This window comes from Melitaea cinxia, chromosome 22, assembly GCF_905220565.1.
Source record: "Melitaea cinxia chromosome 22, ilMelCinx1.1, whole genome shotgun sequence".
In the NCBI taxonomy this organism is placed as follows: domain Eukaryota; kingdom Metazoa; phylum Arthropoda; class Insecta; order Lepidoptera; family Nymphalidae; genus Melitaea; species Melitaea cinxia.
The window spans coordinates 180,907-325,085 of NC_059415.1; the positions used below are offsets into that span (position 1 = coordinate 180,907).

At 37.2% G+C, this 144,179-nt stretch overlaps 3 protein-coding genes across 3 annotated transcripts; all 3 read left to right on the forward strand.

Moving 5' to 3' along the window:
- Positions 1–18,716: 18,716 nt before the first annotated feature.
- On the forward strand, positions 18,717–63,125 carry LOC123664365 (homeobox protein orthopedia-like). Its single transcript, XM_045598909.1, has 8 exons — positions 18,717–18,795; positions 25,692–25,805; positions 29,538–29,646; positions 32,639–32,756; positions 59,669–59,834; positions 61,390–61,539; positions 62,613–62,729; positions 62,968–63,125. Exons 1-8 carry the CDS (start codon positions 18,717–18,719, stop codon positions 63,123–63,125), a joined length of 1,011 nt encoding a protein of 336 aa, XP_045454865.1.
- Positions 63,126–95,282: 32,157 nt separating this feature from the next.
- Positions 95,283–117,187, forward strand: LOC123664366 (kynurenine/alpha-aminoadipate aminotransferase, mitochondrial). The gene is made up of 7 exons (XM_045598910.1): positions 95,283–95,535; positions 106,481–106,649; positions 107,219–107,405; positions 108,939–109,199; positions 111,693–111,872; positions 116,015–116,212; positions 116,978–117,187. The coding sequence occupies exons 1-7, from the start codon at positions 95,283–95,285 to the stop codon at positions 117,185–117,187; spliced, it is 1,458 nt and encodes a 485-aa protein (XP_045454866.1).
- Positions 117,188–118,381: 1,194 nt separating this feature from the next.
- On the forward strand, positions 118,382–119,410 carry LOC123664367. Its single transcript, XM_045598911.1, has one exon. The coding sequence runs from the start codon at positions 118,382–118,384 to the stop codon at positions 119,408–119,410; it is 1,029 nt and encodes a 342-aa protein (XP_045454867.1).
- Positions 119,411–144,179: the final 24,769 nt, after the last annotated feature.

Below are 144,179 nucleotides of genomic sequence, written 5' to 3' on the forward strand. Positions count from 1 at the left end.
CTACATTTTTTTCGATAAATATACATATAAATAATACATATATATAAATAAATATATACACCCAGACTCGGGGTGGAAATCGAACCCACAACCCCGGAGCAGAAAGCAGGGTCACTACAAACTGCCAACGGTCTTGTCAAAAGTAGTAAAAAAATAAGTAAATATTAATTAAATTCATTAACTTTTATAGAGGTAGGGCAGGATATAGCCTGCTTAAAATCTGGAGCAGCCCCGTGTGGCTGGCTCTCGAGTAGTGTTGTGCTGCTGTGGTGAGTTGTGCCCAGAGCTCCTGGAGGGGGTCGTGGGGGGGTGGGCCTTACGATTGCTTGCCGAACTAGTTGCATTAAAAATCTGAATTATTGACGAAGTCGACTTTTTCGAATTATATTTATTCCATCCAGTGAATCTGATGGAGCGTGTCGGCGGATTAATTTATACTCTCCAGAAAAATATAAAACGTTAAGTAATGTTATAATAAAATGTTAATTAACTGGCTCGCTGATTAAATATCGCTTGGTGGTTGTGTGTTTAATTTTGTTTAATAAATTTAGAATATTGAATAAATTTCTTACGAATTGTGCTATGTTGCTTGTGTTTATCACTACTAAGCAAATTCAGAGTCAGATTGATCGACATCGGCCGATAATAGCTCCTTAACCAGTCGGTAATTAGTTGTGTTTCACCTCGCGTTAATAGCAATTAAGCCAAATTACATTCAACGAGGCTCCCTCCACTGTAGTTACACAGACAGGAGCGTCCGAGCAGCTGGACACGTTACGCTATTGCAACAGAAATCGATAGTCAGTTCCTGACGTATTATAAATTTCTTTTTATTTTTACTTCTCCGTTCATATATTTTCATCTTTTAACTATTTGTAATACTTTCAGAGTCACATCTGAGGAACATTCTGTATTTTAATTACATTTAGCATTCTTTATGAAAAGTCTTTAAATTGAAATCTAGCTCGTTGTCTCAATTTTCACGTTTTCCTAACATCCAGTAAAAGGAAAAACATTGTTTCCGAACAGGTATGAAGTCAACAGCTGACGGTCGCCCGCTGCTAAGCCACCGCCTACAACTGACTGCGACTTTCTAAAATAAATTTACACTAAATTAAACAGACAGCTAAACAAAATTGAACGATGGGTTGCTTTGATTAGAAAATTTCCCTGTCTCGAACGATGATTTTAACTTTTCCCCCTAACACGTAGTTTTATTAATAAAGTACATATTACCGGTGCCCGGGGCGGCTCACACGCGCCGCGTAATCGCCTCCGTCTGTTTGTTGTTCGCAAGCTCATTAACGCAGCGGGTGTGGACACGCCCTAATAGTTGTTTGTGCGATGAGCGATGTTTGGATAATGAATAAATTCGGTTATTTTGCACAATAGATTAACTTTCAAAATTTAATTTAATAATAAACGTGGGGCTTCAGAGTTATTTTTCGTTAATCAGTATTTATCGTCAAAATGAGATACACAAACGCTATCCGTTATGTGTACCGAAAGGTTGCACGAAGTCGAATTCCAGTCAATAGGAAAGCGAGACCGCGCATGTAATAAATTGAGTGATATACATTACATTAGAAGAAAGAAATTAATCATATATTTGAACAAGAATAATACAATGTTTTTATCATATTAGCAAAAATCCCCACAGTAGGTAATGATGATGTTCTTTGAGGGTTTCTTAAAATAATTATATGATATCTTAAAATAATATAATATTCTGAATTCATAAAATGTCCCATAATTACTTAACTCAAGACTGACTTGTTCAAGAATCAAGGATTTAGGAACAAGGATTAAATTTTTAAGGATAATAGAATAGGTTGGATTAGAACACTGGCAATTTCGTGCACAGCATGATCAAAATGAAAATCAAAAACAACTTTATTTAAATAGGCTTCAAAAACACTTTCGAATCGTCATTTTACAAATTAAAACTTTAAAAATCAATTATTATATTTGTAGAAGTAAAGCTACAACCGATTTGGAATGTAGATTCTGCAGAGAAGAATCGGCAAGAAACTCCGCAGTTACTCTTTTGAAAATAATATATAAACTGTGTTTTAGTATAAAATTAGTAATATCTTGCATTAAATACAGCGTTTCTAAGTCCACACATCTACAACTACGTAATCCAATCTGTGGGCAAATCATCTCTATTGGCAACCTGTGGATATAAAACTTTTGTTTATAATTTGGGCAAAAGACCATGACGTTTATTTCACCTTAGAAAGCCTATCTGTAGCTTATGTACGTGATAAACTTTATCCGTAACCTTAAAAATAAAACACAGATGTAATATAAAACTTTGACATTTTTTTCTAAAGATTAGTCTGTAAGGTATGTGTAATAATACTCAAGTAATAAGTGAACAGGAAAAATCCAATAACTCTCAAGTATAGGACGAGTCCTAGCTTTATTACATTCGTCATTTTAATTGATTTCAAATGAAATTTTCAATTACTTTTGCACGTCAAACGGAATCACGTCGACGGCGTTCTCGTGAGAACAGCGAACTGACAGCTGTAATATATAGTTTGGACTTTACCAATTTAATTTTACTATTACTAAACACAGTGGCAAAGGAATGTGATCTTTATTGTGATAGCTTTAGTGTTGTATAGTGTCCGAGGCGCGGGTCAAGTTGATTCCCCTCTGTAATACACATCAATCAGACGACTATTAAATGCACCTTTGCTGATCTATATTGTGTAATGTTCTGTTTAGGGCTCGGCGTTGTGACCGGTGGAAAATACAAATAATTTCAAGAAAAATATGTTTACAACTTAAAAATGAATATTCGATAATAATAAAAATAACCATAGTCATCATTTCAGCCTTTACAGTCTACTACTGGACACAGGCCTCCACAAGTTTACGCCAAAAATAACGTGAACTCATGTGTTTTGCCCATAATCACCACGCTGGGCAGGCGGGTTGGTGACCGCAGGGCTGGCTTTGTCGCACCGAAGACGCTGCTGCCCGTCTTCGGCCTGTGTATTTCAAAGCCAGCTGTTGGATAATTATCCCGCCATCGGTCGGCTTCTTAAGTTCCAAGATAGTAGCGGAACTGTGTTATCCCTTAGACGCCTCTTACGACACCCACGGGAAGAGAGGGGGTGGCTATATTCTTTAGTACCGTAGCCACACAGTACCATAGGCTACGCTCATACTCGAAGATAGATATTTTTAAGCAATTTTGAAATATTCGTGAAGTAGTTTAAATAGCTTTGTTTCAAACATAAAGCGACAAATCTTATCAATTTATTTATTACTAGAGATACGAAAATTTAGCTTATTTACCCTTTCCTATTTAAATTGACAAATTATAGGTTCCATAATTACTTGGAAGTTCCGAAAGAGTTCCTTTTGCATGCTGCTTATAGACGATTACAGGCACATATTAGGTAAAAATAAATTTATAATATATCTTATCATAAATAGACTCCAAGCGGAGCGCACCGTAGCCCTTGCGCGCCCACCTGTCCGCGCCACGCGCCACGTCGCACGCACGCTGTTGCACAAGCAATAACTTTTTATTGAAGTTCAAAACAATTATACCTTTGCTCGGCACACGGCGCGTCTCCGTTGTTTAATATTCGCTCATTGTTCAATCAATCGCTTGTCATGATCTCTCTTGTGAAATGTATTTGTTACGTTAATCTAAATAAGCAATAACGGTAGTACAATGATCTGAATAGATATATTTTGTGCCTTGCCGTACACAAAGCTCTCTTATTACCTGAGGTAGGGCATAGCAGGGTATATCCTGCTCAAAATCTGGAGCAGCTCGACTGGGGAAATATCTCTACCTTAACGAAGATCGCAGCTTGTATATAATTTTATATATTATGTATATATATATATATATATATATATATTAAAACAATAATTTTTAAGTAGAATTTATTATTTTTTGTTTTAAGACGCTTGCTGTTTGTAAAGTAACATACGAAACGATTTTACTAACATATGAGAATCTTTATAAGTAATATGTACTGCTGTTTCAATATCCTTATGTACTTACCTCATATATAACCTTTGTTGTAAATAATTTTATTAGAATTCATATCACAAAGAACCTTTATTAAAAATACTATATACGTCCATATACACTGTTATCTATATTTAACATTATTTTTTTCTGTTTCCAAGAAATATTTTCATTATAATGAACACGTCCCTACCACGGTACGTGAAAAAGGAAAATAAAAATTATTTAATCAATCAATCAATGTCCAAACTTTTGGTATTATTGTCCATTACCTACAGAGACGAAGAAGACTACGACTAACTATTATTTAAAACTACACTAAGCTCTATCTGAACACGAGCGAACATCAGTTACCCGAGATAAAAAAAACAAACAGCAAAATGTCGGCGCGTCGTAAGCCGTTTTATAAATCAGCGGTAATACACTTTGAAATATGTTTGTCGGTCGCTGTAATCGGCAGTTTGTATGCAGTGCTCACACGCCGGCGATAGCTTAATGTTAAATTGTGAAAATGGTGGAAAAACCTAACCATAAGCCATACGAAGGCTGTGCTAGGGATTACTGGCGATTTTCGGATGCGTCGGATTAAAACCTCATCGGTCGTGCGATTAGCATTTTATGTTCTGATCGATTTTATAAAACTGGATTTTTAATATTATTTTATTAGTAAAGTGTATAGTTTAGATTTTTTGCATACCTAATTATATTAGAAACCCGTTCGTCGGTGACTGTGACTGATATTTTAGCCATTTAAGCTAACAATTAACGCAACAGAACATATAAATATAATAAATAAATTAATAATGTTTGTTAGTTTAAGTTTTTAATGTCTTAGAAGTCGTTCTCTATGAATAAGTGTTGCTTGTCAGTAGAGCAGCAAGTCAAATGACAACTGTATGTTATTGCATACCTAGTTCTTTTATTGTATGCTCTGTTAGCAAATATTATTTAAATAAATAAGTAATAATAATCGAATATTACAAGTAAATACAATGACACAATAAGAATCCTAAAGTTAGCTTGTCTGTGTGCGCGTAACCTCACAAGTATGAGCGTAGACACGCGGTACAAATAACAATGTATGAGGTCTCCCGGGAGAACAGCGCTTCGCTATTACCGGCGCTAGGGAGGCGCCGCGCCGCTCCGATGTCGGTGACTTTTTAATATATAATTATTTAGTGCGAATTTAATATCAATTGAATCGTAACATTATGACGCATATAACCACACACGGTCGTCTGTTCCTAGGATACGTAACTTAACGTTTTTGATGAAAGTGGAACTTTTATTTTTAAAAAAATTCGTTCAACTATCGCATGTCGCACGACACGACATGGTGATTGCGGAGTAGGGATAAAGTGAAAGGCGCATGGCAGAGCAGCCAAAGCCAATATGGCGGCGCCCATAGGTCGCATCAGCTGACCGTGTAGCATTTATATTCTCACTTAATCCCGCGGTGTTTGTGTGTTTCAAAATGTGTATGAATATAAATGTTTTTATTTTGTTCTTATTAGTAAAACAGTTCCAGTTCCTTCAGTATCGACACCCGCCCTCACTGCTCGCTGGCTGGATGGCGCCGCGCGGGAAGCGATTTAAACGAGCAGAAATATTCATTTCGCTGTGAAACATCCCGTCGCCAGCAAACCGGAACATTTTATTAATTTCGAACCTTTTCATTTTGGATTTCATTAAATTTTTATAAAACAAAAATTCTTTATTTTAGTATTTCGCTACTCTTTTGTTAGTATCGTTTGAACGTTGTTGCTGTTATTAGATAATTCGACTAGTTTTTTGTACGAGGATTTTAATATTAGCGAGGAATATTCTTAGTAGTGCGTCCACTTGAATACAACAAATACCTAATATTACAAATTCTAGGTTACTTCGAGTAAGAAAAATCAAACTCAAAATATATTATACTGTATTGGAAATAACACAAATGAAAATATTATTTCAAAGACTTAACAGAACTAGTATTGCTATCGTAATAAATATATTATATTAATTATAATAACATGTGTGTTTTTATTTATATTTTAAAAAGTAATCTGAAGACGTTAGTGAAGTGGTCAAAGACTTGCTCCAGCGCTAGGATTTGGTCGTTAGTTCTCTGGACGGGACGCCCTTTTTTGTACAGCGTTAATTTTCATATATTTAACAACTGTAAAACTTTTATAAAATATTTCATTGCTGTATAACATGTAACCAATATGTTTATTTTTAACTGAACTAATTATTGTTATTAATCTCGCGTTAAGTCTAGCAAGCGGTCGAGCGTGTGCGGTAAAAACCGCTTAAGTTTGATACAATACCGTCGCGTCTGGAGCGCTGCACCGCTGCCCGCTGAAGTATACACACGATACACGTACAACAGTTGCAAAGTTATTAATAAGGTAAAGTAAGAAATGTTATGTTGAGCGTGTACAACCTTAGGATTTACTATTTTAATCCGCCTAATCCTTTTGTCATGTCCTTTTCATGCTAGAGGTTGTCTGGAAGAGATCGCTCTTATAGCGATAAGACCGCCTTTTGTACATGTCTATATTTTCTTTTTCGGTGTAAATTTTTCCTCTGATAGTGTACAATAAAGAGTATTTGTATTGTATTGTATTATATTTTACTGCACTACGACTGGTACTATTTTTATATTTATGAAGGTAGCCTTTAGACATTTTCTTCCTGCCTACTATCTTGGGCTTATCTTAGGCAGCTATCACTTCTATTCAAAAGCCTAATCTTCTATACTAATAAATAGAGAGCCGGGTTTTTTGTTCAATTATACTGCGAAAAGTACTGAACCGATGGGAATATTACTTATACCATAAGACGCAGCGTGTTTCGGAGAAGGTTTTAGTATATGATATGTTGGTGATTACTTATTGTGTAAAAAATATACACGGACAGAGGTCACTAGTTTATTTATATTTAAAAAGCCTTTAATTGGTCGCGGTAGATATATAAAATGGTAACGCAAGAGAAACTGCGAAGAATGACTTCTCATTTTACATGTAATTATACAACATACTAATATTACAGTTATTAACAGCTATGTATGAAATGAATTGCGAGCTGCGAGCGGCCGGGCTTAGTTGGAGGGACGCGGAGCGGGAGGCACAGGACAGGAGCGGATGGAGACGTCTCACGAGGGCCCTCTGTACCATTGGGGCACTATAGGACAGCAACATGAAATGTATTTGTGACTGTTCTCAAATAGCACCAATTGTAAGGAAAAAAATATCCGCCAATCCGCATTAGAGCAGCGTGGTGGTTAAGCTCTGATCCTTCTTCTACATGGGGAAAGAAGTCTATGCCCAGGAGTGGGATATTACGGACTGAAGCGTACCGTAACGAAAATTATATACCTCGGTATTTTAATTTGTAAATTATAAACTAAATTATTAAATTTTTATTTGACATGAGGTTTTGATACATAGCACGATTTAATGCCATGGTTGTGATGTCATACTTATGTCTGAAACTAGCAGTATTAGGCTTCTAGCGGAAAATAGTAGCTCTTCAAAATTATTACTATTTTTAGATTTTAGGTACATTTTAGTACTCACTATAACCAATTTTTCAATAGTTACTTAAAATATGTTTCAGTAAAAATCTCAAATAAAACATTTGGTTTGGTTTGCACTTGGTCGGCGCCGGTCTTGCACGGCGATCTATCCGCTAAGGCGGGGGCGCGTATTAACTTATAATAAACTACGCGTGGTTTTACGGCTACAATGCGTTACTGCCTCGCTCGGTAACTACATGGCTTTCCATCCTCATACCGGTACCTCTAAAACAAACCTTAAAACTTATACCATAGCAACTAATTTACTATGAATATATTCTATTTGACACTAGCCCGAAATTTGATTAGCAGTGTTGCAATTTAAACTTTATACTAAGTATAGAAAGTATATTTTTCGTTTCTACATTTTGAGTTAGGATGTTTCGGAAGTGAGTCCCAAACGAGATACCCCAAGGCATAACCAATATTACGGCAGGGGTGTATTTTTTATTAAAAATCATCGCTTAACACCTCCGCGCCTGTTAATGGGATATTTTTGTAATAATACGGTCTGTTTGCATAAGTCTTGTTTTTTTGTTTTATCGATGCGATGAAGCTGCGCGCGGACGGGGAACTTTCGACCCCATCGAACTTATTTGCATCTTAAAGTATTTATAATAAGTGTACTATCTTTTTTAGTATCAACGTAGTTTTTTTTTTCGAAATGAGCCAGCTGTTAACCCTAACGGCCTAAGTTATACAGTATCATCAGTTTTGCGGGTACTAAGAAACAGTCGATATATAATTATCGACTTATTTTGAATACGATTTTATCTGATGTAATGTATTTGATACGAGAATGACCGTGTGTTGTTGTTACTTTCTTGTTTAGATAACAGTAGGTACATTTAGTACACCCCTTAGTGCCAAGACCTGCCATAGAGACTCCGTAGAACCTTTTTATGGGGTCCAGAAACACAACACAGATGCTCAAAATGAAACCAACATCAATATGACCTTTACAAAATCAAAATAAAGAACAGCTTTATTCAAATAGGCTCCAAGAGCACTTTCGAATCGTCGTTTTACAGATTAAAACTTTAAAAATAAATTATTATATTTATAGAAGTAAAGCTACCACCGATTCGGAATGTAGATTGTGCAGAGAAGAATGGGCAGGAACTTCCGCAGTTACTCTTTTCAAAAATAATATATAAACATAACCATAACTGTCATACCGTGGATCGAACTCGCGACCGCTAGTTCACCTGCCAGATACTGCGCCTACTGCGCGACCCCACACCACAATAATATACGGGTGCTAATTGAAGTGAAATTAGTGAACCACGGGAGCGTGTTATTGGATACAAAAGCATGTAAGTACAAGCATGTAGGTATCATGATAATGTCGTTTATGCTGTCTGGTGCATGTGTTGGTTAGAGTAGATACTTAAAAGTTGTATTGAAAAGAAATTAATAGCGAAAGTTTTTTATTCGGTGCAGGATTACATAAATGATAATGTAACATATTACCAATTTTGTATTAAAACACAGTTTTATTCTTCCCTGAAGAATATACTTTCTAAATCCGTGGTACTTACTACTCTCTATCGATGCTTTTACTTTTAACTACAGTTAATTATTTAATTTGTAAGATGATTGAAGCCTGTTTGAATAAAGGGGTTTTTGATTTTAATATATTTATTTCATCAGTTCAGCCTATTGCCATCTACCGCTGGACACTGGCCTCCCCGAGTTTTCGGCGGACATCCGGGTTTACCGCAATCTCCATCCTGCCTCCACCGGAAATCTAACGTGGATCGTATCATTAAATATTTATTTATTACAACTAAATTAAGTTGAGAAGTTTATTAAACAACAACAATAGTTAAATATAGTGTTAAGTAGTTTTTAAAGTAATTAAATGAAGCTGACGACATTTGGAATGTCGATTTTGGTAAGTTGATTTGGAATGTCGACTTTTTTTAAGAGGAATTTGTAAGAAACTGAATGGTTACTCTTTTAAAAACCCGTTAATCTTTACGAAGTATTATTATCAAGGTAAACTAACTGCTACGGTTATAGTGTTTCATATTAGCTCTAACAGATTTGAGCGCTAAAAGAGCGAGTGTGCTTTTGGCCACACTTTTTCTATATTCACTAACTTATATCTCCCTCTCAACTTCCATTCGTCTCAACAGATCACACTTTTCGTAATGCTCTCCTCACGTATTTACCAGCTTAATCACCAAGTCAAACGTGCCTAAAGAAATTTTACTTCAAAAAGTACGAGAATCTGCGGCTAATCTGTAGCAGCTGTTGGTCAAATATTAGCTTCAGACATAGCCGTTATGTGTTCGCAGTGTTGTTTCAAAATATTTTTTACAAAATTGTAAATCGGTGACAAAAGCCCAACTAGGATAGTTTGGATCCTGGTTGGACCGTCACTTATATCGTAGCCAAGGTTAATCACCAAAGTTGCTGGTGAGAACCATCACTAAACTAATGTAATAATAATATACGTTTCAGGCAAGGTTCATACAGTGAAAAAACATTATATGAAATAGTTAGCTGAGAAACACAGAAAAACAGAAATAAACATAGTAAAAAATATAACAAGAAATCACAGCCAAAGTACAATTATTATATTCTCGTAATACAGATTAAATTAAATAAATTATTTAATGTCAATATGAGAAAACGTTATGTCAATCAGTCAAATCTATATAAATAAAAATGAATGTTGCTAAGCGCATAATTCGAGAATGACTCGACCAATTCGGCTAATTTAATGTTTTATATGTTTCTTAAGGCTCTAATAGTAAAGGTTAATAAGGAAGGTTATAATACTAAAAAAAAATAATAATAGTAATTACTTTTAACTTTTGAGGACGAAGTCATTTATATAATAAATTATATTCTTAAGAAAAAAAATACTATAATATGTCTCAAAATTATTAAGAAAAGTAATATTATAGTGTCAATAGATAAAAGAAGAACAATAAGTCAGTGTTGTCCAATTTATTAAACAAAAATTTGTTTATTTTTATTTATTTTTCTTTTGCAATTTTATATTGTACGTCATTTTTGAATCTTTTTAGCGATTGTTGAATTATCACTATTGGAACGAGTTACAAAAACAATGAAAAAAAAAAGTGAACATCAATTCTCTATTCTGTGCTTTTAACAGCTGATATCTGGCTGATTAACATAAATTGCGTGTACTGTATTAAGCTCTGTTATCATCTAGATTAATCCTTGTACCACACAACTAACGATCTGTACGTACGCACACACACAAACACAAAACAGACACACAGCAGTTAAAAGCACTCTGGTCGCTTCGTAGGCGTTTCGTTTAATTGACAGCGCATCGCCCTTAGCGCGAACCTTCGAGATCTGTCGCTATTAATTTGTGCGCCCGATACAAGATCTCTATTATCCGTACACAAAATACGCGGCACTGTACCGAGAACATCACTTGTGACTGAAGATAATGCATATTATACATAAATATTCATTTGTAACTATTTTAAAAATATAAAGATATAAGACAAAATATAGAGACAAAAAAAAAAAAAATATTAAGGTATTAATTTCCATACCTAGTAATTTAACTAATAGTACGCCATTTCTCAAACATGTAATGTTTGATATTAGGTAGCAGCGTGTGTGACGCTCAGATTATGACAGTCATTATATCTCGAGCAGGAATCGAACCAGCGATTGCTGAAATTAGTAGCTGTGAACACTGCTCTAACCTATTGTTTGAGGCTGTCTCACGTCACAGAGTAAACTTCTATAGCTTATTGAACTTCTAGATTTTGCTGTTTTTCTAAGAGTGAAACTATTTTTGTACGTTTTTGAGATTAAAAAAAAAAAACTTTTATTTTAAGTTACAACAATCCCCTCCGATGTGTAGGACTACGACCCTGCTAGAGCTTTTCTGTTGAATTATTATTATTTTCTTATGATATAAACACTTATAAACACAACACTAAAGGTCTTGACAAAAACTGTTACGACTGTTTTTATCTCAGGTGGACAAAACGAGTGTTTTTTTTATTATTTTTTTTCCTTTCTTTTGGTTGAATATTTTTTAAAGGGTGTACATTTTGATTTTCTGTAAATAATACACTCTTGAATTTCACTTCAAAAAGAAAGAAAAGGAGAATTTGGTATAAAGTTGGTATTAAAAATCAAAAAATAAATAACAATAATATAATACAATTTATCATTTTCTACATAATCTAATTATGTGGTGTCATGGGACCAGGTAGGAACGAAGTTTCTTCGGAAAGTATAGAAGTAACACAATTTGAAAAAAAAATTGTTAAATTTTATATATATTTTCTAGTTCTTGATTTTTTTTTAATTTTGTTGATTGGTTTTTAATTAAGTACATAAAAGTATTTAGGAAATTTAGTATTTTAGAAAATAACAAATACCGTAAAATAAAATAAATCAAACAAAATAATAATAATAATAATAAAAATAACAATTCAAAGTATTAAGTGAAATAAAAAAAAACATATGGCTTTATTTATTTTTGTCGACAGTATAAAATTACATAAATAATTTAAAAAATAGTTTCTATTATACAGTCGTGTGACTGATATTACGTCACTGTCGTTATATATTTTTCTTACGGTTTTAGTATCACATTTTTCTCAGTTCGGTCGCCCAGCCAAATGTCAAGCCTGCCGTAAGGAACTTCATTCCAATAAAAGTATTATACATACTCGTAATAACTAAAACTATTATTGATTACCTAAACTGGGACAGTCGCCATGTTAGTTTTTAAATATCATCCCGAGGAACTCAACGTTAAGGTTCTCAAGGAACTTTTAATAGGTCAGCATATACTCATATAACATACATAGTGATTCATATACCTATCTACTCACTATGTACTATATGTGACTATAGTCTCTATAATATACTTCATATATAGCATACACCTCGTAGAGCGGTATTGCCTGGATGGTCTCACCTGCGCCCCCACTCATACAGCCAGGCCCCCACCTGAAGGGCACGCACTTGAAGGCAATATGTGGCACACGGCGGCCCCGAGCAGGCATTTTTAATATAAATTCCAGAGACGACATCAAGGCGGACAGACCTACACTACCGTAGGGCTGCTGTTACATAAGTACCTAACGCTGTCATTTTTTAAACATGTCCTAACTGAAATTATAATTTGATTTCATTAACTGACTTCAAAAAATGAGGAAATTTTCCATTCCATTGTTTTTATGTGCATTACGTCATAACTTTTTACTCGGTTTACCGATTTTATCGATTTATTTTTTTATTCGAAATGTGGTGCATGTGATGTGGTCTCATTTGAATGGAATTGAGATCTGATAAGTACTTTTAGAATTATATCTAATAATTTCTATTTACTTAATTATTTTTTGTTGACTTATGTTGTATTATACCGCATAACTTTTCATTGGGTGTACCGATTTAGATGATTCTTATTATAGTCAAACGATGATGCTTGTCTTGTGATCCCGTTGAAATTTGATCGAGATCTGATGACTACTTTTTGAGCAATATTTGATAACACGCATTCAGTTGACGTTTTGTTCGTGTACCTACGTTGTCGATGTATTTGAAATTGGTTTTTATTTCATTTGCAAGCAAACAATTATTCCAATATATAATATTTTCCTTTTAAAGCAGGACGGATTTAGGCATCTGGTAGCCCTCACCTCCAATTATAATAACACAATGGTATTCTAATATTGTTCCGCGCTCTGCAGTGAGCAGGTCGAGTGGTAGAGGGAGGCTCTACAGACGCACTCCAATGTTCAAACGTTAATACTTTCATACTGAACGTACAAATATATGCACATCTTTATATTACATTAGCTGATTCGTACAATTTCGGCGCGAAATTAACTTTTTAAGTATCTAGCTCGTTTGTTTATTGTAAAACGATTCTTTCAAAGCTGTCACATGCTAATTCATTCTAGGCAAAAGTATAAATAGCGTACAAGTTTTCAAACTACTTGTAAATAATAGTATAAACATCGTACAAAATTTTAACCTCTTTTTGACTTAAAATTTAAGTTAGGATTTCGGGTAAGTAGGCGGTAAGGCCCGGGTGTTTTGTCATCGAGTGTCTCCCCCGTGCCCTGGAGAGCACGTGAAGCTGTCGGTCTCGATTGTTATCATACACACCTGCAACTGATCTTTAGAATGATGTAAAATTTTCGGAAGTCCTGTAGTGGAATAGTGGGTCGAGTTAAGTTTCAACCATTTTCCTGTAAAGGAGGCTTTCGTCCAGGTATGGGATGTATACACGCTTTTTAATTTAATCAAATCATATGTCTTCTGTATGTTATTTCTACAATCTACCTCCACAACGAAATTCATTAAAATGGTTCATCACTTCAGACACAAAAGCGTAAACAGACAGTCATACAAACAAGTAGCACTTTTTGTTTTCGTATTTTAGATTACTTGCAGTATTTTGGATTAGTATGTACGTCGATACCACTTTTAACAAAACATTACGATGAAAACACTTTACCAAGTACTTTCTGTAACTATCTTTTATATTTTTTAATTGATAGTCGTTTTGCCTAAGTACTACTCAATAAACCCCCAACTCATAAAATATGTTAATTATATATGTATGTATATATCAATAAAATAAATAAATATCATATAACATCCACACACGGTCGTCTGTTCCCATGGTAAGCTTAATGCTTGTGTTACGGGTAACAGCCGACTGTTATAACTAGTTTTTTTTTTGATAAATATACATAGAAATAATACATATATAAATACAAATATTATATAACACCCAGACTCAGGCGAGAATCGAACCCGCAACCCGCGGCACAGAAAGCAGGGCCACTACAAACTGCGTCAACGGGCTAGTCATATATAGTATATTTTTATTATAATACGTGTTTTTTTACTGAATGAATTGATTAAACATTTATTTCGATATTTTACAAGCTTATACATACAATACACAACTTAAGAACTAAACACATTTACAAAAATATCTAGTTTAGCATCATGTCTGCGTGGATGAAGAGTGCATAATAATATGAGTATAATTATAGAAACCGACTTTTATATAATTATCCGCCCAGACTGCATGACTGACTCACATTCACCAAGCTTATATTAAGCCACATATGAAATGTTGTGGTACGAAGAGCTTTATTACAACGTTAAAACACGCACACACCCAAAAAAGGGACAAATTAATGGAACTTTTTATAACAGTACGTTGTGTGTTACTTAAGTCAGAATTTGGTTTTTCTTTGTATTAAAAATAAACAAATACATGTTTCTTATGAATATTCTGCTCTTAAGGTGGAATGAGGAATGACGCTTCGTATTTCAGCCATATCCGATACTAGATGTAGGTATAATGTACCAAATTTTACATCAACGCACTTGACTACAAGTCGGTAAAAAATATTGGAAAATCTAACCTTACGATGTGAAATAGAGCGCAAAAGATTAAACATAAAGCCCGCCATTTTTCAAATTAATAAAAAAGCGGGTTTAACTTAATTTAGTTTTTTTAATAAAACTAAACTATGTATTTTTAATTGTTTTTCAATGTATTCGTTGTGGTTAACTGCGAAGAACAAAGGCCAGTAATAGAGCAAGTGTAATAAAATTCGTATGACGAATATTTTATTTTAAAAAACCTATTTTTCCTAAAGGCCACAGAGATGCAAAGTTTATCTCTTATTAACTTTTATATTTTATATTTCAGGACAAAGAATGTTATTATGATTCGTATATCACTAATTTCTCGACGTCGTCCTAAAGGCTTGCTTCAGCGATCACTTCAGGATATTTTTATTAAAAAAGTCACGTGCATTTTTCAGCGGCGGAAATTTCCGCTTCGTTGAACGTTATAAAGTTTTATATTACCTCCGTTTATTTGATGGAAAGAAATAATTTTTATCTTAAGACAAACTTGGTTAAGTTTTTAAGATCGTGTAGTTATCTAGTTATTAATATTACCGTGTCTGTTGCGTAATAACAATTAAATTAACAGTTGTACACTGAAAAGCGGGTTGTTTGTTGAAATATAACTTAATTGATATATATATAACGTTTGATTAAAAGTTAGAGTTCTGTTTAAAAATATAATAATGCAAAGATAATGTATATTGAATATAATAAAGAAATAAAATTTTAAGCAAAGATTTGTGGTGGCGATGAGGCATGGGCGGTGGCAATCACTTAATATTTGGACACTATGTATTTCTTTTTATATTACATTTGTGCAATTTGTGTAGGTATACCACGATATATACCTACATATTTTTAGCGTTTTAGTGATGGTGGGTAAGAAAAGTAATTTTTCTTTCAAACAAAATGAAAATGACGAAAGTTGGCTTAGAAATCTCGAAGATATACTTAGTTAAACATACAGAAAAGTGACGCCTAAAAATATAACCTTTTATCGAGGAGGTTAAAATTTGGTAATGAAACAATATTGTAAAATATTGAAGGAAGTGTTATTTATTAAGAACTTTTTCTATCGTGAAATTTTGTAATTTGAGATGACGTGAACCAAAGATTCACCTTTGAATCACGTCCGTTTTTGTATTGATGCTCTAAAATTCACAGTAAATAATTGAATATCAAATATTGAATTATAAAAATGATCGAGATAATCCGGTACTTTGGAAAGTATGGGCAGTTTCATTAAAAAGTAAAAAAATATGAACGATATACATTCCTCTGACCCGACATCTACTTTCTTGCAATGTAGACAATAATTAAGGCAATCCGAATAGCGCGGACAATCGTATAGAATCAATAATATTGGCGTAAGTGGGACGAGACAGCGAGGTGTTCCGGAAGCGAAATAAAGTCACGGTAGCCTTGGTCCAATGAGGGTAGTTTGGATTTTATAAAAAAATGTTTTATTAATAACGTGAAATGATGCTAGGTCCGATTCGAAAATATACAATTAATAGTGTAATGTTAACTTATTTTCACGCAATTCTATTATGAAGATGGAGTATATATTACGAATTATAATAAGTACCTATGTAGCCTACGATAATTTACCATAAATTTAATTTATTGTACTAAATTTTTGTACTCGTAACTTTTTTTAATTTTATTAAAAATATAGTATGATGTAAGAACAAAACAAAAATGTAAAAACTTCAAGGGGGAAATTTTGTTATTAATATACTTAATTAAAGCTTATAAAACCTCAAAAACATTTCATTTGTATTGCGTAACCACAGCGTGTGTGCTGTGTGGCTACGGCACTAAAGAATTTAGCCACCCCCTCTCTTCCCGTGGGTGTCGTAAGAGGCGACTAAGGGATAACAAGGTTCCACAACCACCTTGGAACTTGAGAAGCCGACCGATGGCGGGATAACCATCCAACTGCTGGCTTTGAAATACACAGGCCGAAGACGGGCAGCAGCGTCTTCGGTGCGACAAAGCCAGCCCTGCGGTCACCAACCCGCCTGCCCAGCGTGGTGACTATGGGCAAAACACATGAGTTCACGTTATTTTTGGCGTGAACTTGTGGAGGCCTATGTCCAGCAGTGGACTGTATAGGCTGTAATGATGAACCACAGCGTGAGGCTAGAGTAATGTCAGTACCTACCGGCTACCAAAAATTTAAGCGTCTTTAAAATATTAGTTACCTAATTTGTATTATAAATAAAACTATAAAGGCTTAAATAATTTGTACTGGGCGATTTTGATGTATTCAGTTCGGGTGTGGTGGTGGCGAGGCGAGTATCGAGCCAGATTTCTTTTTGCCTTATTTATTTGATATAATATATGTATTGTTTAAAAAGGTTGTGTAACATCTTGACGTGCAATCACTCTGTCCGCATGATATGTTTATACTTACTTCTTATATCTACGTGAAGACTTATCATTAGCCAAATGTTTAGTACAATTGCTATATATTGTTATTTGTGCTGTTGGTTTTCCGAATAATAAATAGATAAATAAATAAGAAAATCGAATATTCCATTTTAAGATTTCTTACAAAGGAAATTCGTGTTTAAAACATTTTTGGCTCTTTAAATGAAAAGAATAAGTTGGTGAAGTGTATCAGAGTAAATGTAAAAGTTTGTAACTGCAATGAACATTGTGTTGTGTAACAAACCTATTATTTATTTTATATATTGAAAGGCAAGAAGAGTAAAGGTAAGTTTGACAGTTTTTTATCATTTGTCCCGTGGGTACTCGTGTGTTGGTTTTAAATCTGTATATTGTTATTGCCAATTGCTTGCCAATATGTATTTTATAAATTAATAATTAATTGAAAAGTACTTATATTCGTTTTTTGAATTTACTGCATCAACTTAAAAGGAACAATTTAACAGCAAACCGGCGTCTACGTTAATTTCATAGGTATCATATTTCGCAAAAGTTTAATTTCCTCACGGAAACGTAGAGAAAGACGTAAAAAGAAAACGTAAGAAGAAAACTAAGAAAAACGTAAGAAGTTAAACTTTTTAGAGATGGTTATATTTATTATTACTAGATAATTTAGGATTTATAAGAAGTATTGATTGATAATAAACCTAAGTGATTTTTTGAAAGGTTAAGCAAATATTTTATACAATTATGCCTTACAGAAAAAATCTTGAAAGTAGAGTCGACAAGTAAAACAAATTTAAAAAAAAACAATCAAATATTTATTAATGAAACCAGTCCGGCGTTGTAATGAATTAAGACGTACAACCAAGCGATCACCGAACTTTCCTGAGCACCGACAAAATTAAATATTTCAATAGGAAAAAATGTACGATCCGAAACGCATTCGTTATTCAGCGGCGTCCGCGAGCGCGCTACAAGACATCGCACTCAAGCCTCGAATATTTCACAACACTCGTGTCGAGCCTCCGCCTGAGTTTGTTTTTTCCATTACGAAAGAACGAAACGCCCTGAACTATACACATAATATTTCAATATCAGCTCGGGGCGGCCCCGACGCGCCGAGTGATTTCCCGACCTTCCCATTGGCTGCCTCCCCTCCACCACCACAGGAGGCTTTCGAGTTCCGAGCGGGAAAGAGACGGACGCTCCAAATTGCGCGGTTCGCTCCATGTGTTAGAGAGTGACGGACGTGAGTGCGCTCGCTGAATATTGCAGGAAGGCGAAAGCGTCGTATCAATAATACGGGCACGAATGAAATAATAGATTATTCGTTTGTTCAAATCGGCCGTAAACAAAATGTTAACATCCATTACTGATGCGCGCTCGCGTGTCGTCTCGGACGTCTGCGGGGCGGTCGCGTGCGAGAGCGAGACGGGTACGGTTCTCCCGGCTCCGACCTCGGTCGTTATCTCGACATCAATGTGAGCACTATCTGTTTTTGTACCAGTCGTCGGCGAGTTTCCACATTAAACGATCATTTTAAGGGCGTACCAATCAAACTGCAAATTTATACAAATTGATACTAAACGGGTTATATTAATTTTATAACAAAAATTAAGTGTGTAAATAAGTTGAGCGGAGTCGTAATTAAAACTAATTGGGTGTAATATAACGCTAATTATTTTGTATTAAGGCGCGTTTTCACTGATATTTTGTCATTTTGTGTTCACGAGTGTGATTTTTTTAATCTGTGGTTTCAAGGAGTAACAATGACCTATGGTCCTTCGAAGCCGGATAGAGAACAGTAAGGCTAAGCCTTAGTGGTTTTGTAGTGTTTCAACGTGACTGTGCGTGAGTTCGGGGTTCGGAGAGCGAGTGCTACGAAGATGTCGGCATAGGGGGCGGCCAGGGTTGGCCTTTTGAGGCCATGCTTAATAATCTTACGGCGACAGCCTTAGGAGGTACGTTATCAACAAACGAAAACTTTGAGTAGTGGCACTAACCAAATGTTAAGACACTGTAGCTTGGATCTGATTTGTTCCTGTGTCAGGCATTACATAACAGCTTATTCATTCTTAATAACAGTTAGGAAGAAAGTCTAACTTAAATTATATTACCAAAATATTTCTTGTAAATCAAAGGTGGCAATACTTTAGTAGGTGTTTGTAACCTTACTCATCATACGAGCTGATGGTTAAGAAAGGCACAACTACGAGAAAGGATGGTGATGATCTTTCCATTTTTTCTTCGACCGATTCCGGTTACGGTTTAAATCATAGTACCTTTACAACCACCTCTATGCTTCTCTACACATTCATATTATAAATGCTTTGCTTCAATAGATGTATAAAATGTATTAATCATATGAAAGTATGTCGATATATCGATATGCATGTATATTATGTACACTGGTAGGTAGTACCAACTCACTCATAAATAGCAAACACGAAAAACACTTGTAAAAGGGAAAAAAATATAAATTATATTCCAACGGACCACACTAAAAAAATTTTTCTTTAGTCGTATTATTCATTAGACAACACAAGATTAATCTGCCTACACGATATAGAGCTTAAGATAAAATACCGACAAAGTAAAAAATGTTTAATGATATTTATTAATGACGTTAAAATCAAAATCAAAATAAAATTTCTGTTTAGGCATACAAATATTATTTATGACGAGGGTAGTTGAATACATATTTTTTTCTTTAACCGTGTACTGTGCCATTTACGATCTACATTTTCATTACTTGGTCGATCACGATTCAGCCTACAGCATCTCACTGGCGTAGGCCTCTTTCTCCATCTAGGAGGTTCATTTCATTTCATGATTATGTATAAGTATAAATGATACATGTCGCCGGTATAGATGTAATTGAAAATATAATTTCGGAAACTTATTAAAGTTAAAGTGACAACTCGTTGGCGCAATGGTCACGGCCATGGATTGTACCTGTTGCGCGGGCGGTTACGGGTTCGATCCCTGCACATGACAAACATTTGTATATGCCATACAGATGTTTGCCGTAGTCTGGGTGTTTGTGCAGTCCTTGTGGGTCTCCCCACCGTGCCTCGGAGAGCACGTTAAGCCGTCGGTCCCGGTTGGTATCATGTACACCTGATAGCGATCGTTACTCACAGTAACTCGCATTGGAGCAGCGTGGTGGATTAAGCTCTGATCCTTCTCCTACATGGGAAAGAGGCCTATGCCCAGTAGTGGGATATTACAGGCTGAAACGTTATTAAAGTTCACGTCCTAACACCACTAACCACAGAAACAAGCGCTGTAAACTTGTAGTCTACGATTGTCTAAAACGTTTGGAATATTTGTCATTGAGAAGAGACCTAAACTTACGTTATTCAGCATTATAATTTAAAAGTTTATTAAGTTATTCTTTAATAACTAATTCAATTACCTTTAAAAAGAAGTCATATTTACTTAGTGTAGATTTCATAAAATTATTTTCATAATAAAGCACTGTGCCGTCCTACCAACGGTTTACTTCATCGCATCATCGTTTCGGTCAGTTTCTCGATTGTCGGCTTTAGTAGTACCTACCTGAGTTCTATTTCATTGAGTTCTTTTAACGTCATCGGTTTTAATTTAACTTATTTCAGAATTTATAATGCGTTTAAAAATACTGTTACGTAAATGTTTTTTAATATAAATAATATGATTATTTTTTAACTTGCCTTAACTGAAAATCACAATAAATTAAAATAATTAAAAATAAAATCTTTATGTAAAAAATACAATTGCTAAGTAGTGTGCCCGTTAGTGTACCTAGTTTGTGCCAATATTGACCCTTGTTGCTATCAGACAATTCGCCGACTCTGACCGTTCCTGCATCCCCTGGGTAACTACCACAATCGTCCTGTCTCAAGTTGTTGAAAAATTTATGAAGCAGCTTAACTCTAATACTGACTTGGCAACAGAAGCGTATTTGCAAATATACCGTCGTAAGGTTACCTATAAATATACACCTTAAAACTAGTTCATAAGTTAAAAAATTAAGCAAAGTTCAATTTAATTTAAGAAAAAGTTACCATAATAATTGCATGAGTTATTTTCCTGTGAAACTTCTGCGCCGTGATTTATGTTCAGTAAATTTAGCAACAATATAATTATAGTGTTTCGTCGATGATCACATTCATTTTTTTAAGTTTAAATTTTGGCGTTTTTGGAAAACTTTAAGAATGTCATTATTGGCAGCTATGCTCTGGTGTTTAGATAGCTAGCGACGAATGCATCTTTGCTTTGCATCTACTAATTTTAAGTGTAACATTATACTCGGTTTCAATACTTATCTTCGTTCAAGGGACGAAATAAGAACATGACGTTTCATAAACAGTAACGTAGAACACACCGGTCGGAGGCGGAAAACACTATTATTATACATTGCTGCTGGCTTTGAAATACACAGGCCGAAGACGGGCAGCAGCGTCTTCGGTGCGACAAAGCCAGCCCTGCGGTCACCAACCCGCCTGCCCAGCGTGGTGACTATGGGAAACACACATGAGTTCACGCCATTTTTGGCGTGAATTTGTAAAGGCATATGTCCAGCAGTGGACTGCGATAGGTTGATATTATGATGATGATGATGATACATTGTAATTATTTTAAAACATAATAACTTATCAAAACCATTACTTTTACTAATTTCTATGTAGGTAACATATTACTAGGTAATATTCAAAGATTTACTAACCGGCTTTCAAAATAAAATTTGACTGTTTCTTGCGCTACCATATTTGATGAGCCGATGACATGGGATTATTCAATTTTAAATAATAGTGTGTTTATGTTTTAAACTATTAATTATAATTAGTTCCATCTTGTTCACACACTTCAGCCCATCGCAGTCTACTGTTGGGTATAAGGCTCCTTAAGTTCGCGCCAAACATCCCGATTCTCCGCAAACTCATCCAGTATCCAACGCTAAAAAGCACGTCATGCTTGTTTGAGTATCATTTAAATGTATCGGCTAACTAATGTTTTACACCAAAATAAAACTTTTAGCAAAAGACACATCGGTATACTGACATACCTATTTCAAATGAAGAGCGGACTATCTTTGGACAAAAGCACTCTATCTTGTTGACCTAGATCTACGTAACTGTCTTACGCTTACTTAGGTGTTTTAGTATTTAACTATCGGCAATTTATTTAAAATATTATTTGTACATGGAATGTATAATCAAAAAACTTAATGTGTCTAAAAAAATGGTACAGATGGCCAAGTCTTGTGCAAAAATCTTGATTTTTAAGAAAAGAGGACTCTACATAGTAAAAAAAATAATATAAATAAGAAATAATTTAAATAGACTCTTGTTTCAATAATTTGGAAAGTGGACAATTCAGACAAAGTAGTAGTATTATATATTTTTATTATTTAGCCATTAGCGTTTATTCGCCGCTGGATATCCAGGTCTCCTGCAAGGATTTCATACGATCTTTTTTTACGTTGCAAAAAACCACTAACACTCTACGGATATTTTCAGGGCTTTGGGCTAGTCTCTGTTAGATGAAACATTATTTCAGAAACTTTCCAGTATCAATCAAGTAAATATTAAAATCATTGACTTTGTAACTTCACAACGCTTTGAAATACGTTAGTAACACCTGGTTGGTATCTTACCTGAAATTTTTATGATAGAAGTGGGTAGAAGTTTATAACTGAGGTATGAAAATTCCTGCAAATATTTGGAGCAGCCGACTGGGGTAGCACCTCGACCTAACAGAAGGTCACAGCTAAAAATACTGTTTCAAGCAATGTTGTGTTCCTGTTGATGAGTAAGGTAACCAGAGCTCCTGGGGGGAATTGGGAATACGGTCTGCAACGCGCTCGCGATACTTCTGGTGTTGCAGGTAATGTATTTAACCAAAAAACCTGATAAACTACTTTGTTTTATAACAGTAGTTTTGATTTGAATAACTAACAACAAAAATACGCTGCACTACCACCAAAATAAAGGCAAGTCATAATATAAAACGTAACTATATAAAAATCATAAAATATTTAACTCCAGTATAAAGAGAATGGGGCGTTGAAGCCGTCGTTCTGTTTTACGGGATTCGATTCCATTAATGCCAGTTTACGATCCCGGGGCAATCCCGTTATCCCGCGATACTTGCTGCGCGCCGTACACGGATATTGGTTTGGAAATCCTTGTAAATAATTTTATAAGCTGCATTTGTCGTTTGCGAAGCGTTTAATAAGGTATATAATACAGCCTGTTAGTGAGAAGATTACGTAGCTATAGCTAAGCTAGCTAGCTAGGGAAGCGTGGTGTGAGTGGGAGAGATCGGTTGCATTTGACAAATACTTCATAACAACTACATAAACAATCTACGATTACAGTTTATTTTCATATGTATTTAAACTGAAAATTTGGGCTTTCAGTGCTAGGAATAATTGCTAATAGGATATCTACGATTTTATTTTTCGTGTTACCCACACATTAGGAATTCTAAACGTATTACAAAATAGCACGGTGTCGTCTCCTGTCAAAGATTTTCATTGTAATATGAAACTTTGAATAGTAACGGGTTTCTGTAAAGATCTCATTATAGACGGCGCCACGGTTCGCTTAAACCGAATATAAAAATCATCATATCAAAAAAATTTCGATCTAGCGGGTACATTGTTCCATAGCTTAATTGGCTAGAGCGCCGACACGGTCAGTCGGAGACGCGGGTTCGAATCCCGCTGGAGCGGTCAATTTTTGATATGATATTCAAAAATGTTTGCTAATAAGATTTTCACTTTTTAAAATAATTTTAATTTGTAAAATGACGATTCGGTGGTGCTTTTGAAGCCTGTTTGAACAAAGCTATTTTGATTTTGATTGATACAGGATATACATTCCATCAGTTATTTGCATTGTTATTATATTATAATCCCCAATGTGATAAGCTAAAAGATTTGTATGTCAATAAACATATTGAAACTTCTTACAAAAGGGAACACGGAATAAGGAATAATGGATCCTTAAATAATGCTTCCTATAGAACAATATTTTCTTCTCATTGAGACTTAATAGATCTCTACCAGTAGAGACCCAGACTGTATAAACAAAGATTATCAACAATAATATACAATATACTGCTTTAACACGAGACATATAATATGTAGCTCTGACACGCGCTTAGCATAGTAGGACATACCCCGCTCAAAATCTGGAGCAGCCCAACTGGGGAAGTATCTCTATCTTAAAGATAATAACAGCTAAATAATACTGTTTTCAAGCAGTGTTATGTTCCTGTGGTAAGGCGATCAGAGCTCCTGGGGGGATTGGGGATTGGGTCGGAAACGCGCTAGCGATGCTTCTGGTGTTGCAGGTGTCTATAAGCTACGGTAATCTCTTACCATCGGGTGAGCCGTACGCTTGTTTGCCGACCTAGTGATATAAAAAGAAGGCGACCAGAGCTCCTGAGGGCGATTGGGGGTAGGGTCGGCAACGCCTTTTTCAATGCTTCTAGTGTTGCAGGTGTCTATAGACTACGGTAATCGCTTATCATCATGTGGGCCGTACGCTTGTTTGTCGATCTAGTTACATAAGAAAATAAAATAAGATCTGAGTTAGAATTAACATGTTCTATCAAACTATAATCAATTAAAGCAGTAAAATTCTAAAACCGAGACACAAATTATCATTTTCTATTCGAGTCGGTTCAGTAAATGCTCGTATATTATTATATAATGTGACCTATACTTCGCTTCAGCTAAATGCGCTGTAAAGCGCCTCTCTCCACCGTCACTGCTTTTTATTTAATTAATTACACATTTTCCAACAGCAGAATTAACATAACATTTCAATAAACTATTCTCAGTACTTTTAATATATTATACATGCCAAGGACAAGTATGTCGTACTACGGGCGTACATACAGCGTTTATACGCTTCAGCCTGTAATATCACACTACTGGGCATAGGCCTCTTTCCCCATGTAGGAGAAGGATCAGAGCTTAATCCAACACGCTGCTCCAATGCGGGTTGGCGGATATATTCCCTACTATGAGTAATAATCGCTATCAGGTGTACATGATAACAACCGGGACCGACGGCTTAACGTGCTCTCCGAGGCACGGTGGAGAGACCCACAAAAACTGCACAAACACCCAGACCACGGCAAACACCTGTATTGCCAATACAAATGTTTGTCACGTGCGGGGATCGAATCCGCAACCGACAGCGCAACAGGTAGGTACAATCCATGACTGTAACCGTTGCGCCATGGCGGCGCCGTAAACTGTAAGCAGTAAATTCCCATAAACACAGTTCTTAATGTGTTATCTGATAAAGCTCGTATTATTGTCGCCAGCAGGTCACAAAGAGCAGTGCTCGGAGAGCAAGGTCGATCTCAAGCCGAGCGTGGAGCGGCACCATGCGCCCGGGGCGCGCCTGCTCGCGCACTCCATTCGCGCCGACCACTTGCAAGGTACGCCTCCGACTAGGCGGTATTTACACGAGTTCGAGTCAAGTAACGGCGTTGCTACATGTACGCTGAACTGGATTGATGTGTAAATGATATTTATGTTATAATAAAATTACTTTTTAATCGACTTCCAAAAAAGGAGGAGGTTCTCAATTCGACTGTATTTTTTTTTAATGTATTTTACATCGGAACTTTTGACCGTGTGGACCGATTTCGACAATTTTTTTTTAATCGAAAGGTGGTGTATGTCAATTGGTCCCATTTAAATTTATTTGAGATTCAACAACTACTTTTCGAGTTATATCTAATAATGCGTTTTTACTTACGCTTTTTTCGTCGACCTACGTTGTATTAAACCGCATAACTTTCTACCGGATGTACCGATTTTGATAATTCTTTTTTTGTTGGAAAGGGGATATCCCTAGTTTGATACCATGATAAGGAAACCAGGATTGATGATGGAATCCCAGAGAAATCGAGAGAAACTCTCGAAAATCCGCAATAACTTTTTACTGGGTGTACCGATTTTGATAATTTTTAATTTAATCAAAAGTAGATGTTTATCATGTGGTCATTTAAATTTTATCGAGATCTGATAACTACTTTTTGAGTAATCTTTGATGACGCGTAGTTACTTGACTATTTTTTCGTCGATCTACGTTGTATTACTTGTCGATGTAATTGAAGTCGGTTTGTCTGCAAACACAATTATTTACTAACCAAAGCGTGTCCTTTTTTACTCGCTTAAGGAACTAGTGTTCCTACTGATCGGCTTGTTTATGTCTTGTTAAATCATTCCACATATACCTAGCAGTGTATCGGAGAGGGGTAATTGACTATTCATTGCCCAACTTTACACAAAATTGCATTGAACAATATATGGTTAAACCATTTTTCTGAGAGTCAACGTCAAATTATTGAAACGAAAAATATGCGATTTTTGCTTTGACGATAATTGTCACGTTGTAGACACATTTGCAAAAATTATAAACAATTCTTAATTAATACTTATGTAATTATAACACAAACACAATGGTGGTGCGAATGCAGCCATATTGTTAAATTGAAATCTATAATTCAATTTTTAATTAAATCCCTCTCTGACAAGTGTAATCGATTAAAATTAATATTTTCATCATCTAACATCAGTTTGGCAACAACATATTAACTACCAAATTAAATTATAATTTTGTATGTAAGTCATTAAAAGAGCTACAAAATATATGTAGTGAGTAGTAAAAGATTATTAAGCATTGTTTGATACGAGTCTAACTTCTTTACATAGTTCTAATGTAATTTCGTATTTAATTTGCAGTTTGATCATGTATTTGCATAAACCTTTTTTTATCACTTTTGATAATATTTCTTAATAATGAGGTATATTTCTGGTTACATTTTGATTTGATGAATTAAATTATAATTATGAATAATAAAATAAAATTATGAATGTAGTTTACTAATGTTCGCTTTTATTGTAATCATTTTATGATATGTGTAGCTTTTGAAGAGGTGTTTTTGAACAAGCTTGTGTTTATCGGTTCGTTGGGGACAATAATATGAACACATAAGTAATTTTATTTAACGCAAACTGTATCGCAATGCGTAATTCGTGCTCTTCCCCCTTTATAGCCTTGTAGAATATTAGAACAAAAAGTATCTAACGCACATAGAAAGGTCTCAAGTCAAGCTAAATGCTATTCAAATTAGTTCAGTAGTTTTGTGTCGACTTAGCATCGTAACTTATTTAATACTTTATATACAATGTACGATTAGCCCGTTGGCGCAGTTTGTAGTGCCCCTGCTTTCTGCTCCGAGGGTTGTGTGTTCGATTCCCACCCCGAGTCTGGGTGTAATATAAATATTTATTTATCTATTTATATATGTATTATTTATAAGTATGTTTATCGAAAAAAATAATGTAGCTATCAGTCGGCTGTTACCTATAACACAAGCATTAAGTTGCTTACTTTAGGAACAGACGACCGTGTGTGTATTGTGTAGATATTTATTTATTTATTTATTTATTTAATGTATAGGGATTCGAATTAGTTCACGAAATCTTAAACCGTAAATATGTACCAATTCTATTCATTATTTTAATATTTCAAAAGAGACAGATGATAAAGATTTCCACATTTTTCATAAGTAAATATTCTCAACTAAGTACATTATACAAATATTTTATTCTGTACTCAAGCTTTAAGAGCTACGTAGGCGTTTATTTATTTATTATATTATTATACTTTGCGCTGAGGAGTCGGTATTAAGGTGCGGTTTAATGAAATATACACACATTTACATATATATGCACGTTGACGTTCAGAACACACACTAACATATATAATAAATCGAATCATCCAGGGTCTGGATAAGGAATTACTTTTCTTGACACTGACTGCCTGCTTCTGAAAAAAAATTTATCATACGAAAAAGTTGGTATTTTTTATATTAAGGAATAAGATATAAGGAATTAAATTGTATACATAACTACCTCTTAAATGTATCTGCCGTTTTATCTTTATAATTCTCAGAGCATGTTTTCTCCTAATAACATAAATGCAAATTATGTGCATATAATGTAATATGGAATATACTCGTAATACTTTTAATCTTAAGAATCGTGATATCTTAGGAATGGTTATTGTTGGAATAAAGAGTATTAGAACCGTTTTTGTAGATAATTTTACGATATATAATTTTTATTTAAAAAACTTAATGTTTTCGGGAAAAATCCAAGAACTGAAAGTTTTGACCTTTGACCTTGAATAACTTTTTTAGCATACTTAGAATCGATGGGGACTATGGCACTTTATTTCTACTGGTGTATCCCAGGCCTCTAGAAAAATACAACTCTATAGGAGTTTTTGTTATTTGATTTCTATTTAAATGTCAAATTAGAACGGGCGATAGGTATGAGTCCTTACTTTTTCTGTATGTTTCTAACTGAGGTAGGGCACAGCAGGAATTTCCTGCTCAAAATATGGAGCTGCTCGACTGGGGTAAATGAGAAGATCTTTATGGCAACAACATATCAACTACCACATTAAACTCAAATTCAATAGGTATATAAGTCATTAAAAGCGCTACAAAATAACTTACAAATAACTGAGGTAGGGCACAGCAGGAATTTCCTGCTCAAAATATGGAGCAGCCCGACTGGGGTAGTACCTCGATCTTACAGAAGATCACAGCTAAATAATACTGTTTTCAAGCAGTATTGTGTTCCTTGGTTAGTAAGGTGACCAGAGCTCCTGGGGGGGGGGGGATTGGGGATTGGGTCGGCAACGCGCTTGCGATGCTTCTGGCGTTGCAGGTGTCTATACGCTACGGTAATCTCTTACCATCAGGTGAGCCGTACGCTTGTTTGCCGACCTAGTGATATAAAAAAAAATGTTTATATTAATTTGTATATCTTGTTCAATTGTTACAAGTTGTAGCAGTCGTTAGTAAAATACTTTTTATCAATACATTCGAGTTTAAATATCATTGTTGAACTTGTAATTAACTAGCGACCCAGCCCGGCTTCTCACGGGGCCTTTGAACCATTTGTTCGTGTTTCGATAGTGATAGAACGTCGTTACAAAAAGTTCTTCTAGTTATCATTTAATTTAAAATATACACATACAAAAAAATCATTTTCGCGCTGAAAAGCAACGTCTTTGACGTTGTCAACATAGCAGACACATCGACTACGTCATACGAAGTTACTTGTATACAAGGGAGTGCATGTTGCAGGCGGGCTACACCAGCAGCACGGTTCCCACATGTCCACAGTGCCCGTCAGCATGTCTTCCTCCGCCTCCGACAGCGACAAGCCCGCCAAGCAGAAGAGGCATAGAACCAGGTACTGGCAACTATATGTTGATACTTCATTCAATATTAAAAGGGGTATTGTTAGATATTTAAAGTATTACTTTATATTACTAATATTATTATTATTACTATTATCGACACGCACACAATGCTCACTGCTCACTGAATTACTGTGGTCGATCAGGGATTGAGACTTGATTCGGCAGAATTTATCACGAATGTCATTTTTAAAACTATTGACGCCATAGCTAGGGGACAACGGTGCGCGAAGCAGTTAGTCCCATAATTATGAAAAAATTATTTATAAATAATCCTAGTAATATTATAAATGTGAAAGTTCACGCAAAAACTACTGAATCAATTTTAATAAAACTTACCTACCTTTTTTTACGTGGAGAAAACCCATCATGGATACCCTATGTCAGACTCCTACTGACTAAAAAACCACCACGTGTGAGCAGTCGTCCGCCTGGGTGTGCGAGATGGGGTCGCGCTAGCATTCGCCAACTCGTCCTGACGGTAGGCCCGGACAAAGCCTCCGGACCCCGGCACAATGGTGGGGTGGCCTCGTTCACAACAAGGCCACCCCTCAGACGTGTGAGGTCATGTCGTCCGGCCGGCCGAAGTCCCCCGACTATCGGCCAGCGACCACTATTATGAGGGGGGAGGAAGTAGATACCTAGAGGTCTAGAATAACAGATATACTCTGATATTCCCGCGGGATCGGAAGGTAGAAGCTAGTAATATTATAAATATATTTGATGATGTAATTATGTCATTCATATCATATATTATTTGCAGTATATTGACACCAATAAATCAGTGGAATTGTCAAACATTATATTGTCTATTACGAGTATATCTCACTGGCGCACTCTCTTGACACGATAATGCTTATAAACTAGAGTAGTGAAACTACAGCGTTACTAATAGAATACACATTTTATTTCATATAAAATAGACCAATTTTTTTTGGAAAAGATGTTTCAATATTTTATTTGTTACGCTTAGTAATTATTTTGGGTCAACAACGAGGTTTTGAACTAAGTGATACAGTGTAATCTTAATACGACTATTTTCTGGATTTTTGATATTTTAGCATAGCTCGATTTTCACTTTTTGAAATATCCTGGTAATCAATAAATTTGTCAAACACCCTTCATAATAATTTTCCTTCCTTGTAGATTATCAACATGTGTGTAGAAAATATAATTTACCTCTTTGTAACAAATTTTGTCAACTTACTTCTTTTATACAACGCACTAGCCGACCCGTGCCCACTTCGTTGGGCGTTAATTATTTTTGTAATGCAAATATATAGTCGTTTTCATCTCGTTCGTATTTTTTCGACTTGATTTACATATAATATTATTTTTTTACTGAATTTTTGTTCACACACACACACTTCAGCCTATCGCAGTCCACTGCTGGACATAGGCCTCCTCAAGTTCGCGCCAGACATCCCGGTCTTCCGCAATCCTCATCCAGCCTACACCGGCAATCTTACGTAGATCGTCGGTCCAACGGGCCGGAGGACGTCCCACACTGCGTTTGCCAAGACGCGGTCTCCACTCTAGGACCCGTCTACTCCAACGGCCATCGGTCCTGCGACACAGATGACCAGCCCACTGCCACTTCAACTTGCTAATTCTGAATTTTTGTTCAATAATAATAAAATATAGCCTATATCACTCCTGAATAGTATAGCTTTTTGTTAGTGAAAGAATTTTCGTGATCGGATCAGTATTTGCGAAGATTACCTCCTACAAACACACAAAGTTAGAAATTTTACCTCTTTATAATATTAGTATAGATTGGGGTAGGCAGACTAGCTACGAATATGTCATGATTCTTATTATTGGCTTCAGCCTGTAATATCCCACTACTGGGCATAGGCCTCTTTCCCCATGTAGGAGAAGGATCAGAGCTTAATCCACCACGCTGCTCCAATGCGGGTTGGCGGATATATTCGCTACTATGAGTAACGATCGCTATCAGGTGATGATAACAACCGGGACCGACGGCTTAACGTGCTCTCCGAGGCACGGCGGGGAGACCCGCAAAGACTGCACAAACACCCAGACCACGACAAAACCTGTATGTCCAATACAAATGTTTGTCATGTGCGGGAATCGAACCCGCAACCGCCAGCGCAACAGGTACAATCCAAGGCTGTGACCGTTGGGCCAACGCGGAGTCTTCTTATTAAAAGTGGTAAAATGTATAAATCTTTACTGTTCAGCGGAGATTATCTCATTTTAAAAATTGTCTAAGTGTTCACTGCTCTCTATGCCTCACTTTTAGGGAAATACCATGTATATTGACTAGCTCATTGACGCAGTTTGCAGTGCTTTCTGCTCCGGGGGTTGTGGGTTCGATTCCCGCCCCGAGTCTGGATATAGTATACATTTATAAAAAGTTATAAAAATATGTAGCTATACCAGTCGGCTGTTACCTATACACAAGCATTAAGTTGCTTACTTTAGGAACAGACGACCGTGTGTATATTGTGTAGATATTTATTTATTTGTTTATTATTACATTGTGATTATGAACAGGATGTCAAACGTAAAATATCAACCAAGTGGTCTGAAATGAAAATATATTTTTTTTTCATTCAAGTGGTACTTCAAAAGCACCTTTGATCCCTCATTTTGTAAATTATAATTATATTAATCTCTGATAAATTGATGATGGTCAATGGGACGCTACCATTGAAAGCAACAAGTGACTCCATATTTCCTCTTTAAAACATTAATTGTCAATAATTGCGGATTTAGTAATATCTTGCATGAATTACGCCACTGTATGGGTACACACGCCGTTATTTTCGTCATAATCTTGAACAATTAGTAGCTTCTGGGGGGGTTGGGGATTGGGTCGGCAACGCGCTTGCAATTCTTCTGGTGTTGCAGGTTTCTATAAGCTACGGTAATCGCTTACCATCAGGTGAGCCGTACGCTTGTTTGCCGACCTAGTGACATAAAAAAAAAGTAACTAAATTAAAAATTCTTCATGTCCAGGTTTACTCCAGCGCAACTAAACGAGCTGGAGCGATGTTTCACAAAGACGCACTACCCTGACATCTTCATGAGGGAGGAGATCGCGATGCGCATCGGTCTCACGGAGAGCAGGGTCCAGGTCAGTGTATTTTCATTTTTAACTAGAGGCTTCCGAAGATTTGTATCCATCCTGATCAGAAATTGATCAGACGTACATTAATATGGCTATTCATTTCATCTCAGAAGTATATAGGAACTATCACGAAAATATTTTGGGTCTCATTTTTCTTATAATTTAACTTTGTTTTACTGAATGTCAAAAAAATCGTAGAAGCGTTTGATACGAGTTAAGGGATTAATAAGGAAAATAATGTGATTTATAGTTTTGTATTTTTAAATAGTTTACTGATTAATATTAACAATAAAGTTTACACGTGGATTTTATCATTAAACCGAAATAAATACATTATTATCTTTTATAGACGTCAAAACTAATATTTACTCTGCACTAAGTCTAATCGGTCGAGCATATTTTATTTGATTTATAAAACAACATATCTCACGTCAGTCCTGACATCCGCCAAACATTGTACTCGATATAAAAAACATACATAAAAAAACAAGAAACGGCGGTCCAAATGGTTCACCTTGCGTGACTCCCACTTCGCACGCTCCGTACAAAACTTGCACTCGGTTGATACATTTCACGAGGCCTTCTACCTGGATCTACCTACGTGGTGCGTGAGTACAAACACACACTCATGGCTTTATATGCGGTTCAATGCTAAGAGATGGGAGGTCGATATAGTCAGAGGCTCGCATAAAATCAAACTCAAAATTACAATTTTGTGCACCAATCCTCTTCAGTGAGATCATAATGATAAAAAATTGTAGACAACAATATATTTGGCTTAAAAAGTTAAATATTATGGTGTTCTAATTACCAACAACAAATAATATAATGGTATTAATGACAAAGCTAGACACGAAGATAAGTAGCGTTAACCAGCAGAGCTCACACGCTGGTGTTCATTTAGTGATCGTAAATTGTCAAATTCTGTGACGCGCTCAGTAATCTGCTAATTGTAGCTTTGTAGAAGCATTTAGTTTCAAGATAAACTATGCTTTGCGTTAGGCATTAGTCTTAATTTGTGTCGTGCGCTCACTAATATTTGTATTTCGTTAACTCGCGATACTCACAGTACAATCTGACGCTTAGCATCGAATGTTTACCGATCTTTAACTGAGACCGGAGTTGGGTCTAACTCGACTAATAGACATCTCAGTTGCTGAAGGGCGTTAACTGGAAAATTTAGTAATTAAATTTGTTATAAATATTTTGCATTTTTAATTTTTGTTATAGCTTATAGATAAAATTGATTTTTCCGTTTTGTTGGGGTCGGTGGTCCTCCGCAACAATGTGTCTCAGAGGTCTTCTTGTAATCTATGAAAATTACTAACGCTTTAAAACGCGTTAACTATCAACGCCTGTTCACCGATCATTGTGATATTGGCTGTGAGCGCTACCGTGTCGCTCGGGCCGGGGCAAACATCCATTAACAGAGTAACGTAATACTTATATATGATCATTGCATTCATGTAATCTTGTACCTATATTTTCTATTTGTTTAATTCTACTGACACGTTGTGTGGCTTTAATGAAATTATTTAAAGTTTTATTATGATCGTCAAAGTGTCTGTTTACGTATAATATTTAGTAAGATACTTTTAGTATCGTTTCCCTCTCTAAAATATTAACTCTTTGATTCAGAATATATGAATGATTTCATATTTTCACAGTCAGAAGGTGGGAATCACTTTTTTTTTTGTAATAAAACATTCATTTGGCTTCTCCTTAACATCTGTAGTATAATTCATCCGAGTGACCACCTTTTAAAGTAGCGTGATCTAGTGTGAAAACGTTGTCTCTTTGTATATTCACAATTCTTAGAAATCTGTCCATCAGTCGTTTCAACGTTTCCCATGTTTAGACGATATTTGCTGAGGTCGGCGGCGTATTTAGTTAATACGGAGCAAATAATGTGGAAGTGAGGCGAGCTCGCAAATAAACCTCACAACTACAAAATGATGAAACGTAAATATAGTAAACGATGACGAGTCGAACGACTCGAACATAAGATGTTTGAGTTTCGGTAAAAGAATGAATAATGTGGCAATGAAGAAAAAAAAAGAGTTTCACGAAATAGAAACCAAAGCTGTATTTATAATATCACACAAACCTCAATATTTTAGAAACAGTACGAGATTTATTAAATGCTGCGTATTATTCAGAAGCATTAGAGAATATTTCTGCAAATTATAAAGACAAAATCGAATGCAGAAGTTGATGTAGCTCAATCAATTCACTTCTAGTTAATCACAATCAATAGATCCAAACGCCACAAGAAGTGACACCGGTAGCCTCAGCCTCGCCACACGCGTCGAATCGAAGATACAATAGAAATATGCATTCAAAAACTCATTCACACTGTAGGGAATAATTAAAACCCGTGAAACAGTAGCCATTGTCTATTACCCCGAGTCATTAAACCTCGCCACACAAGAGCAACGTCTGACTCGGTTATTTAATGCCCGCTATCCATCTAGGGTGGCATCTTCTTGTGCTATCACTTACTATGAATAATTTGATACTGCATACAAATTCAAAACTTTTAATTTTCTTCTAGAATCAGAACAGTTAATAAACAGAGGGTTTATAAGATTTATTAAGCGCGATATAGTGTTGTAATCAAAGTGAACAGAGGCCCTTACATCAGCGACTACTTCGCGCCAAACTGTGAGATTCTTGTAAAGTTTTTATTATTTATTTTTATAGACTGAGCTTTTGTGGCTACTTTTTTAAGGACGGAGGTGTAACGTGGACGGCTGTTTGCCAAGCCGTCGTGCTTTTTATATTTTTTTAATCAAACATGAACGCACAATTTCCACTTAAAAGCTTTAAGCTTTAGTTTTAAAAGTTAAATGCTTTAGTTTATTACTATTATTTTAATTTCCGTTGCAAAAACTACTTGAGTTACCTTTTTGTTTGTGTGTTTATATTGTCGTACATTGGATATTTCTAAATGTAACTAATTAAATACAATTTGAATTTTACTGACCAAGATTAGTGTACTCATAAAGAAACTAATCTTAAAGGAACTTGTGACGTACTTATTACCCATATTTTTTTATCTTTAATGAGCATATTTTTCCAATCTACTGGATAAAGGCAAGATCGTTTGTCATTACTGTACTGCATTGATTATCTGTAGAGGTATTTTATTTTCTATTTATTACTAGCGACTTAGCGTGGCTTCGCACGGGTGCAAAAACTGTTAGTCTTCCTCTACTATTTTATGCACGTATTATACATATAAACTTTCCTCTGGAATAACTCTATTTACTAAAGAAAACCGCATCAAAATCCGTTGCATAGTTTTAAAGATCTAAGCATACAGACAGCTGGAAGCGACTTTGTTATATACTATGTAATGAGTAGGGAAACAATACGGATGACTACTAAACTATTATGTGTCTCTGATATAAAGATTATACTCAACCTAAGTGGGAACATAATAGGTCATCATCATCATCATCATCATTTCAGCCTATTGCGGTCCACTGCTGGACACAGGCCTCCACAAGTTCGCGCCAAAAATGCGTGAACTCATGTGTGTTGCCCATAGTCACCACGCTGGGCAGGCGGGTTGGTGACCGCAGGGCTGGCTTTGTCGCACCTAACACGCTGCTGCCCGTCTTCGGCCTGTGTCTTTCTAAGCCAGCGGTTATATGGTTATCCCGCCATCTGTCGGCTTCTTAAGTTCCAAGGTAGTAGTGGAACCTTGTTATCCCTTAGTCGCCTCTTACGACACCCGCGGGAAGAGAGGGGGTGGCTATATTCTTTGGAGCCGTAGCCACACAGCACCCATAATAGGTTTACTTTTCTTAATCAATATCGAACATTCCTGTCAGCATCGCCATTAAAAAGGCATTATTTATTATTTGATTGTAAATCGATAATGCGTGCGTGTACAAATTTAAATATTTGTACACGCACACACACACACACACACACACACACACACACACACACGCAGAGACACACATACACACACATTACTGACGGCCAAGAAGGTAAGTAATTTTTATCTTCATCGGATATTTTAGCGAGATCATAAACATTTAATTGAGGGCGATAGGTACGTGTTTATTGATTGTGTTCGGTGAGAAGCTGTGCGCTAAGTGTTGCCTTCGCACTGTGTTTTGATGTTATTACAGCTCACTGTGTTAAGGTTTTGTGCGATATCCATATCATACGATTTTGTAGTATTTTTTTGTAAGTAAGTGTTGTGTATAGTCGAGTGGTCCAATCTAATCTAATATTTCTCTATTCAACTAGTCTTCGAAGTACCTTTAAAACGTCGTTTTAGAAACAATGCAATATTTTTATTTAATTAATTATAGTAACAAGTGGGGCCGGATTTAGGGGAGGGAAACTGGGGCTAAAGCCCCGGGGCCTCCGCAAACTCACCACAATATAGACTTCTGAAAAAAAAATACATTCCAAATTCAGAATGTTAAACACTAGTAAACAACTTTTTCTTTCATGTTTTTTTCGCGTCTTACATAATTATAGGATAAGGTTAGTAGAACGGGTTTAAGCTACTTTTAGTTACAATTAACTGTGACGAGTTAACTACTTAGTATGTTTGGCGCGAACTTTGGGAGGGTCCAGCAGTGGACTGTATTAGGCTGAACTGACTAACTGACTGACTTAGTAGGTACTAATGGTACCTACAAGTATATGAGCGCCAATAAATAATTATTTATTAATTACTTTTTGCGATTTATTAATAGACAACTATAATTCATTGATTTAGACAGCAAAATTGTTGCGCTATGTTTAGAAACTTAGTACATATGCTGTTTTCCGACAGTTATATAGCATTATTGTTTCTTATACTGTAAAATTATACACAAGCCATAACAATTACTATGATAAAAGGTATAATGAAAATAAATGAATTAATTGAAATTTATGTAAAAATCTGATACAACTCTGTAAATAGGCCTCCACAAGTTCACGCCAAAAACAACGTGAACTCAGGTGTTTTGCCCATAGTCACCACGCTGGGCATGCGGGTTGGTGACCGCAAGGCTGGCTTTGTCGCACCGAAGACGCTGCTGCCCGTCTTGGCCTGTGTATTTCGAAGCCAGCAATTGGATGGTTATCCCGCCACCGGTCGGCTTTTTAAGTTCCAAGGTGGTAGCGGAACTGTGTTATCCCTTAGTCGCCTCTTACGACACCCATGGGAAGAGAGGGGGTGGCTATATTCTTTAGTACCGTAGCCACACAGTACACCAAAAGTAAAAGAATATATGTAGGGTTTTATTAGAATATGGTAGAATTATGGTAGAGCATGTTCCCAAATAACGACAAACAAATGAAAAACAATATTTTAAAAACATTAAGCAGTTAAAGTGAGTCTCACCTCGTTACATATTCATAATAAATTCGCTAAGGTCGGTTGCTATCAAATAAAAATAAATAAAAACGCCCCCAGCCCGCGCTGTTCGCACTTTGTTCGCCAAATCCTTTCATTATTAAAAGATATACGGCGCTAGTGTTGTCGCAGCTCGATGCGTCGACATCGATGGAAATACACCCATTAATAATTCTGATATCATTCCGATCCGTTGTTTACATCGAAAATGTTTCTCTATCATTAATTATTACGCCAGCTTTTTTTATTTAATTTAAGTTTTATTTGCTTAATGTATATAGACAAGTCTACTCGAGCGCCGTTTGATGACAATTATATTGAAAACACGTGTTTCACTTAGTAATTAAAGTCTAGCCAGTTCGTTCAGTTTGCAGTGTTGCTGCATTTTATTTTAGGGGCAGTAAATTTACATATACCCACATATTTATATGTATTTGTATCAGCCAGCTGTTACCTAAAACAGAGGCGTTAAGTTGCATAGCTTAGAAACAGATGACCGTGTGTATATGAAAACGTAGTTATTTACTCACTCAATTAATTGCTCAATTTTCTGTTTCTTTACTGATGTAATTAAATAATTTATATAATAACCTAATAATCATAGCATCTAAAACGTTTGTACCTCCAAAAAATATTAATATTTACAATAATACATAATATGGCCTATATTCCGCTACCAGCAGTAACAGCTAGTACGACGCACACGTATCCCCCTGCATTAAGAAGCATTAGCGCTCCCGCGGCGCCACATCAAGATTTATTAGCGCAATAACTCACGTTAGCGGTCAAACCTGCTTCTGTTTACTTATCATATTGCTGTACACGGAAATGAAAATATTTTTTTAAGACTTTTATATAATCTCATACAATTTTCTAGTTTTTTTTAAAATAAAAAAGTATCTTTATTTTCTCTTTTTACGGAATGCATGAAGGCTTATAATGCACAACTCGCAGAGCAAAATTTTTGATTTTATGTGAATAAATCTAATTACATAAATTGTAGAAAAGTAGTAGTTATCTATGAAGAAAAGTACAAGCAAAAATAAGATAGAATTAGTTTCGAAAACAAAACAGATATGAATGAGTGAAGAAATGAATAAATAAGGAACAAATGAAAAAAAAAATGAGTGTGCTTTGATGACATCCCTAGAGTAAAATCTTTTTAGCTCCATCTAACTTATAATCCCTCTCAACTTCCGTTCGACTCGCTCGATCACACTTTTCGTAACGCTCTCGTCACGCATTCATCAGCTTACTCCCCAAGTCGAGCGCGCGTAAAGAAGTTTTATTTCAAAGTTTTATTAAGAGCAATATTTTGTATGTTGTATTTATAACATTTTAAGCAAATGTTAAAGTGTAATAAATTTAACGCACAAGGGTTATTTTCATCACAGCAAGGAATCGAACAGCAACTATTAAATTAATACGAGCCGGCCACCTGGCCGACGCGACGTCATCGGCAGGTGAGAACATCGACACACGAAGCGCGTACATTACTAATCACTTTCATATTGTTTCGTTGTTGCGTGACTTGACGTTCTAAAGCAAAATAATAAAAATCAAATGTGCATTACCGTACAGTTATAAAGTTACTTGAGAACACCTGGACCCGTGTTGTTATCTTTTTGTTTTTGTAATAGTTATCCCATCACTTCAGCCTATCGCAGTCTACGGCTGGACAAAGACCTTAACAAGTTCGCACCAAAATTGACGTGAACTCATGAGTTTTGCCCATAGCTACCACGCTGGGCAGGCGGGTTGCTGCCCGTCTTCGGCCTGCGTTTTTGGAAGCTAGCAATTGGATGGTTATCCTTTGTTTGATTAATTTTCGCTTTACAATAATTTTAGATATGTATTATTCGCCAAGCCCTAACAGGAGGAGGCCTATGTCCAACAGTGTCTGTTACAAGCTGACTCGTGGTGTAATATTCAGTTAAATAAGTTTTTCATAGAAGTAAAAGTCTCCGAGCTTTGAAAATGTGAGAATTGAATATTCGATTTTAGCTTTCATAATTCTTATACTCCCAATTTTATTGAAATTTTTAGTGAGAGTGTTTAGGATGTGAGTATAAATATAGGAATACTGATCACGTAGGCTATAATACCTAAAGTCTTCGCTAAGGTTATCTGAGGAGATAGCTAATTAGCCACAAGACCGCCTTTTCCTTTAAAATTTTTAACTTCTTTATATATTGTCGTGTATTTAAGATGCACAAAAAAGTATTTAAGTGTTAAATAAATACACTTCGTATAAAACTGAAAGTACAGACTAAAACTGCAAAGTGAGGCAGTGAGGCTTTAACGCTTAGGTTCCGTTAACCACCCCTTTTACAAGTCACGGGACATATTAAGCTATAGTAGGTTAGATACTTGAATTTATAAAGTAATATAATAATAGTACAGATTATGTTGTCATCAGTAGATAATTGTGTTTGCTCGCAAACGAAAAAAAACCGACTTCAATTACATCGACGAGTAATACAACGTAGATCGACGAAAAAATAGTCAAGCAACTACGCGTTATCAAAGATTACTCAAAAAGTAGTTATCAGATCTCGATAAAATTTATATGTGACCACATGATAAACATCAGCTTTCGATTAAATTAAAAATTATCAAAATCGGTACACCCAGTAAAAAGTAAGACGTATTTATTAAGATAAGGATTAATCTCATGTTTATAAAAACATCTTCGCAAATTTCGATTTTCGAGAGTTTCCTTCGATTTCTCTGGGATTCCATAATCAGATCCTGGTTTCCTTTTCACAGTACCAAACTAGGGATATCCCCTTTCCAACAAAAAAAGAATCATCAAAATCGGTACATCCAGTAGAAAGTTATGCGGTATAATACAACGTAGGTCGACGAAAAAAGCGTCAAGTAAAAACGCATTATTAGATATAACTCGAAAAGTAGTTGTTAGATCTTAAATAAATTTAAATGGGACCAATTGGCACACACCACCTTTCGATTAAAACAAAATTTGTCGAAATCGGTCTACCCGGTCAAAAGTACTGATGTAACATACATAAAAAAAAAATACAGTCGAATTGAGAGCCTCCTCCTTTTTTGGAAGTCGGTTAAAAAGCACGAACTCTAAAGAAATGGCAAGAATTATATATATTACATTTCATAAAATAAGGTAGGTACTTATTACAAAATAACAGAACATCGAAAAGCCCTTAAGTCTATCCCGAGTACAACAGACAATATCGGAATGAAACAGCGACTGTACAAGTTATCGTCATCCAGGCGACTGTTAATAAAAAACACATCTCCTAGCGGAATGTGCCATAAACACTTTTCTCAATAATTCCGCGCCACAGAGTGGGAAGCGGGAGAAGTGTCGAATGAAAACATTCTATACGTTTTATATAAAATTAGCTAAATTATCACTATTTTTTCTATCTTTAAAATGTACCACATAAAGTGTTTGATGTAGATAAGATTTCCGATTGAATCTTGACAGAACTAATCAATTTAGCGAGTGTGTTCTCAATCTACAAATATAATAATTGATTTATAAAGTTTTAATTTGTAAAATGATGATTCGAAGTGCGCTTGGAGCCTATCTGAATAAAGCTGTTTTTGATTTTGATTATGATTTTGAATCCTACGATTGGTTGATTAATTGATTCATCGTGTAACATCTCATTGCTGCATACAGGCTTCTTTTACGATGTAGAAAAACGGTCGGCTTTAATCTGTTCCCTCTACCTTATGTTGCAAGTTAGCGATTCTCTCTCCTACCAGACTCGGCAAAACCGTTACGTACGAGTATATCACTAAATATTTATAAACTAATTTATTAAAAGACTTTATGTATATGTAGGTACATTAACCGCAGGTATCTGCGACCTCTATGTAACTCGAAGCTCTACAGCCGACTAGCAAATATTCACCCCCTAGGCTTAGCCTTGATTTAGCGTTATACTCAGCAATTTGCAATAAAGTCGCGCGGATCAGGGATCAGGGTTAATTTCGCGAGGGTCAGTTCGATTCCCAGGCGGCGACGGTGACCATTAGTTACCTTGGCTCTGTCCGCGGTGCGCTGATGGGATCATTTGTTTCCGTTACTTTTCATTGATATTACTATTATTTAGAATATCGATTGACATATAAAGGTGATGAAACAGCAATAACAGTTACATTAAACAAGAATTATGATTTTTATGCAGTTACCTGTAAACGTCTGCAACACCAGAAGCATTGCAAACGCATTTCCGACCCTAGCCTTGACCCTCACCAGGAGTTCTTTTCGCCTTGCTCACTACATGATATTTAGCTGTAATCATCTCTGAGGTGCTACAAACTTTGAACAAGATATTTTTGCTGTACCCTCAAGAAAACAATATATTAGTAAAAAATACAACACCAGAACTAAATAGACCTGTAATTATACACCTGAGACTTATGTTGACTGTGACATTTGTTTTATTTTGGGTGCTATGTGTACAAATGATTAATTGGAATTTTCAAAATACTATTAATAAGTCGTTCGACAAATCATAAGGCAAGACAGTCTGTCGGGTTACATACGAGCATATTATTAAAAAATATATCCCAATATATTTATAATAATTTACGAAAATAAAAGATGTTCTCTACTAACTAAAAATTATAACATTTTATATTTCCATTAACAGAAAAAGCGCATTTAATTAAGTTAATCCTTTCAAAAAAATCATAAAGCCACCCGACACGACGCGACGCCGCAAACAAACAACACAAGGAATCTAATTGAGCGTCTAATCCCGTAATAACAATCTGCACGGCGTGGTGCTACAGATTTAAAAGTCAATATTCGTGGCGAGGGGCCGTAATGAGGGGCCCGGGGCCCTCGCACCTCCCGCCCCGCGCCCCGCGCCCCGGGGCAGGGGTGCGTTCGAATAGTAATGAATAAATTGTTTCGTTATTAACTTGCAGCTATTTAGGGGCAACACTGTTAAAATGATGATACTCGTTATATTTATATTTTGGAAGTAGGTAATCATTATTCAAATATTTAACGCGCAGGTCATTGAACTGATGTAAAACTTAAGTAAAATCTTATAGTTAAAATATTTTTTATTTGAATTATATTAATAGACACATACATTACTTTGAGGCTTATGATTGACACAAAGGAAAAGTTCGAGGAAAAATGATAAAATTGTAGCTCTCGGTTTCCGCCTTTGAACCTAAATGTTTTCTTTAAAGAACTGAGGTAGGACACAGCAGGAATTTCCTGCTCAAAATATGGAGCAGCTCAACTGGGGTAGTACCTCGACCTTACAAAAGATCACAGCAAAATAATACTGTTTTCAAGCAGTATGTGTTCCTGTTGTTGAGTAAGGTGACCAGAGCTCCTGGAGGGATTGGGGATTGGGTCGACAACGCGTTTGCGATGCTTCTGGTGTTGCAGGCGTCTATAAGGTACGGTAATAGCTTACGATCAGGTGAGCCGTACGCTTGTTTGCCGACCTAGTGACATAAAAAAAAAATAAAAAAAAACCAGAAACAGTTATGCGCTTTGCGAGTGGGAAAAAATCGGAATCATGGAATTTTGTCACTAAAAAGTTTTTATTTCTATTTATTTTGACAACATCGGAATACGGAAAACTCATTTGAACTTAAAACGCAAATAAAACCATCTGGTGTCGTGGGACACATATAGGAACAAAGTTCCTTATTATAAGACATTAATTTCAAGCTCTATTCGACGTATAAGGAAAATACTAATACGTATAATACGTATAATAATAATAATATAATATAATACTAATAATAATAATAATAATAATAATAATACGGGTATAGGTATATTTACCCTGAAGTTAGCTAGTCAAAGAAGAAGAAGTTAGCTAGCCAATGAAGTATAACTTCTTACGTGTGTACATAAGTAAGTACACACACATTTTTTATGATTTTTTTTATCGATAAAAAAATAACACTTTACCAAATTATGTTAACACCTTTATTTTATTTACAGTGATTTATAAAAATATATTATTATTATCAAATGATATAATAATACAAATACAATTATTACATACTCAGGCGGGAATCGATTCCGCAACTCGCGGATGAGAAGGCAGGGCCACTACTGCACCAGCGAGCTAGTGAATAGTGTTGTGATCTTGTCATAAGAAGAGGTGGCTAGAACTTCAGAGTAGGTTCAGCGGTAGAGACGACAGTACGCTTAGGATACTTATTTTGTTTTACAAACGTTCATAGGCTCCGCTGATAGCTTTTTATCAGGTTGATCGTACGCTTGTTTGCCACCAGGATTACACCAATAGGATTCTAATTGCTAGGCGCGCTTCAGCCTGTAATATCCCACTACTGAGCATTGGCCTCTTTCCTCATATGTAGGAGAAGGGTCAGAGCTTAATCCACCACGCTGCTCCAATGCGGGTTGGCGGATATATTCCCTACTATGAGTAACGATCGCTATCAGGTGTACATGATAACAACCGGGACCGACGGCTAATGTGCTCTCCGAGGCACGGTGGGGAGACCCACAAGGACTGCACAAACACATAGACCACGGCAAACACCTGTATGGCCAATACAAATGTTTGTCATGTGCGGGGATCGAACCCTTCTAATCATGACTAATAAATCCTGTAGATGTAAAATAAATGGTTTTCAAATAGATCGAACTTGTCACCAGTACTACAATGGTTGCCTGCTCTGACCATCGCATCAATGCATCGTCACACAACTACATGTACTTGTACATTTATATTTATTAATAATTAATAAAAGTCATATCATAATAAACAGACACGACTAAAGTTTGCCCCTACGATTACCGTAATATTTTAATTGCCTTTTTTATGTCACTAGGCCGGCAAACAAGCGTGCGGCTCACCTGATGGTAATCGATTACCATAGCTTATAGATGTCTGCAACAACAGAAGCATCGCAAGCGCGTTGCCGACCTTATCCCTAACTCTCCCCAGGAGTTCTGGTCACCCTTCTTACTAAAAGTAACACAACACTGCTTGAAAACTGTATTATTTAGCTGCGATCTTCTGTAAGGTCGAGTTACAGGATACTTCCTGCTGTGCCCTACGTCAGTTACAATGTTATAATGATTTAATAAAATGATAATTAATTAAAACAATAAAAGTCTAATATCGAAAAATAAATTGCTTTTTGTAAGGGAGCAGTGCAGTAAATTCTGGTCTACTGTTATACACATATCTTAAACAAACAGCTAAAAGCACTGTAAATCGTCACTGAGCGTCATCGTCAGTTGTTTCACACCATTTCATTCCCCATATCTTTTTCAAACCACGAACTTGATATCATTTGTGATGTTTGTCGAAATCTCATGTGTTCGATTCATTCAGACAGACATACCATTAGGTACAATACAAACACCTCCAAACCGGCGGTCGGCAGTTACATCATATTTCACTTAAATTATCATTTTGCTACATTTATGCTTCTCGAAACGTACCACTGCACCAGTTAGATCACTGCGGCCAGATGCATCGCTGCGTCTCTGGGGAGTGTTGAGTCTTTTTGCGTGTAAACGTCACTGAGGGAAACACGGGGCATGGAGCTCGGATCTGTATGGTAGTACAGGGTTTTAATGCTTGATAAATAATATATATTATTTAAGATGTATCGTTTGCTTTGATTTCGAATATTAATACACGTAATAACAATGAATTTTGATTTAATTATTATGCAAATAATGATTTATTTTAATTACAATTTTTTTAAGTATTGTGACTTAATTGTATTGCCTTTTTATTTTGTTCGTAAAACCATCTGTTTAAATGTCGACACAATTAAACTGGAATATTATGTATAACAATACTACTTGAAAACAGTATTATTTAGCTGCGATCTTCTGTAAGGTCTGTCCTAAACAGGCTACTTCGTATTGTGAGCAGAAAATCTCCTGCTGTGCTTATACCTCAGATAAATAGCATATAATAAGTAGGTATATGAAAATCCGTAACACAAATTCATATTGTAGATATACACAAACATATGTAGAGACATATAAACATAAATACTCTTGAAAAAAATAAATGCCTATCGTTTGTTTTATTCTAAAATTGAACACCGAATCTTCGACTAAATTTGTGTGAATTTTTGTGAAATGTATTTTAGATACAAATTTTAAAAAGGAATTTTCTGTGCAGGATAGTGGAAAGCAATAATTGTTCTACCTACTAATTTAGTTTTGTTCACAGGATCTTTTTTATGTGTTACTAATTAAAAGTAAGTTTTCTTTTCCTTTTCTTGAAAGGCAAATTCTTGAAACTAATTTTTACACGTACATTTTATAATAATTATAATATAATTGTTATAAATGGTCTATAAAAAAATGTCTAAATGCTGTGTGGTTACGGCATTAAAGAATATAGCCACTCCCTCTCTTCCCGTGGGGGTCGTAAAAGGCGAATAAGGGATAACATAATTCCACTACCACCTTGGAACTTAGAGAGCCGACCGATGGCGGGATAACCATCCAACTACTGGCTTTGAAATCGGTGCGACGAGGCCAGCCCTGCGGTCACCAATCCGCCTGCCCAGCGTGGTGACTATAGGCAGAACACATGAGTTCACGCCATTTTTGGCTCGAACTTGTTGAGGCCTATGTCCAGTAGTGGACTGAGATAGGCTGATGTGATGATGTGATGAGTCTATCAAATTATAAATATAAATATCTTTAAGAAACACACATGGACTTATGTTTCTAAGATAGACTTATAGTACTACGATAAACTATTTTATATGTAACAGCAAATTGATATCTATACATTCGTTGATAGATAATACATACATATATAACACCTAGACTTGGGAACAGAAACCAAACCTACAATCCGTGGGCTAGAAAGACATAGTACCGCTAATTACGCCAACGGGTTAGTTGAAATTAAAAATTATTTCTATGTTTCTGCTAACATTTCTGAAACGTAAAACCTTACAGAATCAAAGCGATATAAATTCCGCGTCGCTTTCATTGCATTCAATTTGAGAGAACTCTGATCCGCGAAGTTGCAGAAACGAAACAATATCCCGCCTCAGGGCTTAAGATCTCCGTTTTAATATAATTGTTAAGGGTTGCGGAGCTGAGGCATTCTTACGTTAATTTCATTTTAACTTTAATTCATTTTCTGCGTTGATATTAAAATGAGACAAAAACGAGTTTAATAATTCTTTTAAAACATATTCTAATGAAAGTTTTCAATTTATCGTATCCGATATTATTTTATTTTATCATGCATAGATGTTATAGATGAAGCGTCGTTTTCGAATTAATTTTAATTAATGATAAATAGTATTCAGGTATTTTTAACTGTATTGAGTTTTCCGTATGTTATGTAAAGCAAAAAAGTGCACTAATCGTTTCACATATGATAGCGTAAGATGTAGTTTAAATGTATAAAAGTTTTAGATGCGTTCGATTGGTTTAGTTTTTCATAACAGCGGCAGGTACCTAAGCTATGTTCGCTATCGCTATATGGGAATAGGTACTTAGAGAATGGCTTTTAATGATAATAAATGTCTAATGTATTATAATAATTTTAATAATAAATTTTAATGATAAGTTTTTAAAAATATATATTATACGTGAAGCAAAAACTCTATGGCGTTATTTTAATTCTATGAAACTTCTTACATTTATAGTTTATATAGAGGAGTGCAGAATGCTAATATTTTTTTAAATTATGCATAAAAATACATTACATCAATAAAAAAAAACATTACACAAATTATCATGTATTTGACACACCCACGCATACTCACACTCTTTTGTTGATTGTCAAAACCTTTTTTTAATTATGGTCGAATATCGACCTCTGGGCGACCACTAGTAACAATAAATGTGCAAGTAAATACAGAGTACGCTATTGATATGTAATTTATTGTATTTGAATGAGACAATAACAAAAAGAAAAAAAAAAAGATTGTACAATTTAGTGCAGTCGTTTGGAATTTTTGTGAGTACATACACTTCAGTGATTCATATATATAATAAACGGTCGAAATAAATACACAAAAATATATACATTATTTATTTCAATCATAACTCGTAAGCTACTTAACATGCACTTTCAATCAAATTATATTTCAATGAACTCGTTGAAATTTAACTTTTCATATTTTTTAACCTACTTCAACAAAAGGAGGAGGTTACTCAATTCGACTGCATATATACATATATATGTATGTTCGGGGATAACTTTGTCGTTTATCAACCGATTTTGACATTATTATTTTTTTGTTGGAAAGTTTATGTTTTTGTCCCAGTTGTGGTACCATGATAAGGAAACTAGGATTCCAAAGAAATCGAGGCGAAACCCTTGAAAATCCACATAACTTTTTACTGGGTGTACCGATTTTAATGATTTTTAATTTAATCGAAAACCAATGTTTATCATGTGGTCACATTTAAATTTCATCGAGATCTGATTACAATTTTTGGAGTAATCTTTGATAATGCGTATTTACTTGACTATTTTTTCGTCTACCTACGTTGTATTACTTGTCAATGTAATTGAAATCGGTTTTTTTCGTTTGCCAGCAAGCACAATTATCATAATCGTAATTTTGTATTGCTATCTATTCGTTAATTTCACATCTTTGTACGTGTATGTAGCAATGTATGTTTTTACGCATAACCTTTAAACGTGGTCTCTATATAACACTATTATCGAGACGAACCTAAAACAGGATAATGTATTTACCTATATTATTAGTATTATATACATATATACCCGGTTTATCGTTATTCATTTTAAGCTATTCGATCATTGTAATCGTAACAGCCGCTACGACTCCAATAATTTCGAAACAGTAGGATCGGAAAATATGAACTCTATTGTTTTAATGTTATAAACTGTGTTTTTGACGGAGTAATTACTGAGTTGCTTGCATTTTCCGAATTTTCTAAATCTGATCATTTTGAACATTGATTTATGCTTTGTATATCAATAATTCATCATTTTCAATATCAATGATTCGAATGTTACTTTTATTTATTATATCGTGTATAGATACCTAATTTCAATTTCAATAAATACTTAAAGACTAACAAATTAATTGCGATCACTGTCCAATAAACTAAAACTTTGAAATAAATTTTCTTTTTGACCAAAGAAAGCCTATTCATCGTAATATGTTTTAAGACTATTAGATATAGACATTGATAACGACATAATGACGAAGTAGTAACTGAGGGTGAAATTGGGCGACTTGTCTAGTATTTGATAGAATCAATAGTTGTATATAAATGTGACTTCGTGTGTGGGATTATTAGTAATGTTTTATAACTGTACACACATAGTACGAGCGTCGGTCGCGCTTCCCTGTAGCTTGTAATCAGCGTGCGTTCATTCGAAGCGATTTACCGGTGCAGAAACAATGCATAGGGCGGGGCAGTGGGAACGTGTTGTCGATGAATCATGCTCCCATTTACAATAAATATGTTTATGCACTATTAATGTGTAATTTTAATTACTCTCTTATTTAATTTTTAAAATAATTGCGATTTCAAATAAGTAACAAATTGTGTTGAAATTTTGATTTTGGACAAGTTGATTGTTATGGGAAATAGAGACTCTTAAACCGTAAAATGTACATTATAAAACAATAATAATTTATTTATTACACATTTACGTCCATCCAAGAGTTAGTAACACTTTAAAACTTAAAAACTAATATTAGTACGAAACACTGTAACACAATTCCTTGTGAAGCTGTACTCAAGCGCCAGTAGATGGGGTCAGCAGCACCATGTCCTCCGTACAGCTGATATTGTTTATACAAACTCCATCAACATTACATCCGATATTGTTGCTCATCTCACTATCTCACTCGATCTCACTCTGTGTAGTACTGTACAGTTTGCTTGAAGCACAATATGCCACTCTCCGAAGACGGTCCGGGCCTGAACCCAAACTAAACGTCATGGTGTTCAAAGTGTTTAGCCAGCTCATTATTAGAGACTACTCGAAAACTTCTCGTCTCATCGCTTTCAAGTAGAAAGAGAATTATCAAAATCGGTACAGTTAGTGGAAGTTTATGAGGTAACTCACTTAAAAAATACATTCGAATTGAGAACCTCTTTTTAGAACTCAGTTAAAAAATAACGACAGTAAAACATTTGCATTTTTTTTTAAATCAGACCAGTTACTACAATGACGAAGGTCTTCGGTAGACCGGAAACTGCGCCGTAAGGGGAATTCTAAAGGTTGTGATGAAAAATAGATCACATGTTTATATACTGTGTAATATATTGTTACACAATATTTTGTCATAGTCATGTTTTTTTATACTGTAAAAACTTGCAAGTCACCCATTACTGGGCACATTACTTTTGATCCTAAGAAAGTATATATATAAGCTTTCAATTTAGATGACATCTTGATATTGTACGTTGGAGAACGTCTGTAATTTTTTTTAAGATGCAAATAATTTGTATCCTTCTTAATTGGGATTCGGAAATGGGTTCTTTTTTGCATTTGTAATCAGATTTTGAGCCTGCGACCGTCTTGCAACTAGTTGATTGTATTAACTATGATGATTGATGAAATTTTAGAAATAAAATGTTTTTAAATCAAATTGAAAATTATTCCAAAATAATTTTTAATATATAAAAGTAAACATTTATAATTTAAAAAAACGAGTGTGCTTTAAACCACATGACTGAAGTAAAACTTTTTTAGCTCCATCTAACATATATATATCTTTTAACTTTTGTTCTAATCGCCCGATCAAACTTTTCGTAACGCTCTCCAGCTTCCTCCCCAAGTCAAGTGGGCGTAGGTTTTACTTTAAAAATAAAAATAACAGAAATACAAAGAGAATAAAAAAAAAAATAATTTCGATATCTATAAACACGGCGCGGCGCCAGCATTAGTCGCGGCGGGGCGTGTACGCTTGCGCGTCTATGTATCGAGCGATCGTTCCGTTCCGACTGAACGCTATGTATTGTACGTACCGTTTGTGTACCGTTTATGTACCAGCGATTGGTACATAGCCGCTATGTATTGCGCTCTAGTGAAATACTTCTTACGTTGGAAATATTTCACGGAGACAAAGTTACATCGGCGTATTATAGAATGTAGAAATATTGAATTGTGTTTACAATCGATAGTCTATATTATCAGATGTGTTAAAATTTTACCAGCTTTTTATATAGTTATCAGATACCTAACCGTGCTCTTATTATTACCGATTAGTCACTTATCAGTTATCTGACACATTGTTATGTGGATACAAGCGATAAAATGCTTCTGATATGTTTATTCCGTCTCATCGTCTAACCTTTCTTTATCGAAATCATTTTCATCATCTAACCTTTCGTAAGCGGAAATATTTTGGCGCAAACGTGGTAAAAACCCTAAATGTTTTTAGTCGTTAGGTTGAATTGCAATCATAGGTAATGTAACTAACAGAAGTAGGTCATATAGAGGGGCTATACAAGAAGATCAGACTCATAGCTTTTCAGTAATCATAAACGTTACCTTATGTAAGACCACAAAGAAAATACCATAGAATTATAAAATATATATTTATATACCACTACGTCGGCAAATAAGCATGCGGCTCACAAGCGCGTAGCTTATAGACGCCTGCAACACCAGAAGCATCGCAATTGTGATGCCGACCGTATCCTCTAATCCCCCCCACCAGGAGCTCTAGTCGCCTTACTTACCACAGGAACACAACACTGCTTGAAAGCAGTAGTAACATTAAGCTGTGATCTTCTGTAAGGGCTAAGTACTTCCCGGTCGGGCTGTTCAGGATTTTGAGCAGAATATTTCCAGCTGTACCCTACCTCATTAAAATATTTCGAAACTAGATTAACCTCTATTCATTAAATATGTACTGAAAATATATTTATAATAATAATACTTTCTTTATTTCAGGTAACAATTGACCCGTAACCAATTCTTCTTAAACAATTTTTATACCACAAAATACAACTAGTAAAATTAATAAATGTCACGACTTTATTTAAAACACGGCGTAAACTTGTCCTGACCTGAACTAAAGCCCAAAAATTTCAGGAGAGTTTCTTATCTGTGTGTATGTAAAATAAATAAATTAATTAATTAAAGCTCTACGGGCAAGCTAATTAACCGCATAAGAAGCAAAATAACAGATGAGGGTTAATAAGGACAGTTATTTAAATAATTACAGTAAATTGTCAGCTTAATCAAATACTAGGGCTTCAGAAGTAAGATCTCTGAGAAATCCTTCACATAACAATACAAGTATCGGATTGCTTACTTTAGGAAAACTCGACCGTGTGTGTTGAAGACCCTATTTCATATCCTATTTCTACTAATAGGTATTACACATGCTAAATTTTGTGATGATGTATGGATGTTTGTTTCTCTTCCAAGTAAAAACTGCTGAAACAACTGTAATAAAACTCATCATCAAACATAGGTGGAGATTCAGAACAAGACGTAGGCTACTTTTACCCTGATATTCCCCCGAAACCGATAATTCGCCACTCATCATCACTTCAGCTTATCGCAGTCCACTACTGGATATAAACCTCCACAAGTTCGCGCCAAAAATGGCGTGAACTCATGTGTGTTTCGCATAGTCACCGCGCAACGCTGAATAGAAAATTTCGGGGATGAAACTGTTAATCGCATTTAATATTTCAAAATAATCCCCTGCTCGTAAAATTCCAACTAACATTTCGTAAATATCGCTTGTAGATTTCCACAGATTTTTCATACATACATTACGTATGTATGTGTACCGCACACACGTCGGCGCGAGGTGGCAACAGTCAGCTACCGTGAGCTGGCTGTTTGCTCCGCTCATTTGCGTGCTACGTAGCACTGAGTGGAGTAGGGTATAAGCGACAGCGGGTAGATGATCATACGCAAAAATAGAATCGTATGATAGGCGCCAGTAGAACTATCCAATAATGATATGTTGTATTCGATAGGAGTTAAATTATATCTTCTTTTATATATAAAGTCTTTGTTAAGTTTTTTAAGTTGTAAGTCATATTTAGTAAATGTAGAGGAATGTACTTTATTTCAAAATGATTATGATGATTATTGTTTCTTTTCCATAAAGACAACACAGGGCCGGATTGAGAGGTCTCGAGGCCTCGAAGCAAAAAGCGGCAACAAAGGAGTGGAGGCCACTTGGCCCCAAATTATTTTCCAAATTAAATGGGACACTTTTTTTAAAAGGTAAAACGCAAAAGTTGAAAGAAAAAGTTATTTACTAGTGTTTACTAGTCTGAATTTGCATTTTTTCCCGAAGTCTTTATTGTGGAGGCCCCAGGGGTGTCCTTGGTTGCCTTCTCCTAAATCCGTAAGACAACATCTAACAATACCAGTATGAAGAATAGACATGAAGCCCATAAAGAGAAAGATTCAGGAAGTTTAAATACAGTCTTGTCGTGCAGGTGCAATAAGTACAATTTTTTTCAAACACATTTACAATGCGTCTTACAAAATTTACTATAACTTTTACTACCTACAATAATAACAAATATAGTGACCATTCAATTACATTAATGTAAATAAGCAAAATAGTGCTTGTCAGATCTCAATAAAATTTAAATGATACCAAATGACAAGCAACATCTTTCGTTTAAAAAATAATCGAAATCGGCCAACCCAATATAATAATAATAAGTTCTGAGGTAACACACATTAAAACAAGTCGAATTTATAACCTCCTGCTTTTTTGTAGTTGGTCAAAAATGTTCTGTTCTACTTTAATATAATACAATAGCCACGATCCCGCTACCTCCCGTGGCTCAAGGTACCCAGCGCTAGCCGTGCGCGCGGGCACGATGTTCAAACACGGGGCGCGGCGCTAAGGCGTCACTCACGAGCGCCTGACGAAACACACGCACGTGTAAATGGAGCGGCCGTTGGAAAACAACGATCTCACTTGCTTTTAGAGGTGTTGCTCTTAACCTACCATTATAGCAGTAACTTATGGTTAGATAGAATAATAATACCAAATTTTCATTTGACTCAAAGACAGACGAATACGTTAATCGCTCCCGCTGGAGCGGTCAATTTTTGATATGATATTCAAAAATGTTTAGAATTCCTAATGTGTGGGTAACACAAAAATAAAATCGTACAACGTAAGTAGTTCAAAAAAAAGTAACAAACGCACTAGTCGTCGCTACGATTTTCGAGGGATTCCCTCGATTTCTCTTCCATCATCAGATTCTGGTTTCCTTATCATGGTACTTGGGATATCTCCTTTCTAACAAAAAAGAATTAGACCAAGAAAACATTAGATTAAGACGAAGTTATCCCCAAACATATATAAAATATATATAACCTCCTCCTTTTTTGAAGTCGGTTAAAAATGGCCATTTTCTTTCAGACAATAAATAGTAGTAAAATTCCAATGTTATATCTGTAAAACTAATTTTTATTTACCTTTTTACGCGCAGTTTTATTTGCGCTATGATTTTGGTGAAATTTTTACACAAGTATGTTAAATAGGTAATATTAATATAAGAAAAAAATAAAAATACTTAGAAAATCCACCTCGCTTTTGAGGAATGTGGTGGTCGATGTTTTAACCACAGCCGGGATGGGTATTTACAAATATGAGATTAGGGTTATTTATGACATGACATAAAAGTAGGCAATAACTACGAATAACTACAAAATCGTAATTTCTTTATAAAAATCTTTAAAGCAAGACTTATTATTCTTTATACACAGGAAAAATATAACAGACATTAAATTCTTCAAAATAACGTACGAGTGTTATTATTTCAAGTCACGCAACTGTCTATAGAAGTCTAAGGTTAATTTAAATAAATAAAACAGACAGACGGCTTAGATTAAATTGTTTTAGATTTGGATTGTTTTGGACCGAGACGAATAAAGTTAAAACACAAAACCGCGTCTCAAATAACATTTTAGCTTTCGTAATCAATAAAATAATAAATATCTTTATTTCTTTCTTTGAAAATTTAAATTTCATCATCATATTGAAACATTGAAAGTACTTTAAGAACAAAGAAGACGAGTGACATTCATCCGTGTCCTGAAAACTGAATCCGCACTCAAAGTGCGTCGCTTTCATTACGAGCAGGAAATAGAAAATTCAGAGCGTCGTTAGGATGGCGGTCGCCGAACTTCGACCATTACGCTGAAGTGTTACGAGCGCAGTTTCGTATCTTGGACTTATTTGAAATGTACTCTACGTGACTTGGGAAAATTGGTGTGCCTTATTGTTTAATATGTCAATTTACCAATGAGTAACCGAGTCGGTTTCCTACTGAGTCGTAACAAACGTCGTTATATAAAATCAGTTTCAACACACGACTGGAATCTACTCCTTAAGAATGACTTTTTTTTATGTCACTAGGTCGGCAAACAAGCGTACGGCTCTCCTGATGGTAAGCGATTACCGTAGCTTATAGACGCCTGCAACACCAGAAGCATCGCAAGCGCGTTGCCGGCCCAATCCCCAATCCCCCCAGGAGCTCTGGTCACCTTACTCACCAACAGCAACACAATACTGCTTGAAAACAGTATTATTTTGCTGTGATCTTCTGTAAGGTCGAGGTACTTCCCCCAGTCGGGCTGCTCCATATTTTGAGCAGGAAATTCCTGCTGTGCCCTACCTCAGTTGAACTGGCGATACTACTGAAATCGAAAAATAAATAGCTGCTGCAGTTCATTTTGCTATAGCTATAAGAGTTACTCTCAGTGTCCCTACTGTTCCGGTTTTTCATATTATGTTCACTCCCCATATCTTTTCATTCCGCGCACCTAATATCGTTTTCTCAAGGAGTGAACTTGGTAAATCTGGTGCAACATATTGCTTAGTATTTTAACGTATAGCCGTTCTTGGTGATGCGTGGTTACTTCATAATTGACGGTCACTGACTAAACATAATATAACATAATAATAATATATAATATAACATAATAATAATATATAATATAACATAATAATAATATATAATATAACATATTTTTTATCCTAAACACTCAGATAAACATCCAGATAAAAACTTTTAACTGTAAAACAGATCACAAACAAGAAATAAATTGCAATTAAGATTCTCATCGTGTGTTATTAGTGGGCATTTAATTTTAATACATCTTATCGCCGATGACTTATCGTCGAAGCTTATCGAAATCAACCGGGATTTGTTAGTAATCTCTGGTTAAATAATAATATCACATTGATTCCGCTGTCGCGTCACGTGGCGCGTCTCCGCCGGCCGCGGTGTCACGCTGAACTTTATCAATAAGACCTTTTAAGAAGGGATGGAAAAGCCTACAACTGTCTGTGTGTATTTGGTCTCTATAAAATTGGGAAACGTGGGTTTAGCTCAATTAATTGTACTCTGGTAAATTTATATATATATAAATGAATGTTTGTCTGTATATCCTTTATAGAATTGTAAACTAGGCATTTTATCATGTCATGATCTTCAGCAAAGTGTTATGCATGAGCCCACGAAGGTTTCTGAGTTGGTAAAAAAAAGAAAAAGCGTAGCAACGCGCTCAAGGTATAGCTACCTACCCTGTCCTGTGTCAAAGCTACGAAACGCTACGTTTTTTTCAGAATGTGTAAGTTTAGGTTTTTCTATTCTTCTAGAATTTTATGCAACGACAATTCAGCGTTTATAAACACATTACCAAGTAGATTTATAAAAACTTTTAGATTATTGTTTCCTAATATTCAGACAAATTTCAATTCAACAATATTCAACTGACTCCAATTACTTTACAAACTTACAACTTAATATTGCATCAGCCTATATGTTAATAAAATAAGCCTACGCTTACTGAAAAATAGAACAAAAAATATATACATAAGTTTATTTCTCGTTTGCGAACGCGCCGTAAAAACAAAATAAGGAATAATTCGCGCAGACAACGAATATACCTCGCGACACGCTATAAATAATAGAGCGTGCCGCTGACACGCGGGCGTCCCTCTCGCGCAGGTTGCATCTTTAATGTGATTGTCGTGTACACTGTTTCGCTTTTTGTGTTTTTTTCTTACAATAAACTGCCGCAGCTGTTAAAATTTTAATTATTTATAGTTTAGTGAAAAAAGAAAGGTGTAAAAAGGGAATAAACTTGAACAAATACTTTAATGTGCTGAATTATGTTCCGCTTCAGCCTGTAATATCCCACTATTGGGCATAGGCCTCTTTCCCCATGTAGGAGAAGGATATTAAGTTTTAGATACCTACAAATACGTAAGTTCCTGTACAGAGTAATTAAAACATGCTCTATTGTTGCGAAAAACGAAGTAGTTGTAGCTTATGAAATTGCCTATAGTTTGTACGAAATATTATCTAAAGTATATTCGATCATGTTTTACGGGTTACGGTTGGCGGATATAATAATAGTTAATTATAAATTTGAAGCTACTTGTATTAACATTTATTTTGATTATTTTACACATTCGTGTATTACTTCGTTCACAAGCCTTAGTCTTTTCTTGATGTTTGTTTTATTTAACTTTCTCTCAGAAAAAGCAGAAACTTAAAACACATAATAATATAATAATAATACTCTTTATTGTACACAACAACAATCAACAGAATAACATATTACAAATCAATAATTGTGTTTGCTCGCAAACGAAAAAAAAACCGACTTCAATTACATCAACTAGTAATACAACGTAGATTGACAAAAAAATAGTCGAGCAACTGCGCGTTATCAAAGATTACTCAAAAAGTAGTTATCAGATCTCGATAAAATTTATATGTGACCACATGATAAACATTAGCTTTCGATTAAATTAAAAATTATCAAAATCGGTACACCCAGTAAAAAGTTACTGCGGATTTTCGAGAGTTTCCCTCGATTTGTCTAGGATCCCATCATCAGATCCTAGTTTCCTTATCACGGTACCAAACTAAGGATATCCCCTTTCCAACAAAAAAAGAATTATCAAAATCGGTACATCGAGTACAAAGTTATGTGGTATAATACAACGTAGGTCGACGAAAAAAGCGTCAAGTAAAAACGCATTATTAGATATAACTCGAAAAGTAGTTGTTAGATCTCAAATAAATTTAAATGGGACCAATTGGCACACAAAACCTTTCGATTAAAATAAAATTTGTCGAAATCGGTCTACCCGGTCAAAAGTTCTGATGTAACATACAGAGAAAAAAAAAAAAAAAAAAAAACAGTCGAATTGAGAACCTCCTCCTTTTTTGGATGTCGGTTAAAAACAACGTACAAAGGTGGTCTTATCGCTAGATGAGCGAAACACATACATGTGTATGTTTACTTATAAAAAACATAATTTCAGTAGACTCAGTCGGACCACGCTAACGACATTTTAGCACAATAGAAATAAATATATAGACCTTCAAACGTTAGTTACCACTGTCGATGTCGGCAGGTTGTCGGAAAGTGATCGATTTTTAGAACTGTTTGTGTATTTAAGCTCGCTAGCGACAAGTCCGCGTTTTGCACATTTACTTTTTCTCTGCTTTTTTGTTGTAAGTAATTAATTTGTATTTAATCCGTACAAATTCTACCCAGTAACACAGAATTCTACACAGTAACACAGTGAGGTAGTTCATTAATAGCAGTAGGTATAATTAAGGGCGTGACAGTCGATATGTCAGCGCACCCTTTCGCGGTCGTAATAAATATCAATCCGGGATCGGGTCGGGATAACAAATGACGAACGATTTGCGATAATCTTCGAGATCCGCAGTGATTCCCGCGATCCACCGTGATTGATAGTGGCCAGGTTGAGGTCGGGCGGGATGTGGGTTGCAGGACTGTACAGTCTTGAATTTGGATAGTTCAGAAAATGTGTATCTTTTCAAATTGTCTTAAACACTCGAATGAATATCATAAGTCAACTTCATAAAAAGAAGGAGGCTCTCAATTCGACTGTATTTTTTTAAATAACTTTTATCTGGGTCTACCTATTTTGATGATTCTTTCTAATCGAAAGGTGGCGCTCGTCAATTAGTCCCATTTGAAAAAGTCGTTTTATTATAATACGGTTACGATATTTAGACGAACGTACAACTTATTACTGCTAAGTAACAAGATAGACGGGTCCAAGTGTGTTGTCATATAAAATCTAATATATAAATTTCTCGTGTCGCGGTGTTTGTAGTTAAACTCCTCCGAAACCACTGGACCGATTTTTATGAAATTTTGTGTGCATATCGGGTAGGTCTGAGAATCGAACAACATCTATTTTTCATCCCCCTAAGTCATAAAGGGGGAGGGGGGGTAATAATGTATATGGCAAAACAACCTATGCCGAGTCAGCTAGTAATATATAAAATTTTGGTTAATATCTACTGACATATAGTTGAGTACTACTGACATATACTGAGTACGTTTTAATTATACGTTAATTTTTTTATAGTTATTTGATATAATAAACAACTTATTTATAACATTTGCATGCCCATGGTGGTCATTAGGCGGACACCGAACATTCGTTATTACGCTTCTAACATCTGTAATCAAGTAATCTATAAACCCAATAAATATATTTCTATTATATGCTCTTCTATTTTGTTAATACGAATCACTAAGCATTTCCCTTATTGCAGGTCTGGTTCCAGAACCGTCGAGCGAAGTGGAAGAAACGCAAGAAGAGCACAAACGTGTTCCGCTCGCCCGGAGCGCTGCTCCCTTCGCACGGCCTGCCGCCTTTTGGCGCGGGTGACGTCTGCAGCCCTGGCGTCTTCGCGGACAGGCCCTGGTCGATGCCTGCAGGTAGATATCATCATTACATGTAGTGCTTTGATCAAAAATCTGTACTTGCCTAACTAGGCAGGTACTTCAATCTTACAGAATAGCGCAGTCAAATATTGGTGCTCTCAGTGGCGTTGTGTCTATTTGATCGGTTCGCGCTTGTGTTGACTTTGATGCTGCATCATTTGTTTAATTTTGTAATACGTTTTGGTGTTTATAACTTAGTTAATAGTACGCGTAACGCGTTCACAGTTTGATTATCTTAGCGTACTTATCTCTGAATCAAATATTTACCTTTTAGAAAGAAATTTTAACTTAATACATAATATATAAAAAAACGAGTGTACTTTAAAACCACAGACTGAAGTAAAACTTGTTTAGCAATAGGCCTGCACAACAGAACTGCACTGTCTTAGATATACGAAACGTAACTGGCTATGAAAGAAAAAGAGAAAGAAAATGTGTTCGCCTCGCCCGATTACACTTTTCACGTCGTATTCAACAGCTTACTCGCCAAGTCAAGCATGCGTAACTGACTTCAACAGTTTAATAACAATAAGTTTCCGTTTTGTGTTACGAATAGTCAAGATACATTGTCTTAATTTCGAGGTGTGTATTTTGATTTAAACGTTTTTCATTGATCTTCATTCTTTCTTAGGAAGGGTATTGATGTGAAATATATTTATCTGAGTACCAGCCGTGTCTCGCGGTTTCGTCACTAAAATATTGTATAGCCCATAGCCTATAGCCTATAGCCTTCCTCGGTTAATGGACTATTGAACACAAAAACAATTTTACAATTCGAACCAATAGTTCTTATGATGAGCGCGATCAAACAAACAAACTGTTCAGCCTTATTACCTTATCTTACATATAAAATTCTCGTGTCACAATGTTAGTTACCATACTCCTCCGAAACGGCTAGACCGACTTTTGTGAAATTTTGTGTGCGTTTAGGGTAGATCTGAGAGTCAGAAAACATTTATTTTAATACCTCTAATAACTTAGGGCGGGGGGGGGGTTAAGTGGGTTAAATAATTTTTTGCGTATATTTTGTAGGTTTCACAATAAGGCGTGAATTACATCACGTACCACTAGGAAACAACTGTGTTCTTATACTTTTTTTAAACCCCGACGCAAAAAGAGGGGTGTTATAAAATTAACGTGTCTGTGTATCTGTGTATCTGTCTGTGGTATCGTAGCTCCCAAACGGGTGAACCGATTTTCGTTTAGTTTTTTTTGTGTCATAGATAATTTTTTAGTTGATTAGGGGATCTGACCAACTTCCTTGTGTCCTATCGATTGGAAATTTAATAACGTGTTACTTTAAAACAGTGTAATTTAAATAATATAAAATCCGAAATTGGCTTTTGTTTGGATGTTCTGTATTGTTTAAGAAACATAAAATGTAGCTGTGGATTTATGTACAAATAAATAATATATATCCGTTGAGTGTGAAGCGTTTATATGGCAAAACAATGTTTGCGGGGTCAGCTAGTATTAGCATAAATACATTTCTTATATACCTATGTAACATACTTGCAGAAATTAGTTGACTTACGTGGCTTGTGTCCAGGTTTAGGGCAGCTGTCGCAGGGCGGCGTGTCGATGAGCGGGTTCGGCGCAGGCACGCTACCGCAGCTCGCCGCCGACCTCAACCCTTCGCTGCCCATCAGTTCTGTGGCCTCCCAGCCCTACCAGTCGCACTACCCGCTTAACTCGCTCGGTAACTACCCACCCGTAAAACATGCTCGAATATACTTTAGATAATATATCGTACAAACTATAGGCAATTTCATAGGCTACAAATAATTCGTTTTCCACAATAATAGAGCATGTTTTAATTACTCTGTACAGGCATTTACATATTTGTAGGTATCTAAAACTTAATATCCTTCTCCTACATGGGGAAAGAGGCCTATGCCCAGTAGTGGGATATTACAGGCTGAAGCGTAAAAACTTAATATATACATTATTGCCTTATGTAGCAACGTTTGAAATAAAAAGAGTTCCAAATTTCAACTATCGTTTCTCATTTAAGGTAAACTTTTGGTAGAATATCCCGCGGGTAGCTAAATTGACTTCACTTATATACTGCGATAATTTTCCTGTTGCAGCTAACAATAAGCTAACTAAGCTTAGTTCAGTTAGAATCTGAAAACAGAAGTCTCATCCCTCATTTAACTACAAACTAAGTTGTGCTTCACTCCAAAACTAAATATTTGTATTTTACCACCATATCAAATATTTGGTGTTTAGACTGGATGGTTGCGAATCTATAGACAAAGGCTAGCATATACTTTTTCAAATACTCTGACCAAAACGTTCATTGAGTATAGCATCTCGTTTGCACTGTGCACACAATCAAATCCAGTCGGCCATGTAAGTGCCAATAATATCGTCAATATATTCAAATCATTAGTTCATTGAGTTTCAATTCATAGCTCGCAGTCAACTTCCAAATGAGTGTGAAAGAATTAGGCAGAATCTTTATCTGCAAATCGATGACCAACGCCTTCTGAATTCGCAATCAAAGTCGTTTAGTTCTCTTAATTCATTGTCATCGGCATTATTTATTTCTCGATCTGTTTCGAGTTGCACTCCTCGAAAACAACTGCACCGATTTGTATTAATTTTTTTTTTTTGGTAGGTATCATAATAAGCCGTGAACTACATCGCGTACTTTTTTTTTCTATTATGTCATGTGTGGTAGACGCTTGTCAATTTTCGCAAGACAAACTCTAAGTCGGTCTCTTCGGCTAGTAAGTTATGGTTGCAAATATAACGTGGTGTTGTCAGGCGACACGATGATGTCCTACTGCAACAACATCAGCTCGCAGCAGGCGGGGCTGGAGGGCTCGCCCACGCCGCCGCACATGCACTGCGCCAACAACAACGCCTCGCCGACCACCTCGGGTAACTTGCACACTTGATACACATTGATTTAGAACTATTACCCACAAGTAAGAGTAACTCAGAGTTATCAATTTCGAAATTACATTCACAGAGTTGTTGGGTATTAGAATTGTGGAAACCAACCACTACATCCTAGTCAACTTACTTACTGATCTATTTAGTTATCTGATCTGTATAGTATTTTTATCATCATTCGGAGCCGAATACTTGTCGGTCGACGCGTTAGTACCGACTACAGTGAAGGTTGTCCCAGCAGGAGGAGGCGGCGAGACAGGCGAGGAGGAGGTGTGGCGCGGACACAGCATTGCGGCGCTGCGGAGACGCGCTTCCGAGCTGTCGGCCGCCATCCCGCCCTACCTCCAGCTCAACTACGACGCGCACAGCCCCGTCTACTGACCGCCCTCCCGCCCTACCTCCAGCTCAACTACGACGCGCACAGCCCCGTCTACTGACCGCCCTCCCGCCCTACCTCCAGCTCAACTACGACGCGCACAGCCCCGTCTACTGACCGCCCTCCCGCCCTACCTCCAGCTCAACTACGACGCGCACAGCCCCGTCTACTGACCGCCCTCCCGCCCTACCTCCAGCTCAACTACGACGCGCACAGCCCCGTCTACTGACCGCCCTCCCGCCCTACCTCCAGCTCAACTACGACGCGCACAGCCCCGTCTACTGACCGCCCTCCCGCCCTACCTCCAGCTCAACTACGACGCGCACAGCCCCGTCTACTGACCGCCCTCCCGCCCTACCTCCAGCTCAACTACGACGCGCACAGCCCCGTCTACTGACCGCCCTCCCGCCCTACCTCCAGCTCAACTACGACGCGCACAGCCCCGTCTACTGACCGCCCTCCCGCCCTACCTCCAGCTCAACTACGACGCGCACAGCCCCGTCTACTGACCGCCCTCCCGCCCTACCTCCAGCTCAACTACGACGCGCACAGCCCCGTCTACTGACCGCCCTCCCGCCCTACCTCCAGCTCAACTACGACGCGCACAGCCCCGTCTACTGACCGCCCTCCCGCCCTACCTCCAGCTCAACTACGACGCGCACAGCCCCGTCTACTGACCGCCCTCCCGCCCTACCTCCAGCTCAACTACGACGCGCACAGCCCCGTCTACTGACCGCCCTCCCGCCCTACCTCCAGCTCAACTACGACGCGCACAGCCCCGTCTACTGACCGCCCCCCCGCCCTACCTCCAGCTCAACTACGACGCGCACAGCCCCGTCTACTGACCGCCCTCCCGCCCTACCTCCATCTCAACTACGACGCGCACAGCCCCGTCTACTGACCGCCCTCCCGCCCTACCTCCAGCTCAACTACGACGCGTACAGCCCCGTCTACTGACCGCCCTCCCGCCCTCCCTCCAGCTCAACTACGACGCGCACAGCTCCATCTACTGATCGCCCTCCCGCCATAAGGCTACAAGACTCACGACGGTCCTTCCTATTATTCCTACAGCATGATGGGGATTTGTATCGAGCATAACAGGAGCGCGCGTCCAATTTAGCCTTTAGTATTCCATAACAAGAAGCTTCAGAGTTTGTATTGATACTACATAAATACTGATAGCCATCTTATGACTCATATCCATATGATGTACATTATCAGATACAGGAGGCATTGTAAGAACACCTAACTCTAATTATATTTTATCCATAACATATTTTTATTAAGTATGTTTTATGAATTGCGCGGTCGAAAAATTATTTAATGTATAAAAGTTTTGTGTATCTTGTCTATAAACATGTATATAAACATAACTTGTGTTACCTTACGTATACAACATACAATACATGTCTAAGATTGTTTTTGACAAATAATTTGACGCACGACAGCGCAGACAAAATTGTATTGAAATTCGAGGCGATGAATTATTAAAAACTTTACATACGAAATATTTGATATTCGGTCGAAAATAAGTTTTTCATATTGTAAAATAAAACGATCATGTAACTTCCAGGATTTTTAAATAAATTAACATTTAATGATAGTGTAACATGTGAGCTATATTTGAAAATACATGTATACGCGTTCGAACAATAATAATATAGTGATAGATTCAATAAGCTATTTATTATAAGTAATAAAGTATTAGGTCGTTGTAAGCGGTTCATTGACGTACGCAACTACGAGTTCTTGGTTGTAAGAAACATTCCAGAACAATCTTTAGGATAGTGTTAATGTAATAGATGAAATTGTCAACAGTCCATGTCTTGAGTATTTAATAGCAGGCTAATACGTATTTACCGATAACATGAATAAGTATATTTTAATTTTATGATCATGAGACATTTAAAACTCACGTCACCCTATTCGGGCACCCCATTAAAGTAAGTTTAAGTTTAAAAGGACACGTTTTATGTACAAAAGAAAATAATCTTCAATAAAATTTAGAAGTTAACATGTGATTTTCTTGTGTATACGTTTTTGTATTTAGGTACATTAATAAAATATTAAGTATTTTCGTTGTTTGGAATACGCGGCCACTGAGTTTTGATTTATAAAGAGTGGTTGATAGTTCCTATTGATTTTAAGGGTTCTGGAGTTTTATTAAGCGTTCATTTATTTATTTTATTTTAAACTTAACGAAAATAGCCGTCCGTTAATTTGTATATTACATTGTAAGTAGACGTAATGTTTGTTTTTACACTTAATTTTATTTTACGCTTCGGAGCCCCGTCTGGTGGTGTTTTCAGTTGTAGCACCGAAACTTTCAGCTTGGTTCTCTGTAATATAAAGATTATTACGTGTTTACAATATTTTGTAACGAACTCGCTACATTATATACGATTTCCCGCGACTCTTGGGTTGTCCTTATTTAATAACAAAATTTTAATTACTAAGAATCTAAAATCTTGTTGAAGTTAATTTCAATTCTTTTCAATTTTATTAAATTTTGTTGATATTGATTTATTTATTAAAACGGTTAATGATAAACGTAAATTCAATATTAATTTTAAATGGATTGTGTGTCTTCTTCTAAAGAAAATATTATTTATTTAGTTCAGCCATTTTTATTACAACATTATAAGCTGATTTTATATTATACATATATTTTCTAATAATTTTATTGTTTTTTCTTTTCAAATATTATTTACATCGCTTTTACTTATGTATTAAAATTTTAAACAAAATCCTTGTAAAGTATTTCATATTTAGAAAAAAAACTGTATTTATTCGATGTTCACGCGAGTCTTCTTCACTTTACTTTCGTAAATAAATAATTATTATATGAAACTTATTTATTTCGTGTACCTAAGTGAAGGACTGAGTGTGCGTTAGTGAAGATATATTTTATGTAAAATAAAATTAAAACTGTGTAAAAGTTTGCTCGATATTGGTGACTTTTATTTAAAATTTGATATTATAATATTACGGTAGTTTTTTTTTCGTGAATGATTAAATAATTGTTTTTCTTTTATATATTTTGTGAGTTATAGTTCAGTATCGAGCGAGCTCGCATCGACTCTGTATAGCTACGTGTAGTATACGGTATGTTAGCTCTAAGTATTAATACATACATATGATAGACAATGTTTAGAATATGTGTTTTATTTAATTACCCTTGAACTTACGTTTATAGTTATAGTAGGTATTGTTTATTTATTTCATCATCATTACAGCCTATACAGTCCACTGCTGGACACAGGCCTCCACAAGTTTACGCTAAAAATAACGCGAACTCATGTGTTTTGCCCATAGTCACCACGCTGGGCAGGCGGGTTGGTGACCGCAGTACTGGCTTTGTCGCACCGAAGACGCTGCTGCCCGTCTTCGGCCTGTGTATTTCAAAGCCAGCACTTGGATGGTTATCCCGCCACCTTACACACCCACACATTATTTATTTATTTTTTGATACCTTATTGCATAATACATTAAAGAATTGTACAAAAGGCGGGCTTAATGGTAAAAGCATTCTCTACCAGCCAACCTTAGGACGTACAATAGCGAATGTTTGTAGGTGTGCAGAATTGGGTATTAGTAATATTTACATTATCAGAAAAAAAGGGAGGAAAAATAAGGTAAAGTTAGTGATACATAACGATTTTTAAATTTTAATTTATTCTACAAATAGGAATTTATTGACTTTAATCTGATAATGTACTTATTACTTAGATTGCAATCGAAACTATTTCCGCTGAAAACAGTAGGCTTACTCTTGACTTTAATCCCAATCCCACAAAAACACGAATTCAATACAGTTCCAGTTCCAATCTGTAATATTTTGGTACTCTTGACCAAATCGAGCTTTCAATTGAATTGAAATTGGAATCGAATTGACGATCGGTTTTCGGTGTAGCCATTACAATAAAAAATAATAAGAAGATAAAATTTAACCCATGAAATTTTATGTTTTTTAAATTAAAATGTGTCTCCAATAATTAATTATTATCTATTATATTGTAATTCCTTAAATTAAACCTAAAACTGATTTTTTAAGCATAAAAACGCAAGATATATTATACATTCTGGCATAATGTGTGTTGCTGTTAAAAAAAACTCACGACTGGCGCAATTTTGAGAGTTCTAAATTTCAAATTATCTCAATTACGTATTTTCTTAATTTATATTTACAATTAACTTATCTTCTTTCTTTATTTACTTCTGTAATAATTTCTGCAATTATACCAGTGTTAAGCTTAAATTAGTGAATACAAAAGTTTATTAATATAGTTAAAACAAAAGCTATTAGAGACTTAAATACTGTGATTTATATTTAAATATTAGAGATATAAATACTGTGATTTATATTTAAAAATTGCTAACTTGGGTTAAAAGAGTATAAAGGCTAATTGTTAAGTATTTAGTTCTATTTTAATAAATACTGTAATTGTGATAAAAATATGCATAGTTAATATGTTAAAAATAAGCGCCAGCCGCGCCATTACTTAATAAAAAACACTTTAAGATACACAATCGAACATTAAAAAGTTAACTTTATTGAAGCGAGTAAATTCGATCCCAAACACGATTTCCAAGTCGATAGTCAACGTCAAAATATTGTCAAGAGTGCAAAAAATAATTTTTAACAAAAAAAAACCGACTTCAAAAAGGAAACTAAAAAGTGAAAAATAAATTTACTTAGTACAAAGTAATTCGTATTTTGATTTAGTTAATCAGAAATGATTAAATAAATATTTTATAATTTTGAAGTCGGTGCCAAGTAAAACAATAACTACTCTAGTATCTACTCGTAAGTTGTATTCAGTTTTCTTTCATAATTTGTTTCATTGACTATTAGGTTGAATACTGTTATTATTCTGTTATTGTTTTGACATATCTAATAATATTTTTTGTACTTGTTTGTTGTGTGTGTGTTGTTTGTATTTGTTATTGTAGCCAGGTTGTTGTAGTATTTACTTGGCACCAACTTCAAAATTATAAAATATTTATTTAATCATTTCTGATTAACTAAATCAAAATACGATTTACTTTGTACTAAGTAAATTTATTTTTCACTTTTTAGTTTCCTTTTTGAAGTCGTTTTTTTTTGTTAAAAATTATTTTATTTTACAATTTTTAGTAATGGGTAGACCTAACGAGGATGCTTTTTCTCTTATGTCGGGGGTTCGGAAACATACACAATACACAAGCACAAACACCCAGATCAAATGTCTGTCGTGCGCGGGGATTGAACCCACTAACGCCAGCGCAACAGCCGGTGCTGTGATCGCTGCGCTAACGCGTCGACATACTATGAGTAAAGTTTGCTATCAGGTGTACGTAATAACAACCGGGACTGACAGCCTAGCGTGTTCTCCGAGGCTAGTTTGGGAGAACCACAAGGATTAACAACTAGACCGAAAATAAATATTTGTATAAACATAAATATCCACTCCGAGCGGGAATAGAACCCGCGACCGTCGGTGTTTAGGCGCCGCCGATACGGCACATGCACCATTATATCAAAGCGGTCGTCAAACAGCAAAAGGTAACTGCTGTAAATTGTTGAGAAATTCCCTCGAGTGTTTATGGGTTCCATCATCAAACCTGGTCCTGCGACACAGATGATCACACAGCAGGTAATTGCTATAAATCGTTGAAAAGTTCCCTCGACTATCTTTCGTCTCCATCATCAGATTTTAATGGCACTTGTAACTCATATAGATGCAAAGTTCTCATCAATAGAAACGAATTAAGTTCAAACAGCAGGTAATTGCTATAAATCGTTGAAAAGTTCCCTCGACTATCTTTCGTCTCCATCATCAGACTTTAATGGCACTTGTAACTCATATAGGTGCAAAGTTCTAATCAATAGAAACGAATTAAGTCCAAACAGCAGGTAATTGCTATAAATCGTTGAAAAGTACCCTCGACTATCTTTCGTCTCCATCATCAGACTTTAATGGCACTTGTAACTCATATAGGTGCAAAGTTCTAATCAATAGAAACGAATTAAGTCCAAACAGCAGGTAATTGCTATAAATCGTTGAAAAGTACCCTCGACTATCTTTCGTCTCCATCATCAGACTGAAATGGCACTTGTAACTCATATAGGTGCAAAGTTCTAATCAACAGAAACGAATTAAGTTCAAACAGCAGGTAATTGCTATAAATCGTTGAAAAGTACCCTCGACTATCTTTCGTCTCCATCATCAGACTGAAATGGCACTTGTAACTCATATAGGTGCAAAGTTCTAATCAGTAGAAACGAATTAAGTTCAAACAGCAGGTAATTTCTATAAGTCGTTGAAGAGTACCCTCGACTATCTTTCGTCTCCATCATCAGACTGAAATGGCACTTATAACTCATATATATGCAAAGTTCTTATCAATAGAAACGAATTAAGTTCAAACAGCAGGTAATTGCTATAAATCGTTAAAGAGTTCCCTCGACTAACTTTTGTCTCCATCATCAGACTGTAATGGCACTTATAACTCATACGGGTGCAAAGTTCTCATCAATAGAAACGAATTAAGTTCAAAAAGAAGGTAATTGCTATAAATTGTTGAAGAGTTCCCTCGACTATCTTTCTTCTCCATCATCAGATCGACTCCAGACCTTTATTAAATAGTAATGCTTTATAGTGCTTAATGAAAACATGGTTAAATTTACTAGTCACCCTTACGATTTTTGAAAGTTTCCCTCGATTTCTCTGGGATCCCATCATCAGATCCCGGTTTCCTTATCATGGTACCAAACTATGAATATTTCCTTTCCAACAAAAAAAGAATTATCAAAATCGGTTCATAAACGAAGAAGTTATCTCCGAACATATATAAAAAAAATATATATATATACGGTCGAATTGAGTAACCTCCTCCTTTTTTTGAAGTCGGTTAAAAAATGTATAAGATCGAGAAATCCCAATTTATATTAGTTACATAAAATGCCACTGTAATTGAGTCAAGTCGTGCGCTAGTGTAGTGTTCATGAGTACCGATTGACAAGTTCTCGATCCCAATCCTAAATTTCAAATAGGATTGAGTTTCAAGAGTAAGTCTGAAGATACTCGGAACTGTGCAAATATACGAGTATTTGTTTTGTGAATAAATTTTTACCCAGAGATTCAGCGCCACTGCTGCAGACTGTAGTTGTTCCTCGACAGTTTAAAAGCTGTTCTAATCTTAAAATTATTCCATTTTTTAATATTAGTGATTGTAGAAAAATAGTTGTTTGTAGGCAAGGTCCATTTACACATACTTATTCAGACGATTTTGCATATACTTATAAAATATGAAACTTGCCTAGTAGAGACATCTAGTACAAAACAGTATATTTACTATTAAACGTACTGTTGTAGTACTTTTAATAGTAAGTATACTGTTTTGTACTAGATGTCGTACTACTGTTGTAGTACTTTTTTATACAAAGTAGATGGCGCTGTTCGAAACAATATTTCTGTATTATAAGTACTTTTATTTAAGCTTTAGGCTATTGAATTCAAATTATTTTACTTACAAAAGTGTAGTTAAATAATTTAATTATTTAATTAAATTGGAAGACATAACTGAGAATAGATAGATAGTTTAAATTGTGATTCGCGTGGGGTTCTTCGTGGCTGTCTATTTACGCGCCATTTCCTTGCCGGGTTAGTTACTCTACGCACCGATAGATGGCAGTATTACGATAATAGTTGTACACTTTTTTTAAATTACCAATTTTGTTATCGTTATAAAATAAACAGATTTTATTTAGGAGTTTTTAAAGAAAGTTATTTGATTTTTCTGTAACATACTATTTAAAAAAAAACTTTTGTCATCTTAAGTTCATCAAACAAGTATGTAGTTCGTTAATGTGTAAGTATTGATAAAACAGTACGGGTAAAACAAACAACCCTGTAGTTCGTTTCTGTGAAAGGATTATTGTGTGTCGTTTATCAAGATGTCTATAAAATCGCAAAAATCTTTAAATGAAGAGTGTTCGGAGATATTCGAGAAGAGTTATTCTGTGATGAGTGAATCAAATGAAAGTCTATCTTAGTACGTACCTACTTACATATTAAATAAACACAAAAGCACCATACATTTGAACATTTACACAGAAATTAAAAAACATATTATTATCTGCATCGCTCTCATTTTTGTATTATTTATATTTTAATAGTTTGTCCAAGCTATTTGTAGACACATAAAAAAAACATGAAATCTCATTATACGTAGGTACTTAGCATTTGTTATTTAACTATTAATAATATTACGTTGCAGTGATGAAGATGATGACTCATTATCCAAGGAGTTGTTACACAAACTTACACCCGCGATGCTCAGCAAACTGAGGCGTTGCTTTAAAAAAGCTAAACAGAGGAACGTAGAGAAAGACATCGACCGGTATGTTTTGTATTTTAGTTGACACTGATGCCATCTTTATTACAATTTATTTTTGTCGACAGTATAAAATTACATAAATAATTTAAAAAAAAGTTTACTAGTAGTATTTTAGGGTAAAGCTCTAGACTAGGAAAAACCGAATTTCGGGACCGTGGGGGGAAGGGGGGTGGAGGGTGGGGAACGCTACCCCTGGTACCACTGTCACACTTCAAAACCACATAGTTATGGAGATATCCATGGTTAAAGTTTTGAGGTTAGAAGAAGAATTTCGTAGCTTTCACACGTAATTTTCATATTTCATATGCGTTTTTTTCACATTGCACGCGCTATTTTCACATTTCACACGTTTTTTTTTACGTTTCATAAGTTATTTTCAAAATAAAAACGATCTCGACTCCAAGATCAACAAACGATACAACTTACGTTACTCATGCTCCGTTCCGTAGTTTTCACATGTTATTTTCATATTTCGCACATGATTTTAACATTTCACACGTTAATTTAACGTTTTCACACGGTTTTTTAACAAACGATATAACTAATGTTTAACAACTGAGAAATAGATGTTTTAATAAAAAATGACAGGCCACTTATCGTTTCGCTCCAAAACAATGTAAGCATAAATTCATTGTTTTTGTTTAAATAACTGTAAAGGCAAAGGTCTAAGACCATACAGCCTTGTTTCATGTTATGTAAGAATAATCATTTTCACAAAATGTGAACAGATCAAGCAGTGAAGTAATCGGTGAATGTTTTTGTGTTTCGAGTTTATTTAATTGAAAAGCCGAACTGATCCTACATTATAATGAGTGAAATTAGCGTAAACATTAGAAAACAATATAGGTACATGAGTTATTTTATCTATTCATTTATTGTATATGGCTTAAATAACAATAATGCTATATATTGTTTCCTAATGTTTACTTACGCGAATAAAGAAAAAAAAGACCGTGTCTTGGCAAACGCAGTGTGGGACGTCCTCCGGCTCGTCGCGTCGGACTGAGACTGCCGGTGTGGTCTGGATGAGGACTGCGGAAAACCGGGATGTCTGTCGCAAACTTGGGTAGGCCTATGTCCAGCAGTGGACTGTAATAGGATGAACTGAACTGAACTGAACCAACGCGAATTTCACTGATTACAATGAAACATTTTTTTCGGATTTTATCGCGGTTCATTAAGTTTGATTAAATGCCCGACGATGTTTCGTATACTTTACAGCAACCATGGTCACGGGAGGAAGTCGGGCGTTAAATAAACTTAAGTGCAAATAAAGTTGTTTTATTTTAATGATGCCATAATTCAAAACTTGAGTTAGAAAATAAACAAACTTGTCACCTTGAACAGTTAGATACACGTACCTATGATAATTTTATAATGACTCATTCTGACACTATATATGACATACCTGTGACTGTGTGGGATTTTATAATATCAAGCTGGCGTCACGTCGTGTTATCTATAACTCATATTTACAGAGCAAGTTTTTTTAGTTGTTACTTCTCTATAAAGTTAGTGTTATTTTTGTTTGAGAAATTCTCTAACTATTTATGGAACCGATCGTCAGTTGTTTGTAGTGCTGCTCATTTTATAGTAAAACGATCGATCGACTTTATATGATCATCATAAATGAAGGGGTTTATTAAACACACCACCAGTCGCGTGGAGCAAGTGATGCGCGCGGCGGCGGCCGAGGAGGGCATCGAGTTCGCTCCCACAGCGTCGCAGAGCGATGCCCTCTACCTCGACCAGCCGGGCTTCGTAGCCGCCGTCGAGAATGTATTCGGTAACTTTCTTACGAGTATAAATATATTTGCATGAAATGTACACATTATATAATTGTAACAGCAAAAAGCTTTCAGTGTCGGACCACATCCTGGTGATTCTAGGTAATCTTAGAACAGTAGTCTGAAGTATAATTGTGTTTGCTCGCAAACGAAAAAAAACCGAGTTCAATTACATCGACAAGTAATACAACGTAAGTACACGAAAAAAATTAACAAATGGACTAGTCTTCACTACGATTTTCGAGTGTTTCCCCTAATTTCTCTGGGATTCCATCATCAGGTCCTGGTTTCCTTATCACGGTATCACACTTGGGATATCTCTTTTCCAACAAAAAAATATATATCAAAATCGGTTCATAAACGACGAAATTATCCCCGAACATACATAATACGGTCATACGGTCGAATTGAGTAACCTCTTCCTTTTTTGAAGTCGGTTAAAGAAAAAGTCTATCAAAGTCGCCCGCGCCACTTGATCGAAATCGGACAAGTAGTTTTTGGGTTATACTTAATAGTGCCTATTAAATTGACTGTTTTACTGACTACGTCGATTATTTGTCGTTGTATAAGAAGTCGGTTTTTAATTGTTTGCGAGAAGGCACAATGTTATTCATAAATGAAAAGTCAAAGATCTTACTCCAAAGTTAAAGATCTTTACGATATAAACTTATGGTATGTAATATAATGGAAGGAGTCGTAGAAATATCTATTAAGCTTTGCCTCAAAGTAACAAACGCCACTCATGAGCAGGTAACCGCAAGTACACGTCGCACGCGCAACACTTGTTCCAAACGCTGGACTCGTTCGGCAGCGGTCGGGTGTGGTGGGGGCAGCTGGTGGCGCGACTGGTGGCTGCGGGCGCGCGCTCTACTATGTCCCGCAGCGAGCGCTGGCAACCAGTCAGCGTCGCCAGGGTCTTGAAGCTGGAACATTGCAAGGTTAGACGTTCGGCTAGACAACCCTCGCTGATGGTAAATGAATGTAGAAGCCTATGAAAGCCTGCTATTACCAGGAGCGCGGTATCGACTCTATCTTTTTTTTTATGTCACTAGGTCGGCAAACAAGCGTACGGCTCACCTGATGGTGAGCGATTACCGTAGCTCATAGCTCATATCTGCAACACCAGAAGCATCGCAAGCGCGTTGCCGACCCAATCCCCAATCCCCCCAGGAGGATCCCAGGAGGAGGAGGAGGAGGATCTCCAACCATTCCCAGCTCTGGGTACCTTACTCACCACTTGATAGCAATGTTGTTTAGCTGTGATCGTCTGTAAGTTAGACATGCTTGCCTAAATAGTCTGCTAAAAAATTATGAACAAGATATTTCTGTTCCCTACCTCAATAAATATGTTATTCGTGCTTGTTGTAGTATTGTTCTGAGCGTTTATCCAACTAATGACTTAGAATATTACAGTTGTGTATGTTACGTGAATTTTGAAATGAGGTAAAATAATGTTCATCTTTCAAGGGCTCAATATATGGTGATCCAATGCTAAAATAATTATTAAAATAGGTTCAATAGGTTCACTATGTGTGTATTACCTTACTCAAGTCCTATTGTCTTTGCTTATTTTACATTCTTCTAACGATAAGGTACAAATTCCAGCGGGAGACGATAGTAAAGCTGGTGAGCATCGAGCAACCGGACTCGTTCTGCTACGCGGCCGTGTCGCGCGGCGGCCGCGTGGGCGTCTACTGCGGCGAGTTGAGGCTGTTGCACTCCTACGAGGTAATGTGAACGTCTACCCTAGTCCACTGTATACCCACAGCAATACAATGGTATTGCTATGGGTATACAGTGGACTAGTTTATGGTGAATTGGTATGAAATCAGTATTTCTAACATTTATAACGTTGCTATAGTTGTTAATTGTGCGTAACCAAACCTAGCTATATACCTTTCATCATCATTAGGTACCGTAGGTAGTAATAAAAGGTTGAAGATCCTATAGAAGTTCCTATGACCGCCGTGTAAACCAGTATAAACTAGGACGAGATGGCTCATTATTGCAAAGGTTCATTGAATTAATCGGTTTATAAAAACACGAAGTTCAAAAAAACATAAGCAGCTGTTATATCAGTTCAGTTCAGTCAGTTCAGCCTATTGCAGTCTGGTAGTAGTGCTGGATATAGGCCTCCCCAAGTTCACGTCAGATATCCCGGTTTCCTGCAATTATATTCTATATTTTCAGGTCTTCTTCCACCGCACCGGAGTTAATCGTCGCGTTAAAAATTCCTGGATAACTGATGCCGTTTATTTAAGCGTAAGCAACTGTAATTTTCTGTCTCATTTTGTTTTAATCATGATTTCCAATCGTCCTCAATAAATTGGAAAAACTCATCAGGGAAATCAAATATTTCAATATGAGCGCATTAGTTGCAGAAGAAAATGCAGTGTTATGTTTCAAAATTTTTACTTCATGATTTTTCTGACAAAAGTTAATTTTTTAAAAGACAGCGAGATTAGTAGAAAAGCTATCTTGCATAAAGTGATTTTGGTTTTACATATTTTTTCCTTTAATGAAACGATTCGTCTTTTTTAGTTGTAATAGTCTCCATTTTCAAACTGTTTAAAATTTTCAAACATAAACTCACTGTAATTTTATTTCATGAATGTTCTCGATTTATCCAGGATGTGCAGTGTCTCTTGCTGTCGGCATCTGACCGCAGCTTGACGATATACGACGTTTCATCGCTCACGCACTCGCTGCTCTACTGCATTACTGGTCTCCCCAACATACCCACTGTGAGATATAAACCAAAACCCGTAGCATTATGATATTATGTAATCGGCAACAGCAAAGCATTAACAAGAATTCTTCAATTCTACTAACAACGAAAATGCGCAAACTTTCATAGGAATTGTTAAATAAATACATCACACGCTGAGAGTATCGAAGCGTCGTGTTTTTATCGTTACCTTCTTCTCACATATCAGTGACAAAAACACGTGTCACTCGCACGACAACTGCTGCGTCACCACCACACAAATCGAAGCACACACACACACACGCATACGCACACGCACTTGCACACGCACACGCCCACGAATACGCACACGCACACATACACACACGCACACCCACACACGCACACGCACACGCACACATACACACACGCAGGCACACACACAAACACAGTATCTCTAGGGCATCTTCTCGAATCCCGTGCATCTCCCCACAGTGTCTGTCATACCAACCCGCTGTGAGCGTCGGCGGTGAGTCAGAGCTGGTGTTCGGCTCGGAGCGCGGCGACCTCGTCTCCGTGCGCTTCTTGCGGCCGCGCGTGGCGCTGCTGCACGCGCAGGCTCCGGACACCGTCAGCTACTACTATTGGATGGTGAGTTATGATGGTTGCTTTTGAACCATGGTAATTGCTCTTGCGTTGCTTTCGTCGGCGACGTTTGAAGTCGATTTGGAGCACTGGCGACGATCTGGAGGCTTAGCGGTCATAGCAATGGCTGTTGCGCTGGTGGTCACGAGTTCGACCCCCACTCACGATAGACATTAGTCACTATCGGTCATATAGATGTTAGTCGTGGTCTGGGCGTTTGTGCTTGTGTATTGTGTGTGTTTCCAGACCACTGACACTGGACAAATTCCTACTGGGGGATGTTGAGTGTGAAGTGTGTTTATTAATTAACGTAAACTTATAAAATAAAAATTACGTTTGCTGACGGGTGGAACTGATGAGATATAAGCGTAATTATTTACTTCAAAAAATTTAATAATTTGTTTTAAAGGGTAAGGCTGCGGAGATAATGTGAGATATACATAGAGTATTCATGAACTATCTTTCAAATAATTTAGCATCTAGCGTCTGTTCGTTACACTATGTCTTGATGTATACAATGTCTCATGTTAAAAGGACTTGAAATAACCGCAACTGAGAACTGAGTGCGTGTCTGTCGGTTTTCAGGAGTTATCTCGGGCACCACATACAACGTACTGCCGCGTGTCCCGGCGGCGTGCGCATGCGCGGTCCGTGCGACGAGTGACGCACGAGAGGGACGGTGACATCGTGCTTTCCTGCTCGCACGATCCCGATGTTAGCGTGCGAGTGAGACATGCGTCAGCACAAATAGCCGACTATGTGTTCAAAGTGCCGAGGGTTCGTTCTTGATAGCAGTGGAAACTTTAATTGTAATATGACCACTAAAGCAATAAAATTTAGTGTCACTAGATGCAGAGTTCAGACCTATAATCAGAATTTTCCTACATGACAGCTTTCGATTAAAACAAAAATCATAGAAATCGGTCCACTAAGTCAAAAGTTCTGAGGTAGCATACATAAGAAAAAAAAATACAATCAAATTAAGAGCTATCTTCATTTTGGAAGTCGGTTGAAAACAAAAAAGAAAACGCCAGTGTCTCCCCACAGGGCGTGTCGTGCTTCCACTCAGTACGGAGACGCGCCTTGGCGATGGGCGGGCGCGATGGCTCGGTGCGGCTGCGGGAGGGCGGCGCGGTCGGGGCGCTCGGGGCGCTCGGGGCGGTCGGGGCGGGCGGGGCGGTCGGGGCGGTCGGGGCGGTCGGGGCGGTCGGGGCGGTCGGGGCGGTCGGGGCGGGCGGGGCGGGCGGGGCGGTCGGGGCGGTCGGGGCGGTCGGGGCGGGCGGGGCGGGCGGGGCGGAGGCGCGGCTGGCGGCGCCGGGCGCGCCCGCCGTGCTCGACGTGGTGGTGCTGGCCGCGCTGCGGGTCGTCGTCGCTTACTGCAGTAATTGTGTCAGTGTATTTATTGGCCTTTTGAAGTCAAACTTCCTTACGCACGACTCACTAGCTGGTGAATGCGTGACGAGAGCTTTACGAAAAGTATGGTCGGGCGAGGCGAACGGAGCAAGAAAGAGAGTGCACATATTATCTTTCTTTCTCTCATAGCCAGTTAAGTTTCGTATATCTAGGCCACGGTGCAGGCCTATTGCTAAAAAAGTCATTAATATAGATAGTCTTTTGGAAGACATTAAAAATTTCCCAACTGTGACTAATTCCTTTTCTTCTGATACGATTCAGCCTGTAACAACCCATAGCTGGGCAAATACTTCTTTTTTTATGTTGTAAAAGGGTCAGAGCTTAATCCACCACGTTGCGCCACTGCGGATTGGCGGAAATATTCCCTACTACAGAAAACGACCGCTAACAGGTATACGTGATAACAACTGGGACCAACAACTTAACTTGCTCTCCGAGGCACGGTGGAGAATCAAGGTCAGACATCCAGACCAGAAAAAACATTAGTAGCAATACCAAAAACCACTCCAAGCGGTAATCGAATCCTCAACCATCGGTGTTTAGGTACACGCCCTGCTACGCCAGAGCAGGAGAATGCCTATTAAATGGTTATTCCTTCATGTATGCGAAATTTTCATTAGACCTATTGAACATACATAAAAGTGAACCCTGTTCTTATCCGTGTTGTCGTGACCCAATTTTTTCACATTTTTTATTCAAAGTAGTTACGATTGTTGCAGCCGCAGATGCCAAAAAAAGCAATTTACTTATAATACTTTATTAATTTAAATTACAATTAAACTTATAACTAAAGAGAGGTGATTCCCTACTGATGTTAAGTAAAAGAATGATTTAATAAAACGAAGTTGAAGAAAGGTTTCCACGGTGGGGCCGTCGCTGCGGTGGTCTCTGCGGTGGTCGCCTTCCGTTGTTTGCCATCTTCATCCGAGATGATGTTGAAATCTTGCACGTTTACCGTACAGTGAAACAAGGCTGTAGGCACATCTGGGTTTCTTATGTTAAAATATATTGTTTTAAAATTGTCTTCGTATGAAGTAAAGTCGGAGACACACTGATACCGTGGGGTTAGGCTAGTGTAACAAAGTCGTTTACTATGTATGTTTGTTATCTTCTTGTGATGTTGATACATATTAAAGTGTGACAATAGTTTTAGGCTCTCTCAATTTCGGGATAATCCACGTCTCCGGAAATATAAATTATCGATTATATGTCCGACGCAAGTCCTAAGTACACTAACAATCGAGTCACTGTGGCTCAGGATGACGTTAAGTTCAACGTTCTTGATATACACCTGGTATTGCAAGTTTTCAGAAAAAAGTCGCTACAATAATACTGGCTATTACGTCCCGGCTCAGTGAATAATTGCAATGAGCTAGTTATATAAACACACATTTATTAACATTCAGTAAAACGTTGTCAAACTGTTTTGTCCTCAGTATTTATACATTTGGGATTTGTACGAAGAGTGTCTTCTTCAAACTCTTAGAATAAAGTTTCCATTCTTGGGAGTTTTGGGCAAGAGGGTCGAGTTCGGAACTTACTGCATTCACCCAGGTATACCTTTTATAATTTCTTATTTTCTGTTTTTTTCATACAAAATAATGTCCAAAAGAAATAAAATACTAACAATCTGCTAACTTAACTTAAAATGTTACCAAAAGCTTGAATTTAGTCTTTACAAAAAGTATTATCAGGTTAACGTCAATGGCGTTTCGTAACTTAATATGAGTTATAACGGATTTTTTATCAATACCATTATCAGTAAGTTTGCTTACCCATTCAACTATTGACAATACACGGTTTATTGGTCAATAGGACCTCCATGTAAAGAAGAAACCGAAGAGGGTCAGGATAACGCACCTAGTTCGCGACGCGGTTCGAGTGTGTACCAAGGTTCCACAGGAGGGTTAATATTGCAAGAAGACGCGATGTCGTCTTCCTGGGATCAAAGGAGATTGGAGCAAGACCCGTAAGTTTATTTTTGTTGCATGAATGTGCTCTAAGGCTTATAACGTAACGGTAACGATTTATAAATCGCTCTACGCCACTTGGGTATATGCAAATATTCGCTTTCGCTTCAGCCTGTAATATCCCACTACTGGGCATAGGCCTCTTTCCTCGTGTAGGAGAAGGATCAGAGCTTAATCCACCACGCTGCTCCAATGCGGGTTGGCGGATATATTCCTTACTATGAGTAACGATCGCTGTCAGGTGTACATGATAACAACCGGGACCGACGGCTTAACGTGCTCTCCGAGGCACGGTGGGGAGACCCACAAGGACTGCACAAACACCCAGACCACGGCAAACACCTGTATGACCAATACAAATGTTTGTCATATTCGGGGATCGAACCCACAAGCGCCAGCGTAACAGGTACAATCCATAGCTGTAACCGTTGCGCTAACGCGGCGTCGTATACGTACGTACGCGGCGTATGCAAATATACTTCCTATAAATCATTCCAAAACATGCAAGTTTCTTAATTACAATATTTGTCTTGAATACTGAATAAGAGATTAATAGGCAGGTAGTTTGATAACTAAGCATGTTAAAAAAAGTCTGATCATAATGATGCCCTAATGATGCTTTTAAGTAGTGTTGTGTTCCTGTTGTGATTAAGGTGGTCACAGCTTCTGTGGTCTGGGGTAGGGTTAAGGGTTTTAACTCAGGTAGGGGACAGTAAGAAATTTCCTGCTGAAAATATGGAGCAGCCCGACTGGGGAAGTACCTCGACCTTACGTTCAAGTTTTGTTTTCAAGCAGTGTTGTGTCCCTGTTGGTGAGTAAGGTGACTGAGCTCCTCCTGGGGCTAGAGTCAGCAACGCGCTTGCGATGCTTTTGGTGTTGCAGACGTCTATAAGCCACGGTAATCGCTTACTATCAGGTGGTTTTATAATAATACTCAAATAAGTATACCGTAGCGGCAAGTGCCTCGCTACTAGTAATAAGAAGATACATTGTAGGTACAATTCTTAAGCTAGTACACTTAAGTAACTAACCAACCACCACTCAAGATAAACGTGTTGCCAGTGAGAGCCTCCGCTTCGACCGTCCCCAACTGCTAGTGACGTGCTGTGATCACGTGTGCGTGGTTCGTCTGGGTGCCCAGCCCCCCCGCGTGGTGCCACCCCCCCCGCGCCCGCAGCCCGCCCCCCTGCGGACCCCCTTGCACGGTGTCGCCCCCCCGCGGACCCCCCCGCACGGTCGTCGTGCCGCCCCCCCGCGCCGCGCCCCGCGCTCGCCGACCCTCCGCCTGGCAACTACCAGCCGACTTGGAGCCCGCAGGTAAGTAGGATATACTCGGCACCTTGCCTATCACCTTGACGAAAATTACTAAAACTTATTCTTTGTTTCTTCTATCAGGTCTCAATTCTATCAGGTTAATCTTCTTAAGTGGCACATATCTACCATTGCCATTGTTGTTAGTTTTCAAAGGTCCAAATAAATAAATAAAAGTAGTTTAACCAAGTTTCAAAAAAGGATGTTCTCAATTCGATTGTATTTTAAATATAAAGTACCTAATAAATGTTACGGCGCTTTTATCAAATTATTTCGATTTATAAATATGACTTATCTTGATAATAATAAATATATAAACTAGTCACTAAGACTTGAGGATCAGTTGCCACAGTGGTCACAGAAGCTGATGAAGCTGTTATCGGACCCAAATTCAATCACTCATCAGAAATCATCTTTGAAGTTCTAATATCACGAAGGTCATTTTTGACTACTTTTACATTTTGAATCGATTTGCCATGAAATCGAGTGATGTGGCGTTTTAGTGAAACAAAAACAACCATCCACCAATATAAACTTTAATTCAAATCATTCATCTCTAAAAAAAAAATATATTATTCCTCTCCTCAAAATTTGGTAATATTGACAAATGTTATAGAAGCTCGTTGGGAATTTGTGTGTGTGTATGTGCGAGTGTTGCGTGTGTTTCCGGACACCCAACACAGGATAATATCCTACTGAGGGCTGTTAAGTATGAGGCGTATACTTATAATTTCTTTTTAATTCATTACAGCAGAAACACCCTCGATGAGCAAGGCGCCGTCGCCACCTTCCCCCAAGCTGTTAAAACCAGTAGCTGTCGAAAGTCCGACTGAAGACCTCGATGTGCTGTTGGAAAAAGCTGGTAATGTATGCTTATTATACCATTAGGGTGAGAAACAAGCGTACAGCGCGCCTGATGGTAAGGAGTTACGCCAGTATACCAGGTACATCACTAGCATTAACTTGACTTTACCCAGGAGTGTTTGTTACCTTTCGCAGCACAGGAAAACAACACGTTTTAGGGAAAATTCCAATTTTTTGGACATTTATCTATTTATTACAACCATTTGTTCCCGACAATCTGAATATTGTACGAGTATTAAAAAAATAACTTATTTTTCAAAAAAGATGTTTTATAGAAACTTGAAAAATAGTAACAAAAAATTTATGACAGGCCTACAAGGAATATTAGAAAAGGACTTCGTTCTGATGCAAGGGCTGAAACACGACTTGAACAGGAAACTGTACGAAATGGAGGGAAACAAGGAGGCGGTGAGTAACTGAATGTAGGATGATAAAGACGAATATTATAATGATAAACAATTTTGCCCATATTGAAAATCCAAAAAAGTTTCCTCTCTACCAAAATATTTCAAGCCACTGCGGGGTCCATAATTATCTTTTGTATTTTTTTTTTATTAGTAGAATGTAAAATATGGTTGAGAAATAAATTAATATCACACAACCAAATAGCCTACTTTAAATTCCAACAGCCCATAATAATTATCGTACTCATTAGCATAATGAGCAAGATATTTCCCGCCGTACACTGCCTCAATTAGTTAAGTGATTATTTCCATCGTCATACTTTACTCGTGTGCTAGAGAACCTTGATTTTGACCGAACTTAATTATAATTTCTGTTTCACCTGTAATGATAACACATAATACCAGTAGATAATTCAAATAGATAAATATCTATTTGAATTATCTAGTCATCAATCATTAGAAGGTTTAACGTGTTTCCCTCGACTTCTCTGGAATTCCATCATCAGATCCTGGTTTCCTTATCATGGTACCAAACTAGGGATATCCTCTTTCCAAAAAAAAAAGATTATTTAGATTTATCTTTTTGGACACAGTCGGTGTATACCGTTTTAATACGTGTTAGGCATATGTTACCCTTACAATAATGGCAAACAGATTTGAATTTTCGATCTGATGATTTTGGACAATGAATGCAAAAGTGTCTTCCTCAATTTTTTTTTATGTCACTGCAATTTATCAATCAATTTGCAACTTCTTTTGTAGGTCCCATTTCTCTCTCTCTTTTTGACGATGAAAAACTTTTGTGACGATATATTTATCAATGGCTCTTCATCATCATCTCTATACGAACTTTTCAAATCTATGTGTTGTTTATTCGATTCCACAAACACATGCTGTTCGTCCAACGATTCCAGAACCTGACGATGCTCACGCAAAAATTCCCAATTCTCAAGCAGTTCGTCCCGAGATACCTCATATTATTCTGTAGATTCATCTTCACATTTCTGCTCAGAATCAGTGTTATGCTTACTCCTTTTATCCGGATATATACCGCCTTCACCATCTACATCATTACTACCACCGTAAACATCGTTATTTTCATCATCTAACCAGCTTGATATATGATGTTGTTGTTCTTCGTCCATTTTATCAGTTAATTAAATTTAAAATAACAAAAAAAAAAAAGAATACAAAAAATATGTTACAAATGAAACTTTACTAAACTATAAAAATCAATTAAATTTTATTTACGCGGTCAGTCGCGTGGGGTCTTTCAAAGCCCGTACGCACAAAACACGTTTGTATCTCACGGCACTTACGCACGAACTGAAGTTAATGGGTATACGCAGCAAGTATAATCCAAATTAGGAGGGTACTCAAAATATTGAATCGCTGAAATGGTTTTAAATGTTAACATTTTACATTTCTGTAACACCTGTGCTTTCAAAGACCCCACGCGACCAACGGAGGGTTAGACATAACTCGAAAAGTTATTGTTAGATCTCAAATAAATTTAAATGGGACCAAATGACACACACCACCTTTCGATTAGAAGAAAATTTGTCGAAATCGCTCCACCCAGTCAAAAGTTCTGAAGTAACATAAATAAAAAAATACAGTCGAATTATGACAGGTATTATGTGTGTTACTTCAAAACGTTAAGTTTTGAAGCTGTTGAGCTCGGCTCTGACAGCCGCCTGTCCGCGCAGCTCCGGCGCGCGGCGGCGGCCCGCGCGCCGCACGTGGCGCTGCGCGGCCGCGAGCCGCAGCCGCTGCCAGCGCTCGCGGACCTCGGCCCCTCGAGGTTTGTTCCGCTCCTCCTTAAGCTTCAGCCACGAGGGAGGTAGGGCACAGCAGGAATTTCCTGCTCAAAATATGGAGCAGCCCGACTGGTAGTACCTCGACCTTACAGAAGATCACATCATCATCATCATCATCATTTAAGCCTATACAGTCCAGTGCTGGACATAGGCCTGCACAAGTTTACGCCAAAAATAACGTGAACTCAGGTGTTTTGCCCATAGTCACCACGCTGGGCAGGCGGGTTGGCGACCGCAGTACTGACTTTGTCGCACCGAAGACGCTGCTGCCCGTCTTCGGCCTGTGTATTTCAAAGCAGTTGAATGGTTATCCCGCCATCGGTCGGCTTTTTAAGTTCCAAAGTGGTAGCGGAACTGTCTTATCCCTTAGTCGCCTCTTACGACACCCACGGGAAGAGGGAGTGGCTATATTCTTTAATACCGTAGCCACACAGTACACAGGTACACAACAGTACACAAATACACAGTATTACAGTAGAAGATCACAGCTAAATAATACTCTTTTCAAGCAGTATTGTGTTCCTGTTGGTGAGTAAGGTGACCAGAGCTCCTGGGGAGATTGGTTCGGCAACGCGCTTGCGATGCTTCTGGTGTTGCAGGCGTCTATAAGCTACGGTAATCGCTTACCATCAGGTGAACCGTACGTTTGTTTGCCGACCTAGTGACATAAAAAAAAAATATTGGCGCGAGACTCACAGCCCTGACATGTGGCTGTTACGTCAGCGATTGTCGGTATTAACCATTACAGATGTTAGCCGTGGTCTGGACGTTTGTGCTTTTGTATTGAATATGTTCCCCGACATAGGAGTAAATCCTAGTGTAGGACGTTGAGTCTGAGGCGTTTATTATTATTGGTATAAATCAACGGAAAGTTATTTATGGGGGTAGTATAAGCCATGGTTAGCATAAGCAATGGCTTCAATAGTACTAGGGTTAAAAGCGTACTGTCCACCCGATGGTAACCGTAGCCTCAATTAAACGTTACACGAGCTTGTAACCGCTGTAAGATGTTTCTAAGACAATTTTACATAATGTATAGGAAGGAAATTGTTTTTTACATTACAATTGACATCAGCACTTCACTATTGGAACCCGCTGTAAGTTTATACCAAAGTATCTATCTACACGCCAAATATCAGGTCATTAACATTGCAATTACGCATTTTTATCTACTACTTCTTATAATTAACTTTAATTGTCACGTTATATCTATTCACCTCATTTTGTATTCACCTCATTTTTGTTTGATAATTATTTTGTTAACTTTTTGTTGTCAGGCTGTATCCTGGATCCAGTGTCGTTCAAACTCCGTCGGGAAGCGAGTTCTCTTCTAAATCTTTTAAATTATAACATACTTAAAGGTTTACTAAAAGATGTATTAATTTTTTACATTAAAATAATAAACTTGTATTTTAAATTAGGTTGAAATAATGTTAAGTTATAAGTTATTACCTTTAGGATAAGGTTCACCGAGACAAGGTCAACCGCAGTTCAGATATTCAGATAATCTTGTGACTGTATAGGTGCACAGATGCATAATAACTTGTTACAACGTATGTATAATAATAATTGTGGTTGTTAACAAATACGCTTCGCTTCAGCCTGTAATATCCCACTACTGGGCATAGGCCTCTTTCCCCGTGTAGGAGAAGGATCAGAGCTTAATCCACCACGCTGCTTCAATGCATTAACAAATAAAATAGTCTTATTGGAGGACAGATACCTATCATTTCATAAATAATTACAATTCATTTAAAAAAATTAAAAGAGTGCTTATAACAGATATTTTCAGTGGTTCAAAAAAATATTTTTCAAAACAAAATAAAACAACAGTTCTTTAAAAAAAAATAATCAAAATAACAACTAAATATATATAATTTATATATATTTCATGAATATTTATATAATGTTCACTATTATTATTATCATTATTATATATGTTATATAACCTTCCATATAGAGTTAATTGTTTTTAAATTATACTTCCCAGGGGTATTTATAGGTTTAATATGAAAACAAGTTTGTTTTTTGTGTTTTTCCTTTTATTTTGTTTTCTCACGTTTGTTAATTTAAATTTTAAACAGATGGTGGTAATTGGCCTTTTTGATTATATGTCACTCTTGTTTGTTTTATAATTTTTTCTGTGCTGTGTACCATCCCTTGTAAATAAATAAATAAATAAACATTATTGGGTTAAATGGGCAGGCGGGTTGGTGACCGCAGGGCTGACTTTATCGCACCGAAGACGCTGCTGCCCGTCTTCGGCCTGTGTATTGCAAAGCCAGCAGTTTGATGGTTATCCCGCCATCAGTCAGCTTTTTAAGTTCCAAGGTGGTGGTGAAACTGTGTTATCCCTTAGTCGCCTCGCTATTTTCTTTACTGCCGTAACCAAAGAGCATAAAACTCATGTTTTTATCAAATTCAATTTTTTTCACATTCATATCTAAGTATATATTAATAAGTGAAGCAAAAATGTTGTACCTCTTTTTTACGAAAATTGCGCAGTCAAAGGAATATGCACACACTTCTCATTAAATCAGTAAAAAAACGTGTCGCCACTGGAACTGTAATTAAACTTGGTTTTCCTTTCGACTAATTAGTTCCATTTTAAAACGTTGTCGTAATAATTCAAAATGAAATTCGGACTATTGTACCTGCTTACGAAGTTAAAATTTAAACTGTTATCTCAAACAAACCGATCTAGCTCCTTCCTCGGATCTAAATTCTAATGCAACCTTGCTTCACATTAAACCAAGCAATCAAAGTAAACAAAAGGTGTAATACGAAAAAAACATAAATGATTTATATTTGAAAAGCCAGGCCTTCATCAGAATTCATTTTTTTGTATTAAAAATGTGGGTAGATGAATGATTAAACAAGCGGTGTGATGGCGGTAGAATCCAGCGATTTGTCACAAGTGTGGTGCACGGGCGCCATCACGTACGAGAATGACGTTCGAGATGGCTGCCCGCACCGCCATCGCCATCGACAATGACGCTTCGCTAGGTTGTCAGCTTGTCAACGTAACATCTGACGGAAAACGCCGTCATCTTTATATATTATATTTTTAGGAGAAACAAACTTATTTATTTAAAAAAAAGACAGAACACCGAATACTTAACTTCTATTTATTACTCATTTTTACAAATATAACAATTATCACAAAAATTAACCTTAACCACTAACTTAATCGAAAATAATGACCGAGAATTACAATTTTAATTAACCAAGCAAACAACCGTTACTTTGAATATAAAAATGATCAACGCACTCGTCATGAAACAACGACCTATCGTTCCGAAAGCCGAGAAGCAAAAAAGCCCTCTGAACGGGTAGGGACTGCTCTTATTGACGTTGTTGCATGACGTTACAAAACGTTTTAGCGGGTAGGGAACTATTTTTCTTAACACTGTTGCATGACGTCACGAAACGTATTAAAATAATCGAGATTCTGCTAACAATATATATAACCGAGCAATCAACCTCCTACATGTGTTGTCCACTCTACGTGACATTGGCGGAATCAACCGTGCTTCTCTGGCACAACTGAAAGCCATTAAACCAATCAATCAATTATATATATATATATATATATATATATATATATATGCGTGTGTATGTCACTGAACTCCTCCTAGACGACTGGACCGATTTTGATGAAATTTTTTGTGTGAGTTCAAGGGTGGTTTAGATTCACAATTTGGTCCACTGGAAAATGTTTATTTAACTAATTTTTCATTTATAAGTAGTTGTTAATTTTGAAATGTTTTACATTGGATCCGGTAGACTGCGCTACCATCGCAGCACGAAATATTAAATATTATTCTATTTTGATTTCAGTTTGTCCCGACAGTTGATGCTGCGATCAAATTGAGAAAAATATTTGAAATTTTGTGTTATTGCAAAAGAAAGTTTTACGGGGTCAGCTAGTATTTATATAAAATATGAAAATTGATTTTTAATACGGACAATCAAACCAATTTTGTAGAATGATAATTTTGGCCGTGTAACGCTGTGAACGACACATAGATGGCGCGCATTACAGATAAACAAGCGCTGTGGGCCGCGCCAGTTACTAAGTTAATACAAAAAATTCTGCAGAGTAACCCAACTATATATGATACTAGCTGTGCCCGCGGCTTCGCCCGCGTTGAAATCAGTTTGTCACAAAGTTTTCCCGGCAAACTTCCAGTGAAACTCTCATCAAAATCGGCTTTGCCGTTCCGTAAACCTTCCTCTTGAAGCCCTCTCTCCATTTGTGAAACCGCATGAAAATCCGTTAAGTAGATTTTGAGGGAATCGATCACATACGCTTTTGGGAACGTTGTTTTATAATACACTAACTGTTGCCCGCGACTACGTCCGCGTGGTTATGAAGATATGCATTACTATTAAGATGCTTAACGCAAATTATTTTTTTTTTCAGTCACTTGAAATGCTTATCACTCTGAGTAACTTTTTCAAAGGCACAATTAAGTATAATTTAATAGTTATTTTTATAAAACCTCTCTATATACTACATTTTTAGTTTTATTTTCAGGCTGCAGTATGAATAACCTATCAGGCGAACTTATAGCTGCTGTATATGTTTCATACAAACTATTAACCCTAATTAAACTCCCTTAGTGGTGGAATATTGCAAAATCCGTTGTTAGCGGACGTCTACTGACTATAATCTACCTCTCTGATAAATTTCATCTTTGCCCATCCTGGATGGATGGATCATCCAACGGTTTTAGAGTTCTCGTGATGAATGAGTCAGTGACCTTTCTCTTTTATATAAATAGATTAAGGTGAATTATTTGGACATCATCTCTCCATCTATAGAGAATACATTTAAATTTCAAGTCTCTTACTTCGAAAACATAGGACTTTCATACAGACTTCCAACCCCCGTTTTTTATCCCCTTAGGGGTCGAGTATCATAAAATCCGTTCTTAACTGATGTCTACGTCCTATAAGGAACCTACCAGCCAAATTTCAAGTTTATAGTTTTTAAAGTTTCCGGGACTTCGAGATGAGTGAGTCAACCTACCATCCCCCGTTTTAACCCTAAAAGGGAGTTGATTTCTAAAGATACATTATTTGGACACCTTCTCATCATTTATAGAGCGTACATTTTAAATTTCAAGTCTCTTACTTCAAAAACATAGGACTTTCATACAAACTTCCAACCCCCATTTTACCCCCTTAAGGGTCGAGTTTCATAAAATCTGTTCTTAGCGGATGTCTACGCTCTATAGGGAACCTACTTGCCAAATTTCAAGTTTGTAGATGTTATAGTTTCGGAGATTTCGTGATGAGTGACCTTTCGCTTTTATATATTATAGACTAGCTGTGCCCGCGGCTTCGCCCGCGTAGAAATCAGTGCGTCACAAAGTTTTCCCGGCAAACTTCCAGTGAAACTATTATCGAAATCGGCTTAGCCGTTTCGTAAACCTTTCTCTCCAAGCCCTCTCTCCATTGGTGAAATCGCATGAAAATCCGTTCTGTAGATTTTGAAGGAATCCATCACATATACTTTTGGGGACTTTGTTTTATAATACACTAACTGTCGCCTGCGACTACGTCCGCGTGGTTATGAAGATATGCATTACTATTAAGATGTTTAACGCAAATATTTTTTTTATTTCAGTCACTTGAAATGCTTATCAAACTGAGTAACTTTTTAAAAGGCACAATTTAGTATAATTTAATAGTTATTTTTATAAAACCTCTCTATACACCACATTTTTAGTTTTATTTTCAGGCTGTATATGTTTCATACAAACTATCAACCTTAATTAAACCTTCTTAGCGGTGGAATATCGCATAATCCGTTCTTAGCGGACGTCAAATAACTATAATCTACCTCCCTGCCTCATCTTTGTCCATCCTGGATGGATGGACCATCCAGCGGTTATTAAGTTCTCGTGATGAGTGAGTCAGTGACCTTTCTCTTTTATATATATAGATTACGGTGGATTATTTGGACACCTTCTCGCTATCTATAGAGCATACATTTTAAATTTCAAGTCTTTTAGTTCTAAAACATAGGACTTTCATACAAACTTCCAACCCCCCGTTTTACCCCCTTAGGGGTCGAGTTTCGCAAAATCCGTTCTTAGCGGATCTCTACGCCCTATAAGGAGCCTTCCTGCCAAATTTCAAGTTTGTAGCTGTTATTGTTTCAGAGATTTCGTGATCAGTGAGTCAACCTACCTACCCCCGTTTTAACCCCAAAAAGGGGTTGATTCTAAAGATACATTATTTGGACGCCTTTTCATCATCTATAGAGCATACATTTTAAATTTCAGGTCTCTTACTTCAAAAACATAGGACTTTCATACAAACTTCCAACCCCCGTTTTACCCCCTTAGGGGTCGAGTTTCGTAAAATCCGTTCTTAGCGGATGTTTACGCCTTATAAGGAGCTTTCTTGCCAAATTTCAAGTTTGTAGGTGTTATAGTTTCGGAGATTTCGTGATCAGTGAGTCAACCTACCAACCCCCGTTTTAACCCCAAAAATGGGTTGGTTTCTAAAGATACATTATTTGGACGTCTTCTCATCATCTATAGAGCATACATTTTAAATTTCAAGTCTTTTACTTCTAAAACATAGGACTTTCATACAAACTTCCAACCCCCCGTTTTACCCCCTTAGGGGTCGAGTTTCGCAAAATCCGTTCTTAGCGGATCTCTACGCCCTATAAGGAGCCTTCCTGCCAAATTTCAAGTTTGTAGCTGTTATTGTTTCGGAGATTTCGTGATCAGTGAGTCAACCTACCTACCCCCGTTTTAACCCCAAAAAGGGGTTGATTCTAAAGATACATTATTTGGACGCCTTTTCATCATCTATAGAGCATACATTTTAAATTTCAGGTCTCTTACTTCAAAAACATAGGACTTTCATACAAACTTCCAACCCCCGTTTTACCCCCTTAGGGGTCGAGTTTCGTAAAATCCGTTCTTAGCGGATGTTTACGCTTTATAAGGAGCTTTCTTGCCAAATTTCAAGTTTGTAGGTGTTATAGTTTTGGAGATTTCGTGATCAGTGAGTCAACCTACCAACCCCCGTTTTAACCCCAAAAATAGGTTGGTTTCTAAAGATACACTATTTGGACGTCTTCTCATCATCTATAGAGCATACATTTTAAATTTCAAGTCTTTTACTTCTAAAACATAGGACTTTCATACAAACTTCCAACCCCCCGTTTTACCCTTTTAGGGGTCGAGTTTCGCAAAATCCGTTCTTAGCAGATCTCTACGCCCTATAAAGAGCCTTCCTGCCAAATTTCAAGTTTGTAGGTGTTATAGTTTCGGAGATTTCGTGAACAGTGAGTCAACCTACCTACCCCCGTTTTAACCCCAAAAAGGGGTTGATTCTAGAGATATATTATTTGGACGCCTTTTCATCATCTATAGAGCATACATTTTAAATTTCAGGTCTCTTACTTCAAAAACATAGGACTTTCATACAAACTTCCAACCCCCGTTTTACTCCCTTAGGGGTCGAGTTTTGTAAAATCCGTTCTTAGCGGATGTTTACGCCCTATAAGGAGCCTTCCTGCCAAATTTCAAGTTTGTAGGTGTTATAGTTTCGGAGATTTCGTGATGAGTGAGTGACCTTTCGCTTTTATATATATTATTATAGATTATAGATTAAATGATTATTCATTTTAAAAGGTACCAAGGTATCAATGATTTTATCAATTTTACGTAGAATGGAGAAAACAGATATTATAATGTAATGGAATTTATATAAATATTATAACGCAACCACTAGCAGCACCATAAAGACGTCAGAGTCAATTTCAATAACAAGTGTAATTACTTGTTATTGTAGATAATTACAATCTTTTTTTATCAAAAATGTTGTTGACATCAAAAATCACAACGCTATGAAAAAAATTGTAAGTAGAAGTAAATTGATAGATAACTAAGATAATAGGACATAGATAGGTAGGTACTTGTACTTGTCAGTGTCGGACAGTGTCAGGTGTACTAAATTATTCTCCACAATTCATAAATACTATTGGAAATCAAGTATAGAGAAAGAGTTCTATGCCCAGTAGTGGGATGTTGCAGACTGGATGCAATGCGAATGCGATGTGCTTCCGAATGACTGAATCAGTTTTTCCTTTAACTACCAAGGAAGAAATTTCCTCGATATCTTCGAGTTTGCGAAAATCCTTTGACAAACAGATTTAAAACATCAGTTTTATTACATTATCAAATGAAGTGACTGCTGCTAGATGATTGGAAACCAGATCTTCAAGAGACTGAACTTCTGATGTGCTCTTTTTCATTGATATTAGTTGTGTTTAACATCTATTGCTGGGTTACCTTTTACCTTGAATAAAGGAAATTGAATAAATTAGGAAAGATATCGTCATGTATTTGCGAAGGACCACTAAATATAACTTTAGTGTCATTAAATTATTCCAGATGCAATTCCTAACTTGTATGTCAGTTTATTAAAGACAATAATATTGAACAGAGGTTTTTTTATTATTTTTAATATACATTAACAACATAAAATATTTGTTTTATTATTGATGTGTGTTTTACCATAGTTTAACTGGCGAGAAATATGTCAATTATTACAGACTGGTGCAAGAGAGATAACACTTAAATATCTTGAAAGTGAGATCGTACTGTATGTATGTCATCTATGATGTCAACAAACGGAAAAACAATTCTGGTTTCGTTATCAACATTATCAGATTGATTAGCCTTATAATGAATTATGTGTTTTGGAAAGCTGAGAATTTACGTAGCACATGTTTTGAATTCCTTGAAGTCATTGAAGCTTGTCAAGAATTAATTCATCGAGTTAATTAAGAACATTTTAGTTACTGTTTGAAATATATAATTTGTTAACTAAGTCGTGATTTATATTTCTGTGTTAACTTAATATTATATATGTCGGGCTTGGCCCAGGCATCAGAAGGAAAACTCAGATATGGGAAATATACAAACTTATTTCAGACGAACAATCAGTTATCTTAAATCTAGAAATATAGAAATGAAATTAAATAAATTAAATAACTAGAAATGTGACAGTGTGGGCGGTCACATAGGGCAGTACTGACTGTCAGAAACAGGGTTCCACGCACCCACCGTAATAAGGACAGTAATAATTGTCTGAGACAACGTTCCACGTCCAATAGCCGGGCAGTACTGACTGTCGAGAGACAGTGGCGACCCCAAGACGCATCCGTTTGAAATGCGTGCCGACTCTTTTGTAGAGTGCTGTTGGCCCTATCGGGCTTTACAGCGTCACCGGTGAGAGGGGCCGGGTACTAAAGACACCGGCCTCGAAGGAAGAAGGGGAGCCCCTCTAGGAGGGCTCGGGGAAAACGCACGCCCTAAGGGTGTCTCCAAGCGAGATCGCACCTCGGCTTAGAGCGTCGTCGTCGGAGTGGAGGAAGCGCTGAGGCGGCTTACGGACGGTCCGCTACGCGCCTAGGCGCTTGCGAGCCGTCAGAACGCGGGGACCTCACCCTCGCCGGCAGGTAGGTGTGTATGTGTTCTGTGTGTGGTGTATATGGCGTTAAGCGCCGTGATCCTACCGTCAGAGTCGGTTAAGACGTGCATGGGACGTCTTTGTACTGTCTGTAAGTTTCCTCTACCTACGTATTTGCAAGCCTCTGCTACAAGAGGATTTGGGTGAAATATTTATTTTACCGTCAGTGGTGTATCCGTGCACGTTCCACTAGTGCCATCTAGCCGCCGACTCTCGCAGCTGTTAAATAATATGGCTGCTGTCATATATTTGGAAAAATTGTGTAATGTGATTTATTTATTGTATTTATTATTATATTTAAATTCATATCAGCGGGTTAGTGAGATTATTAAAATAAACATTAAAAATCCGAAATATTATTTAAAATAAATACTTTTTTTTTACCCAGCAGAAATCCCTTATGGACATAACGCACGGTCCGGGGGAGCCGTAGGTTATGTCCGACTCACACAGACCAAAACCCCTGGGGTGTTCCTTCGATACTCCTGAGCGGAATCAATTAAAAAAAACTTAAAATTACAAAGCAATATGTTATAATCAAGTTATTGCAAATATTAAAATAAACAGCCTATTAGAAATTAATACTTTTATTCATAACAAGCCTTTTAAGTTTATAAGCAAAAATAAGACACGAACTCACTAAATACCAATATTTGTGAGTTCTGTCTTCTACTTCTGTCACCTACCGTCGTATAACAATATGTCTGGTTTATGTCACTTGTGTGAAAATTTTAACATTGTTAATATTGTAAATAAACTTTTTTTTATAAGATGGATGAGATGAGATTTCCTGATCTGGACCTGATCAGGAAATCTCATCTCATCCTGATCAGGTCCAGACCAATCATCTGCGTTACATGCCTTATCTAGTCCTGATCAGGCATGCCTGGTCCGGTCCTTCTAAGGAAGACGTCTACCCGTCTAAGTACGTCTACCCGCAAACTTCAATCTCGTGAACAAGACATTCGTAGATAATGTCGAAGCTCCGCAAAATGGAAATAAAAAACATGGTAAATATCCCGTTTTTAAATTATTTTAGTAATAGATAATGGTTGTCTTAATACCTTTCCACCTCTAAACCCACCTGAAATGTTAAGATAATTAATTTAATGTGTGGCGTTATCAATGGCGATAGCAAATTAACATTCACGAAAATTATAATTGAAGACACTTTATCAGTTTCCTGTTTCACACAACGGCGGCAACGTTAACGGCATTATGAAATTAAGTTCGACAACGGGCGGCCGAGCGGTGCGATTTATAAAAACCAATTTTTTAAATTTTTTTTAACAGATCAAAAAAATAAAAATAAAAAAAGGTTACATTAAAAAGAATTTACATTTAAAAAATAAGTGGCTTAGAAATTTATAACAATGATTGTCACGGGTAAATTGTCTAAAATAAATTCGGAAGTGGTAAAGAAGTTGCTCGATGTTCGACCTCTGTACTCGGCCGTCAAGAGCCGCTACTCCCAGAGCGTGGAGGACATATTCAAGTTCTATGATGAGCGACCCGAACAGAGCCTCGCATTGAAAGAGAAGTACCGAGTCCTGGATGAGAAGGACTACAGCAGGTTTCTGAGCAAGCGCTCCTTGAGGAGGGAACCCGCGCTGACGAGGCAGATAAGTAAGTACCTATTTACAGATATAAAATTAGCTTAAAAAGCAGAATTTTTTATACTGTTAATGTGCTCTGTACACAGTAGTAGTATAAAAACAAATAGTTTATAAGTTCTCTTGGAATATAAGTCCCAGTTGGTTTTTGAAAAGTAAAGCCAGTTTTGCCAGAAATTTCATTAGCAAGTGCCTAATAATGCTAGGATATTAGGGATTAGTTTAAGCTTCTGTGACTAAGATGTAGTTTCGATTTCGTATTGAAAGGTGCGGGAAAATATTTCTAAAATTCTAAAACTTATCTTGTTATCTTACACCTATTTCAATGTATTATTTATTTGTTTTCCCGCGTAACATCTAAAATAGGAATGTCAAGATTAACACTACCCCAGTGTTGTTCTGGATGTCCAGCTGTCTACGTAAGGCGCTTTTTTACAATTTGTTTCAGCTTTTACGTGAAGTTTCCATCCTCAGTTTTTTTTCTCATTTATAATATTACTTAAATTTCTAGTTGTCAAGTCAAAAATGTCAAGTTTTGTATTTTTACACATATTTTAAATATATAATTTTTTATAATGTTATAAGTACACGTATTTGTTACATAAAAACTACTTTTACTATAGAAAAAGATAATTGAGTATTAGACGCAATAAATAGTATTGTTGAAATCAATTTCATTTGCAAAAAAATATAAATATGATAAAGCTTATGATATCGGTCAAGTTTTCATCAAAGTGTTAATTAATTAATTATGAGGTGATTATTTATCTCAAGATTTAATCAATTCTTAGAAAGGTATATAAGCATAATTTTTATGTTTTTAATAATTTTGTTGAGAGCTCGAGTATGTAATTGTGTTTAGATTTAGTTATTATAATACAACGTAGGACGTGATAAGCATAATCAACTAAATATAAAAAATTCAAATTTTAATAAAATACACGAAGAGCGCCATCTGTTGATTAAAAAAAGATCATGTAAATATGAAGTAAAACCGCGACCGTCCGTCGGTGCTTAGGCGCCGCCGACACAGCACCTCCGGTAGGAGTAACAGTGTTCTGTGCACAGCACACGCACCCATACACTAGAGCGGTTAGGTCTTTCTCAACATGACAGGATCCGAATGATAAAATCTGTAGATGAACTTCACAGACTAAAGTGCCAATGGGCAGGCCATATTGTTAGAAGAACCAAGAAGCGATGGAAAAAGAAAGGTTTTCGAATAGCGACCACGTCTCGGGAAAAGGAACACAACCCGCCCTCGAACCGACCTTTGTTGAAGTCGATTAATAAACTTCGGAAAGGCACAAGTACTAGATACTTTTGCTTTTTAACTCCGTAATTCCCCAAAAAAAACTTATTAAGCTGCATATAATTCAGTGTATATATTATGTTGCATATTTTTTTATAAGAATAGTAAGAACAGGCTGACCTTGAATTATTTCGACGATTATATGATATATTACGACTATTTCTACGTAATAACTTACAGCTTACTGACTACTTATACTTTATAATTCTTCAAATCGATTTATTTAATAGCATCCATTTTTTATTTTAATATTAATCACTCACGTGTACTTGAAACACACTTTTTAGGTAGATTTGTTTTAATATTTAACCGACTGTGTTTATTTAGCTGATACCTCAACCGTAAAGATCACAATTACATAGCACTGCTCACAGTAAGTTTTGTGTTTCTGTGGTGAGTAAGCCATCGACGAAAATATTCTAAAATTATATCCACGTGGTAGCCAGAGGGGAGGGTTGGCAACGCGCTTGCGTTGGTTCTGGTGTTGCTCTTGTTGCCACCCTAGTCGTGTAAAGAAACATACTTTTTAACCTGAGTTTATTATTATTATTATTGCTATTATTTATTCGATAAAGAATCGGAAGAGGTTGGACGCTATTATCGGCAAAGTAAATACTATTTTATTATTATTATAAATACATATTTTTTAGCGAAATCACTTTAAAAATACGTAAGCGAATGCATTTCAGAGATAATGCGCGAATCGTTAAGTTATCAGCCGTCCGTATCACCGCCTTTTTTCGTCACGATAATTAATTACTGATTATAACTTATACGATATATATTACTAGTTTTTTTTTTTTGATAGATAATAAATTCTTTATTTCGAGCAAATACTTTACAATTTCTTAACGCTCAAAACTGTATGACTGCTTATCGACGGAATTAACGATTGTCATTATATATTATACAATATTGATACATACTTGTACTCGCGACGTCGTTCGCGTGGGAGATTCTACCTAGATACACATTATTTATTAACAGCGTGATCTTGATCCCGTGGGAATTGTAAGATGAAAAGTATATTCTACCATGTAACCTCCCTTTATCTTATTTTAGAGTAACGATCGCTATCAGGTGTACATGATAACAACCGGGACCGACGGCTTAACGTGCCAAGGCACGGTGGGGAAACCCACTAGGACTGCACAAACACCCAGACCACGATAAACACCTGTATGGCCAATACAAATGTTTGTCATGTGACGTCAAGGACAGACAGATAGACAAAAAAATTAAAATCCTTTGTTACTGTTTTAGTATCGTGTAAATAACTATATGCACTTGAAAAAAAACAGTTTTTTTGAAATCACAGACAGACACTTCAATTTTATTTATATGTATAGATTATACGTATACATTACACTTCTCTCGCTTGTTAAGATAACGTTTACTTATTTGGTGAAAATGTTTAAAAAATTGGTTAATTAGGTAAATGAGCTCTTTAGCGATAAGATCACCTTTGTATATCTTGTATTCTTGAATTTATTGTGTGGTTTCGGCAGTAAATAATATAGCTGCTCCCTCTCTTCCCGTGGGTATCGTAAGAGGTGACTAATGGATAACACAGTTCCACTACCACCTTGTAACTTAAAAAGCCGACCGATGGCAGGATAACCATCTAAATGCTGGCTTTGACATACACAGACCGAAGACGGGCAGCAGCGTCTTCGGTGCGATAAAGTCAGCCCTGTGGTTACCAACCCGCCTGCCCAGCGTGGTGAATGCGGGTAAGGTGCATGAGTTCGCGCCATTCTTGGCGCGAACTTGTGGAGGCTTATGTCCAGCAGTGGACTGCGATAGGCTGAAGTGATGATGATGATGATGAGTTATGACATCTTGTATTGTATCTTTCTTTATTTCTTCTGTATTTCGGTGTACATTAGGAATAAATAAATAAATAAATAGATAAATAAATGAGAAGTAAAAGATAATTAATTGAAATGATACCTATAAATAGCCATTAACTATATATAATAAACGTATTTTGGCAATATTTATTTATTATTTTTACGATTTGTTGTATTTATTATAAATGCTAAAGTTTGTGAGATATTTGTGTAATTTTGCTACGAGCCACGATAGGGATTGTAAAACGTGGTATAAATGTAATATATAAATTGTAAGGAAGTTATGCGATTAAAGTGGAAAACTATTAATTTATCAGTGTATCGAAGATAATGAAAGCCCTCTTTAATAATTGTATTAGATTATTTAATCATTATATTAGATGTCGCGTGAGCGCGGCGGTAAAACTCGTAGCACTGGCTGTTGCGCTGGCGGTCGCGGTGTATCGACCATGTAGATGTTAGTCGTGGTCTGGGCGTTGTGTTTGTGTATTGTATGTGTTTCCGGACCCCAACACAGGAGAAAATCCTACTGGGGGACCCGTTGAGTGTGAATCGTTTATTCTTATTTAATTCTTAATTCTAATTCATATATTATTTCACGTGACTACGTACATTTTAGACATCGCGAGAAAGCCTACTATGTCAGAACATTGACAAAAACTATCAAATTTCAACTCCTAGAAGAAAAATTAAACAAACACAAGCAAAATTAAAAATCTCTTTTCTATTTATAATTATACACACAATATTGCTTCTATTTTACATTTCCGGTTCTGTTCAAAAGTTTGTTGGCGGCAATACGTCTTGGAAACAATACTTACATTCGTTGTAAAATATTCTGATATTATTGAAGAAACACTTCTATACGCACGCTTGACTTGGGGAGTAAGCTGGTGAATGCGTGACGAGAGCGTTACGAAAAGTGTGATCGGGTGAGGCGAACGGAAGTTGAGGGGTTTAGGAGGACTCAGTCGTGTGGTCTAAAGCACACTCGTTTTTTTATTTTAAAAATTCATCCTCTTTGGTCTCAAGAAAATCTACAGCTAAAACTCATTCTAATGTCTCACTCTACTCTTCTCAGTAGTAACTCAATTGGAGCTGTTTATAATATGTTTTGGCTTATTTACTAGAAAAAATAAGATTTGCAAAAACTATATACTTAACTCTGAATGAATTATTAATTTAATTTGTTTTTTGTTCAAGCTTTTTATGTTACTGTTATCTGAAAAATTGTACGATTATTTTCATATATTATTACGAGTATAATATATTATGTAAAAACTTATGTTTAATGTTTATACAGCTCATTACTGCTAGGTGAAGTCTCGTGTCTTTTACCCAAAGGTTATCTGGAGTTGTCTCTCACACCGATAAGATCGTTTGTACACAAATTTTGTTTTTGCATATTTCTTAGTTTTTTATTTGTGTTGCACATTTCTTTATAAAAGTATTATTTTATAATTACATTAAACCTATTTTTCTTAATATTTTGATTGGTGGAGTTTGTCATTGTTATTTTTTGAAGTTAAGCTGACAGATTGATAATTAATATACTTACAAAACTAACTGTTTCTAGTAATGGCGCACAATATAATCAAATTTATAGAATAAGTACCTTTTTTTTGGGGAAAATCCATCATGGATACCCGCCAGCGCGGGGGCGCCAGAGGGTTATGTCAGACTTCTACTGACTAAAAACCACCACGTGTGAGCAGTCATCCGCCTGAGTGGGGCGAGATGGGGTCGCGCTAGCATTCACCACCTCGCCTCAACGGTAGACCCGGGCAAAGCCTCCGGGCCCCGGCACAATGGTGGGGTGGCCTCGCTCACAACAAGGCCACCCCTATAGAATAAGTACCTACACCAAGTTATGCTTTTGTAGCGATATATTTAACAGTAATTCTGTACCCTTAAGAATGCTTGCGAATTGGATATTCCTTCCTTTACATTCTTTACTGTCAGGACAAAGTTTATCTGAAATATGATATGAAAATCTGATAGTTATATTACGTAGATACGTAGAAAATTCGCCGGGATAGTTAGTTGTAAATTTATTTAGTACTAGCTTTTACCCGCGGCTTCGCTCGCATTGAATTTTTTATCAATAAAAAGTATCCTATGTTACTTCTAATACATCCAACAACCCGACTAGAAAAAAGGTCAGGCTCAACTACATCATGTATCTGGACCGGATCAGGATAGAATGAGGCATGCCAGATCCGGCAAGCTCTATCAGGAGCAGGTCTGGTCCAGACAAGGATAGCCTGATGTAAAATATAATCAAGTATGGTAAGGCATACTGGATCAGGACCCGGTCCGGTCCAGATCAGGATAGCCTGAAAGAAATTACGCGAACTGAGCTTGAATCGCGCTATTAATGTTTTTAAACGCACTTAGTATATATACAGTTATCAGGACAGTGCTGTGTGGCTTACTGGTCGCTAGCGCGATCTCTCCGAAGCGACACTGTCACCACGATACCCCCCTTGCTACGTCCGAACCTCCCTCCAGCCCTCGACGATCTGGATAAGGCCGAGTGTCTTGCTAGTAGCCTGGAGAGCCAATGCTCGCCAAGCACTGAGCCGGTCGATCAAAGTCACCTCTTAAAGGTGGACTTTGAAGTAGAGCGCAAGGCGGCTTCACCGCCTACTGACGAACCACTCCCTCCGACTACCGTCGAGGAGGTTGAATCGATCCTCAAAGGCCTTCACGCGAAAAAGTCTCCGGGGCCCGATAGGATTTCAAACAAGACGCTTAAGCTTCTTCCAAGGCAGTTACTCGCCCTCCTAGTAATGATATATAACTCCCTCCTGGCTGGCTGCTCCTTTCCCGACCAGTGGAAAGAAGCAATAGTTATAGGTATTCACAAACCTGGCAAACCCAGGAACCTCCCTACTAGCTACCGCCCTATAAGTCTTCTCAATACGCTCGGTAAAGTGTACGAGAAAATAATCCTTAATAGATTAAAGAAAGCCATGGAGACCATGGAACCTCCGCTCATTGATGAGCAGTTCGGATTCCGAGCCGGACACTCTCCAGTCTACCAAGTGCACTGCATCACCGAACATATCCTGTCCGGTTTCGCTAAATCGAAAGCCCACTCGACGGGCGCTCTCTTTTTCGACATAGCGAAAGCTTTCGACAAAGTCTGGCATAACGGCTTAATTTACAAGCTGTACAATCTAAAAATACCAGACAGACTCGTGCTCATCATACGAGACTACTTGTCGAATCGCACCTTCCGCTATCGAGTCGAAGGCACGTTATCTTCGCCTCGGCCGATACGCGCCGGCGTCCCACAGGGATCCCTACTTTCTCCGCTCCTGTACTCTCTGTACACGAACGACATCCCCATACCCAGCCAAAGCTCAGCCACCAAGCTGGCTCTCTTCGCAGACGACACTGCTATTTTCACGACCTCCGTCTCCGTAGCCATGATGTCCAAACGCCTCCAATCTGCGACCACCGCACTAGGCGAGTGGTTCAGGAAGTGGAGAATCGAGGTCAACGCCGAGAAAAGCTCAGCGGTGCACTTCACCCGAAACCCAAAATTCGTATTTTGGAGACAAGGGCGCCCGGAGACAATCAAACTCTTCGGGACACCGATCCCATGGCAAAAAGAAGCCAAATATCTCGGAGTCACTCTAGACAGGAAACTTATTTTCAAGTCCCACATCAATCGCGTTCGTAACCGAGCCGCCTTCGTACTCGGTAGGCTTTATATGATGCTATGCGGAAGGAGTAAAATGTCTCTTAGAAATAAGACGACATTATACAAACTCTGCGTTCGTCCTATCATGACCTACGCGAGTCCAGTCTTCGCCCACTGTCACCCCACCTACATCCAACGGCTGCAAGCGTTGCAGAACCGCTTCTTACGCACGGCCACGGCCTCACCGTGGTACGTGCGTAACGTCGACCTCCATAAGGACTTTGGGATCGATTCAATCGCCAAGCACCTCAAAAATCTTTCTTAAAGGTTTTTTGAGAGAGCACTCCGACACCCCAACCCTCTTGTAGCAGAGGCCTGCTCCTACGTAGGTAGAGGAAGCGTACAGACGAGACTTAGACGTCCTAAACACGTCTTGACAGACCCCGACGACAGAATAACCGTAGCCAACGCCCCTCTCGTAGGTAACACACCCACACACCGAACACTCACGCACCGCCTTCGCCGGCGAAGACGAGGTCCCCCGCGTTAGGACGGCTCGGATACGCTTAGGCGCATCGACCGGTCACAACTCGCCGCAGCGCTCCGCATAGCGCCTCCTCCATCCCGACGACGTTCTAAGCCGAGGTGCGATCTCGCTAGGAGACACCCTTAGAACGAACGTCACCCCCGTGCCCGCCGAAAAGGGCCCACATCTTCCTTCGCGGCCGGTTGCCTAAGTGCCCGGCCCCCCTCACCGGTGACGCTGTAAAGGCCAGTAGGACCAACAGCTACTATCATTTCGAAAAAAAAAAAAAAATTGCTGTGTGGCTACGGCACTAAAGAATTTAGCCACCCCCTCTCTTCCCGTGGGTGTCGTAAGAGGCGACTAAGGGATAACAAGGTTCCACAACCACCTTGGAACTTAAGAAGCCGACCGATGGCGGGATAACCATCCAACTGCTGGCTTTGAAATACACAGGCCGAAGACGGGCAGCAGCGTCTTCGGTGCGACAAAGCCAGTACTGCGGTCACCAACCCGCCTGCCCAGCGTGGTGACTATGGGCAACACACATGAGTTCACGTTATTTTTGGCGTCAACTTGTGGAGGCCTATGTCCAGCAGTGGACTGTATAGGCTGTAATGATTGATTGATTGATATCAGGACAGTCTAGCAGGGAGTCCATTTCTACATAGTGGGGCAGTCGTAAGTAATAGGAAATACTTAATTAGTAGTACTTAATTAGTAGTTAATTATTATAAATTAGAAACAAAATTTAATTAATAATAATAATTAATTAATAACATAAAAATAATTAATATTTAAAGTAAAAACATAAATAAATAATACATTGGAAAAAATAAACGGAAATAAATATCATAATAATTATGTTAAGTAACATATTTATAATATCAATTCGTTTTTTTTTTAAACAATTTTTTCAAGAATTACATTCGTGTTTTTTAAAAGGACTGGACCGAACCGGCTGATCAGGATGAGATGAGATTTCCTGATCTGGACCCGATCAGGAAATCTCATCTCATCTTGATCAGGTCCAGACCAATCATCCGCGTTACATGCCTTATCTAGTCCTGATCAGGCATGCCTGGTCCGGTCCTTCTAAGGGAGACGAAAAAATTTCTACTCGGGAATATGTGTACGTTTCATGATGATTGGTTAAGTAGTTTTCGCGTAAATGCGTAGCAAACAAACTTACTATTAAACTTAACTATTATTCACATTTATAATATTATATTAGAGATTGACATATACCTTCGTAGTTGGCGTTGACGATCAGTTTTCCACCGTTACGAGACGCAGAATTCCAAAATTACTACTTATCTAATTTAATATAGATAGATATTCAATGAATAAAATTTAATAATTCAAAAACGTAATTGTAAATTATCTGACTTTTAAATATTTGTCAAACGAACAAACATGTTGTTTTGTTGATGATTAGGTTCTGCCACATAAGTTCGAGACAAGAGAAACTCGTTCAAAATTAAATTAACTAAACTAAAACTGCCTGTAAACATCCATCTGCTAGGCGAAACCCTTCCCTCCATACACGAGTAAGAGAGGGGTTGGAGTCTACGTCCTAATGTCTTGAGTAACGAATGGTATCTAGTCAATTATGACAACCAGGACTAGTGGGGAAGCTTCCGTGATCCCTAAGACCTGGTGGGGAGGCACCCACACATACACCCAGATAACAGACCCATATTTTTTTTACAAATACAAATAGATGATCCTAGTTTTGCTACTGCACCAGTGTTGAGGTGACTGTTTACATTACTATGCCAGATCAGTTGTCATCAATCAATAAAAATAAAAAAATATACGCCGTATATGTACCTACTCTCATACCGTCCTAAAGACTGCGTCAAATTAGTTTTTATTATGTTAAAGTTTATATTGAAGAAAATTTAAAAGAAAATCGATAAATTCATAAAGAAATATGGTTGTACAAAGTTCGCTGTTAGCTAGGAATGGACATAATTATGCGTAGGTGTGTATGGACACACAGACACACACATGTATACCTATTTATATGAATTTAAAATTCGCCATATCATCGTGATTCCGGGAATCATTTATCGTTATGAAACTGACCCACTATCTCGCAACCTCGTTTGCCTCCACACCCACTTCCACACTGAATTTTAGTTCAATGTCCTGTTTGGATTATTCGCTTTTATTATGGTAAAATCGCTTATTAAAGGAGTACTAGTGCATTTTTTGTCTAGAGAATCGGTACTGTGATTCAACGTAGACACACTTTATAGCGAAACTATCCGCAACTATTTAGCCCTTTAGCTGTGTACTGTTAATATTTAGCTATTTATTTTTTAATTCTTTTATTGACTTTCGAGACTTTTGTCCTACAAGGACACACCAGTTCCATTGTAACTCTTACAAAATAATCGCAACACGCGCAAAAAAAAAAATAAACAAAAATACCTCAATTACTTACTAAAATTTAGTTACATAAATCAACAAGGGATAATTTATAAAAATCAAAAATCCTTCTAGCTGATTCTGATAAGGGATCCGATAGGATACTTTACACCGCCCAAACATCGAGTATATATTTATAATGTAGTAAAATTTCGAAATAATTTTATAAAAAAATAAAAGTAAATCTGATTTAGTTTTATTTATTAACTCTCTTCTTCGTGACAAAAATTGTATTTACACTACAAGAATAATATATCAATAATACAATTTATTACAGCAATAAAATACATTATTTATTAATTTTGGAAATTTCTATATAGCCTTTTCTTTCTTGATTTATTTAAAGCCTAACCTAGTAGGTAGGTAAATAAGTAGTAATAAGCTTTGCAGGAGTGCTTTTTGAAGTAAAAACTTTTTTTGGCGCACTATAATAATAATTACAGCCTATACAGTCCACTGCTGGACATAGGCCTCCACAAGTTGACGCTAAAAATAACGTGAACTCATGTGTTTTGCCCGTAGTCACCACGCTGGGCAGGCGGGTTGGTGACCGCAGTACTGGCTTTGTCGCACTGAAGACGCTGCTGCCCGTCTTCGGCCTGTGTATTTCAAAGCCAGCAGTTGGATGGTTATCCCGCCATCGGTCGGCTTCTTAAGTTACAAGGTGGTTGTGGAACTTTGTTATCCCTTAGTCGCCTCTTACGACACCCACGGGAAGAGAGGGGGTGGCTAAATTCTTTAGTGCCGTAGCCACACAGCACGCACTTTTGGCGCACTGCACACACATTTTTTCGTAAGTAGTAAATTAGGCTGACCCGTCATGCTCTAAGGTGATAGGCTCGATCAGATGAACTTGAGACCGCCGAGTGTACCTGAGTGGGAAAAATAGTCAGTTGCTCTTTGCTGTTGTGTCGCTGTTTAGTATATTTACAAGGAAGTTTTCACTTCTGCCTTGCGGTCTTAAACACCACACACCACACCCAAGACTTGTGCTAATACTTATGTAAATATTTCTGACAAAAACTTATTAGTACAAAACTAAAGTTATTACCTTTAACTTTAAATAATAATGAATTTACTGTTGGTAAAAAAAAATCTAAATTGGTGTAGCAGTCCCTGAAACCTAGAATCAATCTCAAAGTTTACTTCTTTATGATATTAGTATACTTTAATTATTCTCAGCGTCGCTGTCCTACAAGGTTGGCAAAGAAATGCTGTCTCTCGCTGAGGGCATGCCCAACGAAGCCATATTTCCTTTCACTCGTCTTGAAATGACCTTGAGGACCGGTCGCAGCATAATTCTAGAGGAGAAGGACCTGGCACCAGCCCTACAGTACGTCCCATCTCAAGGGTAAGATCAATGCTATAATTTACTTTCTATCTTATTCATCTTCATGCACCAGTTTTATTTTAGTTATTTTTTTATAGATACTAGCATCTGCGTCTGCTCGTCGTATTATAATAGGGTTAAATTAGCGCGTTCAAACAAACACAGTACAGACAGACTATGAATCATCTTACTAGGGAAAATCGTGAAAATGACTTACATTCAGACTTAATTTCAAATGAGTGTTGCTTGAAATCGATGCTCCCTAATCCTAAATATTTACTATTTCTAAAATTTTCGAGTGAAGAAGCCTTAAACGTCTTCCTTTTCCTAAAATTTTCCAATGTCACAGCCTTGTAACATCTTTCTGTATCCACAAGCAAAACCCAAATGTTTACTCTTTCTAAGATCTTCTGGCGCTATAGTCTTGAAATGTCTCCCTGTGTCCCCACCCAAACCCAAATGCTTCTTTTTCTAAAATCTTTCAACGCCGTACCCTCGTAACATCTCCCATTGTCCCTAAGCTAACCCAAATGCTTCCGTTTTCTAAAAATCTAACGCAGCAAACTCGTAACATTTCCCCTTGTCTCCAGGCTTCCATCTCTACTGACGGAGCTCCGTCAACTACAGCAGGATCTACACCGCCCCCCACCACTAGCGCGTGACGTGCTCGTTACTAACGGAGCTCAGCACGGCATCTACCAGTGTGTGGAGATGTTAGTGGACCCAGGGGACCCCATCATCACCACTGAATACTCCTACGCCGGAGTCCACAGCGCTGTGAGTTGCAACGATCTTTAACTCTTACAGATATCGGCAAGGCGATCGCTTTGCACACCGTGCAGGGATTGTAAACAGTAATAGTTTTTTTTAATGTCCATTACATTTTGACTGAATATGTCCGGCTTGAAGCCGAGAGAGAGGTTTTTATACAGAACACAATGTACTACGTAATAACATAGGGGTTCATAATACTATCCTTGCTTTTCCTCTTAGCGAAAAAGCAAAACAATTGTATAAAATTTTACAAATATACCTATATATTAAGCGTCGTGTGTAAGATTTGGTGTGCAAAAATGATGGTGACATGTTCAATCTGTGTCAAATAATACTGTTTTCAAGCAGTATGTGTTCCTGTTGGTGAGTAAGGTGACCAGAGCTCCTGGGGGGATTGGGGATTGGGTCGGCAACGCGCTTGCGATGCTTCTGCTATTGCAGGTGTCTATAAGCTACGGTAATCGCTTACCATCATGTGAGCCGTACCCTTGTTTGCCGACCTAGTGACATAAAAAAAATCTGTGAGCAAACCCTAAAAAAAAATAAAGATAGAAAATAAGTAAAATGTAAATGTATTTAGTTCTCATTAAATAACTACGAGTACGTCTATGTGCATAAAATGTAGAAATAAAATTAAATGTCAGCGCTCAATATTAATGCCGATAACTATACAAGGCACTAGGTGGGAAATTAACTGTGGGATGAGACATCATATAGATTTATATAGATTTGTGCATCATGAAGACTGCTTATGTAGGTGCCCTTGTTGATTCAGAACATATTTGTTTTTGAAATTGCTAACTATACATTTATTAGCTATTTATGATTATTAGTATTTATTACTCTCTAGTAAAGTATGAGTGTGGGAGGAAGAGTGACTCCTTCTGAAACGGGAGCTTATTGCACACAAAAGAAGAAGTCAATCTTTGTAAAATTGTAGTGATATGTTGATTTTTGATGAATCAAATATTTTTTTATTACGTTTGGTACTGGAGGGCAAAACTATTTCGAGCAAAAGTCTCTTGTTAGAGTTTAAAACTCAAGTGATTACCTGTGGTATTTACTAAATTTATTTTTTAACAAGTTTTTTGTTTCTACCTAATATTGGTTGTTAGGTACATATTATTTTCATACATTCATTAAGGTGAACGACGTACTTAATCCACAAACCGTCTTAAAGTTAAATAATAATACTTTATTTCAGACTAGATTTTAAGTCCATATTGGGTTAGTACAACAAGACAACATTTAGAATAAAAAACAAAACAAAATTATATTAAAAAAATTAATATGTAAAAATAAAATTAAATAAAATAAAAGTAAAATAAAAAAAATAAAAAAACAAAAATTCAAAAAATTTTAAAAATTTAAAAAAATTACAATTGGTGTTAGAAGAAAAAAAAACAGCATAACATTTACCAAACGTATGCGTCATTTATTCTTGTTTCTAAGGACAGATAACATCCAAATCGTACTTGTTGCAATATTTACTACCAAAAGATAAGCTTTTATAAACTTGATAGACTTTGATTACAGCTAAAACCGTACCATCCAGAGATCCTCGGGATACCGGAAGATGAAAACGGCTTAATACCAGAAACGTTGGAGTCAGTTTTGAAGGAGAGGTTAGCTCGGGGCCTGAAGATGCCAAAGATGATGTACATCATACCGACCGGCAACAACCCCACAGGCACCATCCTCACTGAAGAGAGGAGGAGACAGGTGTACGAGCTGGCCTGCAAATACGACTTCCTGATAGTAGAGGACGACCCTTACATGTTCTTGAAATATGACAACGTGAGTTATCTTCATATCAATGAGTTAATTTGTTTTAGGATAAATCATCATCATCATCATTATCACAGCAGCCTTACGCAGTCCACTACTGGACATAGACCTCCACAAGTTCACACCAAAAATGGCGTGAACTCATGTGTGTTGCCCATAGTCACCACGCTGGGCAGGCGGGTTGGTGACCGCAGGGCTGGCTTTGTCGCACCGAAGACGCTGCTGCCCGTCTTCGGCCAGTGTATTTCAAAGCCAGCATTATGATAAATTATTATTAGGTATTAGGATAAATACCTTGCATATATTGCATATTGAGTTGGCCTTTGAGTGTGGTGTATAGTATAAAAGAATCTCTATACGTAATTATGGACAAAATATAAAAACCACTGTATAATATGTAGGCTTTCCACATAAGTAAATAAATATTTAGTGTTACTTGGCTAAGGAATTTAGGTTTTAGACTAAGCCGATTTTTTATTTGATTTTATTAATTATTGCTATGCTTATACGAAAGTTAGCCGGTGAATGCGTAACGAGAGCGTTACGAAAAGTGTGATCAGGAGAGGAGATTTGAGGGAGATATAAGTTAGGCGAAGATAAAGATGTTTCGCTTCGGTCGTGTGGTCTAAAGCACACGCGTTTATGATATAAATTGTAGTTTTGGTCCTTGTTCTCGTAGTAAGAAATATATTATAACAGACACCAGTTGGTTATATTTTTTTAATATTCTTAGATTACATAACATATTTAATAAGTAAATTCATGAAGTTAAAAACGTTATTCTAAATGAAATAGTAGCGAACTAAATTGAATACGCGCCAATTATAATTAAAAAGATTTATGTAATTTAAAATGGCGTAGCACGTCAGGTCAAGTTTACTAGTACTACTATCTGAAACGATTAATTGCCCGATTAACTTTCAATGCCACACGATATGACGCTTGGATGAATATTGAATAATTTTGTAATCATTACTAGAAAATTCGTAATCGTCGAGAAAATCGCTAATCATTAATAACTAACCGAAAGATTTTAAATCAGTAATCTCTTGAAATATTGATAATATATTTATCATCATCTGCTGCTTAATATCTATATATACAAAAACGAATGTTGTAATGTCCTTTATAGAATCGTAAACTATACATTTGATCATATCATGATCTTCAGCGAAGTGTTGTCCACGAGCTCACAAAGGTTTCTGTGTTAGTATGACCAAAAAAAAAAGCGTAGCAACGCACGCACGGTACAGCAAATCTTTTATAAATAAACATTATGTACGAGTAGTGATGCGGACCTTATAAAAAAGTGTTTGAAAGTAATAATAAATGTAAACATTTGTGAAGGTTCTAAATAACCTGACTAGAAATTTGAATTTAACCAACCAATAGGGTTCTCCTTAGGTTGCCGTGTTGGGTTCGATATGGCAAGAACGCGTAAAGGCATATCTGGCTCTGTTTGGAAAATTCAGAGGAATAAAAAAAATGTATTACCACGCTTAATTTTCCGAAATTCAATCGGTTTATACCCGTACTTAAAGATAATATTCTAAAAATTTTAATATTGAATTACAGTTTTTTATTTTTATATTGGGAAGTCCACAGCGGTTCCACTCAGTGCCCAGTTTAAGGTTGTAACCGATATAAGGTTATTTCATTTATGTAAGGGTTTTCTGGTCTGGGTTCTGTGTGAGCACGTTCTCATAGGAGTTTTCTACTGATGAAAGCCCTCTTGTTACCCAACGAGGGCCAGATACGGGGCAATCCCTCATAATTCTAGTCGGGAACGCGGAAGTAATGACTACTGAAATGCTCGTTAATTTTCGCCGTCTTCCTGCTTGCGTATTAACGAAGTATTTCCTTCCAAGATAAAAGGTAATCAAGCTAATTAATAACGGACTGTTGTGTTTTAAACCATAAAACGTATCTTATATAAAGAATATCCGACTATTGTAACCTTAATAAACTACGTTATGTGCACTGGGTACGTGTCTCGGCGTAATTGTGTGTAGGGTATGGGTAAAATGTTATTAATTTATCAGATGGGAAAAACTGTAATGAAATGAAAAAACAATGCATTATAGAATTTACAACTGTCTTTGATTTTGCTAACAAAGAAAAAAGATTTTTAATTATAAAAATAAATTTGACCCTAGTGCGTGTGATTTTTTCTAAGATATTAACTAGTTCAGGCTTTTAAAGCGATGTTTAAATAGCAAGTATGGGTTTGTCCAATGATAACGTGGGACTCAAAAAGGGTAAACAAAAATCGGATACGGGAAAAAAAATCACAATGGGGGGGGGGGTTAGTTTAAGCCTTAGCACATATCACGGGGGGGGGGGGGGGTTAGAGGGTTATATAGTTACTAAAACATCACGTGATTAATGGATGTTTATCCTTATTAAAAATCTTCAAATTTTACGCACAAGATTTTGCTTAGTAGAAATGAGAATATTGAAGAAACAGTAAAGTATCATCTTAGAATCCATGTGTCTTCACAGCAAACAGTTCCATCTCTGATGTCTCTGGACGTGTGCGGTCGCGTGTTGCGCCTGGACTCCGTGTCGAAGGTGGTGAGCGCCGGCCTGCGCGCGGGCTGGCTCACCGCGCCCGCGCCGCTGCTGCACAGGGCGGAGCTGCACGCGCAGGCCGAGCTGCTGCACTCCTGCACGCTGGCGCAGGTGAGGCCGACACGTGCGCGTGTGGTGTGTGTCACGTGTGTGTCACGTGTGTGTAGCGACACGCAGACCGCGCCCGCGCCGCTGCTGCACAGGGCGGAGCTGCACGCGCAGGCCGAACTGCTGCACTCCTGCACGCTGGCGCAGGTGAGGCCGACACGTGCGCGTGTGGTGTGTGTCACGTGTGTGTCACGTGTGTGTAGCGACACGCAGACCGCGCCCGCGCCGCTGCTGCACAGGGCGGAGCTGCACGCGCAGGCCGAGCTGCTGCACTCCTGCACGCTGGCGCAGGTGAGGCCGACACGTGCGCGTGTGGTGTGTGTCACGTGTGTGTCACGTGTGTGTAGCGACACGCAGACCGCGCCCGCGCCGCTGCTGCACAGGGCGGAGCTGCACGCGCAGGCCGAGCTGCTGCACTCCTGCACGCTGGCGCAGGTGAGGCCGACACGTGCGCGTGTGGTGTGTGTCACGTGTGTGTCACGTGTGTGTAGCGACACGCAGACCGCGCCCGCGCCGCTGCTGCACAGGGCGGAGCTGCACGCGCAGGCCGAGCTGCTGCACTCCTGCACGCTGGCGCAGGTGAGGCCGACACGTGCGCGTGTGGTGTGTGTCACGTGTGTGTCACGTGTGTGTAGCGACACGCAGACCGCGCCCGCGCCGCTGCTGCACAGGGCGGAGCTGCACGCGCAGGCCGAGCTGCTGCACTCCTGCACGCTGGCGCAGGTGAGGCCGACACGTGCGCGTGTGGTGTGTGTCACGTGTGTGTCACGTGTGTGTAGCGACACGCAGACCGCGCCCGCGCCGCTGCTGCACAGGGCGGAGCTGCACGCGCAGGCCGAGCTGCTGCACTCCTGCACGCTGGCGCAGGTGAGGCCGACACGTGCGCGTGTGGTGTGTGTCACGTGTGTGTCACGTGTGTGTAGCGACACGCAGACCGCGCCCGCGCCGCTGCTGCACAGGGCGGAGCTGCACGCGCAGGCCGAGCTGCTGCACTCCTGCACGCTGGCGCAGGTGAGGCCGACACGTGCGCGTGTGGTGTGTGTCACGTGTGTGTCACGTGTGTGTAGCGACACGCAGACCGCGCCCGCGCCGCTGCTGCACAGGGCGGAGCTGCACGCGCAGGCCGAGCTGCTGCACTCCTGCACGCTGGCGCAGGTGAGGCCGACACGTGCGCGTGTGGTGTGTGTCACGTGTGTGTCACGTGTGTGTCACGTGTGTGTCACGTGTGTGTCACGTGTGTGTAGCGACACGCAGATCGCGCCCGCGCCGCTGCTGGACAGGGCGGAGCTGCACGCGCAGGCCGAGCTGCTGCACTCCTGCACGCTGGCGCAGGTGAGGCCGACACGTGCGCGTGTGGTGTGTGTCACGTGTGTGTCACGTGTGTGTAGCGACACGCAGACCGCGCCCGCGCCGCTGCTGCACAGGGCGGAGCTGCACGCGCAGGCCGAGCTGCTGCACTCCTGCACGCTGGCGCAGGTGAGGCCGACACGTGCGCGTGTGGTGTGTGTCACGTGTGTGTCACGTGTGTGTCACGTGTGTGTAGCGACACGCAGATCGCGCCCGCGCCGCTGCTGCACAGGGCGGAGCTGCACGCGCAGGCCGAGCTGCTGCACTCCTGCACGCTGGCGCAGGTGAGGCCGACACGTGCGCGTGTGGTGTGTGTCACGTGTGTGTCACGTGTGTGTAGCGACACGCAGACCGCGCCCGCGCCGCTGCTGCACAGGGCGGAGCTGCACGCGCAGGCCGAACTGCTGCACTCCTGCACGCTGGCGCAGGTGAGGCCGACACGTGCGCGTGTGGTGTGTGTCACGTGTGTGTCACGTGTGTGTAGCGACACGCAGACCGCGCCCGCGCCGCTGCTGCACAGGGCGGAGCTGCACGCGCAGGCCGAGCTGCTGCACTCCTGCACGCTGGCGCAGGTGAGGCCGACACGTGCGCGTGTGGTGTGTGTCACGTGTGTGTCACGTGTGTGTAGCGACACGCAGACCGCGCCCGCGCCGCTGCTGCACAGGGCGGAGCTGCACGCGCAGGCCGAGCTGCTGCACTCCTGCACGCTGGCGCAGGTGAGGCCGACACGTGCGCGTGTGGTGTGTGTCACGTGTGTGTCACGTGTGTGTAGCGACACGCAGACCGCGCCCGCGCCGCTGCTGCACAGGGCGGAGCTGCACGCGCAGGCCGAGCTGCTGCACTCCTGCACGCTGGCGCAGGTGAGGCCGACACGTGCGCGTGTGGTGTGTGTCACGTGTGTGTCACGTGAGTGTAGCGACACATAGACCGCGCCCGCGCCGCTGCTGCACAGGGCGGAGCTGCACGCGCAGGCCGAGCTGCTGCACTCCTGCACGCTGGCGCAGGTGAGGCCGAGCACGTGCGCGTGTGGTGTGTGTCACGTGTGTGTCACATGTGTGTCACGTGTGTGTAGCGACACGTAGACCGCGCCCGCGCCGCTGCTGCACAGGGTGGAGCTGCACGCGCAGACCGAGCTGCTGCACTCCACTCACTGCAGGTAAGTTTAAGCACGTCGTTTATGTTTACAGGTACACTATTTGATATCTCATTATACTCACATACGAGTATAGTAGAGCCTTCGTATTACAAGAGGCACGACACATTACAATACACACTACTTATACCTATAATGGTGGACCGTGGAAGGTGTGTCATCACAATTATTTTACAATAGTTCATTACACTTTCGATAAGTTAACTTGTGTTATTTACAGTCCCTAAGCCGGGAGTTACTTCGATAATGTTTTATTGTTGACGAGGCAGTCAATCTGGGTTGATAACACTATATGTATTGTACAAGCGTTATCAAAATCGTACGACACTGGTTCGAGATTAGCGAATGTTTTTAAAAATATTATTATAAATTAAAAAAATATTTGTGCTAGGTATAACCGTAATATTTGCAAATATTTAACGTGTGTTTATATTTTGTTATTGATATCGAAATTTTTTAAATAAATTTTGTTCAGTAACTATATCACTGAGTCAATTTTAAAAAAACATTTTACTGTAAGAAAGATAGGTAGGTATAAAGTGATATAGGCTATATAATAGCGTGAGAGTAATTAGTTTCGATTTTTTATGCCCTTACCAATTTTAAGTTCTTGTTTAACATAAGCTAGATTTAGTATTAATATTTATAAAAGAAAGAAATGTATTTATCATAATTTTAATAGAAATATTAACCTTTGGTATCAATTAGTCGAAATAAAAGATTTGCTTTTTTAAATGTATTATTTTGTTACTCATATGGCCAAAGATAACATCGGGTGTAATTATGTGATAAATAGGTATTTCCGTTGAAAACAATTGTCTTTTATTTGACGAGCAAATTAGTCTCTTGTTATTATTATTTTACCTAAAAATTAAATATCTTTTATCTTGATTAAACATCCAGTCAGTTGACGTCAGCGACGTTTTATAAAACAAAACAATACGATTTTTTTATTGAAGTAGGTATATAGTGCATTTCATTTGATTATAGTCATGATAGTTTTTGGTAAAAGTAAATTCGTAAATTCTTGTCAGTGAAAGGCGAAGATTGGAATGCAAAATTTTTAACGAATTCTGCGAAAACTTAACGCGCTTACTTACTAAGGTTCCAAAGATATTCGAGAGGTTCCATTGACACGCAAAATGTGCGCCGTCTGCGTTCAAGCGACGCCGACGCCTTAAAACGATGAGTATCACCTATTCTGCCCCACTGAAGTAAAAGGCAGTAACCGTTTTTCACTGTTTTTAACCGTAAAAGAAGATCTCAACTCGGCCGTATTTTTTACTTGTGTGCATGATAACGCCGCGTTGGCGCAACGGTTACCATCCATGGATTGTACATACAGGTGTTTGCCGTGGTCTGCGTGTTTGTGCAGTCCTTGTGGGTTTCCCCACCGTGCCTCGGAGTGCACGTTAAGCCGTCGGTCCCGGTTGTTATCATGTACACCTGATAGCGATCGTTACTCATAGTAGGGAATGTCACCAACCCGCATTGGAGCAGCGTGGTGGATTAAGCTCTGATCCTTCTCCTACATCGGGAAAGAGGCCAGTAGTGGGATGTTACAGGCTGAAAGCGTGTATGATAACTTATTACTGGGTGCACCGACTTCGATGATTATTTAACCTAAGACATCCCCCCCCCCCAGACGCTGCTGCAGCGCTTGCTGCGCGACCGGCGCGCGCTGGCCGCGCACCTGCGCTCGGCGCGCTCGTTCTACGAGCTGCGGCGCAGCGCTCTAAGCGCTGCCCTGCGCTCGCTGGCCGGCCTCGCGGACTGGAGCGAGCCCAGCGCCGGCCTGTTCCACTGGCTGCGCGTGAGGGGCGTGGACGACGTCTACAACATGGTCGGCTCCTATACGCTTACTTTTTATTTTATTTTTAACCGACTTCCAAAAAAGGAGGAGGTTCTCAATTCGACTGTATTTTTTTTTTTTTTTTTATGTATGTTACATCAGAACTTTTGACTGGGTGGAGCGATTTCGACAAATTTTCTTTTAATCGAAAGGTGGTGTGTGTCATTTGGTCCCATTTAAATTTATTTGAGATCTAACAATAACTTTTCGGGTTACTTGACGCTTTTTTCGTCGACCTAAGTTGTATTATACCGCATAACTTTCTACTGGATGTACCGATTTTGATAATTCTTTTTTTGTTGGAAAGAGGATATCTCTAGTTTTGTACTGTGATAAGGAAACAAGGATCTGAAGATGGGATCCCAGAGAAATCGAGTGAAACTCTTGAAAATCCGCAATAACTTTTTACTGGGTGTACCGATTTTGATAACTTTAAATTTAATCAAAAGCTGATGTTTATCATGTGGTCACATATAATTTTTAACGAGATCTGATAACTACTTTTTGAGTAATCTTTGATAACGCGTAGTTACTTGACTATTTTTTCGTCGATCTACGTTGTATTACTCGTCGATGGAATTGAAGTCGGTTTTTTTTCGTTTGCGAGCAAACACAATTATTTAAGTAAAACTTTTTCACGCAGAATGGAACACAGGTCGAGAGGGAGATATAAGTGAATATAGAAAGAGAGAGAGTTATGTTTCATAAGTTTTACTTTAGTCGTGTGGTCTAAAGCACATTCGTTGTTCTTTACAGGTCTTCCACACTGCATTTGAACGAGGACTAATGTTGATACCCGGCCAAGCTTTCCTCTACGACAGTAACGCCACCAGCCCGTACGTCCGGTTAACTTTCAGTAAAATTAAGATGGAGGACATCGAAACCGCGGTAGGCCATCTAGCGGACATTATACGAGACGAACAGAAACTTGCAAAGCAACAAAAGAGGCTCGCTACCGAAAGATAGAGGGCGCTAGTAGTTCGTGATTTCTGAATTATAACATTTCATAAAACGAACATTTTGTTTCGACAATTATTAACAATAACTATTTAAGTAAATATTATTTGAAAATTATTGTAATCTAATGGTTTTATAAGTGTTTAAAAAGATTTGAGGTGGTTAGTGACCGGTCTTTATTAATATAAGCACAATATCTGTTTCCTTCTTTTCTCGCTGTCACCAATTGGTGAAAATACTTATTGTTAACTACCCTTATATTTTACTGTGTAAAATATCAAGATAAGTAGTTAAAAAACGCTTTGAAACTTTTTATATATATCTACATCGGCAAATAAGAAGCTCTGAACACCTTTCTCACCATAGGAACACAACACTGCTTTAAAGCAATATTGTTTAGGTGTAGGCTTCTGTAAGGTCGATGTAGTTCCCCAGTCGGTCTGCTCCAGATTTTGAACAGAATATTTTCTTGCTGTGGATCAGTAAACTAAAGACTTTAAAACTTATCCAAAGTAGAATGTGTAAAATTGTGATGTTTTGGAATAATGTTAGTTTTAATAAATAACTATTCTTACATTGTATAAATACCAAGGATAGATTTTCTTAGTTATAAAATATTATTTTACAATAAGGATTAGTTTGGATGTGTAAGTATCAATTGAATTAAAATTATTTCTTTAAATATATCAAAAAATTACTTTAAATAATTACCAATCATCACGAAAATGAATATAATGGTTTATCAGCCAAGATTAGTTAAAAGCAAGTAATAATTACTTTTTATTAGGTACCAGCTACTTAACAACAGATGGCGCATTATGCGATTTTTTTCTCTACGTAAAAAAGAAAAGATAATAGGTGTTAGACGACGGTAATGGGTGTATTACTATTAATATTATAATATTTTTTAACTTGTAAACAATACATGCTGAAATAAATATATATTACTACGACTGTTTTTTTTTTTATCAATAGAAATATATTTAACATTTCGATAACTAACAAAATTAAACTAAACTACCAGCTGACCCCACAAACGTTGTTTTGCCATATATGTGATGTTATTAACCTTCTTAATCCCTTCTCTTATTACTAGGGCTATGAAAAACAATGCACACAAAATTTCATAAAAATCACTCCAGCCGTTTCGGAGGAGTATTTATTGTGAGTAACATTGTGACAAGTTTCCTGTACCAGGCTATGATGGAGATCGGCATCCCAACAAAGCTCGTGCGCCTGACGGAGATGACTCTTAGAAACTCTCAGAGCGTTGTCAGAGTTCAAACAAGTGTATCAGAACCGTTCAGAACCAATGACGGCTTAAGACAAGGGGATGCGCTCTCGTGCCTACTGTTCAACATCGCTCTCGACAAGTGTATTCGTGACTCAAAGATCGAGACCAAAGGCACTATCTACCACAAATCCGTTCAAATTCTAGGGTATGCGTATGACCTCGATGTGATAGGAAGATCTCTACCTGCAATGGAGAGTGCATACCTTGTTCTTGAAAAATCAGCTGTGGAGGCCGGTCTCCAAATTAACCCGGCTAAGACTAAGTACCTGAAAGCGTCAAAAGACCGGCAAACCCTACTACAAGGAGTTAATATTGGCAATAACACCTTCGCTAGCGTCAATCATTTCGTATACCTGGGATCCTTAGTAACCGATAACAACGATGTGTCTTCAGAAATAAGTAGGAGAATAATGGCGGCTAACAAGTGCTACTTCGGACTACTAAGATACTTACGTTCGAAACTCCTTTCAAGAAGCATAAAACTTCTCTTGTACAAAACCTTACTAAGGCCCATACTCACCTACGGTTCCGAACGTTGGGTGCTGAGCAAAAAAGACGAAAATTCATTGTTGGTATTTGAGCGGAAAATACTAAGACGCATTTTCGGAGCTGTGATGGAAAATGAGAGATGGCGAACGCGTTATAACCACGAGCTATACCAAATGTACGATGAGCCAAATATAATTAAGACCATAAAGATTGGGCGCCTGCGTTGGGCAGGGCACGTGTTGCGAATGGACGAGGCCAGAGTACCCAAGCGCCTTTTAGAGGGCCGACCGGAGGGCCGCAGAAGTCGAGGCAGGCCCAAGCTCAGATGGTTGGACGGCGTCGAACAAGACATCAAGACCTTGGGAATAAGAAGTTGGAGAAGGAAAGCCTCTAACAGATCGGACTGGAGAGCTTTGCTGGACCAGGCTAAGGCCCACCCGCGGCTGTAATGCCTCAGATGATGATGATGATGAGACAAGAGAATTTTATATAATTATAATAATTATAAGATAAGATATAAACTACTTGAATTTTTTCCACGTATTGCATTTAAAAGGGAGTTTTGTTGTTAAGGATTTATGCCAAGTTATTTTTTAATAAATAAATAAAAATCTTACATTCAATGACCCTAGGATTTTCTTCTGAGCCGGGGGGTCCGGAAACACACAATACACAAGCACAAACGCCCAGACCACGGCCAACATCTGTATGACCGATACAAATGTTTGTCACGAAACAAAATCGAAGCTCCGATGCCCAGCAAACAGACAGTTCTATTAACTAGGACCGCTGCATCAAAGAGTCGTCATCTATACATCTATAACTTGTAAATTTTTTATTGAATCAAAGTATGTAGGTAAAGGATGTTGACTACAAATCTTAAACCGATGGTTTAGACTCGATAATACCATGCAATATATCGCGTAAAATATTTACTATAGTTTAAGACTACTCGTAAGCAGGAAATCATAACCAGCCATTCTCCGTTATAGCCTTCTCTTTTAAGTCTGCGCATCTCTTTATCAAAGAACGCATATGCAGCTGATATAGTGTTGTAAATGTTCAAGATTGGTGGTGACTTACCTAACATCGCGTCGGTGTCGTAAGAGGTGACTAAGGGATAACACAGTTCCACTACCACCTTGTAACTTAAAAAGCCGACCGATGGCGGGATAACCATCCAACTGCTGGCTTTGCACAGGCACAGTCTTCGGTGCGACAAAGCCAGCCCTGCGGTCACCAACCCACCTGCCCTGATTTGGATACAATTTAATTTTTTAGTTGTAGGTACTCTGGCTCAGCTGGGCAAGACTCTTAGTAATTTTTTTAAAATATTTTTTTAATTAGGCACACATTTTACGAAGCTTGTTTCAAGCCGAACCGATTTTGTGTTATCAATGTACACAATTGTTTTGTAAACAACGCACCTATTATATAACATTTATTTTAGTTTTTTATTTTTTTATTCCCTTTTTAAAATGTCACCAATAATACAACCAAAAAGATTTTATTGCAACTTTTTACTAGAAAATAGGAAAAGACTTTTCCTCCGACCATTTATATAACACGCTTTTTGCGCACCTATTTATTTGGATAATATTTTATTTCCAAAAGGCAGACTAACAGAAATAGTCGTCCTTATGTTTTCGTTAATAATTAAAGCATAACACGGCCCTACGACGGAGGAGGCGCGGGTACATCCTCAATAAGCGCTTAGTTAGCGCTCGCCGTTTGATTCTGCTCAGCTACCGTCACAGGGTAGCGGGCGACAGACACTCGCGCAAAAGTAAGCACTGCTATAGATATAGAAGTTATATTATCACATATAATAGCCCCATCCGCCGAAGCTTGACAAGTAGACAGACAGTAATGACCAGATCTCGCATTTAAAAATCTCAAAATCACATTTTATAAATTTTCTTAATATTTATAAAGTATGTCATACAAAAAGTATTTAGGATTCTATTTATTGTTATCAACTATCTAAAGTTCACACTTTTAATTATATTTTTCTTAGGAAGGATGAAATTCTTTGTTAATTGATTAATATTTCCTACTCAAAAGTTACCTGTGTGTCAAATTTTAACTTAAAAGATGTGGTTATTTTCAATTTAGTGATTTTGTTAATTTTTCAATTATTTTATTCAACATTATACATATTTACGATTCAATTTAGTGATTAATGAGAGAGAAAGTACCTACTTTGTCGAATTCTTTCACATTTAAACTGTTATTTTTCGATCTGTAGGTAATAGGAAATTTCGGAACGATTCATATTAAAACATACAATATCAACGGGCTCTTAATTGTTCATGCTTTCGTAGAAAGATCATTGATTACTGTGCTCATCTTACAAACGATTAAATTGTAGCGGTGCTAGGTGTAGTGGAGAGCGTGAATCCACAAGTATATGAAACCTACACATTAAATAACTGACTTCAGGTCGACAGTCCCGTGACTGCTTAGTAAAGCTAGAACGTGGACCGGCACTGACGGTGCTTACTGACTGTCATTAATTAGTTTTAGCAAAAGTGTCTCTGTATCTTCTCTACGCTGTGCCTACTTTCTCATTATTAGCGCAAAGAGTTGTTTTATTCCGACGTCGTCGAGTTAGCTCACAATTTCCCATTTAGCTGTACTCATCACTCGTTTCACGCCAATATGCACTCTAATTTAAAATGATAAGGTTTGAAATTCCTTAAAGACGACTGACAGCAAAATCAGCATATCTTTTGAGACTAATAAAATTGTATTTAGAACTCTATCCTGTAAGCTTTAAGGTTTGTTTTTTATGACAGTTTGTGTGCAGGAATGGAAGGTTTTTAAGCGGGCAATCGCTCAGAATTAAGGAAATAAGCGCGCTTAATTGGCAAGCGATTATTCGTAAGCGATTTCGCGAATGGCTCGTCGGAATTAGTTTTGTTTCGAGATTGCGATGTTTGTTGCTGAATTTCGTTTCAATTTATCTGCCAAACGCTTCAGTTTCGTTTTCCGTGTTTATTTCTTTGCTATTAGTTAATTAATCTTGTTGTTCTGTTGGAGTTTGTGCTCTGTCGGCGATCTTGATGTGAGTCCGAAATTGGAATTAATTATAGCATTCGTTAAAACAATTACTTGGTTGTAATGTTATACTTATAGGTACTATGTTTATATGATATTTTTTGTGTATGTATTAAAACGATATGACCGATGAACCTTTAAGAATTAAAGTATTTAAAATTAATTCATGAAAATTGTTTTTTACATTTTTTGGTTACGCTTGATAAATATCTTACTACCCTAAAAGTTACAAAAAAAATTGTAAATCGTTTTCTCATGGCACATTTTAATAGATTTTCTTGATCTTGATGATTATAATTATATACATAAGGCTAGATTCTTTTCATCTAAATGTGGGTAATACGAGATTTTACTTAGTAGTTTACTCAAACATCTTTTTATATTGTCGTAGCAATTTTATGAATTGAATAGTGATGCGCGTTCAAATCCATTTTGGTAGGTATTAGTAAATAGTAAATGCTACATGTGTTTTATTTATTAAATATTTTAACGTTTAAAATCTACAATTGCTTGCGATATTCAGCTGTGAAAAAGTGTAAGAGCCTGCATGTCTCCGAATAAATTTTGAGACATTTTTTTGTTTCGGAATCGAAAAGCGTCAAAAGATAAATGCACATAAAACAGTTGGATATTAGAAGGCTTTTCAAATTCAATACGAGTATTATGAAAACTTGTTTCTATGCTAACAAAGTGAATTTGATTAAAATCTGACCAACGATTGTTACGAGTCTAAAGAGAGAACAAAATAATGTTTTAAATCAGGCTCTTTTATGTGAGACGCATTACTTGTTTATCATCTTATTTAAGAGAAACTCAGTGTAACCACGAGGTTTTAAATCCTCTTAGACGTAAGTACGTGTTCGAGGCGGCAGTATTTCTATCACAAAACACGCTAATCTCGGGATTATTTCACAAAAACCGACATATTTCAAAATAACTCAATACAAAACTAAAGATTTGCACAAACATGCAAAAAATTGTCAAACCTAACACCATTTAATGAACGGAAACCAAATAAATGATACAGCTAATACAAGGTATTAATGACCAATTTAAACTTTATAACTATAGTAATAAAAGTTATGTATTTTTGACGGAAAGTAAAACAAACTTTGTCTTGCACTTTGACGGTTCCGTACAATAGTTTTATTTGAAGCAGATTAACAATTAATTAATGCGGGTAATAAGCTTCCGGGTTCAACGCTATTTTTTATGCAATAAGGTACAATTTTGTTTGAAATAACGTTTTCTAGTAGCATTTTTAAGTTTGCTAAAGTTGTTTAGAATTGTGCAAAAATGTGATCTACAACAGCAGCCGAAAGTGATATATTATTTCTTATGAGATTAGTTCGGCGAGTACCCGTGTTGTTGTAAAAAAAGTTTGGGTGTTAATCTGATCATTTTATATTTTTTTCTGTCTTGCCTTATAATTTGAAAAAGTACTATTATAAGCCTGTAAACGGTAATAGAATATGCTTATAGATATTTCGCTTTTATTCAGTATGACTATATATTGAGTATGTTACTTTATAGTGGGTTCGAAAGAGATAAAAAATAAATTATGATTCAATGAAGTAGAAATACCTAATGAATTATTAGACTGGCTTGTACTGTACGACGTCCGTTACTAAATATTATCAATCTTAGAATGTACATTGCTATATCTGCTAGAATTATGACTTTTACTTTCGATTGTCACTTAGGTATATTTAATTTAAGTCCAAATATATTGATAAATTATTATTGATAAATTACCTTTATTATTATTGATTACAATATTACTTACTTAAGAAAACTCTTCATTAAAGGTTAGGTCATTCAAATAGTAATTATAATCTTAGCAAAAATAAACTTAATTAGTGTACCAAGGTACGGTCAAGTGGCGCCTGGAATGGTCACTAGTATGGACGATAAGCGTTACGCAAACAACAGGCAGACAATGAAAGCGGAATCAAACGTAGTTTACAGCATTGACAGTAAAGTATAGAAGTTCGTTAGCATCTAATTGCGAGCGAAATGAAATAGAGAGAAGAGCGGGAAATGGCAACTTAATGCGATTAACGACACTCGTTCATTGTGCTGTCGAGTGGTGTGCGGTGTGAGCGACAGCGGGGGCGGGAGCGGAAGCGGGTCGCTTGCAACTCAAGCTTAGACATGAGGCTTGAATGACAAGTAACAGATGTATCTAACTACACGTTTACATTACCCTCGTAAGGCCCAATCTAAATTTTGGTAATCGAATTTTTCATTAATTAGGTCTTTAAGCTTTTAAGAATGATCTATTCCTTATTGTACTGAAAATTTGATTTTTGGATTCAGTTTGTAACATCCCACTGCTGGGCATAGGCATTTTCATATTTCAGAAAAGAATAATAATAAAGAATCATATTATATATGGAATTAAAGTACATCTTTTATGTAATTTTAGTTCATAGTTAGGAGTCGTCCATAAATTCGAGTATGCTTACAAGGTGGGACTTTGCTTAGCGAGGTAAAATGTGACAAGGACGTTTGTTGGTTTTAGAAAATTTGCAGTCCACATTTTTTCTCATAAGTTGATAATTCATATTTTTTTCTAGATGGAAAATCACTTTCACGTACTTAGAAGCCTATTTATTATTTTACTCACACATTTCTCACGGCGTATTTTATGGATACACACAGTAACAGTTAAGCAATAAATTAAAATTTATTGTATACATTGTGCACTAATGCGTCGACCATACAATCGAAGCTTAGCATTTCTTGAAAACAAGCTGTTGTTCAATTTCAATCGTGCTCACAACACAGCTATTCTCCTAGATACTTTTATCGAGGTGGGGCACAGCACGAAAAAGCTTGTTTAAAATTTGGACCAAGCCAACTAGAGAAGTACGTACCTTCGTCGAGGGTAGGGTCCGTATATTACAATAGCCACTTACCATCAGGCAGGCCGTACGCTTGAATAAATAAATATTTACAACATACACACAAGGTCATCTGTGCCTAAAGTAAGCAACTTAATGCTTGTGTTATAGGTAATAGCTTTTTTTGATAAACATATATATAAATAATACATAAATAAATAAATAAATAAATAGATATATATTACACCCAGACTCAGGGTTGGAATCGAACCCACAACCCTCGCAGCGGGAAGCAGTGTCACCACAAAGTGCGCCAACGGGCTAGTCAACGTTTATTTGTCACATTTTTACCGTAAAAAAAGGACACAAAAAAGGTGATTGTGAAAAGATTATTTTAAGTCCGCTATCGCTTGAAACTTGACCGCCTCGGAATAACATAGGATGCTGAATGCATTTTCTTTATTACTTCCTCAAATGCGTTGCGTCGACTCATTGGCTTTTAATTTAAAGCGGATGCTTGATGTTAATTTACGTTTTTTTCTACGTACAGTTTTTGTGGAAATGTTTGCGGTCACAACGACGAGGAAAAATGCTTGGAGTTTTTAAATTGATTCGTATTTTGCGTGTGTTTTATTTATTTAAGATATTATTTCTCCTTTGTTAAATGATTAAATAGTGTCTTGTACTTTGTACCTTTGTTGGAAATGTAAAATTGTAAATATGCCTACATATTGGCCTTGAAGCGCTGTACGTATTCAACTATTGTTCTGTTTTACACAATGTCATTTAAAGTGCTACTATTATAACTGAAAACATGCTAATTTTTTTTTCTATATTGTAGTTTAGTCATTTTGATAATTAAAATCACAATACTATTTTTACACCTAATATATTTTTTATTTCATTGTAAATATAATATATTAAGTTTTGAAATTTGTTTTTGATATTAAACATTATTATTAATATTAGAAATGTTGTCAACCTTAAATATTTTTTTTTATTATGTGTGGCTACAGCATTAAAGAATTTAGCCACCCTCTCTCTCCCGTGGGTGTCGTAACACGCGACTAGGGGATAGCACAGTTCCACTACCATATTGGAACTTATAAAGCCGACCGATGGCGGGATAACCATCCAACTTCTAGCTTTGAAATATACAGGCCGAAGCCCTGCGGTCACCAACCCGCCTGCCCAGCGTGGTGACTATGGGCAAAACACATGAGCTTAAACCATTTTTAGCGCGAACTATGTCCAGCAGTGGACTGCAATAGTCGCGGCAGGCGACTGCAGCGGAGATTAAAGTCTTAGTCTGAAAGTACTCTAAGCCGATTTTAGTACGTTGGGTCCTTTCACAGGTACGTAAATTAAAGTTGTACCTTACTAGATAAGCAGCGTCTTCGGTGCGACAAAGCCAGCCCTGCGGTCACTAACCCGCCTGCCCAGCGTGGTGACTATGGGCAAAACACATGAGTTCACGTTATTTTTGGCGTAAACTTGTGAAAGCCTATATCCAGCAGTGGACTGTATAGGCTGTAATCGCTGTACCCTGAGTAAAGTAGTTAGTCGATCAAACTTAATAAAAAACTGAAAATTCCCGCCACATAATACGATATTAGCAATAATGATATCATTACACGTCAACAATAGGCTTAAATATGATTCCGTGTAATCTCCCAAACATATACCTCGACCTCACGCTCTTATGTGCCTTTAATAACTATTTCTATGGGGATTACGAAACATATGGTCAACAACACACTTATTAGTGTTGCAAATATTTTAAAGGAATTTTATCTTTATTACGTTTAGTTTAAGATCCGTAATAGCTTGTAGTATAATAGTGTTGTGTCGTGCTGTAGGTTTTATGCATTATTGTTTAATGGTTGAACATTATGAGTGAGACATTTCATGGTTTGATGCGCGTTGAGAATATGGAACGAATCGTTGCACACATGGTGTTAGTGTTTGAACATTTTCATATAAATTATTTTTATGATTATCAAAATGAGCCTAGCCTACAAATCGTACATAAAATAGGTATTCAGAGAGATATGTTTTTAAAGTAAACACAACGACTGACTGTGCTTTAGACCACAGGACTGAAGTAAAACTTATGAAACGTAACTCTCTCTCTCATCTTCACTAACTTATCTCTCTCTCACACAAGTTCCGTTCGCCTTGCACGATCACACTTTTCGTAACGCTCTCGTCACGCATTCACCAGCTTACTCCTCATGTCAAACTTGCGTAAAGAAGTTTTACTTCAAAAAGTTTTCCTATATTATTATACACAAAAGATAATATTTACTTGCGTTGGTAGTTTTCCTCACAGCCTGTATACCGGTTCTCATGGCAAGCGTGTAATTGTCGCCCCTCGTAACGCATTAGCACCTCTGCGGATCATTGCGGTCTATTGTTGCTGGCGAGAGTTTTATAAAAAAAATGCAAAAAACTTAGATTATGGTATTAAATTATTTACTTCCCTTAAGGAATTAAAAAATGTTGAATATTATTATGTACGACATACATAATACTAACACCACATTCATTTTTTTATCAGGCCTTAAAGAACCTAATTATATAATTATATTCTATTATATTCTCTTATATCTAGACTGTCACAAAAGTCTTAAATACCCTGCCACTGCCCCTCCCCAGGAGCCCAGGCTACCAAAAGCAATTTTATTTAGATACAACCCAAGTCTGGCAGCTCCGAAATTTCGAGCAAAAATATCTACTATGGACCACATACCTAAATAAATAATTTTCAGAAGTACCTACGCAGTATAAACTGAGTATAGTACTGATACATCCAGGCATCGTCACCACCTGCAGAAGCCAACATCTCTAAAGATCTTAATATAAGGCTATATCACAACACGTAAATGTTTAATACTAACTATATATATATATAACTATATATGCTGTGTGGTTAGGGCACTAAAGAATTTAGCCACCCCCTCTCTTCCCGTGGGTGTCGTAAGAGGCGACTAAGGGATAACAAGGTTCCACAACGACCTTGGAACTTAAGAAGCCGACCGATGGCGGGATAACCATCCAACTGCTGGCTTTGAAATACACAGGCCGAAGACGGGCAGCAGCGTCTTAGGTGCGACAAAGCCAGCCCTGCGGTCACCAACCCGCCTGCCCAGCGTGGTGACTATGGGCAAAACACATGAGTTCGCGCTACTTTTGGCGTGAACGTGTGGAGGCCTATGTCCAGCAGTGGACTGTATAGGCTGTAATGATATATATATTAAAAAATAATAATGTAAGTATGTTTGTAACTTTATAAATATAATAATTATTTGTATGACGACATTTAAAATTGCTTTTGAAACCTATTTGAATAAAGTTAGTTTTAGTTTTTATTTAGACATTTTGGTTCCTAGCCTAAAACACCTCATTCCCTGAGACCTACGACCTACTGGCCGTTGCGCTGGCGGGCGCGGCTCCCGCTCAAGACATGTATTGACTTGAATGTCTGTCGTGGTCTGGGCGTTTCTGCTTGTGTATTGTATGTGTTTCTGGACAGACAAAGGAAAAAATTCAACTAAAATCCTACTACTCTATTTATATTAATTTATTGCTCGTGCGAAGCCAGGGCAAGTCGCTAGTAAATAAAATAAAGTTCAAACGACAATACGAGGTTTCCTCATAAAGCATCAATCTCGCTGTAAATATTCTAATCGTGGAGACATATTCCTCGCCTGCACGGTACATGCACTCCAGGTGTCGGGGAGGGGGCGCTGAATTCGATTCCCGGCTATTGAAAAGTTTCAAGAGGCGAAAAGCTTCGACAAACGACGCTAAGTGAATTTCGTGCCCTCGGAAAACGCAGAGACGGACTTGGTGTAGGTACATTTTATTGTATGTTATTTTTCACATCAGTTGGTATTTTTATGTTCGTATCTGTTTACGATTATTATTATTTTAACCGACTTCAAAAAAGGAGGAAGTTTCTCAATTCAACCGTGTATATATTATGTATGTTCGAGGATAACTTCTTTTTTTTTTATTTTATTTTATTGTTAAGGAACACAAACAGTTAAAAATAAACACATACAATTAAAGTTACAAACATAATACATAAACTAAAACTGTGTCCACAAATAAGTTTAACACGATCAGCTTTCGCCAAAACTAAAAGCAAGAATACATTTGTTAAATAAGTTAAAAATCAACATTAGCACTTAAAAACTAAATTAAGGCTACAACTACAGGCAAAGGAAGAAACATTACGAAACAACTTCGTTGTTTATGAACCGATTTTGATAATTCTTTTTTTGTTCGAAAGGAGATATCCCAAGTGTGGTACCATGATAAGAAAACCAGGGTCTGATGACGGGATCCTAGAGAAATCGAGAGAAATCCTCGAAAATAGTAGGGGATTAGTGCGTTTGTTAATTTTTTTTGCCTTCTTACGTTGTATTACTTGTCGATCTAATTTAAGTCGTTTTTTTTCGTTTGCGAGCAAACAATTATTTTTGGTAATTTGCAAAACTAGTTAAGTCCCAGCCCAATTTCAACCACAGTCATTTCAAAGTAAACTCATTTTTAATAGGATATTTCTTTAAATAGGAATAAATTTGTAAGAATTTATATTGTATTAAAGTTGTTTTAAAAGTGATGAAATTGTTTCCAAGACTGAGTAGAAGCATCTGGAATATTTAAAACAGGAGGTAAACACTTTTCAAAATGACATCCAGAATTATCCAGCAGTCATAGTGGAGCAGTCTCCAGACTGATCTCCTAAATGAGAGACGAGGCCTTTTCAGCAGTTGGATATTTAAAGGTTGTTTTAATTCAGTTAAGCTGCTACTTCTAAATCTCTATGTTCAAAATCATCCTGAACTTCACATTTTGCTTATGATTAGCTTATTCTTAACTTTTTTTTTGTTTCATATTTTTCTGCCATTACGTTTTACTACATAAATGGTTTATTTAGTAAACAAAAAAGTAATTTATACAGGAGTTTTTAAGATCAATTCGTTCTGACTATGAAACTAAGACGTTAATTTCGTAAAGATCAAATACTGGCAGCAGTGCTGTAAGAACTATTCTCAGATAAAGGATAAAATTATTTATAATATTACCTACCTAAAGAATATATCTAAGTTAAGAGCGCAGAGTCCACCCCTCTGGAGCGGCTTGGTTCCAATTTTTATCAATCCCATTTCATTTCCTCTTACGAAAGTTTTCCTCCAATTTCGCGTTCTCGTCCCGCCCTCTAGTGGTGGAGAGCAAACAATGTAAGTTATCGATATCGATGATATAATAATACCTAACTTATATTTCTATTAAATTTCTGTAACGAAGATACGAAGTATCGTAGTAGTAATCGTAATAGTAGTATAGTTCGCGTCATGTAAAAAGAACGCTGGCCTTGAAGCTGCGCAGAAGCGATTTATCGGTCTATTTGGTGGTACGGGGTAGGGGACGGGAGTGTTTATCACGTGTCGCATGCTTGCCGGTGTGCTATTGGTTGGACAGTTTGACGTCGACTCAAAATATTATCGCGAACAAAAGTTTTAAATTACAAAATTCTCCATTTACTATTTATTTCACTAAAAAACAAATATCAATTTATCATTTTAAACACATAAAAACTATTAAGATACGAATATCGAGAGTACAGATAATTAATATTTTTGAATACGACATTTCATTAAGTAAAAAATTTGTTATTGCTTTTGTTTAAAAAAAATTGTGATTTTGTAAAGTGATAATTATTATACTTATTTAGTCCGAATTATTCGCTCTTGTATTTCTAGTATTTTTTAATGTACCTAACAATAACCACTATACGAAGCCGCGAGTGAAAGCCTAATTAAAAAATAAAACAGTAGTACTTGTGCGCGAGTATACCCATGCGCAAACGCACCCCCTCCGCTTTCTTTCAGCGTTCTTTTTACATGACGCGAACTATAATCGTGTATGATTGAAACGTGCTTAGACAATTTTAATAGTCAGTGTAAATTAATAAATAACAAAAAGTAGTATTTATATGAAAAGTAATTTACAAGTAGGATAAAACGCTTATAATGTAATGTTTTTAAACGACTCCCAAAAAAGGAGGAGGTTCTCAATTCGACTGTATTTTTTTTTTATTTTTTTTTTATTTATGTTACATCAGAACTTTTGACCGGGTGGACCGATTTCGACAACTTTTGTGTTAATCGAAAGGAGGTGTGTGTCAATTGGTCCCATTTAAATTTATTTGAGATCTAACAACTACTTTTTGAGTTATATCTAATAATGCGTTTTTACTTGACGCTTTTTTCGTCGACCTACGTTGTATTATACCACATAACTTTCTACTAGATTTACCGATTTTGATATTTTTTTTTTATTGGAAAGGAGATATTTCTAGTTTGGTACCATAATAAGGAAACCAGGATCTGATGATGGGATCCTGGAGAAATCGAGAGAAACTCTCGAAAATTCGCAATAACTTTTTACTGGGTGTACCGATTTTGGTAATTTTTAATTTAATCGAAAGCTGATGTTTATCATGTGGTCACATATAAATTTTATCGAGATCTGATAAATACTTTTTGAGTAATCTGTGATACCGCGTAGTTACTTGACTATTTTTTCGTCGATCTACGTTGTATTACTCGTCGATGTGATTGAAGTCGGTTTTTTTTCGTTTGCGAGCAAACACAATTATTTATTGAAGTATTGCCAACAGAAAACATTGTGTTTAAATCTGGAGAAGACCGACTTCGGAAGAATCAGAACCATATAGAAGAGTACAGCCAAATAATACTGCTTTCAAGTAATGTTGTGTTCATGTGGTGAGTAAGGTGGCCAGAGATCATGAGGACAGTCCGATACTACGATATCCGCTTATCATCAGGCCATTAGTATAGTCATACTCTTTTTTTTTCAACCTAGCGACATATAAAAATATGTAAAGATATGACGTATAACTATTGATATCGATTATCGACACATTGCCAGCTGTCGCGCGTCACTAAAAGTTAAACACGTTAGTATTCGCAAGGCGGACGTATCACGATCACTCCCCGACGACTGCGGCCTTCATCTCGCAGTGGCCGAGAGATAACACCTTATTATCCACTAATATGTAATAATAACCTGCAACTTAAACATGGAATACTTGTATAAAAATCTAATGTCAAAGTGTAAACTGAAACCCTCCGAAGCGGCTTGATCGATTTTTATGAATTTTTGTGTATGTTCAGTAGGTCTGAGAATAGGTCGTTGGCTATTTTTAACCGACTTAAAAAAGGAGGAGGTTGTGAGTTCGACTGCATTTTTTTGTTTCTACGTATTCTTCTTTTTACTGGCTGAACCGATTTCATTGATTCTTTTTTTAATCAAAAGGTGCTTATCGGTCCCATGTAAATTTGACTGAGATCTGACGAATACTTTTGAGCTATATCTAATAACGCGTATTTACTTGACTATTTTTTTGTCTACCTACGTTGTATGGTGCCTTCATTCGTATGCCAGGTCAGTCAGTTTATAAACATACTTTCACTTGATTTTCTTTAGATTTCAAATTTTATTACATTTACTTATAATTGTCTTAATTTCTTTCTCATTTACCCATATTGTGTACTATCTCATTGAAATCACACATTGTGACATTCCCATTGTGGGTTTCTTGCCAAGTTAACGCTAAATTTTCTCTACTATGATTTAAATATTTGTTTTTAGACCTAAATTCAGAGGTCATACTATTCATATCTATATACAGATGCATTTGACTATTCTAGTCATAGTATCATAATTTATAGGCAGGGCATCATCACATCATCATCATCATCACAGCAGCCTTTCGCAGTCCACTACTGGACATAGGCCTCCACAAGTTCACGCCAAAAATGGAGTTAGCTCATGTGTTTTGCCCATAGTCACCACACTGGGTAGGCGGGTTGGTGACCGTAGGGCTGGCTTTGTCGCACCGAAGATGCTGCTGCCCGTCTTCGGCCTGTGTATTTCAAAGCCATCGGTCGGCTTTTTAAGTTCCAAGGTAGTAGTGGAGCTGTGTTATCCCTTAGTGCTGTGTGGTTACGGCATCAAAGGATATAGCCACCCCTCTCTTCCCTTGGGTGTCGTAAGAGGCAGGGCATAGAAGGAAATATTTTGCTCAAATTTTGGAACAGCCAGACTGAGGAAATACCTAATTTAACATTTCAGGAGATCACGGCCACAACTAAACTATAGGTACCTACTGCTCTTAAATAGTGTTGTGATCCTGTGGAGAATAAGGTTGTCAGAGCTCCTGGGAAGGGGAAGGGCTGAGGTCAGGAATGGGTTTACAGTGCTGGTGGTGTAGCAGGCGTCCAAAAGGTACAAAACAGTATCACCAGGCGGACCGTACGCTTGTTTGCAACCTTTTAAAGAAAATCAGTTTTTACCTATCCTTTTAATTTTTACTTTACTAATTGATAGTTCTTTATTTCTTATGCCTATGTGAGTTTATTTTTTTAGATAGATATTCGTTTATTTGAGACGTATTGTGACTATTTCAAGTGAGTTTTAAATTTCACAATTTATCGATTACAACCAAATAAACCCAGAAATCTCTCTTTATAACATTACACAGAACACTATATCTACATTCACATACAATTCGTTCCCCTACAAAGGGCACCGCGAACACCTCCAAACAAGCCTCTTTGTGTCGCCCAATAGAGTGGAATAAATCCAAACCGACTAATTTAGCCGCAAATTCTAAGAACTTTTTTTTTCACCATTTCTCAATAGAAGTTTGAATTGTGTTTTTTTCAACGTTGACCAGTGAACGAGTACTCGGAGCTCAAGTTACGAACCAAGTGTGAACTACAATGAGCCGTGACAATGAGTGCTCATAAAATGACCATTAGTCGGATTAAGTGTTTGAAGGAGCGTATTGTTGTGCTATTGATATTTGTGCTTAAGTTTGTTTGTCGAATTTTATATGGAATTTTTAATAGATTTTTTTTTAAGTATCTTTGTTATGATAAGCGTATTATAATTTGAGTGTGCTTCATTTCGATTGCTTTTAATGTATAAATTAAATAAATATGTGATATACAAATACATAGGTATATTACATATTTTTTGTTACATATTTGTTACTAAAATACTGTGTAAATTTTTGTGATCGTTTTGCAAATAAAATTGCAAGTCAATGTTGTGGTAATTAATGTAATTCAACACTATCGCAATTCTAATCGCCGTGTGATCGCTTACCGGTCGTTCCGACCGCGATCGTAAACAACGATTGTCGTTACAATAAAAGTAATATGACCATTGTAATCACCGGTCTTTTGTGACGCCGAAACGTCTGTCGCAAAGTAATGTAATACTTTTCGAGAAAATTTCAGATTTTTTCCTAAGTAGTAATCGAAATGCATGTGCTACTTTGTACCTATACTAGACGGTTTTTGTTGTTTCGCCCGTCAGAAATTACGGTTTTATATAATTAATTCACTGACAGGAATTTGTTGGAAAATCACAGATGAGGTACCCACCTATCTAAAGGTATTAAAATATAAGGACTTAAATTATATGAATTGACAAAATCGCTTTGACAAAATAATAATAATAATCATCATTGGCCTTAGTCCGTCTGTTGCAGACGATTTAGACAATGTCAGACAGACACTGTATCGCCTAGGACACTCTTCGGGAAAACGCAGAGTAGCCTAAGCTCTGCGCAACCCTCTCGACCTCACTGGCTAGGCCCACATGAACGACGAGTCGATACGTGTGGAGCTAGTTCGGCTGCAGGAGTCTTTTGCATTTTAGAGCTACGCCACGAATGCGTGAACGGAGACCCCATTCCGGGTTTCGAATGAAGTTTTCCTTCTCCAGGACCCTGATGATTTACGACCCCCCCCGGGAAGAAAGACGGTGGTGCTATTCTACTCGGCTGACACCACACGGCATAATAATAATATGTACCTACTTATGCATCATTGTATAGCTACATGTAATGTGGTTATCTTAATTAGAATGAAATTATTAGCATTACAATACAAAATTCTCTGTGTTCTAATATTATGGATAAGTGTGATTTGTTAGTGAATTAAAATGTTAACGAGACTAATAATGACTACTTACCACATTTTTTGCTATGCTCATCACAATTTGTCAATACTTATCCCGATGTTATCTTAAAAATTGACTCCAATCCCCATCACATTATTTCTTTTGACATTAATAATATTTTCGTTCTTCACAACTTGGCCCCCAGAAAATATTCATTAATCTCATTTTAACGACATTAGCGACACAAAATATCTCCATTAAAAAACAAATGAGTGTATTCAAGCGAGCCGACCCTCGCACCAATTAAAAATAGAAAAATTCAATTTTATTTCAAGGCGCCATATTGGGTCACCGCCTCGTGCAAATGCCGCGCTATTAATTTTTAGAGAATGACAATCATAATAAAAACTACAATTTGAGCAATTTTGAGCTCTATTGCCTTGAAATAAAATGTATACTGAGTGGTTAAGTAATGTTGTGGTAACGTCAATGTAATTCTTTTTGTTGATTTTGTTTTTTATTGTGTTACAACGTTTATCAATCGCTAACGAGCCAGCGGGGAGCGTGCGAGGGAGATAGAGTCTGTTAGAGAGAGACGGTTGAAATAATATGTTGCGTTTCGTTTGATGCGGTTTCCATTATTTCTGTTCGCATTGTTCCATGTGTACGATTCTTTTGTGACGAGTTTACACGGAATTATAATAAAAGATTACACTATTACGACAGGATTTTGTAGCTTTTTAACCGAATTTCAAAAAAGGGGGAGGTTCTCAATTCGATTGTATTTTTTGAAGTAAAACGAACGCTCAACTTGGGGAGTAAGCTGATGAATGCGTGTGAGCGTTACGAAAATTGTAATCAAGCGAGACGAACTCAAGTTGAGAGGGAGATATAAGTGAAGGCAGAAAAAGATAGAGTTACGTTTCGTGAGTTTCATTTCAGTCGTGTGGTCACTCGTTTTTTTATGTATGTATTGTTACCTTTAACTTTTGACTGGGTGGACTGATTTCGATTATTATTTTTTTTTAATGGAAAGGCGGTGCATGTCCTGTGGTCTCATTTAAATGTAATTGAGATCTGATAAATACTTTTTGAGTAATCTTTGATAACGCGTATTTACTTGACTATTTTTTCGTCTACTTACGTTGTATTATTTGTCGATGTAATAATAATTGAAGGCGGTTTTTTTTGTTTGCGAGCAAACACAATTATGTAACAATTTTTTGACATTTCTGTAAAATATTTTATTTAATTTGTTTTTTATTATTTTACGTAAAAAATTAAAGCTTTTTTGAGAAATCTCCAGATCATTCCTCGATAAGCTCATAATGCCGTCGGTCCACGTTCTAAATTGTGATCATAGAAACCTAAAGAGAACCCTTTACTTTTATAAACAAAAGGTTCCCGCAGTGGAGTGGTTGACATAGCTCTACATCTTATGTTACCTAAAACAAGAGATTGGTTCAAAAATGTGGTCACCGGAAGCTGTTACAGACTACAGTTCAATTCTAAATTATTAGGTATTGAAATTTGCTAGTATCGACATGCTAATAAAATTTTAAATATCATATCTCTTTGCTTCCTTTCTCCATTATGTTTGTCACTGCGGGTTTTCCCACTATGCCTCGGTTAGCACGCGAAGGTTCGATGACATCCAGTTTTTATCATAGACACCTGATAGGTATTATTGCTCATAGGTAGGTAATACGCCATCCCGCATTAGATCAGCGTGGAGGATTAAGTTCCTACCTTCATTATCATGAAGAGAAAGGTCTATGCCAAGTAGTGGGCCGTCTATAAGCTAAGTCAATCAATCCTCCTCCTTCATCATCCTTTTACTTCCTTATTAAGCGTTACAAATATTAAATTAATTGTCTTTGCTTGCAAACGAGAAAAAAATGACTTCAATTACATCAACCAGTAATAAAACTTAGGTAGACGATATGACAGTTAAGTGAATAGGGATTATTAGCGATAAATCACGCACATTAAAAAAATAGAGTAGAATAGAGAACCTCCTCCTTTTTTTAAGGTCGGGAAAAAGAATAATCAAGTAATACAAGCTGTAACTGGTGGAAAAAAATAAACTTATAGAAAAAAAAAACATAAAAATAAATGTAAGGGTAAATAATAAGAAGCGAATTAGAACCCCCGTATCTAATTCAGATATCACGAGTGCAGTTTGTCCAAACATGTCATTAGCGAGCGAGCGGCGCCGCGGGACGCCGCAGGGCTTGCGCTTTGTTACTTTGTATGGTTAGGGGTCGGTAGGCTTGTGAAGGTACAAACTATGTTAAAAGAAAAAAGTATTAATGTAAGAAAAAAAATTACAACTAAAATGCTGGTTATGCTTTAAATGCATGCATATGCTGAATATGAGGCACAGCAGGAAATATCCTGCCTAAAACCTGAAGCAGCCCGACTGGGGCAGTACCTCGATCTTACAGAAGATCACAGCTAAATAATACCGCTTTCAAGCTCCTGGGGAGGTTTAGGGGTAAGTACCTCGACCTTACGTTCTACTTTCTTTTTCAAGCAGTGTTGTGTCCTGCTGGTGAGTAAGGTGACCAAAGCTCCTAGGGGGATTGGGGATAGAGTCGGAAACGCGTTTGCGATACTTCTGGTGTTGCAGACGTCTATAAGCTACGGTAATCGTTGCCGACCTAGTTGTATAAAAAATAATAGTTTTTGGATATAAAATCGAGATATTTCAAAATAAGAATTCAAATTTATTTAAAGTTTTGTTTTCATATATTTATTTAAAGCAAACCATTTCCTAGAACCTAGAGAATGGTTTGCTCCCGCTTGCTCTATTCTAGTTAAATAAATCTAAAAAAGGTATAAATAGTACAAAAGACAGATGTAACTTAACTAACATTAAAATGTACACATTAACTTGGGAAAAATAAAAGATATATTATACATATAAATAGGTACAAAATACATCAGCCGTCTACAGAACCAATGAAAATATTACGATTCAATCTTAACAATGAAACCAATGGGTGGTTTAAATTGAGCTTTGATACAGTTAGTGTAATCGAATCCCGATCGCTAACTCACGACTGCATACTGAGCCGCCGGGAGTGGAGAGTGGAATTAGAACTGGAATCAAAATGTAACTTGGCATAGTAACTCGTACAAGTAATTACAAGTTACATTATTTGTAATGCTCCTAATAGTTTGACATTAAAACTCTTTGTGCACGCAAGACTTAGCTGGCGAATGCGTGGTGAGAGTGTTACGAAAAGTGTGATTGGGTGAGGATAACGGAAGATATAAACATATAGGTAAGAAGTTTTACTTCAGTCGTGTGGTCTAAGGCACACTCGGTTTTTCTTAATTTTACCTTGTTTCATAGTTTCTTAAGTCCTTAGGAAGTGACATTTTTATGTGCAAAGTAACCGACTTCAATTCGACTGTATTTTATATGTGTGTTACCTCAGAACTTTTTACTGGGAGTACCTACCGATACCTATTTGTCTACCAGTACCTATTTGTATACCTATCTGTCTCGTCATGTGGTCCCATTTAAATTTGAGATTGTGAGTTATCTAATATATAAAATTCTCGTGTCGGGGTGTTTGTAGTTAAAGTCCTCCGAAACGGCTAGACCGATTCTCATGAAATTTTGTGTGCATATTGGGTAGGTCTGAAAATCGAACATCTATTTTTCATACCCCGAAGTTATAAGGGGGGATTAAGGGGGTTAATAACATATATGGCAAAACAACGTTTGCGGTGTCAGCTAGTTTTTATATACATATAATGCGTATTTACATGACTATTTTTCCGTCGACCTACGTTGTATTATCCACACTAACTTTATATTCGATACACCGATTTGGTGGTTATATTTTATCTGAAGCTGGTGCTTGGCATGTGGTCCCATTTAAATTTGATCGAGATCTCATGACTACTTTTTGAAATCGTTGATAATGCGTAATTTTTTACTTGACTATTTTTTTCGTGTACTTACGTTGTACGTACTGTGTGGCTACGGTACTAAAGAATATAGCCACCCCCTCTCTTCCCGTGGGTGTCGTAAGAGGCGACTAAGGGATAACACAGTTCCGCTACCACCTTGGAACTTAAAAAGCCGACCGATGGCGGGATAACCATCCAACTGCTGGCTTTGAAATACACAGGCCGAAGACGGGCAGCAGCGTCTTCGGTGCGACAAAGCCAGCCCTGCGGTCACCAACCCGCCTGCCCAGCGTGGTGACTATGGGCAAAACACATGAGTTCACGTTATTTTTGGCGTAAACTTGTGGAGGCCTATGTCCAGCAGTGGACTGTATATGCTGTAATGATGATGATGATGATGACCTACGTTGTATTAGCGGTCGATGTAATTGAAGTCGGTTTTTTTTCGTTTGCAAGCAAATACAATTTTTTTTTATTCGAAGTAAAATTTGCATTTTTTCTCGACCAAACATCGTCATTAGAATTAAATTTGGTGATTAAAATTGTGCTAAACCTTTTTCGTACAGTCTTCGCTTATTCGCTACTCCGACCGTAACCTTAGCTTTCTTCATCCAGCCGCTTTATACCTAACTCTAATTACAAAAGCAACTAAGCTGGGAGTCTCAATGAAAACAATTATTATTTGAGCCCTGCAGCTCAGTCTCCGTTTACCGTGTAGTCTGCAGTCAGCGCTAAGGGCCAGTTCCACCAATTTAGGATAATGCTGTTTGACTGATGACGGTATCCAATAGATAAAATTTTTTTGATATGTTTCAATTTATTACCATCGAATTTCACTATTTAATGGCATATTACTATTCGCAAATACGAATCTCGAATTTTGTAGTTCGTTAACAGATCGTAATGACCAATTCTTTCTATTCTACCTCCTGCTGTTAAAGTCTATTCGTAGCTTATGTGCTGGATACCTTTATCCGTGACCGTTAAAACAGGCCCTAAGTGTTATAAAATGACAAAAATGGCTTCACGAATCACTCCCGTTTTTTAATAATTGCTTTACGCTTTAACAAATGAGTTTGAAATTGGATCGGGCTCGAAGCGCTTACAAAAATGGATGCTTAATAGAATTAGAGTGAGAGGGACGGGGCTATACGTGCGAGGGAGACGGAGCTAGCTGGCTCTTTGAGATGTTACTCTCGATAGTTATTATGAAATTCGTTTTGTTATTTGTAGCTGATTTGGTTTGGAGGCCGGAGGCTGGTTTGACTGTGTCCTGGTGCTGCATCTAGGGCCCTCTGAATGGTTGGGACATATAAAGGAATTATAGGACAAGAAACATACAGGTTATATTCATCGGGTGAAGTTATGGGCAATTTGTTAGCACTAAACATTACCTCTAAATGAAAGAAGGATAGCCTGATGTAAAATATAATCAAGTATGGTAAGGCATACTGGATCAGGACTCGGTCCGGTCCAGATCAGGATAGCCTGAAAGAAATAACGCAAACTGAGCCTGAATCGCGCTATCAATGTTTTTAAGCGCACTTAGTATATATACAGTTATCAGGACAGTCTAGCAGGGAGTCTATTTTTACACAGTGGAGCATTCGTAAGTAGCAGGAAGTAGTTAATTAGTGGCTAATTATTAGAAGTTAATAAATAAAATTTAATTAATAACAATAGTTAATTAATATTATAAAAATAAATAAAAATAATTGACATTTAAAGTAAAAACATAAATAAATAATACATTCGAAAAAATAAACGGAAATAAATGTCATAATAATTATGTTAAGTAACATATTTTTAATGTCATTTCGTTTTTTTTTTTTTTGTTAAACCATTTTTTCAAGAATATACATTCGTGTTTTTTAAAAGGACCGGACCGGACGGCTGATCAGAATGAGATGCGAAATCTCATCTCATCTTGATCAGGTCCAGACCAATCATCTGCGTTACATGCCTTATCTAGTCCTGATCAGGCATGCCTGGTCCGGTCCTTCTAAGGAAGACGAAAAAATTTCTACTCGGATTGTTGACCATGGATATTTTACATTTTTTTTTTTTTTTTTTTTATGTCACTAGGTCGGCAAACAAGCGTACGGCTCACCTGATGGTAAGCGATTACCGTAGCTTATAGACGCCTACAACGCCAGAAGCATCGCAAGCGCGCTGCCGACGCAATCCCCAATCCCCCCAGGAGCTCTGGTCACCTTACTCACCAACAGGAACACAATACTGCTTGAAAACCGTATTATTTTGCTGTGATCTTCTGTAAGGTCGAGGTACTACCCCAGTCGGGCTGCTCCATATTTTGAGCAGGAAATTCCTGCTGTGCCCTACCTCAGTCATTTTATATATTTCTCATTTTTGTTGTAACTGTGTTTTACTACCTCAACTCAACTTTGTCTACCTTAACTGTGTAACTTAAATAATGTAAAATCCGAAATTGGCTTTTGTTTGGATGTTCTGTATTGCTTTAAGAAACATAAAATGTAGCTGTGGAATTTTGTACAAATAAATAAATATATAAATTAATTAATTTACCATTTTCCCTTATAGCTCACAATTAGCCTTGGATGCCAGCAACTCTATCAGCATCAGAAACGTATTTTTGACCCTTTCCTAGAGCTTTTATCACCTACATTAAATGAAAACAATACAATTTGTGAGATGCTATTTAGATTCTTGAAGTAAAACTTCTTTACGCATGCTTGAATTGGGAAGTAAGCTGATGAATACATGACGAGAGCGTTACGAAACGTGTAATCGGGCGAGGCGAACGGATGTTGAGAGGGAGATATAAGTTAGTGAAGATAGAAAGAGAGTTACGTTTCGTAAGTTTTACTTCAGTCGTGTGGTCTAAAGCACACTCGGTTTTTTAATGACTCCTATATATTTATTGACTATTCCTTATCTTCAAACAGTTTTCAAAGAAAGGAGAACTCCTAAAGGTGAAACTGCAACGTATATTAATCGTTTAATGAATAAATATGTGTATTTCCAAAAAGGGAACCGAAGGCGAACTGGCGAACTCTATCACTACCAAAGGCAATTACATATTTTCATAAAGCAAATAAAATCAGACAAATACAAGTAGTTAAATAAATAATAGAGAATACGATAAGGCGATCGGTGCGATCTCAAGACGATCTCCCGGCCATTACTTGCTGACGACATTCATTGCATTAATATTGCTTCGTCTGGCGAACGATGGACCGGCCTAGTTACTTTGCTAATTACGAACTGTTTCAATTTACCAACAGGGCCGCTGAGGGATGTCTTAGATAAATAATAAATATAAGTTGCATACCCAGACCGTTATGAGTGTGTCACATCGATAATGTCTCATCGTTAATCGATAATTTTAAATCACTGGTTAATAATCAGTGTGTCAAGATGGCGTCTCAGACCAATACACAGATAACCAATCTGTCAATGTAGATATTGAACATGCGCAAATATTAGTTTCTGTACCCACTGTGTCCAGTCTCTGTATCTATATGTGTCATCGTCTTTCCCTGCAAGATTTTTAAATTGGCAAAAAGTAAGTGCTTAAAGGGACACGACATAAGGTCAGATTTTAATAGGATAGGTATGTATCTCTAAAAATGAGACCGGCAAACAATAATGAAATATAAAATGAGATTTAAAATATCTATACCATTCTTATCTTTAATTCTTTTATTTACTAACCGATTTTTTTTAATGTATGTTCGGGGACAACTACGTCGTTTATGAACCGATTTTGATAATTCTTATTTCGTTGCAAAGGAGATATCCCTAGTTTGGCACCATGATAAGGAAACCAGGATCTGATGATGGGATCCCAGAGAAATCGAGGGAAACTCTCGAAAAGCCGCATAACTTTTTACTGGGTGTACCGATTTTGATGATTTTTAATTTAATCGAAAGCCGATGTTTAAGCACGTGGTCACATTTAAATTTCATCGAGATCTGATTACAACTTTTGGAGTAATCTTTGATAATGCGTATTTACTCGACAATTTTTATGTCTACCTACGTTGTATTACTTGTCGATATCATTGAAGGCGGTTTTTCTTCGTTTGCCTGCAAACACAATTATTTAAGAAATTTGTATTCAAATGGATGCTTGACAAAAAAAAAAAAGCGTAACAAATCCTAACTACAAACAACTTTCTTTGTAACGTTTCATCTCCTTTGTATTATTAGACATTATAATAGTATAAAATTACATGAATGAGATTTTAACTAGAAATTTTACGGACATAGCTATAATTGAAGAACAAAAAGTCGAAGTGGATTAAGTCATTGTTAAACCTTTTAAGACCCCTTGGGCAGCTCATGTTATAATGGTTTAAAATTAAAAAAAAATGTGCATGATCCAATGGTTCAAAGACCAATAGTGCTTACAATATGCAAAGAAATAAAAAAAAAAACACGTCGAAAAAACCATAAATAATTACGACCTTTGTGGTTAAGCGGTGCGTTAAATTTAATTTTTTTTTTGTTTTGAAATTTTAATGAATTTTTTCATTTTCGCATGTCAAACTTTTTGCATTGTCTTAACTTTCTTTTATAATTTTAGAATACTTGTCAGCTTGTTCTCGGCTTTTAAGAATAGATCCAGTCAAGTGTAAAAGGGATATTACGGATATTGTCACTTCATATTTTTAAATAACCGCTTTAATAGCAATCGCTAAAAAAGTTCTATAGGTATCAGGAAACCTTTTTAGTTCTTAAATGAGTTTTTTTTTCATTGTATTATATATTGTTTTTTTAACCGACTTCAAAAAAGGAGAAGGTTACTCAATTCGACTGTATATATATATTTTTTATGTATGTTCGGGGATAACTTCGTCATTTATGAACCGATTTTGATAATTCTTTTTTTGTTGGAAAGGATATATCCCAAGTGTGGTACCATGATAAGAACACCAGGATCTGATGATGCCATTCTAGAGAAATCGAGGGAAACCCTCGAAAATCATAGTGACGACGAGTGCGTTTGTTAATAGTTTTCGTCGACTTGCGTTGTATTACTTGGCGATGTAATTGAAGTCTGTTTTTTCGTTTGCGAGCAAACACAATCATTATAATAGTAATTCATAGCTTATTGAAAATAAAAGAGTAACCTATAATCTAAGTTAGGCTTGGTGACGGACAAACGGAGAGATCAAATCATCCAAATCGTAACTAGTATTAGAGTCTCTTCGACTCCTTAGAGCAACGGATTCTTAAAAAATAGATCGGTACAGGTTTTAATTTATTTTTAAACACTGGTCACCTTATCTGTGGGTTTTCAATGTCTGTCAAGTGTTTCATTTACGCAAAACTAAAGACTTCTTGTGCCTAAACTGCTTTCACTATAGTGGGAAGAATTATGTTTTTA

Bases quoted from the DNA above. Each gene is read 5' to 3' on its own strand.
- LOC123664365 (XM_045598909.1), top strand. From the start codon at position 18,717: ATGTTAACATCCATTACTGATGCGCGCTCGCGTGTCGTCTCGGACGTC. The intron at 25,806-29,537 runs GTACGCCTCCGA...TGCATGTTGCAG, and splicing joins TCGCGCCGACCACTTGCAAG to GCGGGCTACACCAGCAGCAC. The intron at 62,730-62,967 runs GTAACTTGCACA...TACCGACTACAG, and splicing joins CGCCTCGCCGACCACCTCGG to TGAAGGTTGTCCCAGCAGGA.
- LOC123664366 (XM_045598910.1), top strand. From the start codon at position 95,283: ATGATTGTCACGGGTAAATTGTCTAAAATAAATTCGGAAGTGGTAAAG. The intron at 106,650-107,218 runs GTAAGATCAATG...CCTTGTCTCCAG, and splicing joins CAGTACGTCCCATCTCAAGG to GCTTCCATCTCTACTGACGG. The intron at 116,213-116,977 runs GTCGGCTCCTAT...TGTTCTTTACAG, and splicing joins TGGACGACGTCTACAACATG to GTCTTCCACACTGCATTTGA.
- LOC123664367 (XM_045598911.1), top strand. From the start codon at position 118,382: ATGGAGATCGGCATCCCAACAAAGCTCGTGCGCCTGACGGAGATGACT.